The sequence below is a fragment of the Gouania willdenowi genome, chromosome 19 (assembly GCF_900634775.1).
Source record: "Gouania willdenowi chromosome 19, fGouWil2.1, whole genome shotgun sequence".
NCBI lineage: Eukaryota > Metazoa > Chordata > Actinopteri > Blenniiformes > Gobiesocidae > Gouania > Gouania willdenowi.
In genome coordinates, this window is record NC_041062.1 from 18015494 (window position 1) to 18155988 (window position 140495).

Below are 140495 nucleotides of genomic sequence, written 5' to 3' on the forward strand. Positions count from 1 at the left end.
CTGGTAAGTTAATGTCGTGTTAACGTGAACACAGCAAGTCTTCTTTAAAGGTTAAATGTTACATTCTTACACTTTGTCCTAAGCAGAAAACTCATCTATGAATTATTGTTAATACGCATACCTAAGCTTTTCATTACATTTTATAAGTTGTTTTTCCCTCTTCAACTCTCTTTTTTTTTTTTTTTTAGTGGTTACCACCAGGGTTGGGGTCAATTACAATTTCGTCTTCAATTATCTATGTTCAATTACAATAACTTTGACCAGCATTTTTTGCCAATTACAATTAAAATTATAAATATTTACAATTACATTCTTAATTACTAAAGTTCAATTACAATTAATCAAAATTACTGAGCCTTTAACAAAAAGGCCTATGAAATTTGACCCCATGTCTAAAATCAGCTGTAAAATACATTAAAAATATTATCTATCATCTAATTAGTTTTTCATCTCTTGTTTAGCTTCATAATCTATTAAAATATTGGTATTAATATTGTTGGTGAGGACGTCTGAGCCTTTTTTCTGTCTCTTTACCCCTAGATTTGATATTATTTAAAAATATAACAAAACAATCCTTAAGAGAACTGACAGGTGAACTTGATATTAAATATATTTTAATGGTTAATAACTACGTTTGCCTATGTGTAAGCCATAAAACTATAACAATGTTCCCAAGTTTTGGTTTATTTACATTGTAAATGACATTTTTATAGAATTTTCATTCACGCTAATTACAAAGTCCGTTACGACTATAGCAACATATTTTTAAAATTTTCATTAAAATTATGTCATAATTGTAATTAATTGATTACAATTATAATTGACCTTAACCCTGTTTACTACTGAGAATACAGAGCTGATGATGAAGCGCGTTCACTGGAATGAGATCTGCTACAGATGATTCAAAAAGCGTCAACTTTGGTTTCCAGGTGAACATCTGGCATCACAGACACGTTTTATTTGTTGCTATGACGAGCTGAAAAATAAAAAAGCACATCTGTGACTCTTCTCTCCTCCTCCTCCTGCTACTGAACACTGCACTGACTTAAACAAGAAACACAAAATCCAGAGTCTTTGTTCCACATCAATCAACATCTGTTTAATGAACTCCAACGCGTACATGCACACGTCAGGATTGTTGTCGTACTTTTGAGCCATTTTACAGGAATACTTCAATAAACTAGTTTGAAATAAATACAGAACTTTATTCTTTATTATTATTATTGTTATTGTACACACAGAGCAAACAGCAGCTAGATGCTGAGAAGAGTGAGACAAATATGTTTAGTTGTGTTTTCTCTGGGATTTTAACTTTTAATGTTGTAACGGGAGACTTTAGAGTGAAGCCAGGCAGCAGGAAGTCTGTTTTTTTTTTTTTTAAACATTCACAAGCATGATGTGGGTAGAAAGCATGACACGACACAAAGTGACATCACTGGGTAATCTCTCTGCTTCAATCCTAGATCAGGGATTTTCTAAGGGTGGGCGGGGCTTGATGCAGCATTATAATCTACAGAGAGAATCACTACTACATGTCCCTATTTATAGAAAAAATCCATTCATACGTTTAATTAATGTTGCTGGGAAAATATCTAATCTTGAAAAGTGGACATATTAAAAGCCTGTACATTAAAACAATAGAAAAATAAATGATTGCACTTCTTAGCTTAGCGAAGCAGCTACTGTCATATACTATATATATATAATATATATATATATATATATATATATATATATATATATATATATATATATATACTATATATATATATACTATATATATATATAGTTATAGTGGGGTTTTTTTTATAGAGAGGTGCACAAATTATAGTTGAACTTCACAGCATTAAAGAATGCGTTTTCCAGGGCGTTTCACATTTCTTCTCACTGAATACAGTGTTACAAACATTAAAAGCAAATTAAATGGCGATCATTAGAATCAGCTGAAGGTCCGTGGTGTCGTTTAGTCGGTGGAACAGATTAGAACCTGGTAAAGAACAGGAAATGGAATGGGACGAGAAAGAAGAAGCTCTACTGGTTCTTCTTGTCTTCTGGAGGTGAGTATGGAGGTGGTTTGTCCTGGAATGAGCAGAGACATCATCACAATACTGTTTGATTAAAGCACATTTCAAACTCATTTTAATTCAGGGGCCAAATACACAGCAGTTTAACTTAAAGGTGCAGTTTGTAACTCTTGTGAAAATGACTTTTTTTGTCATATTTGCTAAAGCTGTCACTATGTAAGGTCAGCCTTACATGAAGCTAGTAGTTTGTGTGGAAAAAAAACAGGCTCATTGAGCTGCTCATGCTGCAGATTGCTAGAATGCACCGCGACCGAGCAAAAGCCTCTGTGTGGGCCGCTGTGAGGACACTGTGTTGTTGCTGCTGCTGCTGATAGATTGGTGTGTGCACATTGAGAGAGAAGCACTGCAGTAATATGCTTTTAAAAGTTACATTACCGTGATGTTGCTGTCGGGCTAACATTAGCTTATTAGCTCCTCTGAGGGAGGGACTTTGGTGGCAGGGCAAGAGAGCAGCAGAGAGGGAGGGGGTGGGAGGGATCTGAAAGTTATGGACTGCACCTTTAAGTGGGCCACAGCTTTTAGGGAGGACAATAAGTAATGAATAACATTGTGTTCTGGTTTGCACTTCCACATATGAATAAATGATAAAATATGTACTGGCACTGAACATATCAACGATGGATATCAGTCCCTGCAGGATCTTCAATTTACATTTTGTGACCATTTTTTAATGTAATTTGGGAACATTTTGTGAAGAAATTTGAAGAAAATTGCAGGATTTTGAAAATGTATTTATTTATTTATTTTTTAACAAATTCAGATAAAACACGACTGCCTTAATGTGGTATAAGCATGGGGAAATGGTGAACCCTGCTAATATTGTGGAGTTTTATTGAATTTGTGTATTAGTATACACACTGATTCATTGTTTCTCTGACTTTTTTTTTTTTTACTTTCTGCTGTGGGCCGAATTGGATGCTGTAAAGCAGGGTTTCTCAAGTGGTCTCACCCTGGGACCCACATTTTGCCAAGATCATTAAATCGTGGCAAAATCGCGATCCACTTTTGGGTCCCGACCCACCAGTTTAGAATCGCTGCTGTAAAGGACCGGATTTGGCCCCCGGGCCCTATATTTAACACATTAGGGTTAAAGCGTCAGATGGACACGTTGACACCAAAACAGGAATGTCAAACATCTGATCGTTCGGTAAAGACGTTATTTAAAAAGTGTTCATGTTATGTCTTTCTACAGTCTGTTTTTAATGTATTTAAGTATGTATTATTTCAAGTTACCACAAGTAAAAACTATTTCAAGTTAGAACAGCTCTCCTGGAAATAGGGCAGGTCTGAGGCATCTGCCTTTCAAAATAAGAGCTAGCTCAGATCAGTGTGTGTGTTGTCTTACCTGTGGCAGGTACACGTGTGTGGGAGCGCTGGCACTTGCTGCTGCCTCGGCTGCTTTGGCCTCAGCTGAGAGGAAATAAATATAAACATGGACTTTATTTTATTTATATTTGCAGATTCATAAATGCAGTACAACTCAGTATTAGAGCTGTGTCCCTTTCGGTTCAGTGTTTACATACAACGGGGTGATGCCAGCTTCAATAACTTATCTAATTTTATTTATATTTTTATTTTTTTTGTTGCTTTGACCAATTTTTGCATGGTGACAAAACGTGAGCTGTAAGAATATTAAACTAAATGAGATTTTTCTTCTTGTCTCCGTGTCTGCATTTGTCCTAGGTTAAAAATAGATGAGGTACAATCTTTTTGCAACAAATTAATTTCTTGCGATATAAAAGTAAATTGATTCTAATGCATTATTAAGGATGCATATTAAAATCACTAAAAGAAGGTGTTACACCAGAGTGAGGGGGGGAGTTTGTTTTTAATTGGCCCGCTGAGGAGAATCAATAAACATAACATTTATGGCCCCAAACATAAAACAAGTCTTGGTGCTGCATTTCCTGGTTCTAATACTAGGCGGAGCTGCCACGACCAACAGACAAAACTAATGGAAGAGAGATAAAGAGATTGGCTGTGTTTGAAATCGCAGACTAACGTAGTATACACTAGATATGTCCCGATACAATTTTTTAATTTCGAATATGATACCGATATTGCAGCCAATACCGATATTGATCAGAGCATGAATCATACATTTTTTTTCTTTAATAAAAAAAAAAAAAATTACTTATTTTGTAGTGTGGAATGATTGATCAGGTGATGTTACTCAATAGTCAGCAAAAGTAGGTATGAGAAAAACTGACCCATTTATTATTAACCTATTGGTTACATAATTTTTAACCTTCAACATAGTATCTACAGCATTCTACAATTGAATAAAATAAATAAAAAATTAATTTGGGAAAAAAATAAATAAAATCGGAGAAAACGGAAAGTTGAATCTGATATGAGGCTAATATCGGACTGATATCGGATCGGGACACCCCTACTGTACACTACAAACTTGATGAGTATGGTTAAGAGGATTAGGTTGATGATCGTTCCCACTGAAGTATACTTCCAAATTTCCCAAGATGCATTTGGAACCTACAAAGACATAAACCTGAATCACACTGAGCCTAAATATCTCAGTAAATTCTGAAAACATTTTAAGCAAGAAAGTGACCAAGTAGAATATCAAGTGTGGTCATTTGACCCATAAAACTCACGTAGACACATTTCATTCCGACATTTGAGATTTTTCGAGACTCTCCATTGAGCTACTGACTAAACTTACAGTTAAAAAACAACAAAGAAGAGATGCTTTTGTTTTGAAAAGGGGATGTTTGACTTTTAGCTTGAAGCCGCTTCCAGGACAATTTTACATTCAGCTCGCAATGCATCATGGGGCGGTTGAGTATGACTTGTGTGCACACTGTGCATGATTAAAAACATTTCCCAATATAGTATACATCTGGGTATAATCAATCAAATGTGAAGGCACTACACACTAATTTTGATGCCAGACTTAGGATGAGTAGTATGAATAGTATGAGTAGTATGAATAGTATGAGTAGTATGTTGGTATGTGATTTCAGACACAGCATCTCTTCTTGTCTTCCATTAGTTTTTTAACTCTTTTGAAATGAACCAGAAGTTAAGTCAGTAGCACAATGGAGGGTCTTCGAAAATCTCCAAAATGTTAGAATGAAATGTGTCTACGTGAATTTTATGGATCAAATGAGCACATGTTGATATTCTACTTGGTCACTTTCTTGTTTTAAAGATGGCAAATCATCATCGAGATATTTAGCCTCAGCGTACTTCAGGTTTTCGTGGTTGCATCTTGGGAAACTTGGAAGTATACTTTAGTGGGAATGCTCATTATCCTATTCATACTTAGTGCATAGTCCAGTATTTAGTAGACAGTATATACTCACTGAGTTTGTAGTGTATAGTATACTGTGTCATTTTGAGCACAGACATAAATTTCCAGTGTCTCAGCTCGCTGTAGCTTTAAGAAATAATAATGACCATGAGTGAGAGAAAGAAGTGAAACTCACTCAGTGACACGCTGGTTGGATATTTAACACTTATCAAAGGGTTGTTCCTGCACACAGTGTTCGCACACACTGTTTCAAAGTTTAACAGACACTCAGAGAGCTTAATAAGAGAAACATTGTTACTGTGCATGTGTCAACATCTTCCCAGTCTGCGGTTACACAGCACATGTTGGTCACAGTCTGTTTACGCCTTTGATTTAAAGGCATTTCACTGTTTCACCTGGAAAGACGCAAACATAAGGGGCATGGATCCAAACTGAGAGCATGAGGATGAAAGAGAGGGAGAGTGAACTAAAAACACAAACATTCAGATCAAGACCAACGGCTGATCAGATGAGATCAAAGCAAAAAACTGAAGCTTTGACTTTATCAAAGACTGATTATTTAAATGATTTCTGGGTTGATGGAAACTATCACTACCTACCAATAAAACGCAATAAAAAAAAAACACTTAATCGCTTTTTTCTTTTTTTGCACTCAAAGCAATGTGGAACCTTCTCTCATTTCACAACTTCCTGGTAAACCCATAATACTGATGCACAGACTACTATCAGGAGACCCCGAGGAGAAGTTGTGGCTTTTAATTTTAGTTTAAATTAAAAAATAACGAATGGAAAACAAAAAAAACCAGTTGTGTGCAAAATGTGCAAGAAAGAGTTTGGCCACCTCAATGCTAAACATGTAGCAGCTAGCACGGACAGCTAGCAAGGACAATTGGACAGTGCTCGCTGCTACATGCTGTGAGCAGCCCCCGTTCTCAATGTGACGTTCTTTAGTTTCACTTTTGTTCCTCGTAGCCTCTTTTCCTTTGATTTACATTCAAACCTTGTGATTTTTCAGATTATATCAGTGGAAAGTGTAATAAATGTGCTTTTAGTCCATTTTCGGAAATTTATTTGTGGTTTTTTTTACCACGGCAGACGTCACCAACCTTCGCCGCCGTCAGATTAATTACGTCACCTAATGGAAGTGTGTCTGATTGTCAAAACAACGTGATCGCCTTTCCCTAACTCCTCTCCTAACACCTTTCCTTAACACTGTGACATCATCCACAGGGTTATGGAAAAGCGGATGGTAAAGGAGATAGGAGGAACTATTCGGACGCAGCCAAGCTCCGCAGAAGCATGTTAACGAGCCATCCATTTGATTCAGGTGTGTTGGAGCAGGGACACATCTAAAAGTCTCAGGAATCCGGCCCACGAGCACTGGAGTTGCCCGCCCCTGACCCAACTAATCAACTGCTACATAGAAAGACTGTTTCAAACTAAATTAATCAGCTTCTTCAGTCGCTCTGTTTATTTAATGCCACAGATATTCAAATTATTTTGCACTGTTCAGTTTCCACTTCTCTGGAATGTTCTGTACTAAGTTCTGTTTTTTTACTTTAATACACAAAAACACATTTGATTTACAAAGTTTATTTAAAAAAATAGGTAAAACCATGAAAATATCTCACTTAAATTTAAATTTGTGCTTTGTGAACAATGGAATCATATTATTTATTCATATTGCACATTATGGTAGCACTCAGTGATTAAAATAATAAACACTATTTTGTTGTTTAAGCTCATTTATTGTTGTCATTGATACCAAAATCAATACAAATTGGAAAAAGTTGCTTCTCACCACTTCCCACCACTAATATATACATATGTAGCAGCTCCAGCCATTTATTTTCAGATGTTATTTTTAGTATTTGGCCCTCTATGAAAACAGTTTGGATTCCCCGCTAATTAGACCAATCAATGGGATCGGACCAAGAAGAAAGAAGAAAGAAGAAGAAAGAAGAAAGAAGAAAGAAGAAAGAAGAAAGAAGAAAGAAGAAAGAAGAAAGAAGGAAGAAGGAAGAAGGAAGAAGAAGAAGAAGAAGAAGAAGAAGAAGAAGAAGAAGAAGAAGAAGCAGCACAGCTTGTTGTAGGGACTGACCTGCTGCTGAGGACGGGAGGTCAGGGTCATGTGGAGGTTGCTGACCCAGGGCAGCAGAGTACGGAGGTGGAGCAATGAACGCTGCTGATGCATCAAACGCAGGAGGATTTGGGTAAAAACCGTCTAGGCAACAGGAACAGAACTTCACACGTTAAACAAAAACAGTGAAAAACAGCCTCGTCAGTGAGTGACGACATCCTACCCGGGGCGGACGCGTCGGGGTAGGCGTAGCCTGGAGGAGGTCCTGCTGGGTACATCCCATTGGTGGAGGGTGGGGGGTAGGTGTAAGCCCCGTTAGCCATGTAGGGACATCCACCGAAGCCTGCAGTCACAGGCTGACCCCTGGAAGCTAACGGTGAAATGGTCAGTGTGGTAGCAACCATCGTACCATTCCATGATCAGTGCTGCCTTGCTCGTCGTACCCTGAGCTGCCACCTGTAGCATGTACTGGCCAAACTCTATGGCTCCACCTGCAGCAAACACCAGCTTAAACGTAGCGCTGCCCTCCCAGCCACCTGCCACAGATAGTACGAACCACGATTAGCATTAGGTGTTAATGCACATGCACACACTAGAGCTGGGCAATATGGACCAAAACTCATACCTCCATATTTTTTCTCAGAATAGCGATATATGATATAAATCTCAATGATTTCATTTCAAATAAAGTCTGACCAGAAAGACAATTCTGGGTTAAATTTGATGATCTAAATTAAATGCCAAACAGCTGCACAATATGTGTCACTTTAGTCTTTTTTTTCTCTTCTCCAATAAGGGACAGCACGTGTGAGTGAGTTCTGTAGTGTGGCTTGTTTAGAGGAAGGTCTGGGTTAGAATGCATTCAAAAATCCATCTAACTGTGCTTTTTATGCTGTTCCGAGAAGTAGTGAAAGCAGTGACTCCTAAAACCTGTATTATGAAACTAAATAAGCTACATATATATATATATATATATATATCATTTTTTTATATCCCCAAAATAGAAAACTCGATTAATCTTAAATCTTGATAGATTCTGCTGCTGTTGTTATTATTCTAAATTATGGGGGTATTGCACAAAACCAGGATAGATGATAAAGCCCAGAAAAATAAAATCAGTTATCCTGGATAAACTTATCCCCAAGTCGGTTGAACGAAAGCCGGCTAAGTTTATCCTGGACAAGACACCATGGTGATTTAGCCTCTACAGCTAACCTGTAACCATGGTGATTTAGCCTCTACAGCTAACCTGTAACCATGGTGATTTAGCCTTGACAGCTAACCCGTTGCAGAGCAGGTTAAGAACCAGGATAAAGTTATCCCTGCCATGGTTTTTATACATGTTTCTTTACCCAAATATTATAAATACTGTTGACTTTTGGTTTTAATATTTTTTTTATTACAATAGTTTATATATAAAGACAAAAAGAACACATAAAAAGACAAAAGATACAAAATAATCTGACTTTACTCGTTATGACTGCAGTGTAACTAATAGATCATTTTTTAAGCGTGTCCTAAAAATAAGAAAATGATTACTGTACTGTTGGATCTGAAGAGTTTCACATTATTCTGACTTCACTTTTTAACTTTACAATAACTATTAATTTCATTTATTTTTCTGTCAGGCCTCTGGCTAGTTTGTAATACTAATCAATCCTGCTTATGGATTTGCTGTCAGAGGTTTGATTTAGATGGCTTATTGGATTTTTTTTTTTTTTTTCAATCATAGATGACAGATCCTTTCTTGAAATGTATCTATACGTACAGTATATGTAAGATTGCCTTGTAACATGCAGGATATCGGTTCATTGTAATGTTGGATCAGCTGTAAATGTCTCGCCTCCCATGCAGCAAATCCTGAGTGCGAATCTTAGCTTATACTTTTTTTTTTTTTGAAAAGTGATCAGCACCACCTCCTCTTACTGTAACTATAACAGTTGACTTTATTAATTCTACATGTTTGGGATATTCATGCATTAAGGCGGTCGGCTAGTGTCTACCAGCCTTTTTCTTTCAACGTTTTAGCAGCGCTGCTGTTCCTTTTTTCCGTATCATGTCTTTTATTTCTTCATCCTGCCGCAGAAGCATCAGTTGTAACTTGTTCACAGGTGTAAACGAAGTTGCGCGTCCGTAATCCATGCTTTCATCGGCGATTCTGTGATCGAATTCATGGTCTTGTTAAGAAAGCCGTGACCGCCCACTTATCTCAAACATCCCCAGTTTAGCCTCGTCTCTTTATCCTGCAACCAATTTATCCAAGATAGCGCAAATCAGACTTTAACTGCGCATTCTCCTTTATCCTGGATGCATTTATCCGACTTTTGTTAAATACCCCCCTGCTATTTTTATTTTTCTATTTTTATTTATGCATGTCTACATTTTGCACTATTATCCTATGTTAGTATTTATTTTTGTTTTTACTCTGCTCTTATACAGTTTTTTTTTGGTTGTTGTTGCTGCAAATGTGAATTTCCCCATTGGGGATAAATAAAGGTGTATTCTATTCTATATCACCCAGCTCTAGCACACACACACACACACACACACACAACTACCTCCTGGCTCCGCAGAGACGCTGCCTTTCACGTAATTAGCCCCTAAAACTGGCTGTTTGATCTCACAGCCTTTCATCAGATAAAAAGGCATCATGAAGGACTGCAGAGCATCTCGTCCTTTGGCCAGGAAGATCATCTGGTCGAAACAAAACAAACTCCTTTTATTTGAAACACACATGGTGAATGAAAAACTTTTCAAAGATCTAGCTTGGATTAAAGATCTCACCCTGTAAGGAGTCAGGTAGACGCTGCCCTTCTTGCTCTTCCTAAAGGCTTCAGGAAGACGCTCGACATCGCAGAAAACCAGCTCCACATTGTCATAGTTCATTAACACACTGGAGAACGTGAAGAAACAAGTTCTTTAATGAGACATAATGAAAATCTGCAACAAGGGCTATTTATTTATTAGTTTTTATTTATTATTATTTTAGCCTGTTTTAAACAGAACAAGGCCACAAACTGTCATAAATTAAAGCTACAGCAGTAAATGGATAAATTAGCATTTAGAGTTCCTTAATTTATTCAAAAATAGCTCAAATCCGCTGTTATAACCTTTGACTCAGCAGCTTAAAAACATCAGATCATTGTGCAACGATGCAGTTACTAAACAAGGCCCAGTAGTAGTACCAGAGTAACAGGATTACACTCAGAGTCACGTTGTTAGTGTCACTGTTACGACTCACACTGGGATGCTGTAATGGTTTTACCCTTATGCTGCCCTGTGTTCTGGAAGATTCTGGTCTAACTGAGGCACAGTTGTGTGGATAGTTAAGCAGATAATCAGTAAACATTAAAAAAAACAAACAAAAAAAAAGAAGATAAATGCCATTCAACCTAAACTACTACTTGAGAAGCTTATATTGGAGGACAAAAAAAATACTAAAAACTGACATTTATGTAAAGCACTTTTAGTGATTACGTATGTCGTTTTGTTCACAACACGATTCAAAACATTTGATGTTATGCTATTTAAACACTTTTTTATATTTTAAATCAAAAAATATAAATATTCTATAATATAAATTAGTAATTGAGGGATTCACTACAAAGATAACTTTTGGAAGTATGTATTGCTATAGAAAAGTAGGAGGTTTATTATTAAGCACTGTAATATAGGCTAGCATACATCTGCAGCTTGCTGAGAGAGGTGTGTGTGTGTGTGTGTGTGTACCAAGTCGACTAAATGAACTGTGCAGAGCATACTATATAGCACTGGAATATAGGCTACATATATATAGTTAAATCCTATTTTTATTTATTTATTATTGTTATTATCACTCACATTAGTTACAAAAGTTGCTCACTGAGGACACCTGCTGGTCAATATTTACATTTTTATTTATTTTATTTTTTTTAGGATATTAGACCCACTTTAGTCATTTTTAAAAAGCCCTTTGTGCAGTCACTCCTGTAGATTCTACGCAGCTTTCAGTTCATCCTGAATTACCATGACTACCTGTCAACATTGTGCAGTTCTGCAAAGCTGCATTTAAGACAATTTTATGAAATAATTCATGAACGGTATCATTGCAGTCCAAACGTAGCCGACGTCGCACACCTTTGAACCAAGCAGCAGCCATGTTGAAAGTCTCAGGTCATTCTGAGCCTGATTCTCAAAGATATTAGAGGAACAAACAGACAGAGATTACTTGCTTTTATAGATAGATAGATAGATAGATAGATAGATAGATAGATAGATCTCAATGCGTGTTTAATGGTGTTGCGCTTTAAAGTGTTGCCGAGCTAACCTGTGATGCTAGTTCACGAGCGTAAAAAATACTTTTAGTGCACTAAATTGAGAAAAGCACATTCATTGATGCCTTTACTATAGTTAAAATAATAAAATGACATCAGAGTTGTGAATAATTTCCACAGGTTTATCGACTTACTCTTGGCATTTCGTCTGAATTCCAACACAAATGTTAACAACGCAGCAGAGAAACAACCATTCTGTCCGCCTTTGGCACAGAAACACTTTTTTTTTTTTTTTTAGCACAACCTCGTACAACCCACAACCGTTACCTCTCACTGTTGTTGATGATGACTCCTCCGGACTCGGAGTGGTTCTGGTTCAGAGTCATAATCCAGTTAGTGAGTCACAGGTAGACTCAGTCCGTCAGTCTTCTTTCACTCCTTTTCTCCGCACTGACAAACACTTGTTATGATAATAACGGACTGTGATGCTACTCCTGCCGCACCTGCACTTCCGCCTTACGTAAACGTCATGACGTCACGTTTATTTTTATTTTTACTTTAATGAACGAAATTAAAATACTTTAGTTGTTAAAGTAACAACAGAATAGATATTTTGTTATCGAATGAAATTCATTAGTAAATAAGCATAAATTTTAAATAATTATAATTCTGTGCAAGTCTCAATATTAACATATTAAATTACACCAAACGACTATAAAAACGTACAAAATTACAGAAAAAAGACAACTACAATAGGTTAATCGGGATGACTATAAAAACACGCGCAAAATGGCACCAAGAATACCCAAAATGAGAACAGAAGTAGGCAAATTGGTGACAACAAAATGACTACAAAAATACACAAAATAATGAAAAAATATACAAAACAACAACAGCAAAAAGAGAACAGAAATGTCCAAAATGACAATAAATTACACAAACTGCCCACATGAAGACACAGAATGAGCAGATAAGAATGCAAAATTACAAAAGTACAAAAATACCTAAAATGACTTAAAAAAAAACACACAGAAAATAGGTAATACAAAACAAAAACACGAGTGACTCCAAAAATACACAAACTGACAACAAACACATAAAAACTCTTTGTTCTTTCCTGTATTAATAGTCATAAATAAAGTTGCTCATCTCTAGGATGGATGGACAACAACAACAACCAAAAGAGAACAAAAATGTACAAAATGACAGTAAATTACACAAAATGGCTACGCAAAGACACAAAATGACCAGATTAATATGCAAAATGACAAAAAGTTATGCAAAATGACAACAAAAATACACAAAGTAAGAACAGAAATATGCAAAATCACCAAAAGTTACGCAAAACAGCAACAGAAATATATACAATGACTTGAAAAACACACAAAACAAAAATAAACACACACAAAATAAGTCATGATATACAAAATATCTTTAAAAATACACAAAATAATAGAAAACAATATATAAATATATATATATATATATATATACAACAACAAATTAAATGAGAACAGAAATAAACAAAATGACAATACAAATTACAGAAAATGGCAGCAAAAATACACAAAATGAGGACAGAAATACGCAAATAGAAAAAAGTTACGCAAAACAGCAACAAAAATACATAAAATGACTCAAAAAACTCACAAAACAACACCAAACACACAGAAAATAAGTAGTGATACACAAAACAACAACAAAACACACACAATGAATCCAAAAATACACAAAATAATAACAAGAAAATTAAATAAACAAAATGACAACACAAATTGCACAAAATGGCCACACAATGGGCAGATATATATGCAAAATGACAAAAGGTTATGCAAAATGGCAACAAAAATACAAAAAATAAGAATGAAAATACGCAAACTGACTAAAAGTTACGCAAAATGGCAACAAAAATACATAAAATGACTCCAAAAACACACAAAATTACGAGAAACACCAAAACAACCCTTTGTTCATTCTTGTATTAATGCTCATATTTGTCATTATTTTAAATTGTGACATGAATGTTGATAATGTGGCCCTCAGATCAGACAACCACGTGTTTTAGGCCCGAGTTGTGATTGAAGTACATGGCTCATCTAGGATGGATGGATGGATGGATGGATGGATGGGTGATCCATCCATCCATCCATCCAGTACTCAGTGCACTGAGTAAATATAATAACTCAGTGCACTGACCACTTCAGTGTTGAAACCCGATGCTACCTGTTGGCAGAGCTAACAGACCACACACTATTGGACTGTCTTTTCTTTTGTTACTTACTTCATCACTTGTTAATGGGAGATCATCACATCAACAAATCATCTGAATGAACCCATAACCAAGCCATGTGTGTGGACCATGATCTGTGCACACACACACACACATGACAGGTGGTCACACAGAGCCACTGGATGAAGAAAAACTCATCATCATGTTACCACCTTCTACAGGAAGCGATGACTTCCTGCTTTTGTGCGATGTTATATCGAAACACACACACACACAGTTTCCCCATGTCAAACGCACTCATCCACCCCAGTGAACGGCCCGACATCAGGCTTTAACATCATCGTTATGTCAACTGAAGGAAAGTCCAACAATGGGGATCATTTACTACAAACACCTGAGCAGGTAAAAATGCAATCTACTGCACAATTATATTAAATTTCATTATCTTTCAGCTCTATGTTGGACAGCATAGACATTAGTCCAGTCATTGTGTAGTAAACGGGATAATGTTGTTTATTAATGCCTGACAAAATGTTTTATTTAATAGACTTTTACATGTTTGTGGCTTTTAATGTTGCTATAAATACATTCAAAGTGTGACGCACAGTCACCACAGGTTTATTTCTGCATGCTGTAAACATGATTCATCGTCTAAGATGTCTAGGTTTAAAACATGTAGACTCAAGAGCATGTGTCAAATGAAACAACCATAGCTGGCAAAAAAAAAAAAAAATATATAATTTACAGTGATTTTGAACTGTTAAACGATGTCATATAATAGTCTGTGGACTTTTGTAAGTGTTTTCGCTCGTAGGTAAAGTTTTGTTTGCATATCAATATTAAATTCCAGTTTAGAGGACTCTACTATAGTTACTTTTAAGATAGTTATGGCCTCTAAGTCAGTTTAGTTCCAGCAATAGAGGAAGCGCCTTAAAAGGACAGACCTTATCACACAAATGAAAAATAACTATTCATGTGCACTGGCAGTGGCAATAATTTGGCCTCTTTAATTCCTCTAAATGCTTCTTTCCCCTTTTACACTAACTTTATGCTTCTTTCAGAATCATGGTTTACCAAGAAGCCGAAAGGTAAAGCTTTGGTGACATCATCACCTAAACTTTTTTTATTTCATTATTCTTATTTACACAATATACACATTCTGTCTTTAGTCATTGTGCTATCACATTTCTCAGGATCACAGTGAATCCATTATTAGCACATACACACAAACTCATATACAAGAATACATACACATAGTAACATTTTTTGTGTCAGAAATGTATTTAGAGTCATTTCTCTTGACTTTTAGACTTTAAATACACGTTATGTCCCTTAATAAATGGACATCACAATTTTGGAGATTTCAGCCAATCACTGTTGGCGTAGTATTTTCACGTCACGACTCCTCTTCCGTATCTTCATCACGAGTACACCTTACGAGTACATTTTGTGTTACTACTAGTACCAGTAAAGGTCTGATTTTTTTTTTTACTAGTAGCGTATTTAATGTCGACTAGTACTACTAGTAACACAAAGTAGACTAGTACTAGTTACTAGTAGAGGATTTTGTAAGTTCCACTCACGCACTAGTGCGTCAAAAAGCTTTACTAGTAAAACGTTTTTTTGTCTACTAGTAGTACACGCAAAATATCTCACTAGTAGTACTAGTTGACTTTTTAGGCCGGGCTACCGGACTCAGATCGCCACTCACTTTGTTGTTGTTGTTGCTGTTGTTCTTCTTGTGTACACTAGTTAAAATCACTACTCCTCTGTTATTCATGAACGGATCGGGCTGAAATTTGGTCGTTATATTTTATGGATGTGTACGCATCGAGGCTCAAAGCCCGATTTTCAATTTGGGGCCCCAAAAGAGAAAAAAAATGAAAGTCGATTTTTCATTGATTTCCGAATCAAATATTATATAGAAATAGGGCCCATTACCCCGTATGTGTCACGGGACGCCAGGGGGACTCCGGCCCCATTTTTCAAATGACTACTCCGTTAGTTCTTGTTAGATCGGAATGCAGTTTGGTATGAATACTCCATGAATGAATATGATAAGATGCTCGGAGCTCTTTTTTTTAAATGGGCCCCTGGGGCCCATCCTCCATTTCTGGTCATTTCCAAGTTTATGGGAACATAGTCTTGTGATATATTGTTTCAAAGGTAATTCAACGTAGATTACGATTATGCCTAGCACAATTAAATTAGGGGCCCTTTTTGTCAGCAATTTCAATTAAAGTTGTTTTCTCTTTGTGAGTCAAATATTACGACAGTTGGTGGCATCGAGTCATTGGCACATACCAATATATTAATGGGGCCATTTACTCCGTATGTGCCATGGGGCGCCCCATTTTTTTACTCGGTGGAACCGAGTCCTTTCCATGAGTTCTCGGAAACGTGGTATGTGCTATTTGACGCGGAGACATGCCGCGGGCCCGGCCATAGTTCATCCAAACTTGTTTAGTAGAAAATGAAGTAGGAGGGATTATAACTAAATCCAGCTCCCTGATTGGTTGTAGTATTTACCCTTGAACTAGCTTTCCTTGCCCCATTATTAGCATATAATGCTTACTAATGACATGATTTGCTTAGTACTCGTGACACTTTATACTTCACTAGTAAAGTCCAAAAATGAGCAATAGTAGATCGTAATTATGGTTAATATAAAATCTGTGCTCAAATGGCTTTCATAAACTTCCTTGGGTAATTAATGTCAAACATGTGGACATGTGGACCTCCATAAGTGTGTGTTTAAAGTGCTTTTTACTGCATATGTAGCTTAGGTTCAGTTGCAGTTCGTTGCCATCAGTAGAAAACCACATTGGGAATAAAGTGCATTAGGCTCAAGTGCAAAGTAAACATTTAAATAGACACACAATACACATGTGAAACATAGGCAAGTCCTGTAATAATCTATACTTTATTCAGAGACTCAAATTAAGCTAACCTGAAATCAAACCACAGTCTTTGACATAGGGACAGAGTGTTGCTAAACTCTGCACTACTAGTTAGCACCAAAGGTTCTCACTGTCTAAAGTTGACTTAACTATGGTTATCTGGTTGGTATTATATATATTATATATTTTTTTTCTGTTTGACTCACAAGCTTTCACCGGTCCGTAAACTGGCGCAGACGAGAAAACTCAAAGATCGAAGGGTAAGTAAAGCTAATACACCTTTTCGCGGTGACATCAGCATCCGGCCGCCGCCATTTTAAGAGGGGTATGCTTTTGCTTGACAACCGCAATTTACTCTATTTACCGCGGACAACACAAAGGTTTTACTCAATGTCTTGCAAATATTTCAGCAGATTAGAGCCAAAGGCCAAGCACCGATATGAAGAAAAGTTGCATCTGGTTGGTTTACACGACTTCTCAGTTTTTTTTTTTTAATGCCGGAACGTCTGTTTACATTCATCCATCTCTCTTCTTAGTTGTTTCCGGGTTTGTTCCTGCTGTTGGCACTAATCTTGCAAGAACTGCCACTCAGGCCATTTCAGGTGGCAGTTCTCGCAAGGCTAGTGACGGCATTCAGTTTAGTAAGGCAGAGGAATGTTTTTATTTATTTATCTTTGAATAATTATTATTACATTAAAATACAGAATATTTACGGAAAAATACTAATACGGGACGATGGCGGGAAAGAGGGGTAAAATACGGGAGTTTTCCAGCCAAAATGGGATACTTAACAGATATGTTTATTCCCGCTTTCTTTTTCTCCTTCTCATGGCCCGACCCAGCTGCCCGGCCCACCGGCGGCCTGGCACACCGGAGAAATCCCTGCTGTCCCCGTATGCCAGTCCACCCTTGCCTGTTACAATGCGTTAAGATTAATGGCACGACTCGCGCGAATGCCAACAACCGACACCCTCTGTTCAGAACTCTATTCCGATTCGTTAAGTGGTGTTAAGAGTGTCAAGAATTACGGCAAACATTATATTCATAAAGCATCATAGATAGATGTAAACCCGGCATGAAAGCCCTCTAGTTAGGCCTAGCCCTAGCTAACTAGCCATGGACATTTCAGTCATTACTGAATAATTTACAATTTAAATGTAGGCTAATTCATAATCGATGTCAGAAAATCAGTCAGAAAGAAGTTAGATCCCCAAAATACACAACCTACCATTAACGAAATGTCTACTGCAAACATACGACCACTTTGATTTTGGGCTCCATGTAGTTCCGTCGTCGTTGGTTTGCCTCAGTTCTTGGATCCATAATTTCCATTTCTGGCCTTTTTCTGTAGGTATTCTGTAAAATGATATCTTTTCGTTCAGCCAGGCGTGGTTATGACAGCCAAATACTACGCAGGATTTGGGCATTCTACAATAAAAATCTGTCAGACTGCAAGATCTCCATTGTGTTGTCAGCGGTCAATGGCGGTTGTCAAGCAAAAGCATACCCCTCTTAAAATGGCGGTGTGTGCTGATAGGTTAAGTGCTGACGTCACGCGAAAAGATAGAATGTAGCTAACAGAGCAAATAGGTATAATTACAGCACAGAGAAATAATAATAAAACCATCCTGTGCAGAATGTTAAAGAAGATGAAAATCCAGAGGAAAAAGCACAAAGACACAAAGAACAGGAGGTAACTTCATTTATTTCCACCTCATTAATCAATCAGTTTTATTCATTAATTAGTGTAACTTGTGTTCAAAGCTAAAGCCTCTGTACAGAGAGCTGCTGTACACCATCATGCACACCATGGGTCGACCTTCATCAGCTGAGGCTTTTACAGACAAACAGCTCCATCAGTTCATCAAAGAGGTAAACACCACACATTTAATTCATGAATGACTACAGACGGTGATTTCGAACGTTTCTCCAGGCTTTCACGATGTCAGAGTCAGAGCACAACAGTCTGATGGAGAGAGTCAAGAGCACAGAGGTAAGAAAGGTCAAATGGTCTGTGACTTACCAACACATTATCTCCCTATTCATGTGTTTTTCACAGCCAGGGTTGGGGTCAATTACATTTATCAGTTACAATCATGTCTTCAATTATTCATGTTCAATTACGATTACAGTGACCAGCATTTTTTTCCAATTACAATTAAATTGCAATATGTTTTTTATCCTCAGAAAGTCAACTCACTCACTAAAATTCAATTAATCACAATTACTGAGTTTAAAATGATTAACCTAATAAACGTTAACCTTCCTCTTGTGTTAGCTTTCTGTTAGCATAATGGCTCCTAAATCAGCTGTAAAATACACTAAAAACAAATATATATCATCTAAATTCTCTTCTATCTATTGGTTACCTTGTTAGGGTTCCTAACCAATGAAAATATAGGTTTTAATATTTTTAGTGTGGGCCTCAGAGCCTTATTTGTGTCAATTATACCCCTTCGTTTACATTTTTTGAAATGGTTTAATGTGGGAAAGCTTGATGTGAAACACATTTTAACAATTGTTTACTACATATGTATAGAACTGTACATAAAACTATAACAGGGTTCCCAAGTTATATAGTTCCCAACTATATAATTTTCATGGTAATTCTAATTACAAAGTCAATTATCTATACTCAATTATAGTTTCATTACAATTACAAGACCAATGTATTTTTAAATTACAATTATAATTACGTAATAATTGTAATTCATTATCAATTACACAATTACAATTATAATTGACCTCAACCCTGGTCACAGCCATATTTGAGAATACAAAAAGTGAATTTTCTCCATTTCCTGACCAGCCCCCAGTTTACTGCCTCATGGTGACTGTGAAAGAAGCCAAAGAAATCCTGGGAAAGGACGTGAGTGGTGAGTGTCTGCTTTACCTCCACAACATGACAACACATATGAGCTTTTCTAACTATTCAATACCGTATTTCTATACTTGATTAAAAAGGTTACTTAATAAAAACAAATGAAAGTCCCAGCATTTGAACCAGTGATTCTATAGCTGGAGCCTGGCCAAGCCTACTCAGGGTGAAGTCAGACTAACACCACAAACACATAGCGGTCCATCATTAGACTTACCTTCAAAGGCAACCAACCAAACCCATGCAACTTCTGTATGAACAATGTAGAGTCTAATGAAAATGTGTTTTTGAATATTGGAAGCAAGGAAAACCTAGACACGCGTCAAGGGAAATGTTGAAAATCAGAAAGTTCATGTATTTTCAGCAGAAACTTTCTCCGCGAGTTTTCAAACAATTATGAAAGTATAATTAATCACAGCTGGAAACAAATATTATTGAAGAAACTCAATGGCATCAGTTTGGAAGAAAGAATGAGAATAAAAACCTGGCAAGAGCCAGATTGATGTGTAGCCCCTCCCTCTAACTCGAGTTCTCCACATCGATCTGAATCTGTGTCTGGCGAATCCTTTCGGAAGCAGGGAGGGACATGAACAGAATGCTTAAAGCTGATTGGGCGAAGCTCCTGTCCACCATGATTTGTTTTAGCTAATCATATGGTAACAAATGAAGATGTCGTTATCGGCATGCGCCGTAGAGACGCTGCTACAACAACAACAAGGCTCCGCTGGTGAAAACTTTCTTTTGGGATAGTAATGCTGTGGTCATTATGTCGTTGAGTGACTTTTGCTGTTTTTGCAACTCGAGTATGCGAGTTAAAGGCTCGTTAACCATCCTCCTGCGTCGACATCTTTCTAATTTGATTCAGAGCTATGCGAATAGCGATAGCCCAGCTAGTTCCTCTCCCCGCAGCTGCGCATGCGCCAGTTTTGCTTTGGCACTTCTGCCTTCGTCACAACCGGATATCTCGCCCTAAACCACAACACTGCCTTATGATTGGTTCTATAGAACCAATCATAATGGTCAGATTTGAAAGGCAAAGGCGGGAACAGCAGAAGATGTATTCTCCTGGTGTTTGTGAACACCAGGAGAATCCATCTTGTGGGCAAGGTTATGAGAATAAACCTATAGCTATAAACCCTTCTCTGTATGGTCATCCAAACCTTACTTGCAGACCAGGGCCACATAAAAGAGACTCTTTCAACTCTCTTAATGGGTAAATTTCTAAGTACTGATTTTATAGTTACCCACAACTAGGACCCTCTCTTCCATATGTCTTCCAACCTATCAATGTTTCACTGTCTGCAGAACCCTTTGGTTGTCCACACTAGAACAAGCAGTTTTGGAACCAACTTTGGGAGTTTCATTGAGAGAAGTTGTCCAACCCGAACCCTAATCCTCACTCTTTGACTCACAACATCGGTAAATAAGTCTAGTCAACCCCAATAGTATCTTTTATCCAAAATAAGTCACAGTCACACTATTGAAAGTAAGGGTTCCTAGACGTTCTGGTTCCCTACTTATCCTCCATATATTGGGGATACCAAGTTATTTCCAGGCAAGCAGGCAGGTCTTCAGACAACATCCCATCCTGATACACCTCTAAAGGAAGGCGGTCAGGCGAATCCTAACCAGACGCCTTGGTATACATTCTCTACAGGCTTCAGTGACCCATACTGTCTCCTCACCATTCTGGAAAATGAGCAGGAGAGTCGGACGCGTCAGAACAAAGCGAAGATCTCTAAATCAGTAGTAAGAGACGCAACATCACGTGACAAAATCTACGAAACGGATATAAAGAAACAGACTCTGAACCCCATCTGGAACCAAAGCTACACACTGTGAGTCAAAGTTTATGATTTGTTCCACTGAATCATTATTTAATCTTTAACACTTTTTTTTGTAGTGAGTTTGAAGACATCAGCGCTACTTTTCACCTTGAAATGTGGTGAGTGAACTGCTTTGCCTGCTTTTGAAATATATTAAGATACAAATCTAACTATTACCAAAATCAGTGATGGTCAGTTAGAGCAGGGGTTCTCAACCTTGGGGTCAGGAGACATTGGGGGGGGGGGTTGCCAGACGCCTCAGGAATCAGATTTTTTGTAATAATTTGAGCCCATTTTTGCCAATCTTTACGCTATTTCTGCAACTACATCAAACTTGCCATATCTTAACCTATTTTCATCACTTTTTCACATTTTTTGCTCCTTTTAATGCATTTTTGCTATATTACTCCCATTCCTGACACTTCTCCATCAAATTTCATTTGTTTTCCACTTTCAAGGCATTTTTTTTTGGCACTTATAAACCCTTTCTGCCACTTTTCCCACCTAATATCACATATGTTGACCCATTATTGTCACTGATATCCTCTTTTCACCATTATTCATGCATATTTTTGACAATTTAACCACATTCACGATTTGTCATGCCCATTATTTCCCAGTTTGTCAACACTTTAGTTTGGGGAACACTTATTAATCTTTAATTAGTTTCTTATTAGCTTGCAAATTAGTAGCATATTGACTTATTATACAACCAGTAAGCCATTAACTAAGAGTTTTCCTTCAATAACCTCAGAAATATTACTAATTAGTAGTAAGTAAGGAAGTTGTTGTATATGAATTACAATCCTAATAGGGTTTGGGTTAACGTTAACTCTAACCCTAACTCTGTTTTGACTGTGACACTGCCTGCCATTAAGTGTATAATAAGGCATTAATAAGAATAAGGCATTAATAAGTATTTAATAAGACATGAATAAGTACTAAATGATGACTATTTAAGAGCCAGTATATTACTAATGCTAATAAACAACTCAGTAATGGTTAATAGGTGTTCCCTAAACTAAAATGTTACCACCAGGGTAAACTAATTGTTCCAATATTGATACTTCAAACCCTTTTTTACCACTTTTTCTGCATGTTTTTGTCCACTCTAAATTGCAAATTCTAATCAATTTCTGTGGTTTTTAAAATCCCCATTTCACCAACTTTTCCAGTATTTTTTTTTGTCACTTTTAACCCGTATTTATTTCTGATTAAAACAAGGATTTATGTCTTTAAGATGACTATATACGAATGCACAAATAATAATAAACTTCCTGGATAACAGTGGATGTTATTCAGATCAATAAATAAATGTGGTTATCACAGATTCATAGAACAATGGACCATCGCTTTGTTGACTTCATGGATGAGCCCCAAAAAGCTCTCCCCTTTATTTCCCCTTATAGATGGTCCTGTCTCTACATGACTGTTCTTTAATGTTCATGTCTGTGTTCAACCACCTTCAGCTACAGTGGGGGTTCCCGGTCTCTGGCACCGTTGTTTTGGGGGTGAGGGGCTGAAAAGGTTGAGAACCACTGAGTTAGAAGATGAAATAAATGTGTTGTTTATTCACTATTTTTTAACATTTTAGTCATCTATGGCTGGATTAAAGAGACATGAGAACGCTTCCCAGACAAATGTGTTGCTTTCCCAATGTTTGTCAACCTTACCATGAATATGTTTGTGTTGTTAGTAGGGATGTAACGATTCACTCAACTCCTGATACGATTCGATTCACGATACTGGGTTCACGATACGATTCTCTCACGATTTATTTTACAAAATGGGACTGTAGACAAATTTTTTTTTGGGAAAAAAACTAGAAAATACTGTATTATTTTCCTTTTATTTTTCATTGTCAAAAGAATTCCTTGATAAACTGTTCAAAACAATGCAATTTAACTAAAAATAAATCTTAAATGAAATAAATAAAGGAATAATACAAATGAAAATGAAGCCTATTAATTTAAATTCTGGTTCTATAATAAACAATGCAAAACTGCATAATAGTTATTTTTCTTTTTAAAAGTGCAACTGAAAATGTATTTTGTGCCTTAACAATTGGACTTTAAAAAAAAAAAACAAAAAACGTGATTGCAATGATTTACGTCATATTTGTTTGGACCAGCAGAGGGCGCTGGTAACACAGTGGTCGGTTGGCATGCAGATATCTTGCAGTGAAGAAGAGAAGCTATGCTAGCAGACAGAGCTAATAGATATTACAGATATTCAAGTAATATTACAGATATTCTTTCGGTGCTAAAGGGGTAATGAATCATTTATTAACATATTTAAGAGTAGAAGGTGGCCAGAAAGAAAGTATTAGCAGACTCCGCCCGCCGCCTACACTTGTACTGCGATTCAATTTTCAGAAAATCGATGTCAGCCGTGATGCCTATGAATCGATTTTTAACTGCCTTACGATTAATCGTTAAATCCCTAGTTGTTAGCCTTGCTGATATGTAATTAATTTTAAAAAAATCACAGGGGACATTACCAGTGCCAAGAAATTGTACATTATTTTAAATTAAAAAATGGAGGGAAAAAAGTGAATACCAGCATTTCTTTGTGCAATAAGGTTTCATTTAAACAAATACTATTTTAATTATTGGTTTAAACTGGTAAAGATTTGGGAATTTAGGCTATTCTGTTGCTTTATGTGCACTTTGTAGTCCGTGGATGTCACTCACTAACGGAAATCCAGTCTGATTGTTTGTTTTTCTTCAAATTGCAGGGACAAGGATGAAGAAGTTTCGCTCTCTCAGAAATTAGAGGAGATCAAATCCAACTTTACCAGTTTAAAGAGGTAAAGCACTGAGTTATTCTCCCACTGCTGAGTAAACAAAGCTGACTCATGCTCCTGTTATTGCCTGTTTAGGATGCTTAAGGATGCGAAAAAGGAAAAAGGCACAGATGACTTTTTGGGAAACGTTATCTTGAATCTGCAGGTAGAGATGCTCTTATTTCCCCTATAGTTTTTCAACATTTTTTTTTTTTTTTTTTAGTTAATATAATATAATTTGTATTGCCATCCCAGGACCTCCACTGTGCTGAAGACAACTGGTACAACTTAGAACCCAGAACAGAGACGTACCCAGACCGTGGGAAGTGTCACCTCAACCTCAAGTTCATCCACAAAACTGTAAAACATTCTTAGTGTGCTTACACTAGTTTATATTGATATTATTTGTCCTCAAATATATGCTGGACTGTAATATGGAATCAAGTGTGTGGAAAATGATATTCCAAGAACAATTTTAAAGTCGCATCATTGAAAATTGATTACAATTATAGCATAATTAGAATTAGAATTTATAAAATCGTAATCAATTTGTAATTGAGTTTAGATAATTAACTTTGTAATTGTAATTGCAATAAAAATTATATAAAAATTGTCAATTATAATTTAACCAAAACTGGGGAACCATGTTACATTTCTACAGTATGTAGTTAACAATTAATAAAATATGTTTCATGTCAAGCTTTCCCAAATTTTCCCATTTAAAAAAAAGGGGGTATGCTGACACAAAAAAGGCTCAGAGATTAAAATATTAAAACCTATATTTGCATTGATTAGGAACAAGGTAACCAATAGATAGGAAATAAATTAGATAGATATTTGTTTTTAGTGTATTTTACAGCTGATTTAGGACCTGTTATCATAAGAGATGCTAACAGAAAGCTAACAAGAAGGTTTTATTTTATTTCAGGCTGAGTAATTGTAATTGTTCTTTAGTAATTCTAATTGACTTTCTAAGGATAAAAAAATAATCATAATTTAATTGTAGTTGGTAAAAAAAAAAATGCTGGTCACTGTAATCGCAATTGATTTGTAATTGAACATGGATAATTGAAAACGTAATTGTAACTGAAAAATGTAATTGACCCCAACGCTGATGTTAATATAATGTGTGATTTAATGTGTTTGTGCGACTGACAGAGAGACGAGACACTGAGCCCTGGTAGAGATGCTTATACAAACTACTGTGGGATTCTGCAGCAGTTTGTCCAGGCCTACATCTCCAAACAGGTAAAAATCACATACTTTACATCTTAAATCTAGTTCCTGATTTCTTTAGGTTTTTTTCTATTTTATTTATCTCTGAAATTCAAAGTCTTAAAACTACTTGAGATGTCCTTTTATGTTCAGGCCAATTTATGATGGTTTTCAAAGAAGTGATTTTTCAGCACTAATATGTTAAAAACAAGATTCTGAAATAACATTTTATAGGTTACAAAAGGATATTCTAGGATTCAAAATTCAAAATAAATCTGTAACTCAAGAATTCTATTATTCTTTCCTGGGTCGCTTAACCTGCATTTATGTGCCTAAAGAAATCTATTAAAAGCATCTGTCATTGTTTCTTTGTGCAAGTAAGGCTGCACTAAAATAATAAAACTCCCAATGCTCTAGAGCCTATAGGTTCCAAAAGTAGGGTACAGGTAAACCCAGGGATACGCACATTGTCATAGGGGGTACGTAAATGAAAATTAAATACACTGACAACATTGGAAAGTAGAATATAAATAGAGCAGTTAATGTTAATGCTAGGTTAATGCTAATGTTATTGCTAGGCTAATGTTATTGCTAGGCTAATGTTAATGCAAGGCTAATGCTAATGCTACGCTTATGCTATGTTATTGTTATTGCTAGGCCCTTGCTCTAATTTTGAGCGGCCTCCAAAGTAAAAACACAAAATGACTTAAAAAAAGCATAGAAAACTACAGAAATATACACGGGACAACATAAACACACAAAATGACTCCAAAAACACACAAAACGCCAACAAAATAAAATAAAAAAACAATATAGAAAGATTACAAAATGACAACAAAATCATAGAAAACTAGAAAAGCACTCGGAGAGCGCAGACCCCCTCCAAGCAGCTCAAGCTCAGCTAACACGCTCCGATCACGGTAACATGGTAAACCAGGATTACCATGACTGCCTATCAACATTGAGCTGTGTTACCATGGCTACCTGTCAACTATGAGCTGTTGACTCAGAGATAACCTATGACATCATTAACAAGAAGTTCCACAGTGTGGATGGGAGAAAAAAAAAAAAAAAAAAAAAAATATATATATATATATATATATATATATATTGGGAGCCAGAACATTACCAAAATGTAATCACCTGTTCCTTGTCCCATTTATCAATTTTCCTGAAAGTTTCATCCAAATTCGTTAAGAACTTTTCAAGTTATCTTGCTAACACACAGACAACCAAAGGGTAAAACATAAACTTACCGCTCTGCGCTTCGTGCGCAGCGACGCCGCTTCTGCGCTTCGCACTTGACGGAGGAAACAAATACACAAAAGTCTCCAAAATCACAAAAGAACAACAAAAATACACAAACGGTCTCATATCAAAAACAAAAAAAAAAACAAAAAAATCAATAAAAACACACAGGACTACAACAAACAGTGTAAAATGAGAGAAAAAGGCACAAAACAACCACAAAAAACAAGACAATAAATGACCAAAAACACATGAAATGACAACACAAACTCATTGTTCTCCCCTGTGTTAATGCTCAGATGTGCCATTGTTATAAATGCTGACATGAATGTTGATAATGTGGCCCTCGGATCAGAAAATCATATTTTTGTGGCCCTGCTGTTGTAAAGGTTGCCCATCTCTGCTCTAGAGGCAGACTATGGAATCACTACATCCAACCAGAGATTAAAACATGCTTTACTTTAATCTAACTCAACATACTGCCATACCCCTAACACCTGATGTTCTTCTCCAATGCTTGTTTCCTGATGTGTTCGGCTCAGAGTTCCGTGCCATGGAGAGGGGAGTTATGTGGTGAGGCTCAGGTGCTCCTTGAACTCTACGCGACACAGAATGACCTTTCACCTTTTCTTCAAGACCTGGCGTGAGCACCAATATTTTATCTATCCATCTAATTGTGATGGCCTGTAAATTCAAACCGTTGCTGGTTCTACCTCTGACAGAAAGTGGGTGGCTTACAGCAAGCTGTACCAGAGTTTGGAGGTGGACTCGTCCGTTCTGTTTCAGCAGCTCACCAGTATAGAATACCACTGGCATCAGCAGAAGCTGCCACATCAACAGGTTAGCTTAAATCCCTCTGACTGCTTATTTTAGCATAACTACCCCATGCATTCCATGTATTCATTGTAAAGCATTGTAATCCCACTATCTTTATACTGAACATTTTAGCCAGTCAGCAATCTGTTTTTAGGGCCACTGAAAAAACAAATCCAAACCAAGGTCCAATATAATAATCAAACAAAAATGAATGTATACTGTATATACATATACGCCTAGTGTCCATTGTGAGCTGGAGATAGGCACCGGCAGACCCCTCGCGACCCTGAAATAGGACAAAGCGGGTCTGAAAATGAATGGATGGATATATAGTGTATATATTAATTTATTTTTGTTTTTTTAAATGTTCTGAGAAAAAAGTCAGAATTCTGAATTGAAATGTTTTAAGGCTTTTGTCTTCAAACGTACTTATAAAAGTATCAAAACATAACTTTCACTCACCTTTTTCTCATGTAATAGAGAAATGGCTTCCTCTGGAATGTCTCGAACACGTAAAAAGCCACCTAAATATGTTACGCCAGCCTGCTGTATACTCTTGCCATGCCATAAATCTAAAGTGACACTCCCCGAATGTAAAAAACTGTATGAAAATCCATCATTCTGACTATGAAGTCAGAATTCTGACTTTAATTCTGTTTTCATCACATAATTCTGACTTTAAATGTTGGACCTTGTTTGTTTTTTCAGTGGCCCTAACCCTCTTTTGTAGTTTTTAAAGCCATAACTCTACATTTTCTTCTTTGTAAGTGTATTTATTTACTTATTTATTCAGTTATTTGATTGGGACAGTGCATGTTAATGAACAAACATGTAATGCATGCACGTAAACACGGCAGATTGTAGCCAGGCATCATCAAGTCTAATCCGCTGCTTGACTTTACCAAATGTCCTTTCAGCAGTATCACTAAAAACAAGAAGTGCGATGACGTAAATACACATAATAGCTTCAGCATGCTAACATTTGCATTACCAAGAAGCTTAATCATAGATTTAGTCGTCCTTCCTGTGCTTTAGTTTTAGTCAGGTGAAAAAAGTAGTCATAAACATAACAGCTACAACATAATACATTTGGTATGTAAGATAAAAATAATTAAAAATTTTGAACAAAATATATATTTTTTTAATTCTTTGTAAATAATTTTCTTTTCATCCACTGAGCCTTGTTTTTGCAGTAGACCATATGCATTGTATGATCACCTCAAAGTGCTAGAAAATGTGACGTAAACCAACAGATCTCATTGGTCAAAAATGTGTTTGAACATGTCACTGCCAAACTTGTTGACGTTTCTAGATTAAATTAAAAAAAATAAATAAATAAAAATAAAAGCTTATCATAGGGTTGGTTTGTGTGATTTGGGTTGAGAAAAGGTTTTAAACTCTGTTTCCAGAAACAGGAACTTGGAGACTCCCTTCATGGTTTCCTGCAGTACGGACTATCCCTGGTGGCCAAATACAGAGACATATTCCCTCCAACTCACACTGCGACTCCTCGATTACACACACTGCTCAGGTACACCAAGATTCAACCTTTCAAACCAAGCAGTTGTGAGGAAATACAAGGATTCTTATGAAATAAGTCACAAATGTCATTCTTTGCAGGATTTTGGTCCAAATCTGTAAAACTCAGGCTTTTCAGAAACTGAACCCAGCTCAGTTTGAGCTTCACGATGAGGTCACTGATGCTGTGCAGGTCAGTCATCCTGCTCCACGGTTACAGTAAACAATATCATCCTTTTTCAGTGTTTAAAACAGGACTTTTACATTAGACAGGTACACAGGAATGGTTCACCATCAAAAAAGGTTTACACCAGCCCATGACTAAGGTAAAGTAATACATGTCATTGGTTCACTTAGTGGTGAATTATTCTGACATGGTGGAATATATTTGATATCTAGGACAAGGCGGAAATTGGGAGCGCCCTCCTCAGGCTGATTGGAGAAGTACAGGAAGACATGAAGCACAACAAAGATGTCTGGAACAGAGTATTTGTTAGGTGAGGAATAAAGGAAACCATCTAAAAAATATATAACATACAATAATAAATCACCCATGCAACTTGTATGTACCGCAAAACCTTTCATGTATATATGTATTTGTGCACTGTGCTACAGAGCAACCAAGGAACATTAACAGACTCATTAAGAGTCATTAGCACTTAAATAACATTATTACATGATTTTATAATACCAATACCTGCAACATCTGCTGTCATAGTGTCCATTTTCACACACACAAACCTGTAGTAAATCAATCTCTAAGTGTTTAGCCTCAACACAAACCTTTAGTGAATTAGGCCATTAAAGGTGCAGTCCGCAATGTTGGAAAGCTAGTATGATTTGATCTACCAAGACCTCCTCTAAGCTCCACCCCCTCCTGTACCTGTAAGCTCAATGTTGGGGCTCCGTCCAAAGCCACGCCCCCACAAGCTTGAACGTGCATCCTTTTCCCAAACCGATACAATACCGATACTTTTATACCACAAACACAAACAACTATGAAGCAAAAGTCAATGAAATGGAAGACCGATTTTATTTAATTTTATGCTTTTGACAACAAAAGTTTAAATATTAGATTAAAAATTATTTTAAATATAACTGTAAAACTGACATTTCAAAAATGCCCCCTCGGCCAATCACAAACAATACAACACGAATGACAGGCCACCATTCAAAGCCATTGGATGCGATGGTATCGGTTCCTGGTATATGATATGGTATATTGGTGCGGTATTGGACCAATACCAGTATCGTATTGGTGCAGCCCTCGTTTTTTCCATTCAAATGGAATGGCAGGGATTGGTCAGAGTTTTTACAGAACTACAGCTGCTACAGAAGTCTGACTCTTTTCATTTCTTTATCTGAATACATAATAAATGACAACTCTAAGGATGTAATGGCAATTTCACCCATAATAACAAAAAGTCTATCTGAACAGGACCCTACCTTTAATGTTTAGGTTTAATGTAACTGTACAAACCTGACAGCTGATGGTTGGGGGTGGAGCTTTGATTCTATGAGATTCACTAAAACATGGAAATCTAAATAATATGGTGCCATCGTGTTTTCCCCTCCCACACAGTGCTGTCCAAGTTGACGTGTTCACTGTCATCTATCAGAAGTTTGATTCCCTGGTAAGTGGCAAGTCACATGAGTCAATCTAAACTCCTTTCTTCCTATTGGTTCTGTCTTCTTCTGATGATGGTTCTTTTTGTTCTCCTCCTCATCAGCTTGCTACAGAGGTTAGAGGAACCCTATCCTTGTTTAAGGGTTGCATGGATCAGTCTTTGGCCAGCAGTCTCTTTCCTATCTACCTTAGCTTACAGGCCATCCACAAAGACAAGGCCTTCCTACAGAAAAGGTCAGCAATGTCATCGTTCACTGTAGTACAACACAGGAGTATTAAACAGGACATTTAATATTGATAAGTAATAATAATAATCATTATGAATCAAATCAAAACCTTTGTGTTACTGTCACTCTGATAGAAAGCTGAATAAAAAATAATTGAAGTCTGAAAAACATTTTCAATTCATTAAGAAACACTGCTATACTGTAACTTAAAGCTGTAGTATGTAAGTTTTGTTTTTTGCTTCGTTTGATGAAAAACTCATACTAACCTTGAGTATATTGTAATCCAAAGTGTTCTGAGGGCACACTGGACCTCTGCTCCTTCTCTTGGCTCTGTATATGAAGTTTAGAAATCCAGGAGCGTTACGCTCCTTTTCAGCCAATCAGAGCTCTTTTTAAAAACAGAGTGCTCCATGAGCTGTTTTGGGGCATTACTATTGGCTGCCTGACTAAAATCAATGAGCGTTCACGTCCTATTGAAAGTAAAAGTGCAATGGCGGATATTCCAGTAGGAGAAGTCTCCATTGCAGCATTAGGGACACCGGCTACACGGTAAAGCAAGCGGAAAATGGAAGACCGACGTTGTGAAGCAACAATCTAAAGTCACAAACATACTCAGGCGGAACAGACTACACGGAGGTCCATGCGGACTCAAATCGGACAATTACGCCACATACTAGTGTCAGAGGGAGAGTAAAAACAGAGGGAATAAATTGCATGTAAACCTAAGAGAAGCTTATCCAAGGTGGAGAGAACATGCACATTAATTTGCAGTCTGGATGTGCAGTGGTGTGGATGTGCTCTGACCTGCAGGTGGGATCACTGTGGCCACCTGTGAGCTTTGTGGCCACAATGAGCTCACAGTATTGGCCGCTTTTGAGGAGGACAGTAACTAGATAGTGAGATGTACACTCATGTCAGAGTCTCTAAAACATCAGGAAACTCTCCGATAACACGAGATAAAGTCCCTACATTTGTCACTAGTTGAAAAAAAAGTTGCAAAGAGCTCCCCAGTGCGCGATCACGAGATTGGTTGATTCCAAACAAGTCTCACGTTTCTACATACTGCAGCTTTAGGCTTTATATTCATGAATTGATGCATATCATGTTCAGAGTTGTGTGGTGTTTCATACTAGCAGGGCAATGACTCCAATCAACCACAGATAATGCTTTTCAGTTTGCACCTACAAAATAAGGCCCCAGACGCTCCAATAACTTATTTTGGACTCTAGAAAAAAAAAATAGAGTACCTGCAAAATATGCAAACTCTGCATATCTCTAACCTTAGCTCATCACCATATATGGAATTACCTTGCTCTAGATATAGTTGGAGAAAAAGACAACCTATAAATCAGTGAAACAGGGAGCTTGTTGTTTGACCCCCAAGTTTGAATATATCTCAAAGATACACTGACTACCATAGCTGAAAATAGTATAAACGTTATAATATCGAGATGTTAAATACTTTGATACACTTCAGTTTCAAAAAGTCTCAGATGTTAGAAGATCTGAGAAACAAACTAGTGCCGAAACCAGAGAAGCAGCGTCAGAGTTAAATGAAGGCTTAAGCTGAACAAAGTGGTTTTGCTGTAAAGTTTCCCACTTATAGATTTTAAGTTGTTGAATGTTTTCTGTTGCACTTCTTGATCATGTAAAGCACGTTGAGTTGCCTTGTGACTATGCCTTATGAAATGTGCTTTACAAATACATTTGCCTTGCCTTGCCTTATTGTGTCTCTGTTTACCATGTTGTTTAAAACTGTGTTCCAGAGGATACCTCGAGCTCACAAACCTCCACGAAGAGTTCAGAGATGCTCTTCCTTACTGGCTCAACCAGGCCTTCAGCACCACACAGGACCGAGTGGAGAGGGCAGTGCAGGTGGACCAGGTAGGAGGCATTTTATCACCACGTTGCGTCGCCATGTTGGGTGACATGTTTGAAACTCTCTGATGTTCCCCAGCTGCAGCCGCTTCAGTGCGGTGCCGTTCCCGTCAAACACAGTTCTTCAGCAGTGGACCTGGTGGCCTGCGTTCAGCCCATCTGCAGACTGTGGGAGCAGCTGTCCTGGCCTGACCCAGAGGAGGCCTTCCTACTGATGGTCAAACTCACAGAGGTCAGCTCAGCACTTCTGCTCACCTGCTGGGTGGACAATAACAAATACATGCAGCTTTATGCCACACGGTCCTTTTGAGACAATCCCTATTTTTTCTATTTTATCTAATTGTACGTAGTAAATAAATAAATGGGCCTAATTAAAACAAAAGAACTAAATATTCAAATAAACATGTCTTCATTTCCTTTACAAGGAAAAAAAAATGAATGCAAGAGAACTCATGAATAAACTCATGCATGAATGTAAGTGAGAAAAGTATATGAAATCAGCGGAGATAGATAGATAGATAGATAGATAGATAGATAGATAGATAGATAGATAGATAGATAGATAGATAGATAGATAGATAGATAGATAGATAGATAGATAGATAGATAGATAGATAGATAGATAGATAGATAGATAGATAGATAGATAGATAGATGGATGGATAGATAGATAGATAGATAGATGGATAGATAGATAGATAGATAGATAGATAGATAGATAGATAGATAGATAGATAGATAGATAGATAGATAGATAGATAGATAGATAGATTTTAAAAAAAGAATACAGGAGAATGAACTGCTGCTGAAGCTGCGTTGCCAGATTGGGTTTAGACTTTCCAATGGAGGCAACAATTTGGTGGATTTTTTTTGTACAGTTTATGGGTAGAACTACTAGCTTCATCTGGCTACGTGTTAATAATCAGAAGATAGAAGCTGCTCACTCATTAATTTATTAAATAGATTATTTAGCACTCCGTTAGTTTGAAGTTAGTTTAAAGTGTTTGAAATGATAAATGAGGACTTTATTTATTTTTTTATAGCGTTGGTAGCACAGGCTACATTACCTTAGCTAACGTCAGTAAGCTCTTACTTATTAATGTGTGCTGATGTCACTGAAGATGTTTGGGTTTTTGTTGTTGTTGTTTTGTAGGAAAAAAAAGTATTGAATCTTAAATGATGAGATTTTATCACCACAGAGGTTGTACCAGAGACACTGACTTTAGCTGAGCTGTATGAAATTCTACAGTAAAACTAAAATATTTAAGTACATAATAGTTGGATCATTAATAGGGATGTAACGATTCACTCAACTCTTGATACAATTCAATTCACAATACTGGGTTCATGGTATGATTCTCTCACGATGTATTTTACAAAATGAGACTGTAGACAAATGTCACAAAATGTATTTTTCTTCGAAAAAATACAATAAAAATAAAAATACTGTACTATTTTCTTTTGTCTTTCATTGTCAAAATAATCCCTATGCAAAACAATGCAATTTAATTAAAAGTAATCCTGAATGAAATTTTAAAAAAAAGGACAAATGAAGAAGAAGCCTTTACTGGCTTTACAGTAAACTATGCAAAACTGAATAATATAATAGTTCCTTTCCTTTTTAAAAGTGCAACTGAAAATGTATTTTGTGCCTTAACAATTGGACTTGGACTTTAAGGGATGGCCTTACCAACCCTTAATGACTACTATCTAGCAGCACAGATAAGGCCACTGATGCTCTGGTGCAACCAAGAATATGTGGCAAAATGGAAAACCATGGAACTGTCATTGTTAGATACAACGTTACAGAGTCTCCTAGGATGTCCATTGGTTGCTAAGCAACATGATACCCAGAGCCAATGGACTAGATTTTCATTTGACACTTGGGCCAGCCTAGTAAAACAATTTAATATGCAGAACGAAATCCGGGTATTAATATGGCCTATTTACGACCCAGAACTTAGAACTTAGCAACAGGGAGTCACTACATTTTGTCTTCTGCACAATGATTTAGAATTCCCAGATTTTAAATCCATGTCTGAGCGATATGACCTTACCCGACAGGATTTTTATAGGTACGTTCAACTCAGACATTATTATAACAAGAATGTTAAGGGATTTTTACCTACAAATATGACAGGTATCACACAAATGTTCATTAGGGCCTATGAAACAAAAGTGTTTAAAAAGATTATTGGAGAACTGTACAGATATATAAATGATTTAAGAGGCCATTCAACAAATTATGTGAAGGAAAAATGGGAAAAGGAATCGGGAATTTCCATCGGTCAGGAGGACTGGATGAATATGATCAAGACTCAAATCTCAACTTCAGCTTCACAATGGTGGAGAGATTTCCTATGGAAAAACCTGATCAGATTCTTTATAACTCCAAAACAAAAATCTAGACAAGCCAATGCACAGTCTAACTGCTGGAGAGAATGTGGCAACAATATGGCAGACCACACACATATATTTTGGGAGTGCCCAGTTATCAGACCCTTTTGGGATGACGTTCATAATATAGTTAATTTTGTGGGAAAACAATTTTGTATATACTTTCATGACTTTTTACCTGGGAAAAATAGACTTGGAACTACCCAAAAAGGATAGATACCTTCTGCAGATTATTATGGCTGCCAGCAAAAAGGCAATAACAAGGCGTTGGCTTTGTAAGGAACCACCCACCTTTAATCAGTGGATAGAAATTGTTAAAAATATACAGCATATGGAACAAATGACTTACAGTCTAAGGCTGAAGAGGGACATATGTGAGGCTCTCTGGGCACCATGGGAAACGTTCCTCAAACAAAGAGGTGATAACCAAACTTCAACTCTTTGTTCTCTATGCGGATTATGTAAACGATCTGAGGTTGCTTGCGGTGCACATGATCCGGCTTTGTCTGGTTCTGTTTTGGTGATATGGAAATGTCCGCCCTACCTGTTTCTAGCTGATCTAACTCTTCTTTCTTTGGCTTTTTCAGGATGTGTGTAAGATTGTAGTGAACTACTGTCACGCTCTAAAGGAAAGAGTCCGGGTGCTGTCAGAGAACTCAGACCACGGCAGGGCTATCAACATGGTGAGTGAACATATTCTCTGATGCTCCCTGACACAGAGGAGTCTAACACGTTTCTCCAGCTGTGTGTGGTGGTGAATGATCTGGAACACCTGAGGACGGTGCTGAGCCGGATCCCCACACAGCTGAACTGGAAAGGACTTCAAGATCGGACTCAGAGCATCATCGGGGAGAACCAGTTCAACAACACTCTGCCAGCACAGCTTCAGCAGGCCAAGAGCCTCCTCGGAAGGGAGATCCGATCTGCTCTGGATACTCTTGGCAAGCAGGTACGGAAATAAGAAAGCTGTCATTGTTGTGCTTTATTAGTGAGGATGCAGAACGCAATTCTCACTAGTGTTTTCTTCGGTCTGTCGTTAACTCCTCCTACACCATTTGTCCAATTTTGACAAATAAGCTATCCAAACGTTCAGAAACTTCACGAGATTTATGCAATCGCTTTTGTGATTTGTGACTTTTAAACTTTCTGAGTTCTGAGTATTTTTTTCTGTGAAACTGCATTAACTTTGTGACAGCTGGTTGGAGCTTGCAAACAAATGACAAACTTTAAGATGTTCAGCTAATACGTTGAACCCATTTCAACCTTTTTCAACCCATTTCAACCTTTCTCAACCCATTTCAACCTTTTTGCTAATGTTAAGCTAATAACAAAAGTGTTGTCCTGCTTTTCAGCTCAACACAGACATTGAGACCCATGTCAGAAGTATGTCAACCAGACAAAGGCTTCCTTCCAAGTCCTCAGAGGATGTAAGTCCATCACTCATTAAGTTTCTGGACATTTGATGCCTTTTTTTTTGGTTCTCTACATAAGGAGCATTTTCCCTGTTTCTAGGCTGCTGCGCCTCTCATGCGTTACCTTGAACAAGAGCTGCATTATATGAATGAAGTCCTGGTTCAAGAGAACTTTAGCAGGTAAGTTGCTGACTTGGCATAAATTCAGTCTGGACACGCACACCTTCTATTCTCAGTGAACAAAAGGCCAGAATGAATTATATTAAATGTAAAAGGGAAGAATTACTGTGGAATCTGAATTGATCATGTAATCAAATCCTGGTTATGACCTGGAATAAATCTTCAGTTTAAGTAACAATAACCTTTTTTTATTTGGATCAGATAAAATAAAATAAATAAATAGCTCAAAAAAAACACAAAAACAGTAACATCTTGCTCCCAAAATTTCAAATCTCTGAAATAAAGTAGGGAAAAATTTTAATCAGTAGTGTTCCTTTGGGGGTGTTTCAACCTTTTTACCACTCGACACCCTCATCAAAGGTGGCCAGCTACAGGGCGATCAAACCTGAGCTTGCGTCCCATAACTGTTCCCCACTCTTTCCCATCTGCAGCTTTGGGACACTTCCCAATCGGTCTGTGCCCTCTTATCCTTTTCTCCCCAGGAAGTACCTGCTATTTAATTTCTTCCTTATTAATATTCAACAACTCTTCTAATTTTGTTGTGTTGATATTCATTCCTCCTTGGATTGCCAAACCTTCTTAAAGCCACCATCCTTTCTTGTCTCCTCCCAGTCTCTTGACTCCATTGTGGAAAAACTCACTGCAGATCCTCCACCAGGAGTGGATTCAGCATCAGCAACAGAAGGGACTGATGGTGTTCAGCCAAAGACTGCTCTACACTTTGCAGGTCAGAACCCTGCCAAGCGCTTTGCCTCCAATATCCAAGTAGGAAAACTCTTTAACATCCCTTCTTCCTTTGTGAATGTCAGTGTCTGCAGCAATGTTTTCATGCAGAGGGAAACGGACTTCTTCTGGAGACTCTCCATTCTGAGGAGTACACGGTAAGAAAGGATGGATGACACTGACGGGCAACACTTTACTTGAAGTTTTATACATAAAAGCTGACATTACGTTGTCATCATGACACCTGTCATTAGCATGAATAAGGTGTCATGAAGGCTGTCATTGAGTGTTGTTTGTTACCCTACCCCTAACCAGGGTTGGGGTCAAATATAGTTGTACTTGCGTAATTGATAAATAACTACAAATTATGACTTAATTATGAATGTAATTGTAATTGGAAAAAGTATTTTGCTATTGTAATCCTGATTGAATTGTAATTGAGTTCAGATAATTGACTTTGGAATTGTAATTGGAATGGAAATTCTATAAAAACTGTCATTTACAATTTAAATCTGGGGAACCATGTTACAGTTCCAGGGCCGGCCTTCCTGACAGGCAACACAGGCGCCATCTGCTGGAGGGGTGCCAAATTGCATCCCCCCTCCATATTTGTATTTTATTTTATTTTTTATATAAATTCAAAAAGGCATAATAAACATGAAACACACCGTACACGTCCAAACAAATTTTCTGATAGATAATATTTTTTTGTTTATTTTACAGCTGATTTAAGACAGGTCAAAATTGACCTGTTATCATAAAAGATGCTAACAGAAAGCTAACTAAGAGGAAGGCTATGTTTTATGGGCTTATTTATTAAAGGTTTAGTGATTGTGATTCATTGTAATTGATATTTAGTAATTGAGAACGTGATTGAAATTCCAAACTTAGTGACAGCGTAATGTCAGCCTTATGTATGTAAATTCAAGTAAAGTGTTACCCACTCACCACTGTTAAAAGACTGCATTAAAGCTTTCTTTCTTCTTTATTCAGACGCTCAAAGATGACTTAACAGAAAACGCCCTGAGTAGCCAGCAGCTGTTGGAGAAGTTCTATGAGAGAAAAATCTGGGAGCAGGTGAGTCTGAATACGTCTTTTCTCTGACTTCAACAACCTCACACAGTTTGTCTGTCTCTCTGTGACAGAACGTGCACATCGGAGAGAAATACGGTGCAGTCACCCTCCTCATATCCTACAGACGGTCAGACCAAAAGCTTCAGGTTGAGGTGCTGAATGCAGTTAACCTCCTCCCATTGGACTCTAATGGTAGGAGCGTGCAGAACAAACACAACCGTGTCACATTCACAACAGGACGTCCGCGTCACAAGTGACCCGTGTGTGCTTTTCAAAGGCTTCAGTGATCCCTTTGTGCAGCTGAGCCTGGAACCCAAACACATCTTTCCTCTGGTGGAGCCTCGCTGCACTCAGATTAAAAGATCTGATCTCAACCCGCTGTTTGATGAATCCTTTGATTTGTAAGTGAACCATCTAAACCAGTAAGCCAGTAATGGTTCGATAGAGGGTTTACATGGCGCGTCATCAACCCGGAAGTCGCCATTTTGGAGATAAAGCAGCAGGTCCACAAACAGCACGCAGACAAGAAAATCCCTAATTTTGAGACGCAATGGTGAACTATTGCCGTGTTTTTGACTGTACCAATCGGTCAAACAGTGAGACACGTGGAGTTTTATAGATTCCCAAAAATCATAACAAATCAGGGAGAACAATCTCACAAATTATCAGAGGAAAGGAGGCGCTTGTGGCTAGCAAAACTACCGTATTGCAAAACTACCGATTTTTACCACCTTTAGGTCCACAGTAAACATTTGTTGCCTTATTTAGACACCACATGTTGGTTTCAGGTTTCTCTTCAGAACATATATGTGCGCGTTTTCCTATTTTTCCTTAGAGTAGCGTTTGGCTTTGCTGCTCTCAGACCTTACCATGGAGGGTCTAATTTGGACACTCATCTTCACTTTGTATTAATAAAATGTTATGTTTATATCAAGAAGGTGTCCGTGGAGAATTCTTCACATCATCACATCATTTCGATAAAGGGAAACCCACCACACCAGCTTTAGCTTTGCTAGCCACAAGCACCTCCTTTCCTCTGATAAGTTGTGAGATTGTTCTCCCTGGTTTGTTATGATTTTTGGGAATTTATAAAACTCCAAATGTGTCTCACTGTATGACCGATTGCTACAGCCAAAAACACGGCAATAGTTCACCATTTCGTCTCGAAATTCGGGATTTTCTTGACTGCGTGCTGTTTGTAGACCTGCTGCTTTATCTCCAAAATGGTGACTTCCTGTTTGATGACGCGTTGGATGAAGCACCGTGAAAACCCTCTATACACTACTAATGTGTATCTGACTTTCCTCTCCAGTCTGGTTTCCCTGGATCAGTGCCAGGCTCCCGGGGCTTGCCTGGTGGTCACAGTACTGGACCACGACACCCTGAAAATGGATGACTTTGAGGGCGAGGCCTTTATTTCCCTGAAGGTCATACCAGGAGTGTCAGGAGGAAAAGAAGGAGACCCTTTCAGCTTTCAGCCAGATGTTACACCTGCTAACATACGACTGCCGCTCATGCATCCTAAGAGAACTGGTACAGTGATGTAGTGTGTTTATGATCCCAACAAGGCTCTAAATTAAGCAAATGGCCATAAACCAAAATACACTATTGTGTTTACTATTTAACATACCTTCAGATGGGGTCATGTGTCAAACTCAAGGCCCGGGGGCCAAATCCGGCCCTTTAAAACGTCCAAATCAGCTCGCAGGGGAAAGAAAAAAATGGCTGAGAAATCAGTGTAAATGTAATGACCAAATAATTTAGTAGTGGATATCTTAGTAGGGTTGCAAACGGGCGTAAAATATCTGGCAAATTCCAACAGAAACTTAAATACAGGAATTTTGTCAAAATTTAAAAAAAATGAAACCACTATATTATATCCAAACAATGATAAATAAACAATAATAATATTGACATCCATGCAAAAATAATACACTTAAAAAAAAACATTTCAACAGATTTATTTGGAAGTAGAAGTTTACAATTGTTGAAGTGGAGTTTCATTGAATTTCTATAATATTTGCAGGGGTTCGTGCTTTCCCCATGCTTGTATAACACGGTGGAAGTAAGTTTTGCTCTCAATTAGTTGAAAAATCTGTTTTTTTCCAAAATTCGGCTCAATCTTCAAATTATTTTACAAATCCTCCCCAAATTAAATAAACTAGTACAGTGCCTGTCGGGTGTATGTATTCATATAGTGGGACCTTAAGCAGAGTTGTCAATTATGGCCAAATGAGTATGTGTTTGAAGGTTAGATGTACAAAGAGGTGTATATACTCTGTGGCGTTAAAGCATTCCTCTGGACGCCGCCTCGCGCATGCCGGGTCGCCCGTTCCCCATCCCCCCAGCGAAGGGGGCCAACGACGGCCGCAAGGCTGGGAGTAGGGGGTAGCGCCAACGACGCGGCGAGGAGGGCCGAGCACCGGGGAGAGCCCCGCTTCGCACCCCAGCCAGACCGACCCAGCCCTTAGAGCCAATCCGTATTCCGTAGTTACAGGTCAACTACTGTCTGCGTACACAATCAAAAGACAAGGGAGACTGGCCTGACTGACTGTTTGTTGATTTTTGTGACAGTGCTGCGGCGCTTGTGGTCACTAGGGGCTCTTGATGTGAAAGTTACAGGTCTAGCGCCCCGAGTGGCCAAAAGTTACAGCGTGCCTTTAAATATATGACACACTTTGATTTCATTTATACATGGAAATGTAAAGTAGCACTCATGTTAAAATTGTTCGATTTCCCAACTCTGAGGCGCGCTTGATATCCCACATCCGTATTTGGCCCCTGAAATAATATGTGTTCGACATCCCTGTATGAGGTCATCATAGGAACCTGCTGTTCCTATCGTTTTAAAGGATGCAAAAAGACATTATCAGCACATTTATTTGAACTAGATTTATGTTTGAGAAAGTGAACGTTTAGAATACAGTTGTTAGAACTTTTGTTTGTTTTTTTTAATTGTAACTAAACTCCCAGGTGGAAATTCAAAAACTTGCCTTGATTATGGGCGGGGCTTTTGTAGCCGTTAAGACACGCCCAGTCTATACTATAAAATTTCCAATGAACAATCTATGGTACGCTAACTAGCTTCTTAATACTCGATAAACCTCTCCATTCACAATTTTCTCAGTCCAACCTACTCAGTACATATTACAGAATCCACAGGTGCTAGTTCTTATAGGAGGGGCGGAGCTTACAGTGACGCATGATGGTCCAATGACATCACAGAACCTCGTTCTCAACCAATAGCAAAATTCAATTGTAATAGCTGGGTTTCAACCCATAGAGGGCAGTCACTCTGACACTTTGCAATTTTAATTTTAATTTTATTTAATTTGGTCAAGAGTTTGACAAGAATCAAACAAAAACACTATGTCATACCAAAATACGTTTGTTTTTAGCAGGAAAAAGTGGTTTTGGGGTTTAGTTACTCTTACTACTTTAAGTTGAAAAACAATAATTTAAAAAAAATTTACTTTTATTCAGTGATTTCTTATTAGGTCACATGAGGTAACGACCCTAAAGTAGAAAACTACAATGATGGATGTACAGTAGTGTAGTACAAGGCTATTAAGGAACATTTAAAACTACAATTTAAGCAGTGCTGGACTTTTTCCACTGTCATAAAGCTTGCATTTCATTTAAAGGGTAAATGTATGATAATAATTCATTTTTAATTAGATACATATAGAAAAATGTAGATTAAAAACACTTTAAAGCTAACATTTAACCCCTGCTGTGGTTTTTCTTTCTTTCAGATGACAGAATCCTAAAGATACTGGACTCAAGGACACAAGAACCAGAGGTGCGAGCCTTTATGAAGAAGCGCAGGCAACGAGCCAAACAATCACAAGAAGGAATGTGACCATAACATAACACTTTAAGACAAGATCTTCTTCCAAAAATATACAATTTATTTCAATGATCTGTACCAAAAAACCAAAAAAAAGTTAATAACAAGGAAATACTTATCCACTCAGAATGGACAAAAAATTGCGTTACACAAGATGTGTGTGAAGAGAGAGAGAGAGAGAGAGAGAGAGAGCGCTAAGCATGGGTTGATAAGAGACCGTCACAGTGATGTCATTAAACCTCACACAGATCCTCTATGAACGCTTCATGGTGCTTTTCTAACCAGTGCAAAAGATAAGTGTGACTTCACTGAACTCTCTGTGTGTGTGTGTGTGTGTGTGTAAAATGTGACGCTTACTACAAAAGGTCAAACTTCACACGTCCCAAGTTGGTTTACAACATTGCAAAAAAAAAAAAAAGCCAGTTCTAACTACATAGAATGAACATGAAGTGATTTTTAAAAAAAGAACAATTTCAAAGACTAAACATGTTAAGAACATTTGCCTCCATTATCCACATGTTTCCAGGTAATGTAGAGGAGTAAAGAAGGGACCCTGAGTGCTCAAAACAGACGCCATCTGTTTTAAATTCAAACACGTTTTTTTTTTGTTTTAAATACTTCTGTTACAATTGAACAGCATTGGAAAAAATTTACATGATCTTTTCTAGAAAACACTATGAAAATGTAAGATACAACTCGTTTATTTATTATAGCTTAGACAAGTGCTACCAGCAGACAGGCGGCCCTTCTTTTGGCTCTAGCAGAGTGCAATCGCTGTTTGGATCCAACCACATGTGCCCTTTACGCGTTTCAGTCACAAATGTAGGTTTACTGGGAAATTCATCAGCGTCCTCAATCGAACCGCCGACCGACTGCATCATCCATTCATCTGGAACGTTCCGAGAAGCGTCACAAGATGAGCAGCTCTGTTATTTGGTTAACCAATGCAACGCTATCAAACGACATCATTAACCTATTGCATTGCTTTTGGCTGAAAACGTCACCGATTCATCATCAACGATTAAAAATAAAGCTCTTATATCACATTTGGCTGAGCAACGGTGAACATCTTAAAACACTCCAGATAGGAAAATGATGCTGACCAAAAAAAAAAAAGTCTCCTTTATGATGAAAGACTAAGCTTTAGAGCTGGATGTTTATATACTCAATAGTTAAGATATAAAAAAAAACTAATTTTCCACAACTGAGAAGCAAGAATAGATAACAGTGTTATTGGTCAAAAGTAAAAACTAGGAAATATCCCCACATTCCAAAAGTAACCCAGGAAACAATACAAATGCTAATGAGCCACATCAAGAGCTTTTTTTATGATGATTTCTGCTGCTGCTCGCTCACATTATGTAGTGTCAGAGTGTGTGGACGCGTTAGAAAAAGCCCTCCAATTATGAAATGGTGTTTAGGATCCAAAGGCTGGTATCTCTGGAATCAGGACCGACCGCTCCGGATTTCCTCGTGGTCCCACGGAGCGGCGAGGTCAAGAGAGCTGCTGTTCCAGGTGCTGTTTGGGGCAGAGTGGGCAGTCTGTAGACGAGCAGTTCTCACACTGTAGTCCGTGTCCACAGGGCAGCGACACTGCACCCTGCTCTCCACACGCCACGCAGCACTGTCTCTGTTTCCTGTACACCACCTTAGTCAATACAGAGGGACACCAGTTAGAACACACATGAAGAACAATCTCTTTACCGCAGGGGTGTCAAACTCATTTTAGTTCAGGGGCCAAATATGGACCAGTTTGATCTTAAGTGGGCCACAAATGTTAGGGGGTAGGTGGGGGGGGGGGGCAATTTTAACATTAATGTGCTCTAGTTTTCAATATCAGTCCCTGCAGGATCTTCTCTTCAAAAATTCTTGATTTTGTAAACAATTTTTGTGTAATTCAGTGTAATTATTTGTGTGAAATTGCAATATTTTTTCAAATTACAAGAATGATTTTTCTTAAATGTATTTATTTATTTACATTTTTTTTTTTTTTTTTGCTACATACAAACACAAAGACAGAGACAATTACAGAAAAAATTCTGACTGGTTACCATAGAAAGTATCTAAAAATCTTATACATTATAATACATTAAGTGTGTGTGATATAGTAATTACAATAATAGTATTGTGCTATTAGAGGGTGAGGGGAGGAGAGAAGTTAATAATAGACAAATATGTGGGGGAAAGGAATGATGTATATATACAAAATAGATATAATAAAATTGAGAGAAGAGAGGGGGAAACAAATAAAATAAACAATTAAAAACATTTAAATGCAAGATTTTTTGAAAAATTTAGATTTCTTTCCACAATGTGATAAAAAAAAAAAAAATGAGAGCATTCGCATAATATAAGCGCGGGAAAACTTCAAGCCCCTAAAAATATTGTGGAGTTTCATCGAATTTAAGACATCTACAATTAAATTACTGGGTAATATTTATAACCCAACCGTGACCCTGAAACAAGGAACAAGCATGGATGATAATACACACAATAATTCATGTTTTCTCTATCATTTTTACTGTCTTCTGTGGACCAAATTGGTTGCTCTAAAGGGCCGGATTTGGACCACGGGTCTTGAGTTTGACACATGTGATACACCCTATTTTCCAGGTTATAGGACGCTACTTTTTTCATTAAAAGTTAAAGGTGTGACCGACACGGTGGTGTGGTTCGTGTGGATTCTTCAGTCGTGTCCAGTGAAAGCAGGTGTAGGGAGGGAGAATATTACTGACTGTCCCCTACAGTGGAATGACTGAACTGTCACAGCCACTCATCAACATCACGGTGAACTGAACGCTCAGAAATATAATGTGGGGAAAGTGAAAACTTTCACAGCTTTAATAACTCCGCGTGAAGGGAAATAGAAGTCATACAACAGTCGAATATTTATTTTATTTTCTGTGCCTAAGAAAATAGAAGATTTTTTAAATAAAAATCAAATACCAATAATAAATGAAAGTTTCTGGACTGGGGAGCGGTGTTGGCTTTTGCATTTACAATGGGAAGGGGCGTATAAAAAAGTACAATAATGTTTAAATGTCAGATATCTCAGCCAATTTTAATAGAAAATAATAAATGTCATAAAGTTGTCACGTCATCATGTTGACTTTATCAGGAGCGCTCGTGTCCGTACTCTGACTCGACGTTCCTGAGGCTGACATAGTGCACGGTAAGAAGAACGGACGGAGCAGTGTATCAGTCTGGATCCAATAAAAAGTGACTATGAAAAAAGCTGAAAATGGACTGATATGCAGATGTGGAGCAGTGAAGAGGAGACTTCATGTGGAAAAAACCAAAAATAATCAGTTGAAACTGTTCAGAATAAGCAAAAATACACACAAATCTCCGTTAAACTGAACAGGAGTGCAGCCGCCCGCCTACCTGCCACTTCTGATTGCCTGAGTCGTCTGAAGGGGAATATAGGGCGACCTATGTGACGGAGCGGCCTTTATGTGGACTTTTCTTTCAAAATTGCTAAATTATTGGAAAGCGGCCAGAACAACAGTGCGTTCAATAGCCCAGATAATACGGTAGTTCTTTAAAAGTATTCAGCCTGTTTCCTCACCTGCTCCACAGCGTGTAGACAGTTGCACAGCTGGGCCTGTAAACTCAGCACAGACTCCAGCGGTAGCCGGTGTAGAAGCTGAAGCTGATGCACTTCTAGGTGGGGATTGTCTCCGCTCCTGAAGCTCTCCAGCGCCTCCTGCAGGAGAGATGCCTGCCTCTGCGCCTCCTCCTCCGCGTGCCGGACTCTCTCCGCCTCCACCGTGAAGCGAGCGGCGTGTGCACGGGACTCCTCGGCGTCTTGTTTTAGCTCTGCACACGACTACAGGGAGGGAACATGACATTATTTTAGTACTCTGTGTGTGTGTGTGTGTGTGTTTGTGTGCCCACTTCATACCAGGATTTGGGTCAATTACAGTTACATCTGCAATTATCTATATTCAATTACAATAACAGTGACCGGCATTTTTTCCAATTACATTTAAGTATTTTGGTTTCCCCTGAAAATGAATTACAATTACGTTAGTTTTTAAGTCTCTTGGTTTCCTTGTTAGACTTCCTTATCAATGAAAATATTGGTATTAATATATTTGGTGTGGGCGTCTGAACCTTTTTTGTGTCAGTATACCCCTCACGATTAACATCAAAAGTTGATATGAAACATATTTTAATAATTGTTAACTACGTACAGTATGTCTACCATAAAACTGTAACATGGTTCCACAGTATTGTGTTTAATTAAATGTAATTCACAATTTATATAATTTCCATGTCAATTAAAAAATTATCTGAACTCAATTTCTATTACATGATTACAATTATAATTGACCTCAACCCTGTACGGGTCAGTTTTGACCCATGTCTTAAATAAGCTTTTCATCTCTTGATTACCTTGTCAGGCTTCCTAATCAATAAAAATATTGCTATTTTTATTTTATTTTAAACAAAAATAAAAGTCAATTATCCCGACCCTGCTTCCTACCAACCTGAGCCGTGTGCCTGCAGCTGTGGCCCCACTGCTTCAGCGCCCTGTGGGCTTCCTCCAGCTCCTGTTTGAGCCGTGCGCTTTCTGCACACGGCCCTGAGGCAAGCAGGGTGGGGGGGGGTCCCAGGGGAGCCCTGACCAGAGGGGAAGTGCTCCCAGATGTTTGTGCTCATTCCATTCAAACCTGCCAAACAAAGCACACCATAAACTCCTGCTGCCTTCCACACAGCCGACGCCTTTCAGTCAAACTCTACACACCTAAGGAGCTGTGAGAGGCCCCGAGGAAGGTGCTTTCTGATTGGCTGGGTTGGGACAGGTGAGTGGAGAAGAATGGTGAAGCGTGGGGTCTGACAGGAGGGGACGGTGAGGGGGAGCTGAAAGGAACCGAGCTGCTGAAAGACCCGGGGATGTTGACTGGAGCAGAACTCTGATGCTGGTTGCCTCCTGCAAACAGAGAGAGACACAAGGAAAACAGGTAGTAGTATTAATGCTGAGACAGCAATAGAATTAGAGATGTTTTTTTGAGTTCTCTACATTTTTCTAGTTCGTCCAACTACTGTTAATGTTCATTTGTCAAGTTTTTCAAAAATCAAATATTCAGAAATTTTAATCCGATATTCGTTTTCAGGCAAATATTGGATCGATATCGGATCGGGACACCCCCACGAATAATACATACTTCTATTACTTATTGAGTAGTGTGGAATGTTAGAAAAGGTTTGATCAAGTGATAATACTCAAACAGAGAACAATAGTCAACAATTCAAGTTCACTTCAGTTATTTTTTACTGTCAGTATATGGAGGGAACAACTGAGGGCGGGGACAAAAACAACAAAAACTTATCGTAGCACTTATATCTGAGATTTTAGATGCAGTCCTATAAAATCTGATAATCGTTTTCTGGCTGATATCAGACATATATCAATATCATATCGGGACATCCTTACCCATAAGCAGGAAGTAGCATTCCAAGGAAAATGGTGAATATCTACTATTTCTCTGTAGAAGCAGATTTTTATTACCTAGCATGACTCCTGCATTGGGCAGAGCAGAGCTGCTCTCCAAGCTTCTCTCCAATGCCGACACACCAAAGTCATTCAGATCCAAATCATCCAGAGCGGACTCTGCCACACATTAAGCAAAACAACAATATGACATTTTTACTTTCCCCCCACGCTAACACTTAGAAATACACTTCATATCTCAACATACCAACTACTGACTCCACTGTTTCACTGGTCGGGTAGAAGGGCAGTGCGTTGGCATTCATGCCTGAGGAGATGCTGGAACCAGGGGGTCCGAGTGGGGCGGGGCTTGGAGGGGTGGCAGCCAGGCTAGAGGGGATGCTGGAGGAAAGACTCAGTGGACTGCCGACTGGTAGGAACACTAACAAGTCCTGTGGAAAATAAAGGAGTGTACGTTCCTGTTATGACTGGTGGAAATATGAAGAAGACCAGGGCGTTTGTAGCATTATGGAGACGGTATTTAACAGACTGAACAAGTGAAAGGATGAGATTAATGCAATAATCCCACCTGCTTGCTGTGCGTTGATGCCAGTTCTCGGCTTCGTTGCTCAAGAGCAAAACTTCTCTGCTTCGCCTGGAAACAGAAACGATGACTGAAATACTTTGATGAACATTTCTGACGCCCAATAACCTCACGAGTTATAATTCCAGCAAGTTCCTTTTGAATAATATGTTAAGGTTTCATTTATTCAAACAACTGTTCTTCAGGAAATGTACTTGACATGTTTCAACATGGAGAAGACAAAAAGAACTTGCTGGAATTATTACGCGAAAGTCAAGGACACATCAAAGCGATCAGCAGTTGACTGTCGAAACTTGTCAGGATATCAAAGTACATTTAATACGCACTGCATTTAGGGATGTAAATATGGAGGCAGTGTGTGGCACTGATATGTATAATATAATAAATATTTATTAATTTTAAGACCTCAGTCCTCTTTCAACAGTTTTTTTCACTGTCCTTTCCCCCCCGACCCAACCGCTCCTTCTGGGATGCAGAATTATGACATTCTTGCATTTTGATGACGTAAAGGTTGGATAGAAAATCCAAGATATGTATTTATATCCACATGTGAAAGTGGCCTGGGTCAGATTGAAAAAAATTGGAATTGTACTTTTCACATTGACATGAAAAAAAAAAAATCAATACATGTCACATGTGGGCCAAAAAATAATTAGAATTGATCTACAGTGTGAACTTTGGCTGAATTTCAAATTAATTTAGAGGTGTCATGACTGTGATTGCATTAGATTTCCTCCTCACCTGGTCTTCCCTCTCAAACCCTGGTGCTCTTCCGTACCCTCCTTCTCCCGCCCACAACGACAGCGGTTCTGTTCCTCGGCTCACGTCTTCACACAGAGACAAAACACTACCCAGAAGCCCCTGCTCTGCTATGCACAACCCCGCCGATGGGAAAAAAGGGATCTGATGTGGAACACAGGCCAGGGCTCAGACTGTGACTGCTGGGACTGGGACGATGCCTCCTGAACGTGATGGGGGTCCGGTGGTCTGGAGGGAGGAGGAGAGCTGGGGCTTGGAAACGATGGTTCCTCTGGGACAAAAGGCTCTGAAGGTGATCAACAAAAACACTCCTTAGAAACTGCTGCTTTCTGGAAAGACCTTTTTTTGGAGACTTACTTTCAACATGAGCAAAGGCACAGAAGGGTCCTCGAGGACAGTTGCCACATTGTTGCATGTCGTTACATTTGGTAGATTTGTAGATCTGCGACAGAACAAAACACATGTTCACATCCTCACACTTTCACTCTATGAGCAGACGATCTGAGCTGGAACTCACACACCTCTGGGTGGAACTGTTGCTCTGTTCTTGTGTGGCAGTATTGGCATCCCTCTGCTCCCTCACATTTACTGGGATCACCCCATTCTTCACTCTGTTTCACAGCCGGACACGGCAACGCCCTGTAGGAGCCCACAAGAACCACCTTGATGAGACACCACGGTTTGCAAACCTTTTCTTTGGCTTTTTACAACAAAAAAAACAAAACATGGTGCACCTGTATTTGTGCTTGTGAGGACTGCGTCTTCTGTCTTTGCTGTTGTGGTAATATGGACATGCGTAACCTTGGCGACAGAGGCGAGGAGGTTTTTTACAAAGCTCAGTCTTATAGTGTGACAGCACATAGTTGTTTTCTGAGGAGAGAGAGGCAACAGGTAGTGTTTCATCACTTGAAATCAAAATCCAAAGTCACATTACTCATCGTTTCTGATCCATTTACCTTGCCAGCGCGGTTCCTCACTCAGAATCTTCTCTATCAGTGCTGTGCTTGCAGCCTGTCCGGACTGCCCCTCTCCTCCACCTCCACCACCACCACCACCACCACTACCACTAGTCTCAGCAGCTCCTGGGCCACCTTGGGACTCCATCACTTGCATTTCTCTACAAAGGCGTCACCAACAAATAAGACTCAGACAGGGTGCAGAAAACACAATAGGAGTCAGATGGGTTTCTATTAGAGCACCTGATGTCGTAAACGGGGCTACGCAGATCATGTGATCCGTGGGCGAAGGCACAGTGGCAACCGTTCTTACTGCAGTGACCCTTTGAGTCCGTTTCGTGGATGCAGGATCCAGTTTTGTAGTAGCGGAGGTGGTATCTGCGCTCGGTGTCCCCAGCTGTTCGATGTAGGAATGGACATCTGAAACACACAGAGAAACCCCACTGAAAACACAGACCTTATACTGTACAAAATAAAACTGTGGATATTTAGTATTTTCCTGTTTGTGCCATCACAGCCCCCTGTATCACTCATTTTCAGTAATCTACTCAGGTCTCATTTTTCCTCCTCGTGCTTTTGCCCAATATGAAAGATATCATGGTCACGTTAAAAGCTTTTGGGCCGAAAATATCAAGGTCGAAAACCAAAACATCAAAAGAAATTATGAAGCAAATGTTTAGTACCATTGCATGTATGGGTATAAATGTGTACTAACCCTCTAAAATTAAAACATTGCATTTGTATAAATCAATATTAATGCTTCAAAGAATATATCAATTAAATATGGGAAAATATGTATTTTGCACTGATATTCCAACAATGCACAATATCAAATAAAAAAAATAAAATGTTTAACTTAATTTCACTCATACATTCAATAATACAGTACAGGCCTATAACTGACCGAGCTGCTGAAAGAGAGTCAAATTAAATATGTTCTTTCATGATTATTATTATTATTATTATTATTATTATTATTATACTGTTTCTGGTTATTAAACTGTTTCATCCATTAAGTCACATTCCTTGTATTGTTCAAAAACAAAGTGCATTAAAGTTGTTGACGAAGAGCTGCTTCTCTGCTGTGACTCCGTGAGCTATACCCTCCTTTCCTGCACTGTGCGTCTTCATTCTTTGCATTCATCACAACATCCTGTTTCAAGAAATTTTGCAGTACGTCACTAGTTAAAGGTTTCAGGAAACAGTGACCCTTACAAGCTAGCCAGTAGTTCATAATTACCATTCAGATTCTGATTCTGATTCTTCTGATTCAGCCTGCAAGCCAACTTTTTACAAAAAGGATCCAAGTTTTACTACAATTTTGTGTTCAAAGCAACAGTAGTTTGGCGTTAAGATGTTACAGTATAAAATTAAAAACAGGGGAGAACCCACCCCTGTTACCCAGCCCCAACCAAAATCAAGAATAATCAAGAAATCGTTCTGCATAACGAACATAATGAAAAAGTAGAGCTGGGCGAACCTCTGATTTTTTTAATGAAAAATTTGAGTTTCAATTGAATTTTTTTTTCTTCAATGCACTTAAAAATGACTGCAGACATCAGATATATTGTCAAAAGTGTAACTTCATTGCTGTGACTGTCCTCAAGAGTTAAAATGCATAGAACAATCCAAAAATGAAAAGTAAATGAGCAATTTCAAGCTTTAACCCAGGTTTAAGCAAAGGTGCAACAGCAACTTCACAGTATCTTTAATTTTCTGATAACTACATATTTTATGACATATAACATTACAATTAAAACAATAATAAACTCTTCCCTTAGCATCTCAGCATAGTGTGAATAAATAATTAGACATGCCTGTGGCACACATATAGCCTACTCAAAGAGTAAACAAAAAGGGGGCGCTACGGTAACCCACAGGACTGAAACGCAAAAAAGTCCGAAAAAAACGGTGGTGGAAAAAAAAATTAAATTGAAAAAAACTAAAAAATATTGAAAAAAATTAAATTGAAAAAAAATGTTTTATGGCTCAATTTGAAAAATAAAAAATCATTTTATTTACAAATTCAACAAATCAATTTTTCTGCACAGCCCTATGAAAAAGGCTTGGTTCCTTAGCATCTTTTGATATAAATGAATGATGTTTCAAAACAAAATAAAGCAAAATCACTGAAATTGAGTCTGTTAATGGTGTAAAATGAGGATAAATAACGAGCTGGTCACTGTAAAACTCACTCGTCTCCGTCTGTGCAGGTGCCCGTCCCTTCATCGTATTGGTACAGTAAAGATCTGGGCTGTAGTTGAAGGTGCCGTCCCGTTTTGCGCATGGGTCTGCGTCGCCGCTGGTTCAGGAAGTGCCAGTGGAAGCAGGAAAAAGGCCTGTTGCTGTGTACATTTATGCTGCACAAACAGGGGACACTGCTCAGTCCTGAACTCCTTCAGATACCTGCGAAGCATCCACAGACAAGAACACGTTGCTTTTTTTTTTATTCGCCATAATGGAGTGAAGCAAAAAAGTAGAAAACACAGTTAAAAGGAATTGTCTTTAACTCACTGATTCAAAAGTTATCTTACGTACCAAGTTGAGCAAACAAGGCTATTAATATCTTTTCCCACATGTTCTAAAGCTGCGTGATTTGAAAAAAGGATTCCAGGAACAAATTTTAGACAAACATATACAACATTTCACAGCTGAGAAAAAATCTTAATTTTTATATTTGAGGGAAAGTTAAATCTCAGCTTAGTGATGGATTTAAACAAAAATAATGTAAGTATACAGTGGAAAAAATGTACATAGATAAACTAAATACATGTTCTCAATCAATTTACATTGACCGCACAATATTTATGCTCAACTTTATTGGAATATGTTGGTTAATGTTACCACAGATGAATATCTTTATCCCTTTGTATGACTGTAGAAGTGAACTATATGATGCATATGTGTAATAAAGGTGCAGCTTGACAAGCTAAAAACAAACAAACAAACAAAAAACAAACAAGTACATAACATTTACTTAAAAGCTATTACACCAGATATGGCATCTAAACTCTGACATATAAACCTCACATATCCAAAAATGTGCAACCAATGCAAACACCCAAAATAGAGAAACTAGGTTATTCTCATGACCACTGTCATTAATATAACAAAAAATAACAATATAAATAATATAACAATAAAAAAACGGATAAAATAAATGCTAATACCCACATATCATTGTAAATATTACCACGTCTTACTAGTTAACTAAGTTCACAACATATTGGTACTTTCATCATTTTAAATATCTTACAAATATTACTATAGATGGATATGGTCAATACTATTATCTTTTTAGAGCATTAATTGTATTCATTTTTATTTTATTAAAATAATATAAAATGTAATATAACTAGTATAACAATACACATATTTGGAATATTCAACGAGAGTAGCATTTTATTATTATTATTAATTTAATAATACCATTTAATTATTTATTCATTTGAGACTTTACTAACAAAATATTAAAATCCTTTATCATTCATATACTATTTTTGATTTAATAAAACATGTTGATATGACCTCGTGTGTTTTAAACGGTGATTAATAATACAATTGTGATATTAGAAAGGTAATAATATTTGCAATAGACATGCATAAATAAGACATGTTTTTGTATCACTAGTTTCATGACAGCTTCACATCAACATTATGCTTCTTCTTCTTCCTGGTACGAGACCAAACTAGTCCTACAGACCAAATAAAGCAGGTAAACCGAATTTTCAGCTACAGTGACAGAAATTAACATCTAATTAATAAATATGAGACTGGATCAATCACTTTGTCAGACATGAGTAGCGCCAGGCCTCTTAATCAAAGCCAGCTCCAGTTTTAAAAAACAATTTACTTTACAAACATTGTTTGGTTCAGTTTTATAAACAACCAAACCTTGCCATATCTTTTAAAATTGAATTATGTGCTTGTTTGTGTTTTTAAGCACACGTGAGGTTTGTGTACACTTATTTGGCTAATCCAGCTAACTAGCTACGTACGTGTAATGTTGAGGTTTCTCGGGTTGTACGTGCAGCACGGTGGCGGGAGAGGTCGAGCCTCCGGCGGGCGAAGAAGAAGACGACGAGGAGGGTCCCCCGGAGGTCGTCCCCGTTGAGGCTGACGGAGGCTGTGAGTGCATTTGGACATTTTGCCCGTTTAAAGACGAACGACGAGAAGCTTGTTTTTAGCTTCAGTTGCTAGCTATTCTTATAGCTTCAAAAATCCGCATTCTGCGTTGATGTACGCATGCGCATGGGACAAAGGAAGTCGTGATAAAGAAAAGAGTCGGCTCGAAGCTTTTTCATTTATTGTATTTTTCTTGACTGCTCACGAAATTAAATCAATTGTATGAGGCGGAAGCAACTTAACAAGAATTAAATCAATTAATACACATTTAATATAGAGACAAATTTGTGCTCAATTATGTGCTACTCGTTTGCTGACTCTCATTGGGCTCAATCCATTTCACGTACGAGAGATAGCCAATTAGAAATAAGTAGGTGGGACCATGACGTCAGTTAAAGTATTTATACTTGTCTTCGTCCCCCTTTCTTTTAGACATCGTTTTACACTTGGAGCTGTATCACAAGCAGTGACGACTAAGAAAACACCCTAAAGGTAATATTATCATCACAACTTTAACGAATGTTAACGTTAAATATGGTCACTGATAGACTTGTGTATTTACTTATCATGTGGACATTGTCAAACGTAGATATTACATAGCAACATGTTTACAGCGTCAGCTAAAATAGAACAATGGCGGCTCTCCCAGTTTATGGCTTTTAATCTACCGTCGTGTTTTAAACGCTTTTGAGAGGCTTACATTAATCTTACCACGCCATCTGTTCGATGCTACCGTGTTAAATTGTATAGTCCTGTTAGATGTTGGGCAATGTGTTAGTGGTATTATTGTTGTTTGGGCTCGTAATGGTCGAAGCAAGGCGGTAAAAGCAGAAACTGAAAATGGCGAAGTGGAGAAACGAGCTGTTGTCTGGTGCCTCTGGTAGGCGCCATGGCTGATGTTACCGGTACGAAGGGAATGTTGAGTTAATGTCAACAAATTGTGAATCTTAGTGAGAGTATATTATCGTTGATATATCGGATAGTAGTGGTGACTCCACATTTAAGATGTGTTTTGTAGACAGTCGGTGCCGCGGTTGTTTGAGACTGCTCGTTGCCTCCCACGCGGTGGGGGGAGGGGCGCTATGTTGATTTGCTAGTGCCCCGTTAGCTCATCAATAACAGTGCATTAATGTCTCACACTGGAAGACTAGAGTACATGAAGTAATTGTGCCTTTTTTAATTATTTGCAGGAGTAAAATGGCCCGTACCAAGCAGACTGCCCGTAAATCAACCGGAGGAAAGGCGCCAAGGAAGCAGCTCGCTACCAAGGCTGCCAGGAAAAGCGCTCCCTCTACGGGCGGAGTGAAGAAACCCCCATCGTTAGCAGGTGATTAGTTGTTTCAATCCACTGATTACTAATGTGTATGACTGAGTGGACGTGTTTGGGATGAAATGTTAATGTGGTTTGTTTGTTTTTGTTTTTTTTTTTTTAGGCCTGGAACTGTGGCTCTCCGTGAGATCCGTCGCTATCAGAAATCCACTGAGTTGCTCATCCGCAAGTTGCCCTTCCAGCGTCTGGTGAGAGAAATCGCACAGGACTTCAAAACTGATCTGCGCTTCCAGAGTGCTGCCATTGGCGCTCTTCAGGTATTCATCGGTTTACACCAGGGTTGGGATCAATTACAGTGTCAGTTACAATGACCAGCATTTTTTCCCAAATTAAAATTTGTATCATCAGAAAGTCCATTAAAATGATGTTCTCGATTACAAAATTTTAAGTACAAATTAATCGCAATCACTGAGCCTGAAATAAATACCTAATAAAAGTTAGTTTTCCTCCTGTGTTGGCTTTCTGTTAGCATCTCTTATGGTAACAGGCCCTAAATCGGCTTGTAAAATACGTTAAAAGCAAATTGCTACCATCTAATTTGTTTCCTATATATTGATTACCTTGTTAGGCTTCTAGAATATAAGTTTTAATATATTTGGTGTGGGCATCTGAGCCTATTTTGTTTTGTGTCAAAAGCTTGAAGAAAACATTTTAATAAGTTATCTACATGTGTCTAGAAACTGCGACATGGTTCCACGGTTTTGACAATTTTATAGAATTTTGATGAGGCTCAATTATATAATTTTAATTCTGATTACAACAGCAACATATTTATAAAATTATAATTACGCCATTATTGTAATTAATCATTTTGCGATTATAATGAACCAAACCCTGCTTTACACTAATTCACACAGTGAGTGTGTTATGTACGTCACAGATGTGTAACTATGTATTTTGTTTTTTCTTCTGCAGGAGGCAAGTGAGGCTTACCTGGTGGGTCTGTTTGAGGACACAAACTTGTGCGCCATTCACGCCAAGCGTGTCACCATCATGCCCAAAGACATCCAGCTGGCTCGCAGGATAAGAGGAGAAAAGGGCCTAAGCAAGATGGACGCATCACCATCACGATAGTTGTTCCTAACCATTTTGTGGACATTTATTACCTGGGTTATTTTAAGATTTTTTTTTTTTTCTTTTTCTTTTTTGTAATGTATTTTTAGATCGCAACAAATCAACCATTCCACATGCCTGAAAAATGCTTGGGGGTGGTGGGGGGGTAGCAGCAGGAGCATCCTATATTCCTTAATCATAAGTGTACCATAACTAAGAGTTCTTAAGGTGGAGTTATCTCTAAAAAAACATGATTGGTTCTTAATGTGGAAAAGATGAGGTCTCCCATTAACCATTTAATGCCAGCATGTCGTGCTCACTGCAGTGTCAGGGTATTGGCTACCTCAGTTAATCCTCTATGCTGTGTGACAAGCAGTATGGCTAAACCCGATTTCCTGGACTGCTTTTTACATGTTTCCTACATAAAATCTTGGCAGCTACATTTAATATTTATGGAAATGTCACGTCTTTCTATTAAAGGTCTTTATGCGTAGAAAGCATGTGTGTGTAATTATTATCTTGTGTAAATGAATAGACGCAGTGAAGATTACGTATTATTCACATCTCAAAACTCATAACATGTTTATACAAACCATTCAGTGTGTTTGAAACCAGTAGCTGCAAAAAAAAAAAAAGATGCTTTTATTTATGTTTATATGTAAATTGCTGTTTCACATTGTTTAAAAAAAAATCCAAGTCTTCTCACCCAATTCGGTGAACAATGTCCTCGCACTCCTTGATGTTTCCAGCTTTAAACGCCACACAACAGAAGCCGGTTGACTCGGGGGTTTCTGGGGAGTCTCTGAAAAACAACCATCATGTGTAGATGACGTCAGGGCTCAGCCAATAGAGGGACGTGTAACAAAAACCTGTTACTCATCACATCCTGTCTCTAGCTTAGTGTGGGCAAGCCTTGCTTTATTAGGCAAAGAACCAGTCACAAATGGAAAGCAGCTGATTATCTCATATATATATAATGAATGGTAAAGCATTACTTATATAAAAAGAACATAATGTATAGGTGCACTATCCTCACCTTTACAAACCTTATGTGTTTTGTAGACATTAAAATATATGCTGGACTACCCTAATGTTTAATTACATTTATGATTTCATTTCCCAAATACTTTTTTACGTAAGTAAATTAGTTTACTGTGGTGGAGTGGTTTGTTTGCAAACACTATGGGACCCAAAAAAAAAGTCCCTTAAAACCAGCTGTGACTTAAGTTTATATTGGAAAAAATTGGTGCAGAAAAATATTTAATACAATATGAAATTTTTATTTGGAGACATAAAATGAACAAAAAGCATTTTAAAGTTGTGAAGTATATATAGTACATGCTAAAGCAGTGAGGTATATAGTAAAGTTGTGCTGTGAGAAAATAAGGTATCTTTAAAATACAACAAATATGGGCCACAAAAACATTTAATCAAGATTATTATATATTTTACTAGCTTAACATAGAATAACCTAAATGCAGTTATAGTCTTTCTTTGCTTTATTTTTAATTTTTTATTTATGTATTCCTTCTGCATTTATTAATTATATTGTATTATCTTTTTCTCCCTATTTAAATGGCAAAACTAATTTTTTCCTAATTCCAACTAGATTATTTTAGTCTTCTTTTTGAATAACATGTTAAGATTTCATTTATTCAAACAACTGTTCCTTGGAAAAAATCCACTTTGATGTCCTGACATTGTTGAACTGACAATTGCTGGAATTACTACACAGAAGTCAATGAACTTCAAAGGAACTTCAAAGTGAAAGCCGAAAGACTGGCAGTTGTCAGTCAAAACATGTCAGTAGATCAAAGTGGGATTCCCTAAGGAACAGTTGTCTGAATAAATGAAACCGTAACATATAATGCTCCTTAGCCACACAAAGTAACTCTGTTTATTAATGTGTGAGATCTGTAGTTATTTGTAAATATGCTTTTGAGTGTTCCGTCGGCTTATCGCGCATTGCCTTTGTTTTCTGTTTTTTTTTTTTATCCTTTACATTTTATAAAGTAAAATGTATACTTACGCCACACATATGCCAAATATTGTGTAGTCTGGTTGAGAAAATCGACCCACGCATGAAATCTCTGGATAATGATGCTCAAAGAGCTCCTGGTGAGGCACAAACACAGGCTGTCATTGGTTGTTCAAAGATTACGACCTGTTTACTGAGGTTAAACAACATACCAGTTTACTGCTTCGTCAGAGCACGTCAGATGTGTTTCCTTCAAGTCTAAAAGCACCTCCTGTGGGACCAAACAACCAAACCCTCACATGTTGACTGTGGCGATACCCGAGCATGGCCTCGGGCAAGAAAGGGGGCGTGGCTACATTACCTTGCTGGGCAGGTTTTTTTGCAGCACCTCTGGGATTTGCTTGCTGCAGCAACCTCCTTCCCTCCAAACTTCATTAAAGAAAATCAAACCAGTTAAGAGAAGCATGCACAATTAACGTACATTCACACTGTTAGGTACAATGGTTTCTTACCATTCCAATGTTTACTTTTCCCAAGAACTGCACCAATATACACAATCCTGTTAGGAAGAGATCTGTTAGTCCTGGTTCCCATGCTCATTTTTTCCAATTACAATTATTATTCATTATTTTTGGTGTTTGGCATCTCGAACCTTTTTTGTCAATAAACCCCCCCGATTTTAATTTAAAAAAAAAAAAATTGGAAAATTATTTTCAACAGAACACAAAGGTTGTTGGAAAACTTGATATAAAACATATTTAAGTTTTGCGTTTTAATTAAATTGTAATTTCAGTTTCAAAGAATTTCTATTTGAATGCCAATTACAAAGTCAATTCTCTGAACTTAATCACAAATTCAATTTTCGCGCACCATAGCAACAGATCTTTTCAATTACAAATACAGTTATTACAGTTGCAATTAATTAGCAATTACATGATTACAATTATAATTGACCCCAACCCTGCCACACACACACACACTACACTTACTACACACACACACACTACACTTTCTACACACGCACACACACTAATTAATTAGCAATTACATGATTACAATTATTGACCCCAACCCTGCCACACACGCACACACACACACACACACACACACACACGACAGAGGCGACAGACACACACACACGCTCACAACAACACTACACACGACACACACACACAGGGACACACACACATACACACACCACATAGACACACACACACACACAACCCACACACCAACCCACACACACACACACACACACACCCCACACCAACCACACACACACTCCCACACACACACACACACACACACACACACACACATTCACACACACACGCACACACACGTTACACACACACATACACTACACACACACACTACACACACACAGCACCCACACACACACTACACATTCTACACACGCACACACTACACATTCTACACACACACACACACACACACACACACACACACACACTTGCCTTCCATCTTTGAGACACTGTGAAGATGGACTCCTCTGGTTCATACCAGTCGTCGGCTTGTGAACAGGAAGCAGGATCCAGGGCAGAGATGGGTTCTCCATCCTAGGGCCCCCTCAGCAGTTTAATTAGGGCCGGTAGACGGTTCCATCGTGTGCTCTCCATCTGATTTAACACGAATGGACAGAGGGCTGCCCTTCAGTCGGGACAGCACCACACCAGCCTGTGGGAGGACAGTCCAGTGAGTGTTCAGTCGTTGTCCAAACCTCCACCGTACCATGGCAAAGCTCAAATATTGGCAGTAAGTAGACTTTCTTTGGTACCCCAAAAAGCCTGATCACATCTGCTTAAAAACTTCTGAGGCAGAAATGTCAAACACACAAGGCCAGATGGCCAAATCTGGCCTTGAGGGACCATCCATTCGGGCCCGTGGGAGAAGAAAGTTAAAAAAAAGACAGAAAAAACATGAATTATTGTATAGATTACCAAATAATTCAGTTGTAGATATCTCAGCCCTTCGAAATACATTAATTCAATGAAACTCCACAATATTTGGAGGATCTCAATTCTCCGTAAAAAAAATTAAAAAAAGAAGAAGAAGCAAGCATGTCAGAAAATGGAAGGATGGATGTTTATTATTTACGAAGAAGTTGTCTTTTCAATATTATTCCTTCTGCTATCATATTTGTATTCTTATTTTATGGAACTATTTTCTTTGTACATGCTACTTCTATGCTAACTATCTTCAGCTGCAGTGACACCTGCATTTCCCTCCAGGGATCAATACACCTATCTATTATTGGTTTATCATATCAATAACACATTTTATTCAATATCACATTTTATGACTTTAAAAGGGTGTTTTTATTATCAACACTTCAAAAATGCTATTTTGATGGTAATTTCTTTGTCCAGACTTGAAAGGGATGACATGATGGATGTGGATAGATTCAGTGTTTCTCAAATGGGGGTACGTGCATCCCTAGGCGGTACGCGATGGCGAGAGAGAGAGAGAAAGTGGAAAATTACAAACGAAAGCATTAAATAATGGAGTTTTATTATGTTTATTTTTAGTTTTAAAATCATAATCATTATATTGATGATGGAAATGATCTTTGATTCGAACATGAACTGAAATCAATAGGGGTGTGGGTGGGAGACATGCCACAAACTATAGGAATAAATCTATTCAGGAGGCACTAAAGTGGTTTCTCTGAATGAAGAGATAACACATATTTTAAAGAACTCAGTTTGTAAATAAGTGGAAAGAAACAGTATTTACTGCCTCATGAATAGATTTATTTCTATAGTTTGTGGTATTTCTGGGCTTCTCCCGCCTTGAATGTAGATTATAATCAATAACCTCTCCCCCACCTGTCCGCTTTTGGAGTCCTCAGGGAGGTGCCGTTGATCTCATCGATGATGTCACCCACAGATACGATCTTGTTCCCCATGAGCCTGACTACCAGGCATCAAGTCCAGGGACGAAGACCCGCCCCACTGAGATACCTGAGAGAAGTATTACAATAACTCACCAACGGCTAGAAATATACATAAATAAATAAACGTTTCTATGTTTGCTAAGGTACAAACCGCAACAAATGAGTCCTACTTCCCGACAGGGCACGACTTCATACATCTCACACATCTGCAAATGAAATGCACACAAGCTCCCATCTTAAACAGTGATTATTCCATTTAACCTTTTTAACAAAGCTGCTGCGTCACAGGAATTACGGCAGGGATCCAGGTCTCATCCAGAAAACTGCAGTTCTACGCAAACAGAATGAAAAGACAACAGTTTCTTTTATTACCACCAATATTATTGGCCATAATAAGAAGTTAAGATAATATCAAGGTTGTAAAACTTACCTCCAAGTCTAATTTAAAGTCCATGTTGGAGAGGACCAGCAACAAGGACATAAATGGCTCTAAAAAAGGGGATGTATGCAGCAGTAACAAGAATTATCTTTCATTGTTTAGTAGATAAAAGTGAGATAATCAAAGCCTCACCCACAAATTCTTCATTCCTAAGGATCGACAGTGTTGGGCAGTACCACTTGGAAGGAAAGAAACAGAATAAAACATACAGTATTAGTATGATTTCAGTTGATATCAGAAGACTTCATCTTTACATTATTAACTGCTTTTTCTATGTCTTAAATTCTCAAACATAGATTTATTGGCTTCTTTAATCCAGCGTTTGGATCAAAGAAGCCAAAACGCTGGATCAAAGAAACCCCTGAGATCAGGAGGCGGAGCTTCAGCATCAACAGGGATGAGAGAACATTTTTACTCTCCCACACCTCGGAACTCTCTTCTCCAGAGACCATCGGGCAACAGGGGGGCGTGGCCCCGCCTGACAGAACTGTCAAGTTGGCCACGACAAAAATACTGAAAGAAAAACCAAACTATAAACAAAATGCAAATATAATACACATATGACTCGTAAAATACACAAAACAACAGCAGAAATTCAACAAAATCACAGTGACTCCAAAACACACAAAATTCTTGCCTGTGTTAATGCTCAGATTCAACGTTTATTCTTTAATACTGACATGAATGTTGATAAAGTGGCCCTCGGATCAGACAATCGCGTATTTGTGGCTCCGCTTGTGATAACAGTTGCCCATCCCCGCCTTTAAAGGAATTGTGGAGGATGTTATGTTGGCTTCAAATTCCGGGTGGATCATCAAGATTATTGGTCCTCCTAATTGTTCAATCGTTCTGATGATATTGTTTACGTAAGGCCGTCAACATGCTCGTGTGCATGCACCACTTTTAAGTTGTAGCATGCTAAAGTTAGCTATTGAGACGCTCGTAGCGCTTGCCAGAGGACGCTTGTACGAGCTATGCCGGACACCAACTTTAAACAGAGCGTGCACCGAGGAAAACTGGGCTCGTGCACGCTCTCTCGCATACGTTTAATAGGCGTTCCCTCTTGGGAGCAGGTAGTGTTGTGCATTTTTTCAAAAAGTGGAGAGGGCGTTCTTTCTAAACTCGGGAAAATCCTCCTCTATTCCTTTAACATGTTCAAAAAAGGAAGACAAAATGAAGTTACTGGAATTGAAAATGAGTTCTGATTGATTTCAGAGCATTTTCATTCTACCACAGCTAGTTTTTATTATTTTTTTTTTTTTTACCAAAAATGATTACCACACTAAGCATCAACACTGTGTCTGACCTCCAGGACTCTGGGCGTGTGCAGTAGGTGAGTGAAGATCTGAGGCAGTGCTTTACGAACTGAGGGCCAAGTCTGAGCAGGAAGCGGCCCCGCCCCTGAGCTGACAGTAGCTTCCTGCAGACCCTGGTCTGCTCCACCGGCCAACGACAGAGACGACAACCTGTAGCGGTGGAACAGAGCATCAACAAGGGCTGGTGAACTCACCCTGACCACTATGTGTGTGGTGTGTGTAGAGGACTCCTACCTGCCACAGGTGTCATGATGGGTGAGCTGGCAGAAACACTGCCAGTAATCTCTGTGGGACCAGACTCAGCACCGGCCTCTGTAACAGCAAACATAAACAGATGATGATTTCTAACTTTGAAAGCTTTTATTTCAAACATCTGGATTATGCATTGCAACAACAAAAATGCTTAATTTGAGACAATAATCATGCTTTAATCTTGATTTTCGACTGTGCATTCATGGCTTTCTGCTGGATTATGCATTTCCTCATTTTCACCAATCTGCAGGAAAAAGCCTGAGAGATGCATATCTATTTATTATTTATCTTACTTACTTGTGGTAAAGAGCATCATCACTCCAGCGGGCACCACACAGTGTAACTCATACTTTACTATTCTTATATCAAAACAGTTAGTACTATTTGTTATTAATATCAAAAAAAAAGAAAAAATTCCTTTATCTACTGTCCATGGCATAAATAAATCGTGATATAGTTATTTAGTGCAATTATCCAAATTGGGTTGTGTTAATATCGGTTTCTGTAATATACTGTAATCTTTTTGTGAAATACCTTGGTTCATTTGGTGATATGCAGTTCATGTTACATCACTTGTGTTTTATACAATTGTTTATTTTATTTATACATTTAAATAATAGACAGTCGTTACTTTTTTCAAAAACATATTTCATTTATTATAAATAAATCATATAGTATATTATAAATAAGTGTATTTTTTAATAATAAATAATAATTATTTATTTACCATTAACACATCTTTTTTTTTTTCAAAAGTGACTTCCCCAAAAATAATTTTGATCTTTTTCCTTTGTTTTTGAAGTACGTTAAATGATGTTCAATTCATTGATCTATGAGGCGTACGTTATGATTTTAAAATAAAAATGATTAGAGGTAGCAGCTTTAAGTTCCGTAGTTCATATGTCAAAGTACAAAATGAATAAACTCGCCCAGGTCAGTTGCGTCTACAGATGTAGCTTACCTCCATCGGTATGATTAGGGTGTCAATTAATAATAGTTTATATTTTCTTCTGAAAAACAAATGTGCAACAGGGACCCAAGCTTGGAATCCATTGTTATTATTATTAAGTGCGACGTCAAAAAAGCTCCACCAGCTTCAACTGGTTTATTATTACACATGCAAACTGTGTGTGTGTGTGTGTGTGTGTGTGTGTGTGTGTGTGTGTGTGCATTAAAAACATGGGGACCATCACTAACGTTGGAGACCCTTTCTGAGGACCAGCTCGAGCAGCTCACAGCACGAGGCCAGGTGAGGGTTGACGTCTGTCACCGTCTGTGCATCTGACTGTAGGTTGAGCACGCACACTGCGGGAAACACACGCGCGCACACCCACGTAATAAACACACACACACACGCACACGCACCATCGTCATCGCCATTCCATTTCCTTCCTCAGCTCCGTGTGTTGTGTGTGTGTGTGTGTGTGGTGTGTGTGTGTGTGTGTGTGTGTGTTGTGTGCGTGTGTGTGTGTGAGGCTCACCTCTCAGGGTGCTGAGCAGCGGGTCCTTCGGTGCCATCACAGACGCACCGACAGACGGGCCGTCATTTAAAAACACCGACACACGCGCAGCAGCAGGAGGAGGAGGATGAGGAGGATTCCCACTTCCGTGTCGGAAACATACCGAAACACGTTCCATCCAGCGTCCCACGGCGAGAGAGGAGAGAGACTCACACACTGCAGGACAACCACTCCATGATGCTACTGAGCTGTCTATAGACACGTCTCACACACACACACACACACACACACACGCCTCCTGTCATCAGTGACAGGGGGCGGGGCTAAATGGCATCCCGTGCAGGCGCGCTTTCCTGACTCCGACACGTTATTAGACACCTGGGAGAATTGTCTAATAAATTTTCACAAATATATCCACAATTTTTACGTGTTACTCAGATCCACAAAAATATCAACAATTTACAACGTGTTTTATAATTGAAAGTGTCTATTCGTACTGTTGCCGTACGGAAACCCCCGGTCCTTACCGAAGTACACGTACATAGCGTCTTAGGGTTAGGTTATAACCCTGTATCGCAACAATTTTCAGGGTTAGGGTTAGTCTTAGTCACGTGACCTAAACTGGCGAATGGGGGTGCTGTGTGGAACACACGGTGTGGAAAGCACCACCCCTCCACTAGGGGGCAGTTTGAAGTCTGCTGAAGATTATTTTCATTTACCAATAGAAAACAGATGCTGGTGTTCACTGCAGTGTCACCACAATCACTGCAGCCTTCAATTGTCTCCTGCTGAACATATACTACCACCTCTTGGTTTGACAAAAAAATACTATTTCATAATTTTAAATGGATTTCTATTAGTTTGAAAAATACATGCGAAAATTGTGGATCTCTTTGTGAATATTTTTGAGGCAAATCTCTCCCCATATTTATAGGACACACAATGTGACTCTGCCAGAAAAGAGAGTTAATAATCACATTATTAAATATCAGCATTGTCACTAAGTAGTGGACCATTTTGACTTTTGAATGGTGTAGATTGGTTAAGAATTGGCAGAGTAATAGCAGGTCAAAATATGTCGGAAGAATAAGAATTTGGAACTTAAAGCTGCAGTTTGTAGAATACTTTCTCCGCTCCCGTTTTGAACCGAAACTTAGCCTCCCTTACCGGTATATTTTGTGAACGCTTTAGTGGCTTTTTTTTTTATCACCTCGAGATTAGTGACAAATGTATGGACTATATCTTGTGTTACTTGAGAAGTTTTCTGATATTTTAGAGACTCTAAAATGAATGCACGTATCACTGTAGTTACTGCCCAGAACAGCCGGCGGCTGCCATGAACTCCTCCCTGCCGGTGAGTACACACAGTCGGCTGTGATCCCAGCTGACTGAACGGCTGCCGCTCAAGGCAGAGACGGATAACCATCACTTCCGCATTTCAGACTAAAATTATAACTTTTGATAATCTTCTCTTTGGTTTAACACATGATTTGTCCCAATCTGTTATCACTCTCTCTCTCTGCTCAAGAAGATTTGGGATTTTTGACCAAATGATGCCAAAAAAAACATACATACTGCAGCTTTAAAAGTGGGAATGCAAGGTAAGATAGTTGTGCCTTTGAAGCTGTAGGGTGGTTATTAGCGCCCTCCCCTGGTTAATCTGTGTAACTGCTGCACAGTTTGGGGAGGCAGAGATAAACACATTCTCTGAGGTTTGTGCTGCAGTGTTAGTTGGAAGAGCTGCTCCTGGAGGATGGCCGAGCACTGAACAACTCCCCTGCAGATCCAGAAAACACAGCTCTCCTAAAACAAGGTCTGTTTTAATCCTTTCCAACACACTTTTGCAATAATAAAAAGAGTGCATTATGAAACTTAATTGTAATTTAATATATATATATATATTAGATACATTTTTATCTTGGTTTTTATAGAATTCAATTGTTTTACGTCTTTATTCTATTAACCGGTACTATTTAAAACTGTGTATTTACACATGAACTCATCCCACCTTGTTATTTAATCTTTATGAGCATTTTCATATTGTTTTTGTTTCATTTCTAAACTGTTAACCTATTAAGTCGTCAATTTTCACCATCATACCGTCGTTTGCATTTAGGTCAAGTTAACAAAGTTGCTGGCAAAAATTAGCAATGACAAAAATCACTGCTGCAAAGGGAAGTTTCTTCATGATAAAAACAGAAAGTGTATTTGTTACACTGTTATTACCATTCTGTCTTTGTGACTTTTGAGTACAAACACCCATTAAATTACACTAATCTGTAATATTTCAGTGCTTTTCAATGCAGCTCTATGTGTTGTCACGCACTGTGCAGCAGTAGTTTGTTTTTTTGATGCTCTCTTGTTCCTGAAATAGAAAGTCTGCACATGGGTTTGTACACAAAGCCACGGGCTGTAATCCTGGATTTCCTCCTAATCTTCATCTTCTCTGCCACCATGTGTGCTCAGCCACGCTGCACTACCCGTGCTATACTCCCCTGCAGAAGCAGCATTCACTGTGTGATGATTCAATTACATCAGGTTCTGGTGTATAGCACATCTACATTTTCTCACTGAGTTATTTAAAATGTCCAAACAGTGAATGTTTGGAGAACCCAGATGTCACCAATCAAATAATCAATAAGTGGTGCATTTGGAACAAGATTTAAGCAATTTAACTAAGTCCCTTCAACCCTAATATTTAACAGGAGAGCTGGAATCGAATTGATTGATTGATTATACTTATTAGTTCCAAAGGGGAAATTCAGTTTCAGTTACATCCCGACCAAGAAACATGAAAAGACAATCACATATAACATGGGAGGACAGGAACAGGTGAACTGTGGAGCAGCCAGTAGCAGGGGCGGTGCTCCGTTTCTTAGATGAGAAATATGAAACAATGGGTAAGAAGAAGAGGTAAAAAAGCACAAAACTAAACTAGGCCTTGTAGAGAGGGGCGGAGTTTGGGATCATGAGAAAAGCCAACATTGCGACAAAAACCAACAAACAACAACATTCAATTCAATACAACAGCACGTTAGCACCAGGGGATGGAGCTTTAGGATGGGTAGTTTGCAGGTCAGCCACAGGGTGGCACTGCCTTTATGGGCTCACCTCCTGCTGCCATTTGCAGGGAAGGAGGAGGGATTGGGGCCAGAGGGTTGTGTGTGAAAGTGCGGGGGATCAATGTGATCATATGCCTGTTTTCTGAGACTTCCGCTGCCGTCTCTCACAATTCGTCTCAGTGCCAATGACGTGGGACGGCGTTGTCGTAGAGATGGACCTCGAGAGTTCGTTTGCCGAGACGAAGATCCCAGGTGTTCATGGGAAAGTTGAGGGAAAGGTCAGACCTTGACGACAGGCTGTTCATCTCAGGGGGCCGAATGAGTGAAGATAAGTTGTTTTCAGACGGGCTGGTCACAATATTGACTACCAGCCCTATTGTTCCTAGTCATTCATATTCAATAATGTGGCCATTTCCCTTGACACAAACGCTCCACTCCTCCTTAAAAGTTCACTACAGTGGAATCCTTCTGAGAGTCCTGAGAGTTCGGCCCCTTCCGTCGATGACTAGCAGCTTTCCAATATTGCTACCAACATAATCCAAATTTTACGATAAATCAGGAAAATGCCAGTTCCAATCATCAGAAGACCTGTTATCATATTTCCAATCTGGTGTACGTCTTACACATCCTCAGGATATACGGGCTGCTCTGAGAGCAAGGAGGAAAATCAATGAGACTTTACCTTGGGTCAAGATTATAAACCAACAACCAAAGCTGAGCTGGACCGCAGTCATTAAAACAAAATAAAACCTTTAATGCATTCAATAAATTTTTTTTTCATTATTATTTTTTATATTTGTAAATATGGCCAAGCTGTATTAAAGTACACGTATAAATCTGTAATAAGTGATGCCTATTAAAGCCTTAATAAAGTTTAGTTTTTTTTGTTTTTGTTTTTTAAGACTTTTTAGATTAGAGGCTTTTATTTTGAAATGACTAGAACATACATAAAAAATCCATCAGAAACAAATTAGTGAAGGCATCAATAAAAAATATTAATTTCCCATAAAGATTGGTTACATCAGAAACTGAACATTAAAAGTAACATTGGATATTCATGGTAATAATACTCAAGCTTTTATTGCATCACTAAACATAATATTGCTTATTCTGCAATCCTTCATTTACATATATGCTGATTTTAAATCAATTTGTTTTTTTTATATTTAATCAATATTATTGTGTATTTGTGCAATATTTCAGTGGTTACAAAGCTTTCAATGTGTTGCAATTGTTATATGATGCACTTGATTTTATGATGGCTGTGTGTAATGCCTGCAATATTAATGTATGCACAGTAGGGATGTAACGATTAATCGTAAGGCAGTTAAAAATCGATTCACAAGTATCACGGGTGATATCGATTTTATGAAAATTGAATCGCAAGTACTTTTTTTAAACCAGCAGAGGGCGCTATCCAGAAGTGTAGGGCGGGTGGGCGGAGTCTGCTAATACTTTCTTTCTGGCCGCCCTTCTACTCTTAATATGTTAATAAATGATTCATTACCCCTTTAGCACCGAAAGAATATCTGTAATATTACTTGAATATCTGTAAAAGTCACGTTTTTCTATTAGCTCTGTCTGCTAGCATAGCATCTCTTCTTCACTGCAAGATATCTGCATGCCAACCGACCACTGTGTTACCAGCGCCCTCTGCTGGTCCAAACAAATATGACGTAAATCAGTGTAATGACAGTTTGTTTTTTTTTTAAGTCCAATTGTTAAGGCACAAAATACATTTTCAGTTGCACTTTTAAAAGAAAAAAGAACTATTATGTAGTTTTTGCATTGTTTATTATAGAACCAGAATTTAAATTAATAGGCTTCTTCATTTGTATTATTCCTTTATTTATTTCATTCAAGATTTATTTTTAGTTAAATTGCATTATTTTGAATAGTTTATCAAGGAATTCTTTTGACAATAAAAAATAAAAGGAAAATAATACAGTATTTTCTAGTTTTTTTTCCCCAAAAAAATAAAGGAATATTTTTCAGTCATCATTTGTCTACAGGCCCATTTTGTAAAATAAATCGTGAGAGAATTGTATCGTGAACCCAGTATTGTGAATCGAATCGTATCAGGAGTTGAGTGAATCGTTACATCCCTAATGCACAGGCATTTTATTTTCATATAATCTGTTCAGATCAGTGTTTAAACTGATACAATAGGATCAATTATTTTTTCTTATTTTTGTGCATTTTCAATACCTCAGGGTGATTTATCCTTAATGTTCTCCCTTACAGTTGTTACAATGGCGTCATTATGTTGTCATGGTTACTTTGAGACTTCTACACAGTAGTTTCAGTGAAAAGAAACTTGTTGCACTTTATTTTATGATGGCAGTGTGTATTTTGATATTAACTGGGTAGAATACTGTGAGATATCGCAATATATCGTCATAATATCGTATCGTGACTCAAGTATCGTGATACGTATCGTATTGCAATATTTGCCAATACTCATCCCTACGTAGCAAGTTAGGGTTAGAGTTAGGTTTAGGGTTGAAGTTAGGTTATAACCCTATATCGCAACAATTTTTAGGGTTAGGGTTAAGGGTTAAGGGTTAGGATTAGTCTTAGTCTTAGTCACGTGATTTAAACTGGCCAATGAGGGGTGTTGGGATAGAATGTCGGATACGTACGGATAGAATGTCGTTATATTGATACGGCAACCGTACGGATAGCCGCTGCCTTATTTATACATGAAGTGAATACTCGATCTCGATAATGTTAAATCATTTTTTTCCTTCCTTTGTCTTATTTTTATAAATATTGAGTTTGGCTATAGGTTCTACTTGTCATACATACATAAGGCTCGTGTACACAATGCTGATTTAAAGGTATATAATAAATGCAGCCCTATCTTCAGTATCATCCCTTATAGAAAGTGACTGTCAGCATCCTTCCAGGTTCAGCTGCCACTAACAAATGCCAGAAAGAACTGTAAATCCACATTGAGGCATAATGCAGGAGGGAGTGGACGAGTGCTGAATCAACAACAGAGCGTTCCAAGGATCGTTCATTCCTCCTCTGCAGTGCTTTCAAAGCGCTCTGCTCCACTTTATTTCTACATTTCACTGACCTGACTGAGGCATGTCGTCCACCAGGGTTGGGGTCAATTATGTTTTTCAATTACAAATGCATTTAACATTTTTCATGTTCAATTCCAATTCAATAAGCAGCATTTTTTCCAATTTCATATTTTTCTATATATGCATATTTTCTATATTTCTAATATACTTTTATTCATTTGTGATGATTGTACAGTTTGTGTGTATGATGTTGTTTTAGTGTCTTTACATTTACATTTTAGTGCATTTATTATAATATATTACGTAAAAGCCCAACTAGGGACAAGAGTTGGAATTTAGCAATAGCTATAAACTCTGTGTACAAAACATCAGTTACATTCACAGTATTGGTTTCTATTAAAACATTCTATTTTATATAATGTTAACCCACTAGCCCCTAACTCTTCTAACCCTTACCACCTGTATGAGTGTGAAGATTTATTTATTTATTTATTTATTTCAAGAAATTGAATAAAAACAAGAAAAAGTGTGTGTACTTACTGTACATGTTTCCATTTGTAGCCTACATGACTAATGACATGATATGTATTAACGTAAATATTGAAGATAGCATAAATAAATACACTGCTCGAAATGTTTTCAAAACTTTTGTTCCTGACATATTCAACTTTACATACATTAATTAATATTATACATACATAAGGCTGATAGACATGCATACTTTATACACAAAATGTTTAAAGACAATAAACGTGTTAGAATATCGCTCCTCCTCAGCTCTATATACTTTGATAAAATAGACACAAAAACTTTTCCTTGTTGTTCTGATAGTTTTAATTTGGAAATTTCCTATTCCTTTTAGTTGATACCTTCACTCTTTACATCGGAACAACCTATGTTTTATAGGCAGGTCATTTCTATTTGCTCTATACATTTTTAACTTTTTAATTTTTATTTTTTTTTAGGGTTTTAAATAATTTATTTCTTTCACTATAACGGGGAAATATAAATTGCTGCTCCACAAGTTTTTGCCAACTAAATTTGTTTTCCTACCACAGATGAACGGCTCTGTTTACTAGACATTGTTCATAATATGCAGTTTATAAAAAGTGCACAAAACAAAGAAACCTTCAATGTATTATTTATCAAACATTTTCAGATGATGTTCAATGAAATTGTAATTGACAATTTCTATAGAATTTCCATGGTAATAATTACAATTACAAAGTCAATTATCTGACCTCAATTACAATACAATTATGATTATAATGGTAACAGATTTATTCAATTACAATACTAATTATAATTACGCACTAATTGTAATTAATTATTTTTATGTGATTACAGAATCTTTGCAGGTTTTTACTATTTTTCTGACATACATGTCGGGAAGACAGTGATTGACTGTAAATGGTCGTAGAAATATAGAATAGAATAGGAAATAGAACAGAACGCAGATACTAGAAATAGGTTTTTGTTGGTTAAATGTGAATGTTCGGTGTCTCTCTCTTGTGATTCTGTAAATCATACATATTTGTGTTAAAAATATTAGCTTGTTTTTAACAAAGGAGGGATTTATACTGTATGTGTGAGCAGTCTGCTTCCAAAAACCTTTTGACAAATAAACTCTGTGTCCGCATCTGACCAGCAACCCTAAAGCTTGACTCCGTCTCATTCGTTCAAACCGCCACAACAATTAACAACAGCGCAATTACAATTATAATTGATTTCTGTGTCACACGTCATTATGCTTCTTGCTTTGCATTCTTTGCCATGTTTCACACACTATTTTTGAGTCCAGTTGACCCATTGATTGAAAGGTTGTACTGTGTGTATTTTCCACCGAATGAGCTCTCTGTGTGTGTGCACTGATGAGCTCAAACCCCGCAGTGCCCTCATCTCTCCCCTGCTTCCCCTTTTTTTTTTTTTTGGCCACTTGTCATAAATTATCTGCTGGTGCTCTCTCAGCACAGCACAGCACAGCACACTAATAAAGCCTATTCCTCCCCTCAGCTGCATCCCAGGGCTTCACGCTCCCTCTCCACCTGCCACCATGATGAAAGACTGCCTGCAGTTCCTCATCGAGCCTGCCAAGAAGCTCAAGATCAGACTCAAGGTAGGAACACACGAGATAATCAATGTCACCAGGGGTGGAGCAGAGGTTTTAAAAGTGAGGGTGTTCTAAGGGTAGGACAACCATCAACTCCCAATTTAGTCTATTAAATTATTTCACTAAAACCATGACAAAGCTGTTATTAGATCAATGATACTCAACATGCGGCTCTTTATATCTTCTTTATAGTTATTATTCACCCAGAAAACTATAGAAGGGGGAAACTTTTAACCTCTTTTTATCATTTTCTTTGGCCGTTTTTGCAACTTCCTTTGTCCAATTTTTTTTACCCCTTTTTGTTTTTTTTCAGATTTTAGCTTCCTTTTGCCAATAAATATCCCTTTTTCCAAATTTTTGTCCATTTTTGCAATTTTTTTGACACTTTTAGCCATTTCTTACCACTTTTCATCTATATACGCTACCTTTTGCCCAATAAATAACACTTGTTTCTTTTTTCCTACATGTTGCCTCGTTTTGTTCCACATTTTTGCTCTTTTTCATTATTCTTTGCCACATTTTTCTCATTAAAGCTACATAACTTCTGTTTCCTCTTTTTTTCTATTTTTATTATTTTTTTTTTTTTTGCTACTCTTGACTGCTTTTGGCTCATTTGAGTCACTTTTCACAATTTTCTTGCCATGTTTTTGCCACTTTTGGACCATTTTCTTCCACTTTTGGACCATTTTAAGCCACCTGTTACTCATCGCTGTGAACTCTTTGTTTACCTTCTTTGAACGGCGTCTTCGTCAAATGTGCTGGTTGTGACTGGCTTGGTCACCATTCATTCAATCTAACTGGACCAATACGTTTCCAGCATTGAATCCCTCTGTAAAAAGTGAGAGGAATTAATTTTTGTTTTTATGAAAGTGCGGGTGTCATAACCCCCGCATCCCTCACCTGAAGGTCACAAATCTGCAACTTTTCTACCATCCTGTGTTCTGTCTTGACTCCAGGAGTCTCGCAAGAAGGTGAAACTTGAGAAGACGGAGCCTCTGGTTGAAAGCCAGGTGTTTATTATGGAGTTAGCTCGAGAACTCAACAGACTCTGCCAGGTAGAAGCTCCTCTTTCTCCTCCACTGTTTTTGTTATGGTTATGATGAAAATGTACACTGATGACAACCCTGGGTGCTTTCAGAGGTCAAACATCCTCAGCCACATCTGGACCAGTGAGGACATCTGGCCAGCCAACGTATGCAGAGACTTTATGATGGAGTGGGCGACAGTGCTGGAGAAAAGAACTCAGGTACAACAAAGCAGAGGTGTAAAGAGTAGTGATATATCTACTCAAGTAGGACTGTGCAGATTGTAGGGATGTAACGATTAATCGTAAGGCAGTTAAAAATCGATTCATAGGTATCACGGTTCACATCGACGCTCCGATAATTGAATCGCAGTACTTTTTTTTAAACAGGAGAGAGCGTTGTATATATTTATCCTTCTCGTCCAAAAGTGTAGGCTTAGGGTTCTTAGGAATCTGCTACTACTCTCTGTCTGGCCGCCTTCTACTCCTAAACATGTTCATAAATGATTCATTACCCCTTTAGCACCAAAAGAATATCTGTAATATTACGTGAATATCTGTAAAAGTCACATTTTCTATTAGCTCTGTCTGCTAGCATAGCATCTCTTCTTCACTGCAATAATATCTGCATGCCAGGCGACCACTGGGTTACCAGCGCCCTCTGCTGGTTCAAACAAATATCTGACGTAAATACAATGCAGACTTTTTTTTGTCAAGGCACAAAATAAATTTTCAGTTGCACTTTTAAAAAGAAAAAGAACTATTATGCAGTTTTGCACTGTTTACTATAGAACCAGAATTTAAATTAATAGGCTTCTTCTTCATTTGTGTTATTCCTGATAATTTCATTTTTTGTAGTTTCACAATGTCCGTTGATTTAAAACTAAAACAATAATTTACTCAGTAACGGTTGGATGTACAAATTACTTTACTTCTTTAAAACGTGCTTAAGTAAAAGCGAATTCACTGATTTAGTACCCATAAAAGCAACTCAATTACAGCAACGTGAGTACTCCTTTGGTTCTTTCATAGTATTCTGAGCAAAATGTTGTATTCAGACAAAGGGGTACCCGTACATGGATTCAGAAATAAGAGAAATGAGCTACTTGAGCTAAAAAAGTTTGAGAACTCCTGCTCTAGAACAAAGGGTGGCTTTACATCAGTGGTAAATACTGTTGTTGTGGTAACAGTCCCATGTGTTACATGTGGTACCCCACATAATGAAATATTTCTGACCCAGCCGAGAATCCGCTCATTGGATTACCAGTTTGAGCAGCTGGAGAAGAGGGACTGGAAAGGTCACCTCCTCTGCATCCTGGAGGCAGGAGGCGAGTACGACATGGGGACGCATAAAAGGGTCATCATGGAGTGGACGCGGGAGATTAGGAGCAGACCTCAGGTGACTATACAAACATCCAGGATTATATGTCTAGAACACTTCATCTGACCCAGTTCCCACTTTATATCTAATAAAGATGATTAGGCTAAACCCCGACCTTCATACTGGTGATGTGTCGGTCGAGAACAAACAGCTGAACAATCCATGTATCATTCGTTCATTCGTTTTTCATTATGTAACAAAAACATGAAAAACAAAAAAAAAAACACTCATTATTTCATATTTGTTTCCAAAACCAAAATGAAAAAACAGAAAACGCCTTGTTTTTCGAATTCAAGCTGTTTTGCTTCGGTACAGAAAACGGAAAACGAACACCTTTATTCGTTTTATCCATTACCGTACTGTACTCTCATCCAACGCTAACGGCTATGCTAACGGAAGATCGCTGCTTCCAACTGTGCATCCGAAACGTGTCCTTTTCGCTTTATCTGGTGTTGGGCACAGAACCTTCTCACGGACATTTCAGAGGATTTAGAGACTCCTAAGTGTTGCTGAGCTAACGATATCTCTTGCCAAAGTCCGGGTCACGGACTTTGGCAAATCGGTAATGGAGAAAACAAATAAAGGTGTTTGTTTTCCGTTTTTCGTTTTCTGTACCAAAGCAAAAGAGCTTGAATTTGAAAAACAAGGCGTTTTCCTTTTTTTCATTTTGGTTTTGGAAACAAATATCAAATAATGTGTGTTTTTTTTTCTTCGTTTTTCATGTTTTTGTTACATAATGAAAAACGAATGAACGAATGATACATGGATTCTGAACGACGGGAGTCCTATTGTTTTCATTTCAACTGTAAAAGTGGAACGTGATTGGTCAATATAGTGAAGGGGAGGGGCCACACACAGAGCATGATGAGCAGGGCATTTAACCAAAGCCAGGTATGAGGGAAAGATGTGAGAGTGAGAGAATTATTCAGACACAGAGAACACGGTGTAAAGGTGAGGGATGAGAGTGAAAGGAAAGTTCATATCACACAGGCCTCACAAGCAACCTGCACAGACACATGAGAGCAGTCCACCCATCAGTGACACTAACTGGACCTTTAGTATTTGTTTTATGTAAAAAAAAAATTATAATAATAAAAATAAAAAAACTTTTGTATATGATAAATACTAGTTATAATATATGTTTTAAAAATGTTTTTGGTTACATTTTGCTTGAAGTTTTATACATAAGGCTTGAATCACACTGTCATCATCTGTCATTAACATGAATAAGGTGATATGTAGGCTGTCATGAAGTGTTGTTTGCTAAATGATGACAGTAGGGCCGGCCTTCCCGACAGGGAACACAGGCGGCTGCCTTGGGCACCATTTGCTGGAAGGGTGCCAAATTGCACCCCCAATTTTTTATTTATTTATTTAGTTTATATTAATTTAAAAAGGTGAAACACACCCTTTAAAATCACTGTACATGTTTTCTCTTAATTGAATATTCATATTCAAAATCTGTAACTATACCTGCTAATCTTCTTAAAAAAAATTTGCCTAGAGCACCAAAAAGGCTAGGGCCGGTCCTGGATGACAGCTTTGGAGCTATGTTGGCATTTTTTGGGTTACATGGAGGGATTTAGTGTGGTTAGGGTTAGGGTTAGGGTTAGGGTTTAGGTTTTTTCTTGATGACAGGATTAGGGATTAGGGTTAAGTAGAATTAGTGGTTAGGGCAACACTTAATGACAGCCTCCATGACACCTTATTCATGCTAATGACATGTGTAATGTTAGCCTCATGTATAAAACTTCAAGTAACATAAAACAAATACTAAAGGTCCCGTTAGTGTCACTGATGGCTCTTATTAGGGAGCCAAGCTGTCATCCCCATCATACCATTGTACCTTTTAAATATGTAATAATACATTTGAGAATAGAATAAAATACATCTGTATTAATCCCCAGAGAGGAAATTCACATTTGCAGCAACACAGAATAACAGCAGAGAGGAGTAAGAACAAAAATAAATACTAACATAGGATAATAGGGCAAAATGTAGACATATATAAGTTAGAAAGAAAAACAACTCAACAGCAGAAAGAAAAACAACAAATGTGCAAATGACAATTGAGGAATTAGGTTGGGGGAGGGGATGTCAGTGTGGATACAGTTCTTGTTAGACAGTGGCGTTGAACGCCTGAAGAGCTCTGTCGTGCATCGTGGTGGGATGATGCGTTGGTGGGATGAGAATAGGTGTTGATAAAATATTGATGCTATTGTGGGCGTTGTGTGTGCAGCCCACCGTGTGGCCGGGGGAGCCGGTGCTCATGATGCTGGACGACCTGGAGTTCCAGTGGAAGAGGGGACGACTGCCAAACCTGCTCCCAGCCATGGAGCTCATCATGCTGGTTCTGCTCAACGCGGACAGTCCAGTAAAGGTCAGCGTGTGTGAATATTACAGTGGTGAATATCAATCCAGTCTGAGGTCATCACTGGCTGCTACTAGATGACATGATATGAGAAAGCTGTGAAACTATGAGTTTTCATCTATCAGGCTAATAATCCCCAATGACCTCATGTGTCCTCATGTTTCCATGATGTGTTCTAATCCATGTGTGGTGTGCACACTCACAGGAGGACGTGACAAAGCAGTGGTTGGTGACAAAGCAGAGTAGTCACAGGATCGGTGAGTGGACATCAGTTCAAGATTCGCTTTGAGCTGTAAAAGATGCTCCAAGTTCTCTCCTCTGACAATACATATTTGTTATTTTCTTGTTTTCTAAATTTAAATGACTTAACCAATGCTTAGTTAGCCTGAACCTTTATTCTTCTACATCACACATTTCAAATTTAAGGCTCGAGAGGCCGAATCTGTCCGTCAGGATCGCAGACAAAACCTTGAATAATATATAAAACACTGTATAATTCTGTTTCAGATTTTTCTTACTGAAAGCTTTACACTTAAGCAGATTCAACAAGTAGGATTGCACCATAGTATTTAGTCATCTTAAATATGGAGATCATTGTTTTAATCAGAAATTAAATGGGTTAAAAGTGACCAAAAATGGTGGAAAAGGTGGTGAAATTAGATTTTAAAAACCATGGAAATTGGTTAAAATTTGCACACGAGTGGACAAAAACGAACAGGAAAAGTGTTCAAAAAAAAAAAGGATATGTCAGTATTGGCTTAAAAGTGATAGAAATGGAGGAGGGGGGTTGGGGGTAATGTAATTTAAAAAGTAGGAACAATTATTTTAAACTTGCAAATAATAACCATAGAAAATTGTGAATGTGGTTAAATTGTCAAAAATAAGCATGATTAATGGTGAAAAGTGACAATAATGGGTCAATATATGTGACATTAGGTGGGAAAAGTGGTGGAAAGGGTTAATAAGTGCTGAAAATATCTTCAAAGTAGAAAAAATGTGCAGAAAAGGCATTACAATTGGATGTAGAAATGGGAGTAATGTAGCAAAAATGCCTTAAAAGGAGCAAAAATATGGCAATTTGGTGTAGGTACAGAAAAAGGGTAAAAATAAGCAAAAATGGGCTCAAATTGTTCAAAAAATATTCATAGTTTCTTGAAGCCATCTGGCGACCCCCTCCCCCAAATGGGGTCCTGGGCACAAGATTACAATTTAGTGCTAAAAAGCACTTATTTTGTTTAAAAAGTGCTATATTTTCCTATACAAGTTTGACCCATGAAGATACACATCAACTTTAATTTAAGAGTTTCACATTCTGCCTGATAAGCCCCGCCCACCAACAGATAAAACATGTGTTGTTCACTGCTATGGCTGATCTGTGAATAAATAAGACTATACGTGTTATGTTTTCATTGTGCTTTTGTAACTGTGTTAATGTAAAATAGCAGTTTATAGCAGCAGATAAAATGCTTACAGTGTTAAAGGTTAGTAAGTTTGTTAGATGTGGAATTTAAGGACAACGTCCTAAATGTGACCAAATGTCCTCAAAGAACCACAAATTATTCACGTTGTCAAGCACTGACCATGTCTTTGTGTTTTTCAGATGCTGCTCGCTACATCCCACATAGCGGTAAGAAAGATTGATTTTATATTCTTTTATGCAGTTTTCTCTTTTCAATTTTGTCTGAATTATTTTGAGTTTGCAAATAACTGCAGTTTTTATTTTGTTGATTTTCTTTTTTTTTTTTTTTGACATATTCTGGGAATTAGTGTTGAATAATATTATAGCGTGATGTGCTGTATTATCTCAGTATATACAGTAGTACATTACAGGATATGGTGTTCAAGATTTTTATGATCAATAGAGATGTTTGATGCAGATATTATTTTTTTGTTAATATCCGATACCAATACTGTCCAATGCGAGATTTCCAACTTCAGATTATTAAACGATACGATACATACATAAATCTCATCCCTACAACATAATTTTAGGTTGTTTAGGTGTTTATGGAAATAAACACATTCAGCCTACTTTTGATGTAATGGCCCACTGCATGTATTCCACTAATAGACGTCCTCTGTGCCAAGTATGAATATTTATTAAACTATAGTAATGGAAAAACTGCCAAATTAATTTCTAATATGTTGTCTCAAGCATCAGCACATTATAAGGGTTTAAAATGTCAACACTGGAACAATTACTTTAAAATGGAAAACAATGGACATGACAATTAATGAATATGGTTGAATTGCCATAAATAAGTCTGAATTATGGTGACAAATAATGGGGCAACATATGTGAAAAAGGGGTGGAAAGGGTCTATAAGTGCCCAAAATGTCTTGAAAGTGGAAAAATGTGCAGAAAAGGCATTGAAATTTGATGGAGAAGTGGCAGAAATGAGAGTAATGTATCAAAAAAAAAAAATAGCAAAAAATATGGCAAAAAAAAGTGAGGAAAATAGGTACAAATATGGCAAGTTTGGTGTACAAGTAGTTGCAAAAAAAGGGTAAAAAAAACAAGCAGAAATGGGCTTGATTTGTTCACAAAATGGGATCCTGACCCCAAGCTTGAGAACTCCTTCTGTACACGATAGCATCTCTGACTCTTTCTGTTCTTTTCAGTGTGGAACTGGATTTGTGAGGTACCAGGTAAGACCATTCTCCCCTTCTTAAGAACATAAAGTCAGTTATAGTTTCTAATTTTCTCTTTCCTGACCCGACAGAGGACGTCACCCTGGACGCAGACTCAGCCAACCCAGACCTGCTGATCACCAGTGACGATAAGCGCATGCGCTGTGGCCTGGAGCACCGTGACGTCCTTCCCTGCCATCAACGCTTCAACGGCTGGTGGTGTGCAGTGGCAAAGGAGGGCTACTCCTCAGGGCGACACTACTGGGAGGTAGAGGTGGGCGAGCGGGACTGGCGGCTGGGTGTGGCCAAAGCGTCTGCTGTCAGGCAAGGCTTTCGCACCCTTAACACGAATACGGGCTACCTGACCCTCCGCCTGGAGAGGGGCACAGACCTGAAGGCCCTGACCGTGCCTGCTACAGTGTTACCCACATACTTGACGCCCAGGATAGTGGGCGTGTATCTGGACTATGAGCAGGGCCAGCTGTCCTTCTACGACGTGGAGAAGCGCTCACACCTTTACACCTACGATGAAAAGTTCACAGAGGAGCTGTACCCGGTGTTTGGGACTGTGGAGGTGGTCAAAGATCTGGTTATCAGGCCTGTAGATGTCAGGCAGCCTTGCCTCTGCCCCGGGCCCTGCCTCTGGAACTAACCTGGGGTCCTCCTCCAGATCACGGCAGCCAAAGAGTCCCAGCATTTATTGTGACAGAGCCCCTTGTGGACTGGAAGCCATTCTGTGTGGAATCACCATTGTTTTGGTTACACCAGGGTTGAGGTCAATTACATTTTTAAATTACAATTACGTCATCAATTATCCGTGTTCAATTACAACTCAATTATGATTACGTCGACCGACATTTTTCCAATTACAATGAAAATTACAATTATTATTTTCTCCCCGAAAGTCAATTACAATTATGTTCTCAATTGCATTGAACCACAAATACTGAACTTTTAATAAATAAGCCTCTTGTGTTAGCTTTCTGTTAGCATCTCCTATGATAACGGGTCAGTTTGACCCATGTCTTAAATCATCTGTAAAATACACTAAAAAAACATTATCTATCATCTAATTTGTTTTTAATCTCTTAGTTTCCTTGTTTGGCTTTCTTATCCAGGAGAATATTGGTTTTAATGTTTTTGGTGTGGGTGTCTGAGCCTTTTTTCTCTCAATATACCCATCAATTAATTTATTTTCAAAATGCTATAATGATCCTTAAGAGAACTGACAGGTAAACTTGATATTAATCATATTTTAATAATTAACTACGTATGTGTAAGTCACAGAACTATAACGCGGTTCCCCAGTTTTGCCTTAAATGAAATTGTAAATGACAGTTTTTATAGTGGTGCCAATTACAATTAGAAATTGAATTATCTGAATTCAACATTTTTCCAGTTAAGATAACAATTATGTCATAATTGTAATTAATTATCAATTACACGGTTACAATTATAAATGACCCCAACCCTGGGTCACACATTCTGTCATTTTTCCTTCATAGAGTTACAGATCATTTCAATGTATTGTATTTGAAATATTTCTTCAAATTTGATTAAAGAAAAACAAATGGAATTCCTGTGTGTTTGCATGAAGGCAGAGCAGAGCTGGATAAGTCATGGTGTAGCTACATGCTAATGAGAGCTAAATGCTAATCACAGCTACATGCTAATGACAGCTAAATACTAATGAGAGCTAAATGCTAATGACAGCTAAATGCTAATCACAGCGACATGCTAATCACAGCTAAATGCTAATCACAGCTACATGCTAATGACAGCTAAATACTAATGACAGCTACATGCTAATGACAGCTAAATACTAATCGCAGCTACATGCTAATCACAGCCTTGCTAACGCATGTCCACTCTTGATTCTCTGTCCAGCTTCCTGCATGCATTTAGCCAACCACTTTTCCCCTTCAATAAAATAACAAATACATCTCCTTTTAGTCAAAACTTTATTCATTTGGCACACAAGACAATATTTATGATTTCAAACATTTATTACTGCAATAATTGACATGTAAAAACAGAGATATATATAAAAAAAACAAGGTTAAGAGAAAGTGATAGGTGTTTATTATTTAGTAGTACGTTTTGTTCCACTTAGTGAAACTAGAGCACACACACCCCCCAAAAAAAATAAAGGCAATTACAATCTTTCTGTCTTTACACATTGGTTTTCCAAAATGCCTTAATCTGTGCTCCAACTGCCAACAACCGCACCCGCTTAAACAACGCGCCGCAAAAATACAAATGTGATGACTTGTAGACCAGTGGTTCCCAATCTTTTTTGTCCCGTGAACCCCGTCTTCATATCATTAGTACCCTCTTGCATATACTTTTTTATTTGTAGAACAGTGGGCTCTCCTAAACCCATAACTGTGTCTCCAATATTGGTTATTTAAGGCTTAATCTACAAATTCAAGACAATGAGTGGAATTGATTTAAATAATAATAATAATAATAATAATAATAATAATATATAAAATGCACCTTTTTTATGATTACATATAAGTAAATATGGTCTCCTTTGTAAAATATAGCTAATTATTGTCTCATATTGTCAGAAGTGTGATTAAATGGCCTCTACAGCATAGAAAAATACAGTTTCAATAAATTAGAGTGGTAGAATTTGGTTTGTGGTATATTTAAAAAAAAAAAAAAAAGACTAAAAAGGGAACTAGGAACATTTCCCAATTGTTTTCTTTCCAAGTACCCCCTGTAATGTGCTCCTGTACCCCTTGGGGTACACGTCCTGTTTGGGAACCACCGGTGTAGACATCTTAGAAGCTAAGTATGTGAATTGGGACAGATATTTTGACTTACAATGAGCTCTAAACTTTGTAAATAAGTTTTGTATTTGTCCTCAAAGACTGTTCAAAGCATATAAAAAAATGCAGAAATAAAATTAGCATTAGCATATGTATTTGTCTATTCATTTTTGGAGCTATAGAACAATATGACGTGGAAGTGGAACCTCTTTAAAAGAATGGGACTATGAAGCTCAACATTTGTTGGCATTGTTTATCATAAACAGCATTAAATATGCATTAAAAAAACACTAAAATAACAATTTTGACAAAAAAAAACCCTTAAACACCAACAGTTTACCAGTTGACACACCTTTTTAGGCAGAATGAGGTGCTAAAGTTTGGTGAGTTAAACTGAAACGTCATCAACACATTTACTATGGGGTGCCAATTGTAAAGTTGTCCATGCTAACATAAACAGCATTTTTTTGCAACATTTGACCAGATTTACAGCAATACTAATGCTAAATGTCAAATCTAAATCTAAACTGTAAATCTAAATGTTAAATCTATATGTCGTGGGTGAAACTAAATATTTAGCTAATATGCAAATTCACCGGAATGAGCTTTATGTTGGTACTTTCGGTGAATTTGCATATAATCTAATCATTTAGTTTCACCAACGGCGTTTAGATTTAGCATTTAGCATTAACACTTAACATTTAACATTTACATTTACATTTACATTTACATTTAACATCTGACATTTCACATTTAAATTTATTTATTCATTTTCAACATTCATATTTAGGTTTGATATTTATTATTTAGATTTAACAATAATATTATATTTTTACAATAAAGGAAGTATCACATATTTCACAAATATTGCTGTAAATCTGGTGAAAAATAACGGAAAAAAATTCACATGTTTTTTAAATGTGGTTTGATGCTAAATGTTGCAAAAAGTTGCTGTTTATTTTAGCATACGTAACTTTACAATCGGCGCCCCATACGTTTAGTGCTGGAATTTGGATTTGGATTACAGTCCAATTTCAAAGCCCTTCCTCTGTTACCAGACCTCCACCAACAGAGGGCGCAATGCATCATGGGTTATCTATTCTAACAGACCACAGTTGGTAACAGACATAAGAGATCCTAATCCTCTCCACAGATTTGGATATTAAACTTCTCATTTGGATGCTGTTTGAGATAAAAATAAAAAATAAAACATCAGAAACTCTTTTAAAAGAGATATTGTTTGGACCTTTGGCTGCAGGGAACCTCTAAGACTCATAAAACATCTTCTTAGTGACAGTGGTTCCTCCTACGACACCCCTCTGCACCACCTCCTTTGTGATCTGACGCGTCACCATGCCGCTGGTCTCAGTTTGTTGCATAGTCATCATCATCCCATCTGTAGAAACAATGTGTGAGGAAAATCGCTCAATTCCCACCTAAAAAAAGTGAATGAAAACAGTTTTTATTCAGTACCTGTAAAGTAGGGGTCGTTGACCATGGTATGGGAGACATTGGTCCGTGTGCTCACTTCAGTTGGAAGTTGAAATACTTCCCTCCTTGTCATTGATTGGTTGTTATACTGAGATAAAGCACCTACAAGATGACATAGGGAGTAGAAATAAATTGTAGTCTCTTCTCCACACTAATCACACAGTAGTCCTTTGTGATGTTTAATTCAACCTTTGTATGAATGACTTCGACTTTTCAAAAGGCTCCATTATCCTTCACACTTTCATATTATGCTGATAAATTCCTGTCATTTTACACCAGCATCATTGTGCTCAAGTAAACTTTAAAACACACGTGTCAAACTCAAGGACCGGGGGCCAAATCCGTCAATCTAGACTCGAGCTTTAAAGTTGTCCCGCTTGAAAAAGTAAAAAATGGTAGAAACAACATGAAACATTTTGTAAATTACCAACTATTTCAGGTGTAGATATTTCAGCCCCTCCAAATACGAAAATTCAATTAAAATCCACAATATTTTCAGAGCTCAGTTTTCCTATTCGATCGCATGACGGCAGTCATTTTTAATATCAAATTGCTGAAAGAACTCTCAATTTTTTTTCCAATTTTTCCATGAAATTTCCCAAAATTCTCAAAATCCAAGATATTTAAGTGAAGATCCTGTGGCCCCTTTAAGCTCAAATTGCTCCGTATTTGGCCCTTGAACTAAAATGAGTTTGACACCCCTGCTTTAAAACATGACTCTTAACTTTCATGTTGAATTTCACTGACATGCTTCACCTTCACCCTGTTCTTCTGCATAAACAACGTGTGATCTAAAGTTAGTGTGCATCAAAAACAAGCGTCTCTGAGACTGACAGAGTTTCCGTGTAATTTTGGAGGGATTCAAACAGTGCACTGTGAACACAAATCTGACCAAATCAAGGTGATAGAATTATAAGCTGTTCTCCACCCATTCAGGTAAAGTCCATTATGATTTCCTAACTCAAGAGAAAACATTGATGGTCCTTAAAAGAATTCCATGCAATTTTACTCAACTCAGGCAAAAAATTTGCCTTTAACTTTTAATGCTCGTGATGGGTTAAACCATCTTGATTTGAATCCTTACTGCAGTCTTGAACCTACCTCCATCCTGAGATTCAATGGTAATGATCCCCTCCCTCTCAGGACCAAAGCCCTGTGTGGTGCGAGCCTGAACCTTGAACTTGTAGGGAACGTTCTCCGTCAGGTTTGGAACTGTGAGACTTGTCTCTGCGCTGTCTCCGTTCACTTGGAATGTGCGCAAGTCACCTGGAAGAACCCAAACAAAGAGGTCAGGTGTTCCAGTAATTGTTTACTCAATTATCAGAATAAATATAACACATATACATACAGTATATACAGGTATACCCTATGGTAATAAATACTTAAAGGGTACCTGTAGTGAAAATGTATATAACAAAAATGTGTTTAATGTATTACCAATAAACAAAATATGGGCACCTTTTTATAAAAAAAAAAAAAAAACATGTTAAAAGGACTTTTTAGAATGATTTTATACCTTGGGCCATAAACAATGGAGAGCCGGCATTTTGGTCAGGATAAGACACACGTTCATTGATCGGCTTGGCCTGTAGCTTTAAATAAATGGTTCATTGTGGGAGGAAGAGGCATAACAGGTCTGTTTACATTGTAGGAAGTGTAGTTTTTCTCTTGGCTCTCGGCGTGAAGCTTAAGATTAAACATCACCTTTCTCAGCAACTACCTGCTTCTTGTATGCCTCCCTGTACCCACTCAGCATGTAGAATTAGCCTAACGGACAGAACTGTTGTTACCAGCAGAAACGAGACATGGCTGAGTAGTTTGGTGTTGGAAGTAAAAAACTATGGCTCGCGATGAAAGCTGCGTGAAAGGACATCTCTTCATCATTTAGCCACAATCAAATAAGTGGGAACTATCTGATGAGGATGCGGTTAGTGACATGACAGACGCCCATAGTATCCCCTGTAGGAAGAAATGTAGCAGTGCATTGAACAAGTATGTTTACAAGCTGCATTGAAGGACTTTCTGTGAAGGTATTCTTTCGGGACAGTGTCTGGTTTCAGATGTAACTTAGCCCATTAGCTTAGCCAATTAGCTTAGCCCGCAGATCCCTCTCAGTAGCAGCTCAGCTTGAAGCATCCAAACAGAAACGTTTTAAGTGTGTATCCTGTACTGATATTATGAAGCCAACATCCGGCTTACTCTGACATAGTGTCGGTTTTTGGCTTAGAGATGCAAAAAAAGGTTTCTGCAAGGTTTTTCTCTTGTTGTTATAGCAACCACTGGCTTTACACTCCACCTTTGTTCAGAAACTGGACCAATTGAACACTGTTGCCAAGCAACAGCTAACAGGCATCAACGAATGTGCGTCATATTCTGACTAAAATAGCGACTCCCCATAGTTTATGCCCCAAGGCACAAAATCGTTCTAAAATGTTTTTTTCATGTGTGTTTTATTTAATTATTTTTTATTGATAATATATTAAACACATTTTTGTTACATGTATCTCCATTACAAGTACCCTTTAATAGTGATGATTTGATATGGAATTGATAGCCTTGAACCATAAGCTGTATCTTGTTTTTCCCTCCACATCTATTTTTTGAACCATAACTGATATTTTCTAATATGAAGGCCTCACCTCCACCATGCAGTTGCTCACGGGTGACCACGTATCCAAGGATCTCTCCATTGGGCTTGCGGGGTTTGTCCCAGCTGAGCTGCAGGGAATCAGGGCTCAGGGCCGTAAACACGAGGGGGCCAGGTGCACTCGGAGTGCTCAGAGTGAACGGAGAGCCTGGAAAAAAACAACAGGAAACACATGAAGAGAGAAACAAAGCTTTGGATCACTGGATTAGTTTTAAGTTTTAGTAAGATGAGCACCTGGCATGGGGCTGAGGGGGCTCTTAGGGTCCACAGCAGACTCTATAGTGATGACTCCCTCTCTCTCTGGACCCCAGCCCTCTTGGCTCTTTGCCTTCACCTTGAACAGGTAGGAATGATTGGGCAGAAGGTCCTGGATGATGACAGAGTTCTCTGCAGGGTTTGTCACATTGATGCGTTTGATCTCCCCTACCAGAAAAAAGACTGTTTAGCACAAAGGTAGCAAATACCAAAGACGTGTGTTTGTGCTCTTTCAAAGGCATACCTCCATTAAGCAGCTGGTAGAGCACACTGTATCCCAGGATGTCTTTTTCACATTGAGGCTCCTGCCAGCTGACTTTGAGGGCAGTGGGTCCCAGAGCTGAGAACACTAGTCTGCTGGGGGTGTCCGGGATCCCTGGGGAAAGTCGCGCATCTGACAGAAGATACAAATATAAAAACATTCAGATCAGAGAGTCAGGAAAAAGGAGAGAGAGGGAGAATATTAACGTAAAAAATATTAGCAAGTCTAACACAGGGCACATAAAGAGGTAAAAAGGTTTTTGTTTTTTATTTTATTTTTAGAAATGTTTTCTTTTTTATTTATGTGCCAAAACACACAAATACAATGAGTAACATTCATTGTGTTCTCGTTTCTTGTAATTTCAAAATAAAGATTAAAGAGTAACTACACCCCAAAACCATTTAACGTAATTTGTTTGAAACAGTGTTGATAATTAATTCTAGTGCAACTCTTCATATTTTAGTCTAAATATTTTTAATTTGGTGTATATTGTTGTAAAAATGTCTGTAGTGACTGCCCTCTATAGGTTGAAACCCAGCTATTACAATCAGATTTTGCTATTGGAGGTTTGTGATGTTTTGGTTAGCGTCACACATCACTGTTGGCCCCGCCCCTTTGATAAAAACTAGTTCCTGTGGACTCCATTCTGTGGTGAGTAGGTTGAATTGAGAGAATTGTGAATAGAGAGGTATATTGAGTATTGAGTAGCTAGTTAATGCATATGCAGCTTCTAAATGGCCTCTCATTCAAATTATATATATATATATATCAATATATAGATATTAAGAAATGCAGCATCTGTAAATACTGCAACCATCACATTTTATTACACTTTTCTGTTAACTGCATTGCTTTTTAATCCCATTTTGAGTGAAACCCCTAACCTAACCAAACCTAGCCTACCTCTAACCTAACTTGTAAAAAAAAAAAGAAATATCAGTCAGGTTTATTTTACAATTTAAATTAATATGAATACAATACATGTAATATTTGTGTTATATTTGACAACACTATAACAGAGAGAAATTACTATGTCATCACCAAGTGTTATTGTTTGTGCTAACTGTAAAGTATCAGGCTATAAAACGACAAACTTTAATAGATGCAACCACAAACTATGAGTGGTTTTTATAGCAAAACACAGCTCAGATCAAAAGTAAGAGCAAATCTTTTTGATCCTGTTGAAAGATAAGATAATTTTGTCCCATTTGAGGCAGTACAAAAATGCTGGGTCAATCCTTTATTGTAATGTTTTCTTCTCAAGCCTAACTATCTCTAACTCAGACTGTACAACATTCTGGAGGAGAAGCCTACACAGGACTGATTATAAAACATAGGTTGAGTTGTAATATTACAGGACACTAAGGTGTCGTCAGAGTGACGATCGTTAAAAATCTGTTTGTCGAAGGCCAGCATTCACGCCCAGTGGCTTCATGCAAAGATGCTGCAGACTTACCATGGAGGACCCTGTCCAGATTATACAGGGCTTCATTGACGTCCGAGGAGGGCGTTCGGGCCCTGGAACCCTGTGACAAGCTGTAGCTGTACTGGCTCTGAGAGCTGCTCTGCATTCCCGTGTAGCCGAACCCACCTGAAAGCGCGTCGAGGAAGAAGTTGCAGGAAAGTGAAAGGTGAGAAGAAAAGAAGAAACAGAGGAAGAAGTATGGTGGAGGGAGAGAAAGAAGAATGTAGAGGTTTCAGAGATAAGGAAGAAAGAAATGGCGATAGTCAGCTTAGCTCCTGCAAGTCCACCAAAACAGCCCAACCTTGCTAAGCCATCGGCCTCATGCATCTGTACAAGTGAGGCATCGGAAATATTGCAATCCAAGGTGAAGACTTTCCTAATTGGCAATGAAACAAAACTCTGGGAAAAATTCAAACCTCTTTAAGACTTACCAAGATCTGGAAATGAGGTTGACACATCTCCCATGACGATAGAGTCACGGATATTCTCCTCTACATATCCTCTGTTCTCTGAGCGCTTCCTCATGATGACATCAGTTCTGTGCACTCCACCTCCAATCATGTCCTGTCTGCGAGGACTCCCTACTCAAAGAAAGAACTATTCTCAGGATTGAGTCAGAATAAGGGTAAGGCTGCGTCCGAATAGTCCCTCCTATCTCCTTTCCTATCCACTTTTCATCCACAGGTGCAAGGAGACTTGCTAAAGGAGTTAGGAAAAGGCGATAATGTTGTACTTCCATTAGATGACGTAATAATCTGAAGGCGGTGAAGGTTAGTGACGTCTGCCGTGGTGAAAAAACTACAAATTTCCGAAAATGGACTACTAAAAGGCTAAAGCACATTTATAACACTTTCCCCTGTGCCTTTACCGCTAATATAATCTCAAATATCACACGGTTTGAAATTAAATTAAAGGAAAAGAGGCTACCAGGCTACAAGGAACAAAAGTGAAAGAACGTCACATTGACAATGATTGTTCACACTCACTTTTCCTTTAAATGTTGTCGCCGCAAGGAATTGTGGGGCAGCATTATCTGGTCTCCTTTGGTAAAGGATGCATCAGTGTTTCCTAGGCTAGAGGAGGTTATAAAGGAAGAATTGAGCCTCCTTTCCTTAGCTTTTAGAGAATTGCAACACTCCTTATTATGGCCGCCACTTAAACACTTCCGGAAGTTAAGGAAAAGGGGATAGGAAAGGAGATAGGAGAGATTATTATTATCATGACGCAGCCTAAGACTTTCTGACTGCTGCATTCCATCTCACCTGGTCCAGTCATGTAGGTTGTAGTTGTTTCCATGAGTGATCCACCTACACTTCCACCTCCACCTCCACTTCTGTAGTTGGAGCTAATTGTAGACATCGGAGATGAGGAAGATGAAAGATTCCGAGTTGTTGAACCTCCAGGGAAAAGGAAATTCTGGTCCCACTTGCCGTTCATTGAGTAATCTAAAAATACAATAAGGCCAGGGTTGTACTGCAAATTCTGGCTGAATAATATCACAAAACCATCATCTCTGGGTTTGGCAAAAGCATATTTGTTTTACTTCTGTTTAATGTACTGCAAAGACATTTTAAATCTGTTCCAATCAGGTTTTTTGAAAAAGTTTTGATTTATGGATTGAGTGTGAATCCCATTTAAATGGAAAAGCAAAGGCAGTTGCATGAAAAATCCTCCAAATTCTCCTGCAGAAATGCGGTAGAACCATTGCTTTCACTTTGACACACAGTCAACAGACCACAGATAGTTTGAATTGACAAAAACTTGCTCCTGGAAAAATGCTTCCTGAGATCATCAACTGGAGGAGGGACAGTTGATGCCAGGGCTCCTCTCAGGCAGGATAGTTGAGGTAGGCGTTCGCTGTGGGAAGCTGGACCAGAAACTGAACAGGTACTCAAAGGATTGGGATTTTGAATGAATCAAATCACCACAGTAAAGAGAACCAATCTTCCGATGGAAACAGGTTGGCCGTGCACCGCAGCTGGCCATGCAAGCTGTCTGTCTTTTTATGGAAGTGCTCTTCACCTTTCCAGGGTGTTTGGGGGCCGCTGGGGCGAAGGGTCCCTTCTGAGCTGCTCTCTGTGTCTGTGCTGAGCCGACTGGTGATGACCTCCACTGGCTTTTTCCATGACACCGCACGCAGATCCAGGTCAGAACCCACCAACTTCACATGTGTCCAGCCTTGGTTATGCGGTCACAGGAGAAGAAATAAGCAGGCGAGTGGCAAATTTGAAGGGAAGATGTGTTTGTTGTAAAACTGGTTCTGCCACATTTCTGATATCTTGGTTTCTTGTATTTTTTTTTTACGTGTTTCAGAATTTTCCAATTTTAAGATTGTCAAATCTAGCTAATTGTGGAATGGAATTGTACTTATAAAAGGACTAGGGAATGTTTCCCCGTTGATCCCATGGCTGGAAACTGTTGACAATGGGATCAAGTTGTCTTTTTTGTTTTGTTTTTTTGTGACGCTATTGTTCGCTACACCCACAAAATTTTTTGCAATCCTTTCCACATGAGCCCAATATAAAGGATCCTGCCTTGCTGTAACATAGTAAACACATAAGCTACCAAACAAGCTATGCTGGTGCCAACTACCTTGTTAGTCTTTCTATAGCTAGTTCTACAGAGCGTCTCTCTCCTATACTGGTGGACGTTATTTCTTGCTTTAGTTTTAGTACTGTACTTAGATACATACATACGTACTTAAATCATACGCAAAATTTTAGTCTGGGAACCAAAGGCAGGCAGACATTCAAAGCAATTGTAGGAGACTGGAAGAGAAATACTCAAGAGACTGACAGAGGCTTTGATGATGTAAGATGTTTTGGTGCCTCATTGGGGCATGTCCTTCAGACAATATGTATCCTAGTTTAAAGCAGGAACAGAAACAGACAGCTCTGTGGAAATGATGCCATCTCTGAGAGTCAGAGCCACTGCCAGCTTTTTCCTAAACCTGTGTCGACAGCAGGCGGGGTATTAACGTCAGCGTTTTGGAGGATTTCAAAGTACAACAAAGAAGTCTTTACCTTCATACTCCAATGAAATCAAACTATTTTTGTGGTTTACCAACAGGGTGATGAACCCAGAGCACAATCTACTGCTTTAGAAAACATTGGCGAAGGAAACAAAGTAAGATTAGTTGAGAACACAGACTGGGACGATTGGATACATATAAAAGCATTCAGTCATTCTTAGAGTCTGCTACTAACACATGCATTATGCTATCACAGACAAGTAAATAATGTAATTGTTCAGGTATCAGCAGAAATACCCACCCTCACCAGAAACGCTGGGTGTCTTGGATCCCCCCGGGGACTTCAGGACTTCATTGCTGTACATCAAGTAGCTGTCATACTCATCTCCTGCCTCTGCGTCCACGATGGGAACATCTGGAATGATGGGAACTACAGACACAAAAATAAGATAGATATTGTAACAGGAAACATTAAAGGCCATGCAGATTAACTTGATAATGGAAAGCTTACTAGACAGGGGTCTGGCAGGCTGTGATGCCAAGTTGATGGTTGCGTCCCTGAAGGGGCCCCAGCCCACGCTGTTTTTAGCTCGAACCTTGTACTGGTAAGTTTGAGCATTTTGCAGATTCTCAATCAACAGCATTCGTTTCTTGGGATTGTCAATCTTTACTTTCTTGGCTGCTCCAACTGGCTCTGTGGACATAAGGAAGCCAGATTAAACACAACACGTTAAAACAAGAGAGAGTGTTTCAGATCTAAGATGGGGCTCTTACTCATTTCATCATCGATGGGTGTGTAGACGACCTCATAGGCCGTAATGTTGCCATTGGTCTCGGCAGGCTCAGCCCAGCTGATCTGAGTGACAGTTGGGCTGATGACGTTAAAGGCCAGGCGTCCAGGTTCACCAGGCGCTGTAGAGATACCAAAGGTGTCAATAAGTAATGGAAAAACAGAAGCACATTGTGGCCTAATGGATAAGGCGTCTAACTTTGGATCAGAAGATTGAGGGATTGATTCCCTTCATGGTTGCTTTTAAGCATTTTTCCCCTGGGGTTAATTAAAGTATATCTGATTCTGAAAGGCTAAGATCAACTTTTTTAGAGGGAAGACATTTCAAATGAGAATCTGTTCTCAATTATTTATCTTGTTAATTGAAGGTAAAATTAAATAATAATAAAAACTTCAAATGTATATTAATTTTTTTTTATAAAAAAAATATATTTTTAATAAAAATTCAAAAAAATAAATAGGGCATAAAAAAGGACAAGAGTTAAGCCTTTTTGGTTGTGCTGTGCTATACGCATAATGTGATGCTACTATTGCGCAGAGCAGTGTAATCTGCTGTGCCACTGTAATGACACGTACAGAGAATATTATAGGAAAACATTCCAATGCTCAGACATTGTGAGGATAAGGGTGAACGAATGGAATGAGTGTGTCCTTAAAAGTGTGACAAAGCAAACATTTCTAAGTTATGTCACAACAAGAGCTGTCCCAAAGCTTGTGCGTCCACAACCGATGTGGGTGTTAGAGCTCGTATTGGAAGCCATCCCCGGACTCAGGAGACCAGCCATGTAGGCTGCCACCAACAGGACCCAAGTAGGCCCCATCACCCCAACAAGAGAAAGCAAGCAAAGTCACCCCACCAACCACAGACCAACAAACAAATGCATTGAAGCGCCCCCAGCCGGGTCCACCGCCCCACACCAATGCCCACGCCACTAACGCATCCACTCCCACAATGGGTTAGGGTAGAGACTTGAAACATCCCATAAGCGCCCACACAGTCCAAGGGTCGACAGGCCCCGACTGACTGCCACGCACCGCCCGCCATGCATGATGCCATCAATCAGTGGTCAACCCCCGAGCCAATGACAAGGCCATAGTAATCCAATGACACGTCTCCACTTTGGCTAAGCTTACATCAATTAATTTTCCTCACTTACTATCTTCCAGCGTTTGACAGGTAACCATATCAGTATCGTAGCCATCTCCCATCGCATTGTAAGCACACACTCGCATCTCATAGTCACAGAAGGGGTAGAGGTTGGTCAACTCTGCATAAGGAGTCTTCACATCTAAGACCTGGGCGTCCTTCTCAGCATCTCCATAGATCCAATACTTAACCTGTACAGTAAGATACAAGTGAAGAACTTGAGAAAGGCAGCGCAATGTTAGAGTTAGTAATTCAGTTGACGAAACAAACCTTATAACCCATAGGGCTACCAGGGGGTGGCTCCCAGTTTAGGCGGATACTTCTGGGTCCAGTTGCCTTTGCCTTTGGGAATCCTGGGGAACCCAGATGACCTCCAGGTGAAGTAGCCTTTGGGTTTACATAGCCTTTCTGTTGCGTCTGGGCCATTTCAGGAGATCTTGGACCTTGAAGATTATAACAGAGCAACTAGATTTAGATATAGTTCTCTATACTCTCAGTAACACTGTAAATCCAGCCATTTACCTCCATCTGTGACATTAATGAGGGTGGTCTTTCTCTCTCCAATGGAAGCATTGCTACCTGGGTCAAACAACTCCAGCTGGATGGTTTCCGGCTGGATGGGACCAGGGTGAGATTTTGGATTGATTGTGATTATCTTTTCTGTCTCTCCAGGAGCAAACTTAAGAGGACCAGAAAGCTCAAAGCGTTGTGCCTTCTTTGTGCGCCACTTTACTGTAGCAGGACTATCCTGGTTGCGAGAACGAACCACAGGGATTGTGTATGGTGAATCTGAGGTGGTAAAGGTCTGAGTGCCCTTCTTGAAATTGATCACACTGGGTTCTAGTTGATGAAGTAGGAAAAGGAAGTCTGCTTAGTAATTGTTTGAGATCAGGTTTAAGTTCAACATTTCTTTATGTACTCACCGGGTACATCTGCGATAGTGACGGTGGTTCTTGGGTAGCGGCCCAGCTTGGCTCCCTGTCTTGGGTTGCTAAGGTCCATGATAAACTGCTTAACCTGTTTTTCTTCCAGCAGGCCATCCTTTTCATTTAGCTCTAGCAGACGAACAGGAACAGTCTTCTGGGTCTCACCGGGACCATAAGTCAGGTCTCCTTCTACGGTCACGTAATCCTAAAATTCACAGAGTAATGGCTGCTGTTAGGTTGAAATCCCTTATTTTTACTATATACACTACCTCTTATTGTATGTGTATTTGACATGCTCATTTACATGTGTCAGAAACATGAAGAACTAAGTAACACTTCAAACCATGAAACACCAGTTGGTGTATTAAAATAGTTACATTGAAGTAGAGACCACAGCCCACCTTTTTGTCTTTAGCTGTGCTATCTTTTGTGCGGTAGGTGACTTGTGTGCGCCCGTCTTCAATTATCTCTCTGCTGATGGGGATGTTGGCCACTCCATCCCCCCTGTTGTAGATGTAGTTTGGCTGGAGGAATGAGAAGACACTCGAGGCTAGGGAAAAATAGACAATAAATATCTTTGAAATAATGCGAACAATTACAAACCTGATTAACGTTAGTGCCATGTGAAGTCGCAATTTGTTTTCTACACACTTGATCTTGTACAGCATTGATTGCAACTATATTTAACCAAGGGTCAAACACTATGAAGGCCAACTTATAAACACTTTCATTTACATTGTCAAACAAATGCAGTTCTTGTAGAATAATTTGGAACTAGAGCTGGGCGATATGGACCAAAACTCATATCTCAGTATTTTTCCTCAAAATGGCGATACACGATATACGTAAATCTCAATTTTTTTTACTCAATAAAGTCTTACCAGAAAGACAATTTAGGGTTCAAGTTGATGATGCGTTATACCAAACAGGCACATTTATTAAATAAAAGTTGATCAATTAGGGATACCTTGACCTGGGATGTCAGGCTTCTATGTTGTAAAATAAAGACATTTTTGCTCGTAAATGGTCAATGTTGAATCTTCACAGGTGGCCATTTTAAATTGTCAAATATGGAGACCTGTTCTGAGAAGTAGTGAAAGCAGTGTCTCTTAAACAAGTATTTTCAAAACAAAATAAGCTATGAAAAACACATATCAATATAAGCGGTATGGTGATTTTTTAAATCGCCAAAATAAAAAAATTGATACAACTTGAATCTTCATATATTGCCCAGATCTATTTGGAACCAATGCTACTTTGAATAAAAAGCCAGTAAACTCTCTCAACTTTATACTCCTTTTCCAATCAAAATTTTCCACACAACTGAACAAAACTTTGCCCAATCATGTGACTGCACTTTGCACAGGAGCCGGGAACTGCAATTATATTTGATATTTTAGATACTTAAATAGATGTTTTATAGGTACCGGGAATTGCAATTTTATTTAGTATTTTAGATGTTTTAATAGATGTGTTTTATAGGAGCCGGGACTTGCAATTATATTGGTATTTTATATGTTTAAATAGAATATTTTTTAAATATTATATTATGTGAGTATGCAGTGTTTGTGTAGTGTAAGTGAATATACATGTTGGATACCAACGCTTAAGAGAATATGAGAATGAGCTCGGATGTTGGTGATTAAATGTAGTGTGTGGGTAAGGTGGCGGGCTTTTGGTCCAGCAGGGGGACTCAGGAAGGAAATAAGCTTTGGCTACAATCCTGCCTATTCACAGGTACATGTTTTTTCTGGCATTCTCTTGTTTTTAATATGCATTGTCCCTTGAATAAATAAACACATACAATTTAGCTGGCTTTGTAACAGACACACTAACCATGCTCCTTGATTATAGTGATGTTAACAAATCGTTTTGCGATTCCTGCGATGCCCAGCGGCACATCCACCATCTCCACCAGCAGCTGCTTCTTGTCGTCATCTTCATCTTTGACAAAGAGCGGAACGTGAACGTCCAGCGACTCCACGCCTTCTTGGAACTCCATGGCTCCTGCTGCCTCTGCAGAAGAATGACAAATCACAAACGATACATTTGAATAATTTCAAGGGCCGCAGTCTTATTTCCCCCCCCAAAAAAAATCACACACGTGTACACACACCCCTGTCTGTAGCTACAGTGTAGTAGCCTGGCACCACTTTCAGATCTTGAAAGCTTCCGGACTGGACGTTCTTTTCAGTAAGTTTGACGATATCCGGATAGCTGCTGCGAGGAGCCGACAAGACGGTGTCCATGATGGTGTAGTCCTGCCTGTTAGGCACAAGGAAAAAGTGGAGTCATGCACCATCTGTGAACACTTAAATAACTTGGGTATTGATGTGTCATTTTAAAGGTAATTACCTCTTCCCAGCATTTCTCTGCAATCTACAACAATGCAAACATGTAGTCATTATTAAAAAAATGACATTTTGAAAATTTAACAAAAGCATTTTACATTAACACATCCATCCCTTAAAAACCTGTAAACCTTGTTATTGTACCTGAAGGAGCTCTTTTGTATCTTTGTTGCTCCTGGAATCTGCTTGTACACCTCATTGAGCTGCAAAAATACACAACACGAACTTCAGTGATGGGGACAATAAGCATTATGAGCGTTAATTATGTAAATGTGCAGGATTATATGTCAATAGCTGATTTCAGTCCTCAGTCGCTCGGCCGACCATTTTGGCCACTAAAAACACACAAAACATTAAAACAAAGCTATCAAAAGCAGGAGGTTTAGACAGGGAGACATAAAATATAAATACAACTACATAATTTGCATTTCCTGAAGAAAATGCAAGTGAGTATGCAGGTGCTGGACCATGTCGCACTGCATTAGCTTAGCATTAGCATTAGCTAGTGTAGCCTGTGAGTAAACTAATAACCAGATCTATTAAATGTTTATCAGGCACCGGGCTGGAGTAAGTAATTGTTTATTTACTATTATAGTTGGTGTCATTATTATTTTATGTCATTATTGAGTGATGTAAAGGTTTTGATAATATTTTATTTAACAGTTTGCATTATTGGTGCATGATATATAGTTGAAATAATACTATTGAAGCCAATGTGTATTATGTTGTTTTTCTTCTTTCTTTTATAATCCTGGGTTTATTTCCAATGGTTGGTTGTCGTAATTTTGTGAATTATGCAATCGAAAAAGGCGGAAGTAGACGTCAGCGGACTAGCGCGGGAAAAGGGAGAGAGGAAAAAGGAGAGTGAGGTGTGCGCGAGGTGTGGCTGACCGGAGAAACACAGACGGAGAGACGGAGTGAAGCTACGTGAAGGCTTGCAGGTATTTTGAGGAGTCCGACAGACTTCAACGTGGAGAGCGGAGGACGGGTCGTACCGTGTAGGACCAGGTGTGAGAGAGGCGCGAACGGAGGAGTTAGCCGAGCGGGCTAACGAGGAGCTACCGCGCAGGACCCGGTGTGAGAGAGCTGCGGACGAGGAGGAGGCTACTGCTGGTTAACGGGGAGCCACGTGTCGGCTACTGTGTTCGGGAACCGGAGTTGCCCTGTGTTTCACCGCACTCAATGTTTTGAAAGACAGAGTTTCAACGCACCCAATGTTTTGAAAGACAGAGTTTCAACGCACCCAATGTTTTGAAAGACCTACCAGCTGGAAACAATAATTGCATCGAGTTGTGAGTAAGACAGAGGAAGTCGTTCGGTTTAACTATTACACGGGACTGTGTGTGTGTATGTGTGTGTGTGCGTGTGTGGTGTGGGCCCACCACCATTGTTAGAGCTGATTTGACACGTGTTGGATTCCATTGTGTGTGTCGTTGTATATTGTTATTCAGCATCTTAAAATATAGTTCATATAAAGTTGTTTAAACAAATTTAATCTCTGGATCTCAACTTTTGTGGTATCTATCGTCACAAATTTAACTGAACCCTAGCACCCCTCCATTCTCAAGAAGGGCTTTCATATAGAGTGGTGTGCAGGTGCTACATAAAATTGGGGGCTCGTCCGGGATACTAAATTTATTGAAAAAAAAAAATATATATATATATATATATATATATATAAATAAATTGTAAAAAAAAAAAAAAGGGGTAATTTAAAATTAAAGATTAGTTTGATCCAGAGACATATAAGAAAAAAAAAATAAATAAATAAAAATAAATAAATAAATTAAATAAAAAAAATAAAAATAAAAAAAAAAATTTTTGAAGCTCGAAACACAACTCATGAGATGGCTCAGCTAAAGAATTGGTGTAAAGGTGAAGGCATCAACCCAGCCAATGCCTTGCTGGTTAAAGACGTACCTGAAGATGTTGAGATCAATTTCATTGAAGATACACTGCAGAATATCAAAGCCCTGGGGAGAGTTAAGGTGAGAGGAAGAATGTATGACTCGCAGGCTCAAAGTATAACTGTGCTATGTGAGTGCAGAGAGCAAGTAAATGCAAAAAGTATTCCTCTGGATGTTCTGCCCCAAGGTTTTGCTGTGCCATGGAGAATATTTGGATCCTCTGAGGAAGACGAAAACCCAGTTCAGCCAGCCCAGAGCCAGGATGAGTCAAACATCCAATCACCAGACCAAAGTTTCCTCCTTCAAGGCTCCACTCCGGAAGCCATCATCAGAGCGGTTGGTGATATATTACAACAGGCCAACCCGCCTACTAACAATGACCGCAGTTCATACAGAAGACTGAGAACCTTTTCAGGAGTCACTCCCCTACCTCCAGGAGAAGAACAGCTGGAAAATTGGATAGAACAAGCCAGGTTAATGATGGAAGAGTGTGTCCAACCTGAAAGAGAAAAGAAAATGAGGATAATGGAAAGTGTGAAGGGTCCTGCTTTAGAGATTCTGCAAGCTGTCCGATTCAATGATCCAGAGGTGACAGCCAATGAATACATTGACATAGTAGAGAACACTTTTGGTACGACTGAATCTGGGGAGGAACTGTATTTTTCTTTCCGTATGTTGTGTCAACATCCAAGTGAGAAGCTCTCAGAATTTCTGCGAAGGCTAGAAAGAATTCTGAATAGAGTTGTAAAAAAGGGGGGACTTCAACCATCTGCTACAGACAAAGTCCGCCTTGACCAACTTATAAAAGGGGCCACAAGATCTGATGTCATGATCTTAAACTTAAGATTAAGGGAGCGTAGAAATGACCCCCCAACATTCCTAGAACTGCTGAACGAGATACGGTTAGAGGAAGAACATGAAGCAGCACGTCGTAGGTTGCAGCCATCAAAAGCCGTGTATGTTAAAAGTGCGGCATTGACCACAAGCCCTGAAATCCAAGATTTGAGAGCTGAGATACAAGAGTTAAGAACCCAAGTAAATGAACATACTGCATCTTCTGCCATGCCAAGTACACAGAGTAAAGTTCTAAGTTCTTCAACTGCAGTCAACACATCAGCAGAGAGCTCTGACAATAAGGACATCCAAGCATTAATGAAAGAAGTTGGAAAGCTCCGTAAACAAGTCTCAGTCATGTCAGTTAGGCCGAAGTACAGCCAAGCGGCAGAGACTCATCAACGGGAGCCTCAGTCAAAATTCCTGCCACAAGGAAAATTCACATCCAGGCATCCCAGTGAGTTTTTCTGCTATCGGTGCGGCGAAGATGGGCACTATGCCACAAAATGTGCAGCTCCTGAAAACTACCCAAAAGTTATACAAAAGTTGCTACAAGCCCAGAGAAAGACCAAGATAAATCAGAGACCGGACGATGACACAAGGTATAAGACCACAGATGCAAATGCCAAGAGAAGTTCAGTACAGCTGCAGAAAAATAGTTTGCCTGACGGTTTAGTGGGACCACCCTCTATTACCCAAGTTAAAATCAACGGTAATCCATGCACTGCACTGATGGACAGTGGCTCCCAAGTGACGATCATTTTTGACAGCTGGTATGCGAAACATCTGTCCCACATCCCACTGAATCCTGTTAGTGGATTAGCTATTTGGGGTCTAAGTGAGTCCGAGAGCAGTTACCCTTATAAAGGCTACATTCAAGTAAGTCTACAGCTACACAGAAAAGGAAAGTCAGGCAAAGTCAAATCTGTCCTTGCCTTAGTATGCCCTGATCCACGGTGCTCTGAGAACATACCTGTTCTGATTGGCACAAACGCCCATGGTATCCAATCTTGTGATGCTACCCATCAGACCAAAGACCCAAAGAATGTCAACTCAGTCAAAGTCCACGTCAAAGAGGAAGACCACGTAAGTGTACCTGATCCTAAGTCCATCAAAGGAATGATCAAAGACTTATCTGTGGCTGAAGTGAAATGGGCAGGTCCTGGTCCACTCGTCATTCTTCCTGGCACAGAACACATTGCCATTTGTCGAGTAAAAGAACAGCAAACTATTGGAGACAGTATACTCATCACTGAACGTGCCCACTCACCTTCTCTTCCTTCAAGCGTACTCGTCCAGCCAACTGTATTGTTCTCTAATATGCTGGAGAAAGACAAATTCTTAGTGCTTCTGCGCAACGAGTCACTAAAACAAACTGCTATTCCTATGGGCACTGTAATTGCTCACTTGCACGTAGCCGACGTGGTAACTGATGCATCAAAGACTCAAACCCCAGCTGTTTCACAAATAGATCCTTGTTTGTTTAACTTCAGTGATGCTCCCATAAGCCAAGAATGGAGAGAGAGACTAAGTCAAAAGTTGGCCCAACATTCAAAAGTGTTCTCCACTGAAGAATGGGATGTAGGTTTGGCCAAAGGAGTGGAGCATCACATATGTCTCACTGATGACACTCCTTTCAGAGAGCGGTCTCGCCGCATTGCCCCTGCCGATTTTGATGACCTCAGACGTCATCTTCAAGGCCTTTTAGCGGCTGGAATAATAAAAGAGTCAAGGAGTCCATATGCTTCCCCTATAGTTCTTGCCCGAAAGAAGAATGGTCGACTTCGAATGTGTGTCGACTACCGGACTCTAAACCGCAGAACCATTCCCGACCAATATGCTGTTCCGCGTATCGATGATGCCCTGGATTGTTTATCCGGCAGCAAGTGGTTCTCAGTGTTAGACTTACGAAGCGGTTATTATCAAATCCCAATGGCTGAAGAGGACAAAGACAAAACTGCCTTCATCTGTCCTCTGGGATTTTTCCAATTCGAAAGAATGCCACAGGGGATTACAGGGGCCCCTGCGACGTTCCAAAGACTGATGGAAAAGGCTGTCGGTGATATGCACCTGCTGGAGGTAATCGTCTACCTGGATGACCTGATCGTCTTTGGTAAAACCCTGGAGGAACATGAACAACGACTCCTAAAAGTCATTAACCGTCTTGAGGAAGCTGGACTCAAGTTGTCTATTGACAAGTGCCAGTTTTGTCGTTCACGTGTCACCTATGTTGGGCACATAGTGTCTGAGCATGGCATCGCCACAGACCCAGCCAAAGTGGAAGCGGTTTCCCGGTGGAAACTTCCAACTGACCTTCTGTCGCTACAGTCATTTTTGGGATTCTGTGGCTATTACCGACGCTTCATAAAAAACTATTCCATCATTGTCAGACCCCTCACTGAACTCTGTAAAGGCTATCCCCCCACTCAAAAGAAAACTAAGTCCAAACCATCGAATGACAAAACCTACTACAAAGTTGATGAGCCTTTCGGGGACAGGTGGGACAAGTCTTGCGACGAAGCATTCCAAAAGATTATCAGCTGCCTCACAAACGCTCCGGTGTTGGCATTTGCTGATCCAGCAAAGCCTTATACCCTGCAGGTGGATGCAAGTTTCCAAGGTTTAGGGGCCGTTCTAAACCAAGAATACCCAGAAGGTTTAAGACCAGTCGCTTTCGCCAGCAGAAAGTTGAGTGCCTCTGAAAGGAACTATCCTGTGCACCAGCTCGAGTTTTTGGCACTTAAGTGGGCTGTGGTGGATAAATTTCACGACTACCTGTATGGGGCCCAGTTCACCGTGAGAACCGATAACAACCCCCTTACTTACCTTCTCACTACTGCCAAGCTTAATGCAACTGGTCATCGATGGCTCTCGGCCCTCTCGACGTACATCTTTACTTTACAATACCGACCAGGCAGCAGCAACATCGACGCAGATTCTTTGTCACGCAATCCTCTCCCCACAACGGAGGAATGTTGGGAAAGTATGTCCCCTGAAAGTGTCAAAGCCCTCTGTAAACAGATCAGCTGTGTAGAGACACCCAAAGAGCCTACCACACTGGCGGAGTCACTTGGAGTGTCACCTGAAGCCGTACCAGACTGTTTTGCTTATCCAATCCGATTGGATCCAGGTTCCCTGACCCAACTGACTTCCAAAGATCTCGTTAAAGCCCAAGATGAAGATTCTACTATCGCTCCGATCAAACAGTTTTTAACTTGTGGCCCACCATTCAAATCTGGAGACAACCTTAATGCTACCCTGCTCTACAAAGAAGCAAGTAAACTGATCATGCAAGATAATCTGCTCTTCAGAGAAATTGAACGGGCTGGCGTCAAAGTTAAACAGCTGGTACTGCCTAAAGAATACATCAACATGGTGATGAGATCCCTCCATGATGATGCTGGACATCTAGGAGTAGAAAAGACTCTTGAACTTATAAGAAACCGATTCTATTGGCCTAAGATGGGGGTTGAGGTTGAGCAGTATGTGCGGAATTGTGGTAGATGCGTCACTCGCAAAGCCCTTCCTCAGAAAGCAGCTCCTTTAAACCAGATTAAAAGTGAAGGCCCTTTAGACCTTGTGTGTATCGATTTCCTATCACTAGAGTCTGACTCGCAAGGTTACGCCAACATCTTAGTAGTCACAGACCATTTTACTCGGTACGCCCAAGCTTTTCCGGCCAAAGACCAAAAAGCAATTACAGTGGCCAAGATCCTTTGTGAACGTTACTTCGTGCACTACGGACTCCCTGCACGAATTCATTCAGATCAAGGGAGAGATTTTGAGAGCCAGTTGATACAGGATTTACTTAAAATGCTTGGAATCCGTAAATCTAGAACATCTCCTTACCACCCTCAGGGAGATCCCCAGCCAGAAAGGTTTAATCGGACCTTGTTGTCAATGCTTGGGACTTTGGACCGGCAACAGAAACAAAAATGGAGTCAAAAGATCAGTCAGATGGTTCATGCTTACAACTGTTCTCGAAATGAGGCAACAGGTTTTTCGCCTTATCTGCTAATGTTCGGCAGAGAAGCTCGTCTACCGGTAGACACTTGTTTTGGTGTGGCTGATGAAAGTCAGAAACTTAGGCCATATCACCAATATGTTGCCAAACTCAAGAAAGATCTTCAAAGTGCTTACACTTTAGCCACAGGGTCATCTGACAAAAACCATCAAAGAAACAAACACGCACATGACAAACATGTGAAAGAACAAGTTCTCGACCAAGGTGACAGAGTGCTGCTCAGGAACTTTGGATGCACTGGGAAACAAAAGCTCAAGTGCAAATGGAGACCCTTGCCATATGTTGTTGTGGAAAAACTGCCCAATCTCCCCGTTTATAAGATTAAACCAGAAAGAGGCATGGGTGCAGAAAAGACAGTCCATCGTAATCATCTGTTGCCTATTGGATACCTTGTCAGACTACCTGTAGATGACGATGACCAAAAGGCACGACAAAGATCTATAACAAGAGCACAACTGAAGAATCAGACTACAGAGTCAAAGCAGACAATCAACCGGGAAAATGATATATCATCGGAGTCAGAGTACGAGGAAGTTTACCTACCAAGAAATGTCGAACTGGATTGGGAGAAAGTGCTATCACATCCAGAAATGTGTGTAAGGCAAACCAAGTCAGTAGTTTCCGGATCTGAACTTGGACGACAAGCTCCAAATCTGGATGATCCAGAGCTGTTACCTAATGATGACCCTGATCTGAATCTCGATGTCAAACTCAAAGATGATGAGCAGGAAAGGGGAGCAGACATCAACGAGGCTGGTAAATCAGATATGGATATTCCTGATGAACGTTCAAGGAGACTCAAAAGGCCTGTTGTGAAGCTAAGCTATGATGAACTTGGTAAGCCATGTGATCATCCGGTGACAGTTCTAAGCCATGGAGTGCTGGTGGGAAGTGGAACCTACAAAGACAGTAGACGCAGTCTCTGTAAAACTTTCTGGTGCCATCCCATGGCGTTGTGTTTCACTTGTTTTAACATGGTTGCTTCTAAAACTTTAAACTGCGTTAGAGTCTTCTGAATTTGTTTGATGGGGACATCAAAACCTTTTAGAAGGGGGTGAGTGTAGCCTGTGAGTAAACTAATAACCAGATCTATTAAATGTTTATCAGGCACCGGGCTGGAGTAAGTAATTGTTTATTTACTATTATAGTTGGTGTCATTATTATTTTATGTCATTATTGAGTGATGTAAAGGTTTTGATAATATTTTATTTAACAGTTTGCATTATTGGTGCATGATATATAGTTGAAATAATACTATTGAAGCCAATGTGTATTATGTTGTTTTTCTTCTTTCTTTTATAATCCTGGGTTTATTTCCAATGGTTGGTTGTCGTAATTTTGTGAATTATGCAATCGAAAAAGGCGGAAGTAGACGTCAGCGGACTAGCGCGGGAAAAAGGGAGAGAGGAAAAAGGAGAGTGAGGTGTGCGCGAGGTGTGGCTGACCGGAGAAACACAGACGGAGAGACGGAGTGAAGCTACGTGAAGGCTTGCAGGTATTTTGAGGAGTCCGACAGACTTCAACGTGGAGAGCGGAGGACGGGTCGTACCGTGTAGGACCAGGTGTGAGAGAGGCGCGAACGGAGGAGTTAGCCGAGCGGGCTAACGAGGAGCTACCGCGCAGGACCCGGTGTGAGAGAGCTGCGGACGAGGAGGAGGCTACTGCTGGTTAACGGGGAGCCACGTGTCGGCTACTGTGTTCGGGAACCGGAGTTGCCCTGTGTTTCACCGCACTCAATGTTTTGAAAGACAGAGTTTCAACGCACCCAATGTTTTGAAAGACAGAGTTTCAACGCACCCAATGTTTTGAAAGACCTACCAGCTGGAAACAATAATTGCATCGAGTTGTGAGTAAGACAGAGGAAGTCGTTCGGTTTAACTATTACACGGGACTGTGTGTGTGTATGTGTGTGTGTGCGTGTGTGGTGTGGGCCCACCACCATTGTTAGAGCTGATTTGACACGTGTTGGATTCCATTGTGTGTGTCGTTGTATATTGTTATTCAGCATCTTAAAATATAGTTCATATAAAGTTGTTTAAACAAATTTAATCTCTGGATCTCAACTTTTGTGGTATCTATCGTCACAAATTTAACTGAACCCTAGCACCCCTCCATTCTCAAGAAGGGCTTTCATATAGAGTGGTGTGCAGGTGCTACACTAGCATTAGAATTAGCTAGCTATAGCATTACATCAATTATGCATTAGCATGAGCTCGCATTAACATTGACCTAGCATTAGCATAGCATTAACTAGCTTTAGCATTAGCTTAACATTAACATTAGCTGAGCAATAGAATTAACCTAGCAAGAGCATTAACCTAAGAAAAAAAATAGACAATAGTGAGGATGGAGGAGGCATCCTCACTACTAATTCCACGCCAGAGGTAGATCATAAAACATGACTAGAGTTTTTAAATTAAAGCTTAAGTGCCAAAGTTCGTCAACTAGGAAAAGTGCCTCATTAAATTGCAAGATACCATAATGATGTTATTTGGCATTTTTGTATAGTTAAAAAACAACATTTAAACTTGTTTACTGCGCATGCCTCTATTATTGCTTTCAGGGACAATGAAACATTTCTATCGCTTTAAAGAATTTTAAATAGTTAATTGCAAATTTTCCCATTACACATGTTAAAAGCTCATTTGAGGTGATAATCCTGGTCAGACAAGGAAACAATGAATATAACAAGAACATGGATTCTACAGGATTGTGGGAGTAGTTTTGACTCTCCAGAAGTCTTTAAAAAAAAAAAAAAAATAACCTTTTTAGAAAATTAGCTCAGAGATCTTGTGTTTCGGAGACTTGACTACTCCCTTTTGGGAAGGCAACTAAATAAATTATCCCAACTCAATAAAGTATGTTTAGCTCAGAGAGAGACATAGCTTCTGCTGTCATCAGTATCTCCACACTATATTACAAATACACTCACGTTATCAGCCACTTCCTTCCGTAGTTGCTCAGCATCTCTGGACTCAGGGCGAGACAAGTTCTCAGAGAAGAGCCTGTTCAGCCGAAGCGAAAGAGGGAATGGGACTGCAAAGGATGTTACAAAGAAAGGTAAGTAGAAAGTAGGTCATGGGTAAATAAACTAGATTTGACTGGAAATCTATATTTATTTTATGACTTTACACTCACTCATCTCTTTAGGGTTAGGCTTTAGCAGAACTTGGGGATGATTGGGTGGGCGATGCACATTATCTGTGACCTTCCAGCGTACCACATCAGTACCTTTGGGTGGGCCTGTCCTCACCATGGGTGTATCCAGGTGATCAGAGGTAAGCAGAGACTGGCGAAGTAAATACTCGTCTTCCTTGAAGCCAACCATGCGACCTTGAGAGAAGGCAACAAAAGATGGTCCATGTGGACGTAGGGAAATCTGCAACCAGTCGCAGACGAAGAAAACAAGGCCTTACCTTTCTTACAACAAGGGAGCAGAGCAAGGCAGTTCTATTTTTGGAGAGAAAAAAGAAGTTATAATTTCCACAATGACTCTGATATATTTTTAAAATCCAGTTTCCATGAGTGTTCATACCTGGCAGCAGGTTGCGCAGCAGGCTTTGCAGCAGGCGCAGTATTTCCAGCAGCAGAGCAGCAGAAGTGCCAGTAACAGCAGAAGGAACAAGATGAGGGGCAGCAACCACAGTAGACTAGCAGGAGGACAATCTGAGGGGAGGAGGAAGGCGTTAAAACACAATCAACATGCAGCTATTACTAGAAATCAACCAAAATATCAACGAAACCCCTGGGGGACCTTTTTCTGAAGCCACTGTCCTGGCTCTAGGTGTACGTAATCATGCCGATTGGCTTTGCCTATTTTGGTATTTGATATTCAGGCTCATTGCTAAAATAAATAAATAAATAAAGAAATACATAGTGACCCTAAGCTATTTTCTTTAATGATGTTGCAGCAGGATCTTCTTCATTTACTGGGTTTCTCCTCCCAATTATAGATCAGTTCCTTTTCCAGTAGTTTGTGTTTTTCTCATCTGTGTTGTTTCTCCATATTTCCCTTTGTGTTGCACTAATTGAAGGAAATAATTTACACGTTTGAGTCTCTTTCTGCAGGTGGTGGTGGGGTTCCTTACTGGCAAAATAGAGTTTGTTGTCCCACCTTAGGTGTGCTTCCTCAAATTTACAATAAAGTACCATAAATATTTTTAAAGAAATGAGAACATTCAACAACTACGAGAGTACTTTGGAAGGAAAGGAACATTTAGTCCCTATTTTTTAAAGGGCTCATGTTAAGCTAAATCAACTTTTCTGTGCTTTAAACATGATAAAGTGCTATTAGGGCTTCATACACATGCCCAAAGTGTTTTTTTCATTGATTCCTTCAATCGTTAGTTCGAGGGTGATTTGCTCCTTTCTTACTGCAGGGTGAGCTCAAACACCTCGCTCCAATTTGATGATGCGTTCCCACTTTGATGATGAATTTGACGCGGCACTGAGCTGGAGAAGCCGCGCCTCCAGGAAGCTCTCTGCCGTGATTGACATGTAAAGAGACATACGGGGCTAAAACTCCAGAAAACAGGCGAGTTTGGGAAAATAAACCTCAAATACTATGTTTTTGGGGTTCTTAGAACAAATGGAGATGGGTGAAAAATAGCATGATATGGGACTTTTAATGTGTGGTCTAAGTGGTAAAAAGCACAACGCTATTATGAGGGTATAAAGGGATCCGTTGCTTGACAGTTTCAATAACACACTCGATGCCTCTATAGGCATATAGCTTTTTTTTTTTTATAAGCTTTTTGATGTTGTCAGACTATGCTCATTTCTGCTGAGGCAAAGATGAACAAAATGTTGATGATATGAATTCAAAGGTTCTTTATCATCTGTGTTGTCTTAGTAAATGCTAAATTTTAGAACAATCTTTAAATGGGTTTTGAAAGCTCTTTGATGAAAAACATTTTATGGGATTTTTTCCTACTCACAAACGTACGTTTTTAAGATTTTTGTCCTGTGTTTTATACATTGGTTGGGAGGTACCCTGTCAAACATAACATTAAGGATTAAAGTTTAGCAATATTGAGAGCTACACTGTATGGTGTGTAAAGTTATGGCATACCGTTGTGAGAGGCAAAGGTAATTGAGTGATTGACGTTGGTGAACCTTCAGTTGTTGACATCAGGGACTACTTCTACATCCCTGGGACACAAACAAACACTGCTACTCACCTTTCTTTTTGAGCACCTCAACCACCAAGTCCTGAACTGCTGGATCTTTCGGATTATCCACAGAATAGTGAAATGTACAGTCATCATCTTGATCACGGAAACTACACGAATCAAGCACATCCTCTCCTACAAACACAGATAGGTGTTTAAGTTTACATTCATATAATACCAGTGTTTTTTAGTGTAGGAAGGCTTACTTTCTTGCAGCTCATCCACTAAGATGATTTTAAAGGGGCACTTGTCGCACTCTTCCTTGTCCTTCTTCTCTCCTGTCTTCCAGGCTTGACATTGGACACAACTTCTTGTAGCTTCACACACACCCAACTGGGCCTAACCAGGAGAACAAAAAAAAAAAAAAAAAAAAAAAAAAAGAAAATTCAGGCAAATACTTAAATACCAGATTACCATGTCTTGAATTCATCTGTCCAATGTTAAACTTTTTTTTTCTTTCCTCAGCCCTTATCAGTAGCTGAACTTCTGGACTTATTAAAACACCTAAACCTGCCTATTACCATGTTAGATTGATTAAAAAGAAGCACAATGTTAATTAATATGCACTGTTTAAATAAATAAATAAACAAACTTATCAGTGGTCATTATGGTATGGCTGTTAGGGCTGAACGATTTTGGAAAATAATGTAATTGCAATTTTTTTTTCCTCAATATTGTGATTGCGATTTAATTTGCGATTATTTTTTCAAGGTCCTCTTCTCATGTATCTTTCAACTAACGTAATCAATAAATCAATGTAATGTGTTCTAATAAACAATATAATACGTATTATACATAAATTGTTCTTTCTTATAGGCTAGGCTAAGATAAGGAAAATGAAGCATTAATTAATATTAAAGACAGTTTATTTATCTACTTCAATTACAATTGTAATCTTAAATACTTTGACTTGGAGTCTTGTAAGCATTCACCATGACAACGTAACAACATTCTGCCAAACAGAATTGAAAACAAAAGTGCAGGAAATGTAAGGAGATCAAATATGTGATTAAAAAAATAGCATATTTTTAGGTCAATCAAAGTCCCAATAAACACAAAATAAACAAGTGTATGTTCTTATTAAACCTTAAGAAGGAAACAAAACTGTTTTAACACGAATAAAAATATTATATTCACTCAATAACAGCACCACATGCCTTGCTTTGGCCAGAGCTTTTTTTTTTTTTATTATCGCATAATGACCGTTTAATATCAACACACCTGAAAGTTTGGCTCACAGGTGGCGGTCATCTCGATGCCAGAGTCTGGACATTTACAGCGTCCACAAACACATTCACCTCGTCCGTTGCAGATGCCCTGGTAAAAGAAGCGAGGACAGATTCAGGTTAAAAGGAGACACAATGGCATCATCTGCAAACAGCGAATGCAGGCGCTGCTTACCCCCTTGCTATCCAGACAGGTCTGGGTGCTCTTTGGACACTCGCAGGCACTGCCTTCCCAGCCCTCAGCGCACACACATCGACCCATGATACAAGAGCCACGATCTAACCAGAGAACACAGCTGTGATTGTAATTACCAACTAAGAATAGCTGAACACGTCAGAGAGAGAAACATTCATGTACGACTACTGTGTATCAAAGTGAAAGCTGATTAATGAACCAATCTGTCATAATAGTATGGTACGGTACCCACATTATATATAATGTGGGTACCGTTTTGCTAAGGTTGGCCCTGCCTTCAATGGTAGTGGGTGGTTTTACTATCAAAAGAATGGCTGACTCAGTACTGGCTAGGCATATTCAAGTAGTCTTGAGGTGCAAAGAGCTTTATATGTTCATTTACCTTTGTGCCTCCAAAGCCACATAGTATTTTAAGGCATAAACTACGCTAGATGAGTCTGAATCCTTGACTCAGCACATCCCACTGATGGTCGAAATGAGATCCCAGTAATATGGAATCAAACTCAAAACTACTTGTATTCCATTAACAACTCAAAACTTAAAGAAATAGTGGCATGGAGTATTATCATTCTAAAAGGAAGTCCTCATTTCCACCCAAGAAACATTGGCCCAAGGATTGCTTATTGTTCTGCGTCTGATAAATATGAAACATTCAGTCACATATTCAGTGAGGTGACCTTGGCTACTTCATTGAATATGTGAGTTTTGGTTGTATTTGACCAGACAAAGTGTTATCATGCTTTCTGATAACATGTGTCCTATTAAAGAGATAAGCATTCAAGTTACATTTTTATGATCATAGGTTCATGGCTCAGTCTGCTGGACCAGCTATGTACAAAAAAAAAATTTATGAAGCTATTTGTTGTTGTCTTGTTTGTTTCTGACAAGACACAATAATCTCTGCAGTGACTGGAGTATCATAGAAGTGAACTAGACCGATACAACATTAAGGCTCTAGCTACAGATTTACTCTACATTCAGAACATACCATTGCACAGGAAGCCACCGAATCTGTGACACTGCGTCTTGTCGTACTGACAGAAGGGCCCTTCAAACTGATCCGGGTTATAGCACACACACGTTCCACACTCCAGACAGTCTCCACGGCCTGAACAGGGCTCTGTCATGTTTGGCCCGATGCACTGGTTGGTGTCCAGAGCAGAGGTGCTGGCCGAGCAGTTACAAAACGCACCCAGCCTGAAATAAAAGCATATACAGAGCCAACAAGATAAGTCAAACACCACAAACAAAATAATTCCACCAAGAACTTGTTTATGGGGTAAAACGGCTATTAAGTTGGTGAAAATGTTGGTTTTTTTGGTCGTACCAGCCATCGTCGCACTGACACTTTCCACAGACCAGCTGACCATGGCCAAAGCATCTTGCAGCATTAGGGATAGCTTCCTGTTGGACAGACACAGCTCTTGAATATAAATCTACAACAGAGAATGTCTTAATCCGTGGTTGAGAGTAAATTATTCTGACCTTCTCACAAGAACAAGTTTGACACAAAATTGAAGCTTCAACATTGACAGCAGCTGCAAAAGTCGTTGGTTTGACTCTCATTGTCCCCTCTTTGTCGTCTGGATCCATTTTACAGACGGGTGTTTCATCAATCATTCGTTGAGCTTTGAGTCGCATCCTGAATTTACCCTGGCAAACACACACGTACACACACACACACACACACACATAGATTAGTCATTTCTGCATTGACCTATTAGCGTTTTACTCAAACAACGGCCTAGCTGTCAATCATCTTTGACTCAACAATGCCTTATAATGGGATTAACTTAAAGGAGCATAGGGCAGGATCAAGAAATCAGACTCCATAGTGACACAACGGCCGTCTGGGTAACTACAGTCATCATCCAAGCTGGCGCAGGGGCGCGCATGAAATCTTTAGCACCGCAACTGATACTGTGACAAGAGGATGGATACTTGACCAAAGCCCAACGGTGCCTGATGGGTTGGGTTCGGACAATGGTGGTCGGGTTTGGTCACAGTGTCCTTTGCGTGCAGCGGTTTTACATTCCTGCTGGAGCAGTGAGAGCCGAATGAGGAGGACAGCTATGATGTCATCCACTGTTGAAACAATTCTTTTTATGCACAAGAACATGGATTATCCTTATCTTTGATAGATGAATTATGTAAATAGTTCCACTGGGTCTTTTGCGCGCTGTGCCCCTGTTTGTGTTTGACCTTTGCTTGTTTCCCTGTGTGCTGATCTGATGTTGACATTAAGCTTACCACTAAGACAAATGTAAATATGTCAGTTGTATGAGGAAAAAATTAGGTTTTAACTGTCGGGTCGGACGAGACAATGCGGCCCGATCCACACTCCAACTGTGACACAGTTATAAATGTACTTGTTGTTCACGTGACTGTTTAATGCAAGACCTCCCCACATGTATCTGTGGAACCAAACAGTAGTTTGGTCCACCGTGCTTGTCTTCTTTCAGTCTCAAAGCCATCTTCATCTTCTTCTTCTGTATTTCCGGCAGAGTGGACACCTCTCCAAGCTGTCGAGAATGCGCATCAGCGTCATTTGACGTCACGTCTGCAGAACTGCGCGGATTTGCAGATGAAAATGCATCACACACTGTTCAAAGCAATAGAGAGAAATGCGTGTGCACTCATTGTCATTGGTTTTGAACGCCTCATCACCCATTAGCATTAAAAGACTCAAAATGAATGTTTATTTTTCCACAAATCCTGCTCCGTGCTCCTTTAGGGATGAAACACAATATGTTTCATTCAACAACACAACAGAATCTTACAATTTCTCCAGGTTTGAAATCAAAGTTGCCATAATCTGCGACCCGTCCACTGGTGGTCAGAAACTGAGCCTCGAAAGCTTTGGGTTTCTGCTCTGCACGGACGCTCATCTTAGAACGAATACTCTGCAAAACACATTGAGATTAGCACACGTGCACTGTTTTAGTTACATCAGCTTGACTGAACTGTCCACAACAGGTGTTTCAAACTCATTTTAGTTCAGAGGCCGAATACAAAGTTGTTTGATCTTAAGTGGGCCGCTGATTTCAGGCGGGAAAAAAAGCTAATTCAACATTAATGTCCACAAGTTTGCACTTTACACAACGTATAAATGATACATAAAGTATGTAAGGCACCGACAATATCAGTCCCTGCAGGATTTTCTTTTTTAAATTTTTATTGATTTTGTGACCAATTTCTATTTAATTTGGGGAAATTATGTGAAATTATTTCAGGAATATTGAGTTCTTTCAACAATTTGAGATTTGAACTGATTGCAATCCTGTGATAAAAGCATGGGACAATTGCGGTCCTCCAAATATTGTGGAGTTTCATTGAATGTGTTGCATTATTATGAAATTATTAAAACTGAATTACTTGTTAATGTAGACAATAATTTTTGTTTTTTCTGTCTTTTTAACTTTCTTCTGCAGGCCGAATTGGATGGTCTAAAGGGCCGTGAGTTTGACACCTGGTCTACAAGGTGCTAAACACTGTGAGCTCTTACTTCAAAAGCCATTTCCATGACCTGAAGGATGTTGGATGAGTCTTCCTGCAGCAGACCAACCTCAGCAATGGGGAAATACTCTTGGAGTTTCTGCTCTCAGAGGAAAACACAAGGGCGTTTATGATCAAATCTGACACAAGTCTACAACTTTGTTCTGAGCTAAAAGTCAAAATCCCCCTGACCTTGTAGTATGTGTAGGAGTGGTTGGTGACTGCAAAGACAGGGATGATGTTGTGTTCTCCCAAAATACGGACCAGCGTTGGTACCGAAGGATAATCCTGATTGTTAGCTTCTGTGTATTTGTCACTTGGATCCAGGTGGCATTGTTCATCATTGCGTTTCAAGATGCCTGCCAGAACATTAACACCATCAGCCTCGTAGTGGAAGGCTGACTCAGTGGAGAAAACCAGGAGATGGGTGCTCTCTGGACGCCAGCCAATCTCTTTCTGGTAGTGGTACAAACCCAAAACACAACATTAGGAGATACATCAAAGATGCAATACTTAACACAGAGAATTGCCACATTTAAATCGTTTGTCAGTTTATTGTATTGTATTGTATTCAACACTGCCCTTATTTTGGCGACCTTAAGCTTAGCTTACGCTGCGTTTTGATCACTGCGCCTGGTTTTTCAGACTAGTGCTTTGCGCACTGCGGTGTTAGGCGTGTCTCTAAAAATCAGGCGTGGTACAGAAATTTTGCAGCACAGTTGAGAAGGAGGACAGCACGGGTTACCATGCACTACGATAAGGAATTAGAAAACGGACTTTGTTCAAGAAGGTGTTCTACAACACAGGCAGCGTCCGGTGCAGAATGCACACAGAAGGCTCGTAATAGTGTGCAGTGCAGTGCAGTGTGTGTGTGTGTGTGTGTGTGTCTGTCTCAAAAATACAATAGTGAAACTTAAAACTGAATTGGATCAAAACATTTCATTTGTTATGAAAAAGCAAGATCTTAAAAAAAGTAAATAAACTAGCAAAAAAAATGTAAAATAAATAAAATGTAAATTGTGGCCTCATTAGCTTAAAATTAATTAGAAATGTATTTTAGCAGTTTTCATAGTCAGCAGCTTTATTTACAGCACCATCAGCCATCATGTACTCCTCTCTGTCCACTGGAATTGTCCCCACTCTCTTTAAATCCCCCATTCTGAAAAAAAACTAGTTCAGACCCCAATTATTTCAATAACCTACGTCCCATTTCCCACCTTCCTTTCATTTCAAAACTGTTAGAAAAAATCATTGCCTCTCAACTTCACTCCCACCACACACAAAACAGCTTCTATGAAAAATTCAAATCCGGTTTCTGTCCCCTCCACAGCTCTGAAACTGCCCTCCTGATAATCACCAATGACCTCCTCATGGCAGCAGACTCTGGTTTAATCTCCATTCTCATCCTCCTTGATCTGAGTTCAGCCTTCAACACCATTTCTCACACCATCCTTGTCAATACGTAGATTCTCCTCCATTGGCGTCACTCACACCCGCCTCCACTGGTTCCACTCCTACCTCTCAGGTTGCATTCAGTTCATCCAACCCTAAACCTTCACTTCCAAGCCCTCCTCCTTTAATTCTGGTGTTCCCCAGGGCTCCATCCTGGGCCCACTTCACTTTATCGTCTATCTCTTTCCACTCTGCATTATCTTCAGAAAATTCGGCATTCATTTTCACTGCTTTGCGGATGACACCCAGCTCTATTTGTCCAGTAAACTCGACTCCAATCTCCCCCCTCCCTTACCCACTGCCTTCCAGAAATATATATATTTGAATATGGGATCAGATTTTTGCAAGGCAATATTTCTGAATGTCGCCAAAGCATGATTACACTTTGAACGTGTTTTTATTGAAGGTTGTTTTGAGCAGGAGCCTCGCATCTCCCGTGAAATCTCATCTCACCAGACTTCACTGTAGAAAGATGGACGCTCCAAACCTCCTTATAACACTCAGTATTCCGTTGTTGTTTCTTGCTAATGTGGCAGTAATAATGCTTAAGTAGAATGCTATACTTTTCTGTCTACATGTACTGCGCCATATTTTCTCGAAGAGAAGTGGTCATGTGACCACGATCACGTTCTGTGACGTGTGTTTGCGGAAAAAGTGTTTTCATAGCACTTTTGCGACACTTTTTAGTATCGAATCGTCTGAAATCCCTCCTCATGAAAGCGTAAAAACATTTTAGCCATATTTGAGTGTTTTTTCCAAAATCAGGTGTTTCCATTAACAGTTTCTATTGCGCTATTTAGATTTTGAGCATTTCCAAGGGTAATGGAAACGCAGCTTGTGTGACATCTTTGATGTTCTCAGTCATTTGTGAAGTCTCCGAGGACATAGCGCTTATGGTGGCCCAATGACAAGGAAACACTGCTTTAGTATATGCATTTACCTCACACACTGCTGCTTGTAATATGGCATCAAATCCACCCTCAGGAGCATCTAAATTTCCAGAAATCCTCTCCTTCTGCAGCTCGCTGGTGAAGAAGTCCACTTGACTTGTTAGTTTGATTACATTTTCGAAAGAGAATGGAGGGTCACTGTCGGTCCAGGGCTGCTCCAGTCTGAAAGTCAGGTTTGTATTGTGTAAGTAAACGTGTGCGTGTCATTGATTCATCTGTGAGTTGTGGTCAGAGGTGAAAGTAATAGATTACAAGGACTCACAATACTGTAATTGAGTTGTTTTTATGGGTACTTGTACTTTTTTGTGTATTTCTAAATCAGTAATTGAACTATTTCTTAAGTACAGTAAATTATTGTTTTTTGCGATTATTTCTGTTTCATTGTTTCTTCATAAACTTATGAAGAAACATTAATCACAATTCATATGTTCTAAGTCGTACCATTCATAGCAATAGGTAGAATTTTTTTGAATTTTGAATTGAATCCATTGGTATTGTTTTATTTTCGAAAAAAAAAAAAGTAAATTTTGACAAACCCTTTATTCTATTCAGATGCCTTTGTGGAAAAAAATTTAAGTTCCAATTGTGTTATACATAAGATGTTTACTGTACGCAAGGGAACAGTGGCCAGATTTATTACCAAAAATAAACGTGGGGGTTGAAAGTAACTAGTGACTTTTACTTTGAGTACTATTTAATTGAGCTACTTTTTACTTGTACTTGAGAATTTCATGTATGACTTACTTGTAATTTTGAATACAATTTCAATGAAATACCAGTGCTTCTGCTTGAGTATGATATATCAGTACTCTTTACACCTCTGGTAGTGGTTTTGTACTTACTTTGATTTTCTCATGTCTGTCTGTGGCTCGATCACTTTATCCACAAACTTCCCAAATCCAATGGTGTAGTCATTTGACAGCTTTTCTACCAGAGAAGCTGTAGCAGAAAATGTCTGCGTTAAAATCACAGCCTAAGTTATGGGGCGCTGATTGTATACCGTAGTTGCGCATGCCAAAATAAACAGCAACAAACCACGTTTAAAAAACATGTGAATTTTTTCATGTTACTTTTGACCAGATTAACAGCAATATTTTCTTGTACAAATATAATCTAAATGTAAAATCTAAATGTTACATCATCCATCCATCCATTTTCAGACCCACTTGTTCCTGTTTTTCAGGGTCACGGGGTAAATGTTAAATCTAAATGTAAATTCTAAATGTAAATGTTAATTCTAAATATTGAATGTAAATGTTAAATCTAAATGTTGAATGTTAAATCTAAATGTCACTGGTGAAACTAAATAGTTAGCTAATATGCAAATTCATCGGTAGTACGAAAATATAAGGTAATTTGGGTGAATTTGCATATTAACTAAATATTTAGTTTCACCCGACCCATGATATTTAGATTTAACATTTAAATTTTGATTTTGATTTAACATGTAGATTTACCATTTAAGATTTCAATTTAACATTTAACATTTTGATTTAACATTTAAATTTAGATTCATTATTTAGCATTTAGATTTAACATTTAGATTTAACATCTAATATTTAGATTTAACACCTAATATTTAGATTTAACATCTAATATTTAGATTTAGATTTAAAATCTAATATTTAGATTTAGATTTAACATTTAGATTTAACATCTAATATTTATATTTAACATCTAATATTTATATTTAACATCTAATATTTAGATTTAACATCTAATATTTAGATTTAGATTTAACATTTCAGATATACATTTAACATTTAGATTTAACATTTACATTGACATTACATTTGTACGAGAAAAAAGTATTGCTGTAAATCTGTTCAAAATTAACATTAAAAAAATTCACATGCATTTTTTTAAATGTGGTTTGTTGCTAAATGTTGAAAAAGTTGTTGTTTGTTTTAGCATGTGCAACTTTACAATCAGCGCCCCATACTAAACATTACTGTTGACATAAGGGAAAAGTCGTATTTACCAAGTTCGTTGCCCATTTTCTTCAGGTTATCTAAATCGTCAGCCATGGAGTTTGAGAAGTCCATAAGAATGTAAAGATCCAGAGGACCTTTGGTTGGAGCAAACACCTGCACATCTATCTCCTTCTCCTCTCCTGGGAGAAAGGTCATGCTGACCTGCTGTGGAGACACCTGGGACTGCTGGAGTTTGATATCGATTGGTTTGTTCTGAAAAGGAAATATGAGGAAACAGCTGTGATTTCAAGTAAATTATCACACTTTAAACGACAGAAAATTAGATCAGTGTTGGGGTCGCCTGGAGTTTCTGAAAAATTTTAAAATATTTTTCTAAATTGTTCATTATTATTCTTTTTTTTTTTTTTAAATTAATAAACCAGCACACAATCTTAGACAAATGTATTTCTATACTTTTGCAGTAGTAAAATATATATATATATACATACTGTATATCTCTGAGCTCAAATATGATCAAAAACTCATTCTAGAAAAAAGGTTGGGAACCACTGCAATAAACTTATTTACATAATTAGATTCTTTATTATCTTATTATTATCACTTGTTCATTCCATCATTATGTTCTGTAGTTGTTTTTAAATAGTTTTTTTGAGCAAAATGTTGTAGTGGGACAAAGCAGGTACTTGGATTCAGAAACAAGAGAAAGGGGGTAATTGAGCCAAAAGAAAGTTTGAGAAACACTGCTTTGGAGCAGTGTTTCTCAAATGAGGGTACGTGTACCCCTAGGGGTACGCGATGGCACTACAGGGGGTACTTGAAAGAAAATTCACAAATGAAAGCGTTAAAAACATGGGGTTTCATATGATGTTTATTTTTAGTTCAAAATGATAATCATACTAAATATTACCAGCAACTCACAAAACAACAACAAAAACACACAATGAATGAATAATAAAAATAACAGACAAACAACAACAACAAAATACACAAAATGACACCAAAAAGAGACTAAGAGAGAAAAATACTATTGCCAGCAACACACAAAACGACAACAAATGAGAGAAAAACACACAAGATCACAACTAAATACACAAAAATAACAAGGAAACATACAAAACGACATAAGAGAGAATCAAACGACAGCAAAAAAACACACACACACACACACACACACACACACACACACACACACACACACACACACACACACACACACACACACACACATGCACACACATGCACAGAGAATGATTTAAATCAACAATTCTCAACTGGTGGGTCGGGACTCAATAGAGGGTTACGGACCTATACTGGGTGGGTCGTGGACAGCTGGTCAAAAATACATAAATACTTAATGTCTCTTATGTTGGACTTGTCTTTTATTTTGAAAGAAACTTCTTTTGACAGGCATGCTGTGAAATGCATGTGTGAAAGAGACTACAGATGTGTTTTCAACAGCTATTTTTGAAAAATTCAATTTGGTTGATTGAATTCGGCAAAATGTGCAGTTGAGAAGCCCTGATTTAAATGATACCAACAACACACAAAATGACACCAAACAACACACAAAATGACACAAAAAAAAAACCACAAAACAAAATGGTAGAAATGATTTTGATGAGAACATGAACTTGGTACCACATCATGCAGGAAATGAGCGTAAATGATAAAAGCGACAGAAATAAATCTAAATACTAACTGTTTCATTGCACTTATTTAGAAAATGAGACTCTCTAAAGTGTGTGTTATCACTCATTTATTCCGTCATGATGCTCAAAAGTTATTTTTTCACAGAATTCTGAGCAAAATGCTCTTGTGGGACAAAACTTGGATTCAAAAGTTAGAGAAAGGAGGTACTTTAGCACAAAAAAAAAAAAAAAGTTTGAGAAACTGTGATTTAGAGAACTGAATACTGACCATTTCTATCTCCATGCTGCTTTTAGCTGTAATGACAGCGGCAGCACTGCAGCCGTGGGCCAGGATGTTTGGAAACAAGTCACATCGACGTCCGTTAAAGTTCTGAGGAAACAGAGGATGAACAAAAAATGGCAAATTGATCAGATTAAATTCACGGATTGGCAGAATTTACTTTTTTAATGTTCTCATACAGTATTTCCACCTGGTGTCACATGGCGGTGACAAAAAAAAAAAAAAAAAAAAAAAGTCAGGCTAGCGCTTTTAGCATGCTAGCTAACATTTACTATGCTAATAGCCAGGGTTGGACACAATTACGTCACTTCAATTATTCATGTTATATCACAACTCAAATACGATTACGATGACTGATATTTTTTCCAATTACGAGTCTTTAATAAATAAGCCCATAAAACGTAAACTTCCCTTTGCGTTAGCTTTCTGTTAGCATGTCTTGTGATTACAGCTCAATTTTGACCCATGTCTTGAATCAGTTGTAAAATACACTAATAAATATATTACAGGTAAACTTGATATGAAACATATTTTAATAATTGTTAACCATATACATGTGTAAGCCATAGAACTGTAACATGGTTCCACAGGTTTGCGTTGAATAAAATTGTAATTGACAGTTTTTTATAGAATTTCCATTCCAATTCCAATTAAAAAGTCAATTATCTGAACTCAATTACAATTTGATTGCGATTACAATAGCGACACATTTTTTTTCAATTAAAATTTTGACAATAACTACGTCATAATTGCAGGTATTGATGTGTTCAAGCAGAAATGTGTTGCTTTTAATAATTTCCTGAGGGTCGTGGTTCCATTCTTGCTGTTGTGTCCTTTAAAGACATTTTGAATAATGATGAATAATCAAACTGGAAAGGTGTGTCTTATTGGACTGGTATGACTGGGCCCTACTATCCAGTAAATTAAATCAAGCCTACAGCTTGTGTTTACAGCTTTTAAAGTAGCGTCTTCATGCTAAATGACATTTAAATAAAAAGCTTTTGTCTCTTAAAACATTGACATTAAAAAAAAAAAAAAAAAATAAAAAGACTTTGTATATAATATAATATAATATCCAAGTTTTACACATAGTGGTTTGATATGTTTGAGTAATTTAAAGGAAAATGTAAGAAAATAAATAAAATAAAAGGATATCCCCGTAACCCGGAGAAAAGGATCAAGCGGGTTAAACAATGGATGGATGGAAGTGTTAGGTTTAGGGGTTGTTACTTTCTGAATTTAAGGGTTTTCTAGAGTTTTGGGGACAATACGTCTTAATTTTTCTTCCACTCCTGGCTTTTATTTTGAAAACCCAACTACGAAAATGTATCGAAAAGTCAATAAATCTAAATAAGCTTATACAGTAGGTGTGTGCTTTCTGTCCACGAGATATTTACATATCTAGGTTCATACGTGTCTTGATATTTCAGTTTGACTTGAGATACATATGAAAAAGAAAAAATAACGAGCAAAAACAATCTTCTTTCATACCTGCTGCGATACTGCTGTGTTATGTACAGTATTATAGCGCTCTCACCTCGTCTGAACAATACGTACAGCCTTCTCCTGTTTGCAGACACTCTGAACATGTCTCAGCTTTGGAGGCAAAGCAGTAGTTTTCTGTTGGGACACAAGTGAGAAAATAAAGGAAATTATATTAAGAAAAGAAATGGAGAAAATAATAAGCTTTGAAAAGACACTGCAAAGTAGGGCTAAACAATTTTGGAAAATAATCTAATTGCAAATAAATTTTTTTTCCCTCAATATTGCATTTTAATATGCAATCATTTTTTCAAGGGCCTCTTGTCATGTATTTTTTAATGGACACAAGCAATAAATCAATCTGTTTCATAATAAACAATTTCAGCTTTATTTAGAGACTAGTCATTTAAATTCTAGCTCTACAGTAAACTATGCAAAACTGCATCATATAATAGTCCCTTTACTTTTTAAAAGTGCAACTGAAAATGTATTTTGTGCCTTAACAATTGGACTTTAAAACAAATCCAATATCAAATAAATAATATAGATAAACAAACTATGGCTTTCATTCTCTCTCTCTTGTTCTGTGCCCTTCTTACCTTATAGTTCTTTCTTTCTCACTTCTTTCATTTTGTCTTGGGGAGGCCAAAATGCTTCCACACTTCTGATTTAAAACACGGTGGTGCGTCCTGAATTTCAAATTCTAAATAGATAGCGCCCTCTGCTGTTAAAAACAGTACTGCGATTGAATTACTGAGTATCAATGTGACACCTTTGAATTGATTTTTAACTGCCTCACGATTAATCTTTACATCCCTACAAGTACAAACTAACTTCACGTTTCATGAAACATGTAAACATGTGGACTGCACTTCACGTACAGGACAAGAATAATAAAGAATAAAAAATTGCAGCATTTGCGGTCAGAAAATTGTGTTTTATGATATTTCGATAATATCGCAAATGCATATAAATGATTCAGCCCTACTGCAAAGTGTTTGATTTTTTATCTTACATTAAAGCAAAAAGCTGACGTGGTGTCTATTTACATCAACATCTACAGTATGTACAGGAAGAGTACTCACGTTACTGTTATTGAGTTGTTTTTAACATGTACTTTTTCTAAAGCAGTCATTTTACTTGTACTTAAATATGTTTTAAAAGAAGTGATTTGTAACATTTCTACACCCAACCATCACTGGGTCAATTATAATTTTTTTTTTGTTTTAAAATGATCAACGGACATTGTGAAACTACAAAAAAAATAAAAAAATGAAAACCAGACAACAATCATAGCAGATGAAACCAGATTAAACGTAGTGCTCCACAGAAAACTGTACAATTCATCAAACCTGACAACTTTGATTGTTGTATATATGTGTATTATATTTGTACATTTATATTATTATTAATAGTTTTTATCTAATTTAATTTTTTTTCTACTGTAATGTGTGCATTTGTATTTAATCCTTATTTAATGAACAGTCTTTTACTTAATGATGTATTGTTTAGTGTTTATTCTTTTTATTTGTATTATTTCTTGAGCCTCTGTCATGCAAGCCAAAACACCGGTTATTTTCCTAGTTTTAAGAGTTTATAAATGTAGCTATACATAGAGCCAGGGAATTCTTTTTATTTTGAATTTCATTCATTGGTGTTATTTTATTTTATTTTATTTTTTTTAAAGAATTGCACATTTTGACAAACCTTTTATTTTATACAAATGCATTTGTGGAAAATAAATTGATTTGGTCTCTTACTTTTTAAGTTTATACATAAGATGTTTACTGTACGCAAGGAAACCATAGCAAAGATGTATTACCAAAATAAAACGTGGGGGGTGAAAGTAACTAGTAACTTTTACTCTGAGTACTACTTTTTACTTGTACTTGAGTATTTTATGTATGACTTACTTGCACTTGAGTATAACATAGTGTTTAGCTCATGAATGCATGAGTGAAAGAATGGTTTACCCACGTGTTGCTACAGTATGTGGTAACAATAATACAGGCAGAAGTTACAATGCGTACAAAGACATGATTGAAACATTTGATAAAAGCGACTAACAGCCTCGACCAACATTCCTTTAAAGTGATCAAAGTAAAGCAAAGTTGATCTTTCAAGGACGTTCCTGCTCGATTTGAGTCTGCGAGCCAGCAACTCATCTTTAGCTAAATGACGAGCATCCCACACCCTTTCCTCTTTATCGTATTAAAGTAATACTGAAACAAAAGAGCAGTTTCATTCAATCCTGCACACGCTCAAAGGTGGAGCTCGGTGATCTGATCATGACATAATAATGACTTACGACACCAAAAATAGTGTTTCAGGAGTTGTTGAAATCACTCAAACTCAAAGATTTCTGCTTTAGTTAAAGCAATCTACAACCTCCTATTTTCATATAAGTGAACCTGCATCAATTACATTTTCTGTGATGCTGAGCTTCTGAATTTCTTAAGAAAAAATTAGATTTTTTTAAAAAAAAATTTTTAAATGTATAATTTCTGCCAAATCTAAGTTGACTTGTTTTCATTTTAAGTTAAACTAATGCAAAACCTTGATATGAGAACAACTAAGAGTAAGTACAGTATTTATTAAATCAATGTAAATTAAATCAGTCGTGTTGATTTAAAAGAACTTAACCAAATCCAGTGTTTCTAATTTAAACATTTCCATTGAGTTGATGCAACCATTTAATTTTTTTCAGTGCAGGAATTGAATAATGCATCTGTATGATGGCAACAAACATGTTATAAGTTCAATTGTTTTATTTGTGTACAGAGAACCAAAGATAAGGAGAAAAAAGGTCCAAACAAAAATTGGAAAATTGATAATATTTACTTACATAGAATTTAGTTATTTCATTTGTGCACTCTTAAATCAAGCAAGCTTCTTTATCTCTTTTTTTAAATATCATAAGGCTAGAATTGTTACATTTTGAGGAGTAATCTTGAATAAAGTTTGTCCCATTCCGCTAGCTCTTACTTGCTATTTTAATTTTAATTTTAATTTTTTTACCAGAAATTATCATCAAAGTCTATTTGGTGAAGGCTGCAGTCACTGATAACCAATATATGAAGTTTAATGAATATTAAGTCAACTTTACTTTACTTTATTAATTGATCTAAGTCCCGTGTGTCAAACTCATGGCCCGGGGACCAAATCCTGCCTTTTGGGGGATCCAATTTGGCCCACAGGAGAAAACATGAATCATTGTGTTTAATGAAACTCAACAATATTTACAGGTGCTTCCAGTTTTCCCAGTGCTTATATTACATGATTGCAGTCATTTTTAATGTTAAACTCAAAATTCTTACAAAATTCTTTAATTTTCCTCAAATTATGACACAATATTTCACTTAATTGAATAGAAATTGTTCACAAAATCTAAGAAATTTAAAGTGACGATCCTGTTAGGACTAATATCTGTCACTTATTGGTTGGATATTGTGAGTTTCTTACATATTTTGTATTTTATGTATTATGTGCAAACTAGGGAACAATAATGTTGAAATTAATATGTGTGCTCCTTATTTCACCCCTGAACAAAAATGAGTTTGACAGCCCAAGGCAGCATGAATTATTGTTATTTTTTGAAGTACCAGAAGTTTTGTCTGTCTGTGTGATAGCACTTTGATGGACTGGATACTTATCTGTGTTGTATTCTGTTTATTCTGTATATATACATTATAAAGACTTACAGGTACAGATGATGGGCTGAGATGATGCTGAGTAATGAGCCTAAAGTTTGTATAATCTGCAATTGGTTGATTTTCTGCCATAAATGATCCTCATCCTCATCCTCACCTTCAGCAGAACAGCAGGTCAACAGGACGGAAAGCAGTGCAGGCCACACTGAGAGGAAGTGCGTCCGTCTCCCCATCTCTGCCCTGCACACACACACACACACACACACAAGCTAGGTTACTGTGTTACTTCATCAGGCTCAGAAAACATGAACAATTTGAACCTGAGTATTTACATAAAGATATGTAAATCAGCAGAACTCCTCTGACGAAGACTGACAGTTGACAGTCGAAACATGTCAGAAGTTTTCCTGAAACAAGTTCGGCTGAACTACGGCCGGGCCCACGGAACGTCTCCGCACCGAAAAGCACCCGAGAATTCAGTGAAATGTCTCGGTTCCACCGAATAAAACCAAATAAATTGGGCAGCGTAAAATTGTAATCTACGTTGAATTGCCTTTGAAACTATCACATGACTATGTTCCAATAAATTTAGAAGTTACCGTAAAAGGGGGTGCCCCCCCCCCTTTTCAAAAAGGTTTCTGAGAGGCTCTTGACATCCGCTCATAGAATATCTATGTGAATTTACAGCCCGATTCAACAAGCATTAACGGAGGAGTAGTCATTTTAAAAATGGGGCACCCGGAGGCTCCGTGACACATACAGAGTAATGAGCCCCATTCATATATTGGTATGTGTCAATGATTCGGTACCACCAACTGTCGCATTATTTGACTCACAAATAAATGAGAAAACGACTTTAATGGAAATTGCCTAAAAAAGGGGCCCTTAATCAAATTGTGTGAGGCATAATCGTAATCTACATTGAAATACCTATGAAACAATATATCACACGACTATGTTCCCATAAATTTGGAAATTACCAGAAATGGGGGGTGGGCCCTCGGACCCCATTTCAAAAAAAGCACTCCGAGCGTCTTCGTTCATAAAGTATTCATACCAAACTGCATTGCGATCTAACAAGAACTAACAGAGGAGTAGTCATTTGAAAAATGGGCCCCCCGGGTGGCCCACTGGCACCCCCGTAATATTTGACTCGCAGCAAAATGAGAAATCGACTTTCGTTTTTTTTTTGGGGGGGGGGGCCCTTGGAGTCACCCTGGGTCCCAAATCAAAAATCGGGCTCCGAGTGTCGATGCATACACATCCATATATTATAACTACCAAATTTCAGAAAGAAGAAGAAGAAGAAGAAGAAGAAGAAGAAGAAGAAGAAGAAGAAGAAGAAGAAGAAGAAGAAGAAGAAGAAGAAGAAGAAGAAGAAGAAGAAGAAGAAGAAGAAGAAGAACAAGAAGAAGAACAAGAACAAGAACAAGAACAAGAACAAGAACAAGAACAAGAACAAGAACAAGAACAAGAACAACAACAACAACAACAACAACAACAACAACAACAACAAAGTGAGTGGCGTTTTGAGCCTGGTAGCCCGGCCTAAAAACAAAACCTCAATTTAACATACTAAAACGCTAACACTAAGTCCTCATGCTAACCCTAAACGTATAGTAACACTAGCGCGAACACTAACCATGATTATAATAAAAACATTTGTGATAAAATATGTATCATTATTTTATATTTGTAGATTAGACTGGGATTTGGTTCATTTGACATACAAGGGATTAAGATTTTGTGCGCTGGGACTTTTATGTTCGTTCCGATATTTTCCATCACTATTCACAGACAGAAGCTCAGACTGTTTCTCCTTTGGTTCCTGCTGCACTAAAACACAATCTTTATCAATTAAAACCGTAGAATGATTAAATACATGGATTTCATTAACCTCTTTTATAAGAGCCAATCCTGAATTACACATTATAATTTAAATCCAAACCATTACAATTGATTTCAAGCTGAACCTTTTTTGGAGGCATTCCTTTTATTAAGTCGAGTTTCAAATTGAATTGAAAAACATAAGAGAACAAAAAATTTGCCTTACAAATAGTTCAAGTCCGGGGCCGAAATCCGGCCCTTTAGACCATGCAATTTGGCTCGAAGGAGAAAGTAAAAAAAGACAGAAATAAAACTAATAATTGTGTAAATAACCAAATAATTCAGTTGTAGATATCAGCTCTTCTAAATACACAAATTTGATGAAATTCCACAATATTTTGAGGATGACAATTTTTCCATGCTTTTATCACATAACTGCAGTCATTTTAAATTTTAAACTGTTCAAAGAACTAATTTTTTCAGAAATTCCATTTCATAAACTACTTTATATTTTGCACCTGACCTAAAATGAGTTTGACACCCCTGATTTAAGGCTTTTTAATGAACACATGGGGCCTTACAGTGCATGGTGGTGGATCACGTTAGGAAAGGACCCACAACAGTCAGGGAACAGGATTTAATCCCAGCAGTGTGCTGTGTCACAATAAAACCACTTTCTAATTCTGAGCTGGAATCTTGGACATTCAACGTAAAATTTGTGTCACTTTTTCATAGCTGACATATTTTGAACATTTAGCTCATTTTTCTTTCATTTGAGACAGAAATTCATGTAAAACAGCATGTTCTATATCATTGGTAAAAATGTGTAAACATGAAAATAAATCTAAAAGAAAATTTAAATGTTAAATTTATATTTAAATCTAAATGTATGAGTTAAATGTAAATCTAAATTGAAATGTTAAATTGATATTAAAATCTAAATGTTTAATCTAAATCTAAATGTTAAATCGGTTGCCACGAGTAAAGCTAAATGTTTAGAAATTATACAAAGTGGACAGGTGCAGATGCAAAAAAGCTTGGAGGGTCTATATAATGTATAATTTAGCTTTACACTTGGCGACCCATTTAACATTTAGATTTAACATTTGGATTTAGATTTAACATTTGGATTTAGATTTAACATTTAGATTTAGATTTATTTTTCATGTTTATACTTTTTTAACAATGATGTACAACCTGCTGTTTTACATGAATTTGTCTCAAACAAAATAAAAATGAGCTAAATTTGAGTAAAGTGAGTTAAATGTTCAAAATATGTCGGCTATCAAACAATAACCTCGTTCTTACATTCGGCACCACATTTGGAACAATCAGATACACATAAAAGTGTCTAACACTGGAGGTGGAGAGTGAACAATGAGCCCAGTGTGGCTATGAAATCTCTCAGTAATTGTCCTTTTGTAGAGGGGGAAAAAGGGATCTCTGCTTACAACATTTACAACTTGGTCATGGAATTTCACCTTGGTGTAAGAGAATGACCTGTCTGAGATACAAAACATACAGGAAAGGTCCCTTAGCACCTCCCTGAGAAACTGAGACATCTACAGGTGTAGGCGTGGCAGTAAGGGAGAGACATAGGGTGTCACATAAATCACTAACCAGAGTGGGTCAGGGGACAAAAATACGAGGGAAAAACACTGTTCCTCAAACCGAACCAACAGAGCATTCCTTTAAAATCAAATGCAAAAAGTAGTTTAACAAGATGGACTAAAAAACAGCTTCCCAAGAACAAAAAAAAAGAGTCAATTCAGGCGTTTGCAAAAAAGAGACTGAGAAGAAGTTCAAAGACTGTGTATGCAGACAAAAACATGCCTGCCAGGTAAGCATACCACCACTGGGCGTGGGCCGACCTTGTTAAAGTGGGGGTGGGGCTTTTTTTAAACAGGTTTAGGGGTCACAGTAGGGGATCTTTGACATTGATCTAAATGCCAGTGTGAGTGTCATAAAGAAGTCAGGTCTGTGTTTACCTGTCACTGTCAACACAACGACAGTGTTTATAGCTACAATACACCAGGAATGATCTCTACCCGGGTTGAATAATATACTATTTTTGAAGCAGTGGAACACAAAGCTACACAAAACATTAAACAAAAGTTGTTTAACTTTGTCCAAAAGTGCCACTAACGTCTACCAACATTGACTTTTTACAACACAGCGTCTTCAAAACAAAGAAGCAAATCTACAACTACTCAAAACAAACCTCTTACTGTGTCCTCGCCAACGTCCAAGTCCAAAAGTCCAACGATAAATAAGGAGAAAAAAAAAAGGAACTCCTTCTTTTGGTTTTTCCCAAGAAATAAAAAAACCCCAACAACTTTGAATCCACCTGAGCTGAAATAATCAACTTATTTGTCCCAATTTTAAAATCCGTGGGGAAAGTTTTCCTCCTTTTCTCTTGTTTCTTCTTCTTTTGCACAGTGCACTGTAGTCAAAGATTAACTCCTTTTGCCCTTAAAGCCCACTCAGCCGAGCAGGGTGTGTGTGTGTGTCAGTGTGGGAGACACACAAGGAACATAGACTCAGAGGGAATGAGTGGTTCTGACTGTGAGTGCTGGGACTTGATCCCTCCTTTAGCTTCTATGCACACACACACACACACATACACACACACACATGCACACAAACACACACACATGCACACAAACACACACACACACCTTTTCTCCAAAGGTGAGCAGAGAACTTCTCCACCCTAACCACAGCCCACCTCCCCCCTACTTTTACTCTGTTGCCGGGTAAAAGCTCCACACCTCAGTCCCCCCCACCCCCCCATTAAAGAGCTCACCTGTGTGGGCTTGAGGCTCCCTCCCTTTCTCCTCCCTCAGCTTTTGGGAGTGGTGAGTGCAGCAGAACACTGGCCTCAGGCTGTGGGAAACAGCTTTTTGTGACTGTGTGTTTACTCAGCACTCACAGGCACATTTTCTACCTGTCAACTTTCAGAGAGGAACGTTGTGATTGCCACAGAGCGGTTTTCACTTTCCTGCTTTCTCCATCAGCTTGAATGGGTGAAGTAGGACTCAGGTGGAAGGACGGTATTTACGTTCCTGAACTGAAGAAGCCCCATGGTACAACACCTGTCATTAGCATGAATAAGGTGTCATGAAGGCTGTCATAAGGGTTGTTCATAATCCTATCCCTAGCCAGTCGTGACCCTAACCCCTAACCCTACCCCTACCTAACCAGTAACCCTACCTAACTTCTAATCCTATCAAACCCCTAACCCTAAATCCTAACCCCTAACCCTAACCCTACCTAACCAGTAACCTAACACCTAACTCTACTTAACCCCTAACTCTACCTAATCCCTAACTCTACCTAACCCTAATCCTACCTAACCCCTAACTCTACCTAACCCCTAACTCTACCTAATCCCTAACTCTACCTAACCCCTAACTCTACCTAACCCCTAACTCTACCTAACCCTAATCCTACCTAATCCCTAACTCTAACCCCTAACCCTAACCCCTAACCCCTAGCCCCTAACTCTACCTAATCCCTAACTCTACCTAACCCCTAACCCTAACCCCTAACTCTACCTAATCCCTAACTCTACCTAACCCTAACCCTAACCCCTAACTCTACCTAACCCCTAACTCTACCTAGTCCCTAACTCTACCTAACCCCTAACTCTAACCCCTAACCCTAACCCCTAACTCTACCTAACCCTAATCCTACCTAACCCCTAACTCTACCTAACCCCTAACTCTACCTAACCCCTAACTCTACCTAACCCTAACTCTACCTAATCCCTAACTCAACCTACCTAACCCTAACCACCTAACCCTAACTCACCTAATCCTAACTACCTAATCCTAACCTACCTAATCCCTAACTCTACCTATCCCCTAACCCTAACCCCTAACTCTACCTAACCCTAACCCCTAACCCTATATAGTTTTAAGTGTATTTTACAGCTGATTTAGGAGCTGTTATCATCAGAGATGCTAACAGAAAGCTAACACAAGAGGAAGGTTAACTTTTATTAGGTTATTTATTTCAGGCTCAGTAATTGGGATTAATTGTAATTGAACTTTAGTAATTGAGAACGTATTTGTAAATGATAATTGTAATTTATTTGTAATTGGAAAAAATGCTGGTCACTATAATCGACATAATCGATGTTATCCGTTTATTTGATTGATTGATTGATTGATTGATTGATTGATTGATTGATTGATTGATTGATTGATTGATTGATTGATTGATTGAAAGAAAAAGAACAGCACTCCTGAAATTATGAATGACCCCCTTAGTATTACTATATTTATTAAAGGGTATCACTGTCTACTTGCTAGTTTTTGTTGTTGTTTTTAAAGACCATTGAAGAATCTTAATGTTAATTCATGGCAGTGACTGCTTATTTCACACCCTTACTAACTCTGATCAGTTGTACACAGGGTCGTTGGGCAGTTTCTATAGCAACTACAAAAAGCCATACAGATACAATGAATGTGTGGGTGACAGATTGAGAGAAACAACCCTTTTCTTCACTCTGGCTTTGTGAAAAACCCATTAAACTTTCAAAAGTCTAGACAGACAAAAAGGCAGAGACACTAAACCAAAGGTAACAATTTGGGCTTTGAAGAAAGCAGCAACCATTAAAGTGAAAGATCTAAAGTTGTTCTGTGGTTCTTGATCCTCACATTAACATGAAAATGTAATACTGGAAACCAACCTACATTATATTGTCAACCACCAATAAATCTGCGATAGATAGCTAGGCCATGCTAAAGCGCTCACTACGAACTAACACCAGTGTTTAAGGAATTCTATAGATATTTTTGACAAGTTAAGTTAATGCTAATGTGTGTAGTTAGCATTGAACTCAATTAAAAAGGGATTATGGTTTTTAAAAAGAACATCAAGAGTAAAGTGTTAAGCTCAGCGAGAATAATGTTTTTTTTTATAATAATAGTCCTAAAAAATAAATGCTTGAATCCTAAATTTTACAGAATTTTTTATTTATTTATTTTTTCGAAAATACCTTTAAATTATTCATTTTACCGGTATGTATTTCATTTTGGACCTAAAACTCTGAAATGCAAGTTTAATATAGAAAATCCCTGCTACCATGCAGTGTATAGGAGCCATAATTTATTTCTAACAATATCTAAATTTTTTGTATTTTATTTTGTAGCTCTGTTTACCTGGCCCTGATGTGGGCGGAGCAAGAAGGCAAGTTAGGTTGCCATGGTGATGGCAACCTAACTTGCCTGTCCCCTTTTTGGTTGAACTTTCTGTATATATTGGAAATGCTTTGAGCTATTACTGGAATAAACAAGCAAATATATCATTTTAATCCATGTCCGATGCAAGTACACGTCAGAACAATCCCTGAATGCAACCATAATGAAGAAAATTAAAGGATTTGGATGCTACAACCAGTTTACAATAAATTATGTTATTTTTTTTCCAGACAATACAGTTAAAAAGACAAATTAAATCAATGGTAACACGTGTAGTTGGCATAAAAATCTGTCTAAGCATAGTTTACGGTTCACTTTGAAAATGTATCAGCACACACAGTAGAGCTCAGGATAAAACATGTTTTTATATTAATAATGGTAACATAATAATGGCTTGGATTAATACTACATTTCAATTTTCTAGTTAACTAATAATTAGCCAAAAAATTAACGAAAACAAAAATGGTTTTCGGAAGTATGTTGGTCAGTTTGTTTGCGTGAGTGTGTTTGCTTGTCTGTATGTGTACAACGATAACTTGAAAAGTGATGATCGGATTTTGATGCAATTTTCAGGAAATGTTGATAATGGGTCAAGGGACAGCTTATTAAATTTTGGTGGTGTTCTGGCAACCAAAAGAAAATATATAGATATATATCCCGTTCATATTCCCATCCACACTGTGGAACTCCTGTTAAGAATTGTTTTAGAACACTGATGATGTCATCAGTGTACGATCGCACACACTCGCACACACACACACACACATAGACCAACGTACTTACGATAACGGTTTTTGTCTCCATGGAGACATACGGATTCGATCGGCCGTTTTCGAAAGTTTGCGGTAAACGAGCGCAGGTTCTGATTTAAGTTATTGCCTCCACCAAGAAGGTCATATTTTCACCAACTTTCATTTATTTGTTTGTTTGTTAGCAGGGTTACTGGCAAAAGTACCTCACAGATTTTGACATTTGAACCAAATATAGATCTTACACCACAAAAGACTTCATTAAATCTTGGAAGGGATCCAGATCAATATATGGATCATGGATTAGCTTGAAAAATATCATCATTGGAGTTTTTTTTTAAAAAAAATTTTAATTGTGAAATTGACGGTTATGTAGGGTTGGTTCCTTAATTACCACACGAGTTGTATCTGGATCAGATCTGGATTGTGCATTTCAATAGGATTTTCCACTTAAAAAAATAGGGGTGCCCATACACTTCGACCTGTAAAAAAAAAAAAAAAAAAAAAAAAAAAAAAAAATCGTTTTTTGTCACAATATATTAACTTGTTGTATACTTCTGAATTTGTTGATTACAAAAATTTATTATCAATATTATCATTATTGTTTACTTGAAATGTGATATGGGTAATAGGACGAGTGACCTGCCAAGTACATTGTGTACACTGGGTGTGCCTGGGTGAGCATGTTCACACAACACACACACACACACACACGCCTGCAGTGATGAGCACCTCGTCATGGTGAATCACCACCAACATTCCTGCATCTGCTACATACAGGAGCTGAGTGGGCAACAACAGACCTAGCATTCTGAATGATTTCTTCATTTTTTTAGTGATTGATACTAGCAAACGAATGAATTATATTGTGCTTACTCAGTGCGGAGCGTCAGTAACGAACCCAAAGCCTTCTCACTGACTACTTCAACCAATACTGCTATGCATTTATTTATTTATTTTTTGCAGTACTGGTTGAAGTGCTGAACCCTCCTATAGAGGGTTTTCACCCACGTACGTTCTGCGCAGTAACCCTGATGCACGACCATGTTGGAGGCACTTGGAGGTAAACACTGCGATGAATAAATGTCCAAAACCACAGAAAATCTCCTCAAAATACGTTATAGATGTAAAGGCATACAAGGAAGGACTTGGTTCGAAGGAAAGGGCACAATATTTGGAAAAGTTACAGTTTAATGGTGGTGAGTCGGCTCCCTCGTCTTGGATCATTGATGACTAGAAGAGTCTTCAGTCTGTTGCGTCATATCCTGATATGGTCATCTATTGGTTTTAACTTTAACCCAATCTGGGTCATCCTTTTAATAAAGGTCAGACCTTTTGCCTAGAATACAATGAGAAACACAGCACATTTTAGCTCTACATTTGAAGAACAGTTGCTACAGTAGCAGGCTATTAAATATGAATATATTATATTCATTATTATTATTATATTATTTTTCTAGAAAAAGTGTCTTTGGGGTTGCCAGAAATTCTTGATATCAAATTGGTCACGATCTAAAACAGGTTGGAAACCACTGCATTAAATACTGTTTCTTTCCACTTATTTCCAAAACTTTGATTCTTTTGTGTTAAACTTTTCACTCGTTCATTCCATCATTATGCTTATGCGGCATGAAAAAAAAAAAAAAAAAAAAAAAACAATGATGTGATTTTGCTCTGAATGTCAAATGAATTTCTGTGAATGCAACCATGTCGGAAATGAACTGAATAATAAAAATAAATAAATAAATAAAAAATGCTTTATAGTTGTTTTTAAGTAGTTTTCAAAGCAAAATGTTGTAGTCAGACAAAGGGGGTACTTGGATTAAGAAATAAGAGAAATGGGGTAATAGAACCTAAAAGTTTTAAGAACCACTGCCGTAGACCTTGCAAGCCTTCAAATCCTTTCTTTGGCAGTAAATGGTAAATGGACTAGATTTATATAGCGCTTTATCCCCACAGTGAAGCAGTCTCAAAGCGCTTTACATATCAGCTCATTCACCCATTCACTCTCACATTCACACACCCAGCAGGACAGGACTGCCATGCAAGGCGCTAGTCGGACCACTGGGAGCAACTTAGGGTTCAGTGTCTTGCCCAAGGACACTTCGACACATAGTCAGGTACTGGGATCGAACCCCCAACCTCTTGATCAGAAGACAACCCTCTACCACCTGAGCCACGGTCGCCCAGTATTAGCCCTTCAACATCTAGACTCATAACATTTGGTCTATTTTATCCAGTTCCATGGCTGTAGAGTTTAGTTGTCAGTGCATCCCAATGTGAAAGCTTATAAAACACGTGTTTTATTCATGATTTCATGAAGTGTCTTGCCCAAGGGCACCTGGAATTCTCAGTGGTTCTCCCATCCAACAACTAACCAGTCCCCAGACCTGCTCAGCTTCCGATATCTAACGGGATCGGGCAATGACAGGCTGGTACGGCCACAATAACTAAGGCATCAATGAAGGGCGATCGGCAGGTGTGCTGGGTGCCGGTGAGGCGACTTGCAGCAATCCCCTTGGTGCTCCTGGTGGCTGCGGATGCGGCCGTGGGTCTTTGGGTGGGCTGCTGCCGGTGTTGCTTCTGGTTCCGGTCCCTGCTGGCTCTGGGCCCGCCGCCGGGCCACCCGCTGGCTTGCCTGTTCGGCGCAGTTCTGGCCATCTACTCAGCGTGGGCCTTTGCTCCTCCGCTAGGGTCTCGGGCAGGGGGCTCTCTGGGCCCTCCCCTCAAGGACTTTGGTGCTGGGGTGGGGGGGACTGCCTCTCGGCTTGGGATCTCGGGGGCGTCTGGGCCTGGGGTTCCTTGGCCCCAGCTCTTTCTGCTGGCCTGGCTGCACCTTCGGGCCCGGGGTGGCGCTTGGGTTTGCAGAAGCAGTTCTTGCACAACGTTGGTCATGGACACAACTGGCATGTCTTGGGCTGTGGGATAAACTCGAATAGCTTAACCTTAGACACGTTGATCCCAAATACCAGTTTTAGGTATAACCACTCATTCCTTTCCTCTGTCCACAACCACTACCACCATTATACTTATGCTCCACACTGGTCACCAAACTGGCTGAACGGATTTCTATACACAATAAGCCACAATATGCACAACTAAAACAAAACAATCTCACTCTCATTTTAAAGCAGTCGACTCTTCCCCAGCCTTTCCATTTCCTACCCTGACTCCCTCTTCCCTAATCCCTTCCCCCCAACACTGCCCATTTTCCTACCCTGACTCCCTGTTCCCTTCCCTCCACCCAGGTGTAACATTGCCCTCATTGTATCCTCCCTATAATAAAGTGTTTCTTACCCTTCCTTAGGGAGGGCTGGTGATGGTCACAATTATGCAATAAAATAAATTCATTTATTTAATTGCAATAACAAAACATGCGTTGCTGTTTTTAAAAGATTGCACTTCTTGTAGTGTTGACCTTCAACAGCATGTGCAGATAAAGTTAAAAAAAGTTAATACAAAAAAAATTTGCTTTATTTAGTATATTATACAATAAATTGGCTTAAGTTCAATAGCTACTGGCAATAATGATTAAGGAACCTTTGACCTCTTGATGCCCTCACCGATAGAAGTCAGATGTGTAGTCTGAAGTAAAGACTCCACCTGGAACACACATGAGTGTGTGTGTGTGTGTCTCAAAGGCATTCCTCTCATTCAGATGTAAGTCACATCTGCAGCCTATAACTTGTTCCCTCATGAATGTGGAATATGGCTGTTACCAAAACAAAAGGAAAAGCAAAAAAAAAATGATATTAATAGAGCGTATTTACACACAAGGTGATTCAATAAATAAATAGAGCAAGACAAAGACAGTATTAAAGGGAAGTCGGTTAAACAACCGAAAAACTCAAAAGTCACTCGTTTCAGATGACCTGAGAAAACTTGATGGTTCATTAAGTTTTTTAAGGATTCTGAGAAGACCATTTTTGGTTTTTTAAGGTCCTACTGGATGAAAAGTATATTAATCTTTGATATTTTTTTGAGGTAATAAGTAATTAGAACTAATTTAGCCATTTTTGAAATTTTGTAATGATTGTAATTACAATTATTACAAAATTACTCCATTGCTTGACATAGCTTTAAGCCAGTTATCCACTTTGTCTGCAATTGGACATTGGCTGCGATGACTCCACCCATTTACTGCAGTCTTTGGCTTGAGCACTTGAAACCAATCTCATCTAACTCTGACATCAATGTCCTTCACCTGGTGGTTATAGGCCTTTCTTTTTTTGTTTTCTTATATTCTTTCACCTTAATTTTCCGCAATATGGTTTAGCATCTCATCATTTTGTACAGGTTCTCATTTGAGACTTTATTGGTTTAGCAAGATGTTGCACAACCTTCTAAGCCACTGTTGTGGAAATGATTAGCCTTGTGCCTGTCCTTCTGTTTGATGCTACAACACCATAAAGTAATACAAGGCCTACTATTGTTATAACTGAACCTAATCTTTGATTTGACTTTACAAAAGTCCTGCTGGAGGAGTCTATTGCTTTATCGACTCTGCCTTTGATGTTCTTTCAGGCTCCGATGTCTCTCGCTGTGTTTCCATTACCCTTGGAAAGGTGCAAAATTTAAACAGTGCAATAAAAACTGGTAATTGAAACACCTGAATTTCCAAAAAAAAAAAAAAAAAACACTCAAATATTGCTAAAAAGTTTTTAGCTTCATGAGGAGGAATTTCAGTTGATTCGAGATGGAAATGTGTCGCAAAAGCGCTATGGAAACATGTTTCCGCAATACACGTCACAGAACGTGACGTGGTCACATGACCACTTCTCGCTGAGAAAACATGTAGCAGTACATGAGGACAGAAGAGGAGACCGAAACATCTAGCATTGGACTTACAAATCATTACTGCCACATTAGATGTGAAACAACAAAGGAATGCAGAGTTTTATGAGGAAGTTTGGAGCCTCCGAGTTACTGAGGCTCCTGCCCAAAACATGTTTCAATGGAAGGCCTTTTCCATTAAGGCTGGCAATCTTGTTGGCAATGCCACATGACTATAGGATCTTTCCAGCTCTTTAACGAGACTGAGTAACTTAGCCAGTCCTTTTGAGATTCCACAAACAAAATTGTCAAATGCCTTTTTAAGGTGTACAAAGTTAATCCACATTACATTTGAGGCTTAATGATATTGCAAAGAGCAAATATTTGGCCAGTGCAGCCTGCCGATTAGATCAGAATATTTTTACCGTGGATTGAGAGAAGTGTTATTCCTCGCCAGTTGTCACGGTTCAGTCATGATCACTTTAGTCAAATTATTAATTAGCATGCAGTTTAGATTTGGCGGTAAGGCTCTGTTCTGGGACCTCTGCCATTCCATCAGCTGTGTGGAAAGCCCGAAGTGAAGGGGAGCTCCCCCTCACTCTTCCATGAGCTACATAGAGAGGCAATAAGCAGAGAGAGCGGGTCAGCAGGACCCCCTGGAACAGAAGCACATATGTTAGATGGCAACAGGAAACACTGTGTAATTAGAGAGAAGGAGCTGGGGTGGGGGTGGGGGTGGGGGTGGGCTGCGAGGCGTTTGCAGACAAAGCGTGTGGAAGTAGGTGTGTTGCTGTGAATTAAGTACAGCGCCATGACTAACTCTAACCAATGGGAAGCATAGAACATGATCAGCTGGATGATTAACTGAATTAGGGGGTGGATGCTGTCAGTTGATGGGCTGGGCCAGCTTGACTTCTGTGCCTGCCTGAACTAACTCAATGCTCAAGTTAATGAAAGTTGCCCTTCTTTGGTAATCTGCAGACCTAGAGTATAATATATTTTCTCAGATGCTGAAAGAAGTTAGTCAGCATTGTAGTGCTGGTAATAAAATAGGCTTTGAGTTATTCAAACTGGATGGTATCGATTATTTGCCGCTCTTTGTTTTCTTGGCAGCTTCAGTGACTTTACTTCTGGTGGGTGGGCTTCACTGGGCTGGTGTCAATACCTATGGTTTCCTCAACAGGATCTGGTTGTGCAAGTTCATCAGGTGCTTGTTGGTGCCTTACGTGTTGAGCTCATCCTGCAGCTTGTTCCCTTTCGATTGTAAATCATTTACCTTTTTTTTGTCTTTGACTGGCATGAAACTGTTACTCGACTGTCAACAGTTTCCTGGTTATCTTGTGGAGTCTGCCTCAGTTCTCTTGTTGCTGCAGCCTGTTTTGCTTCACTTGCAAGGTTTTCAACAAAGGTTCCTTCGTCCGTGTGGGTACTTCTCTTACCTGAACCGTTTTGGAATTGTATTTCTCTTTTACAAATTCAATCAGTCTTGGGGCCTTAGCGCTCAGAAGTCAAACTGATTTCTGTTGTTAGCTGAAGTATGATGATTTTGTAATTATTTGATGGTATTGCACACTTGCTTCAAGGTTGAATATGTTGAGAGGTCAGATATAGGCTGGATATTGATGCGCGGCAAATGACAAGAGTCACGGGTGGTTCGAGTGCCGCCGGAAAGGATGCGCCTGTAGAGGGATTGAACAACCTCGTACTGAGCTTTTAATCGAAACGCTCTGCTCCGACCCAGGAACCGATGCTGCTGCTACCATGGTTCTTTAAGGTATGCCATTTTTACTACAGCAGGCAGGAGGCTTGTCCGGCCGTGGGAACGAGTAGGCGATCAGACAGAGATGGGCATGAATGAGGTCAGAGAGAGAGGCTGGACAGGGGAGTGAACCGGT

At 38.5% G+C, this 140495-nt stretch overlaps 6 protein-coding genes across 10 annotated transcripts; 3 read left to right on the top strand and 3 right to left on the bottom strand.

Annotated features, from left to right (window-relative positions):
• Window positions 1-1071: 1071 nt before the first annotated feature.
• On the bottom strand, window positions 1072-12203 carry wbp2 (WW domain binding protein 2). The gene is made up of 8 exons (XM_028476282.1): window positions 12019-12203; window positions 10223-10331; window positions 9997-10132; window positions 7882-7974; window positions 7662-7808; window positions 7460-7582; window positions 3430-3494; window positions 1072-2079 (listed from the first exon to the last, which is right to left on the bottom strand). Exons 1-8 carry the CDS (start codon window positions 12075-12077, stop codon window positions 2032-2034), a joined length of 780 nt encoding a protein of 259 aa, XP_028332083.1. The 5' UTR covers window positions 12078-12203; the 3' UTR covers window positions 1072-2031.
• A 1990-nt stretch (window positions 12204-14193) lies between these two features.
• Window positions 14194-42540, top strand: unc13d (unc-13 homolog D (C. elegans)). Of its 2 annotated transcripts, XM_028476475.1 has the most exons (34): window positions 14194-14323; window positions 14983-15009; window positions 17031-17081; window positions 18458-18514; window positions 18586-18693; window positions 18755-18814; window positions 19631-19697; window positions 21357-21537; window positions 21603-21644; window positions 24263-24334; window positions 24407-24476; window positions 24566-24670; window positions 25469-25558; window positions 27316-27416; window positions 27496-27613; window positions 28999-29120; window positions 29210-29300; window positions 29377-29433; window positions 29507-29604; window positions 30690-30741; window positions 30838-30968; window positions 32728-32845; window positions 32919-33071; window positions 35824-35919; window positions 35979-36185; window positions 36589-36663; window positions 36749-36828; window positions 37441-37555; window positions 37638-37709; window positions 38545-38628; window positions 38697-38817; window positions 38903-39026; window positions 39938-40158; window positions 42381-42540. In XM_028476475.1, exons 1-34 carry the CDS (start codon window positions 14267-14269, stop codon window positions 42485-42487), a joined length of 3330 nt encoding a protein of 1109 aa, XP_028332276.1. In that variant the 5' UTR covers window positions 14194-14266; the 3' UTR covers window positions 42488-42540. The 2 variants fall into 2 exon arrangements, with proteins under 2 accessions (XP_028332276.1, XP_028332277.1); XM_028476476.1 differs by lacking the exons at window positions 39938-40158; window positions 42381-42540 and having other exon boundaries at window positions 38675-38817.
• unk (unk zinc finger) lies at window positions 42516-54459 on the bottom strand. The gene is given in 20 exon segments (XM_028476477.1): window positions 42516-44123; window positions 46044-46304; window positions 46969-47085; window positions 47087-47151; window positions 47226-47411; window positions 47991-48092; window positions 48181-48364; window positions 48502-48567; window positions 49258-49416; window positions 49419-49561; window positions 49633-49717; window positions 49797-49914; window positions 50010-50145; window positions 50232-50392; window positions 50475-50651; window positions 52427-52469; window positions 52472-52511; window positions 52513-52575; window positions 52577-52637; window positions 54230-54459. Coding segments are annotated over 20 exon segments (2460 nt in total). The 5' UTR covers window positions 54370-54459; the 3' UTR covers window positions 42516-43970.
• A 1325-nt stretch (window positions 54460-55784) lies between these two features.
• Window positions 55785-57364, top strand: LOC114481850 (histone H3.3-like; the record flags this gene model as incomplete). Its single annotated transcript, XM_028476906.1, has 2 exons — window positions 55785-55943; window positions 56602-57364. Coding segments are annotated over 2 exons (318 nt in total), but the record flags the coding sequence as incomplete, so codon positions are not given.
• Window positions 57365-66738: 9374 nt separating this feature from the next.
• LOC114481548 (butyrophilin subfamily 1 member A1) lies at window positions 66739-81922 on the top strand. Its single transcript, XM_028476478.1, has 10 exons — window positions 66739-66914; window positions 73209-73311; window positions 74262-74360; window positions 74444-74551; window positions 75570-75728; window positions 77950-78090; window positions 78287-78338; window positions 79682-79708; window positions 80704-80730; window positions 80805-81922. The coding sequence occupies exons 2-10, from the start codon at window positions 73249-73251 to the stop codon at window positions 81362-81364; spliced, it is 1236 nt and encodes a 411-aa protein (XP_028332279.1). The 5' UTR covers window positions 66739-66914; window positions 73209-73248; the 3' UTR covers window positions 81365-81922.
• Window positions 81923-84341: 2419 nt separating this feature from the next.
• On the bottom strand, window positions 84342-130468 carry itgb4 (integrin, beta 4). Of its 4 annotated transcripts, none has more exons than XM_028475560.1 (42): window positions 130093-130468; window positions 126202-126284; window positions 122450-122532; window positions 120901-121002; window positions 119031-119235; window positions 117892-117988; window positions 117040-117211; window positions 114840-115103; window positions 114658-114747; window positions 113933-114055; window positions 112638-112805; window positions 112480-112556; window positions 112141-112349; window positions 111132-111235; window positions 110952-111047; window positions 109937-110069; window positions 109740-109865; window positions 108095-108225; window positions 107976-108009; window positions 107698-107892; window positions 107492-107595; window positions 97939-97997; window positions 97799-97822; window positions 97560-97708; window positions 97280-97459; window positions 95845-95993; window positions 95441-95648; window positions 95040-95357; window positions 94788-94960; window positions 94528-94708; window positions 93355-93492; window positions 93092-93274; window positions 92882-93010; window positions 90872-91054; window positions 90041-90190; window positions 89601-89735; window positions 88127-88276; window positions 87862-88050; window positions 87620-87775; window positions 86082-86246; window positions 84963-85082; window positions 84342-84885 (listed from the first exon to the last, which is right to left on the bottom strand). In XM_028475560.1, the coding sequence occupies exons 2-42, from the start codon at window positions 126275-126277 to the stop codon at window positions 84755-84757; spliced, it is 5859 nt and encodes a 1952-aa protein (XP_028331361.1). In that variant the 5' UTR covers window positions 126278-126284; window positions 130093-130468; the 3' UTR covers window positions 84342-84754. The 4 variants fall into 4 exon arrangements, with proteins under 4 accessions (XP_028331361.1, XP_028331362.1, XP_028331364.1 ...); XM_028475561.1 differs by having other exon boundaries at window positions 92888-93010; window positions 130093-130467; XM_028475563.1 differs by lacking the exon at window positions 89601-89735 and having other exon boundaries at window positions 92888-93010; window positions 130093-130465.
• Window positions 130469-140495: the final 10027 nt, after the last annotated feature.

Coding starts and splice junctions, on each gene's coding strand:
- wbp2 (XM_028476282.1), bottom strand. CDS start 12,077: ATGACTCTGAACCAGAACCACTCCGAGTCCGGAGGAGTCATCATCAAC. Junction 7,975..9,996: donor CGTCTCTGCGGAGCCAGGAG/GTAGTTGTGTGT, acceptor TATCTGTGGCAG/GTGGCTGGGAGGGCAGCGCT. Junction 2,080..3,429: donor CACACGTGTACCTGCCACAG/GTAAGACAACAC, acceptor TGCTCATTCCAG/GACAAACCACCTCCATACTC.
- unc13d (XM_028476475.1), top strand. CDS start 14,267: ATGTCAACTGAAGGAAAGTCCAACAATGGGGATCATTTACTACAAACA. Junction 14,324..14,982: donor TACTACAAACACCTGAGCAG/GTAAAAATGCAA, acceptor TGCTTCTTTCAG/AATCATGGTTTACCAAGAAG. Junction 19,698..21,356: donor CCTGGGAAAGGACGTGAGTG/GTGAGTGTCTGC, acceptor CATTCTCTACAG/GCTTCAGTGACCCATACTGT.
- LOC114481548 (XM_028476478.1), top strand. CDS start 73,249: ATGATGAAAGACTGCCTGCAGTTCCTCATCGAGCCTGCCAAGAAGCTC. Junction 78,339..79,681: donor GCAGAGTAGTCACAGGATCG/GTGAGTGGACAT, acceptor TGTGTTTTTCAG/ATGCTGCTCGCTACATCCCA. Junction 80,731..80,804: donor CTGGATTTGTGAGGTACCAG/GTAAGACCATTC, acceptor CTGACCCGACAG/AGGACGTCACCCTGGACGCA.
- itgb4 (XM_028475560.1), bottom strand. CDS start 126,277: ATGGGGAGACGGACGCACTTCCTCTCAGTGTGGCCTGCACTGCTTTCC. Junction 111,236..112,140: donor CGGTGGCTTCCTGTGCAATG/GTATGTTCTGAA, acceptor TTCTCTGGTTAG/ATCGTGGCTCTTGTATCATG. Junction 97,709..97,798: donor CAGAGAAATGCTGGGAAGAG/GTAATTACCTTT, acceptor TGTGCCTAACAG/GCAGGACTACACCATCATGG.